We start from the raw sequence: 144,179 nt of genomic DNA, 5'->3' as shown, positions 1-144,179 counted from the left end.
CGCGATGCAAAATTACAAGTATAGCCAATCATATTACAGCCATCGTGTAATTTATAAAATCTGATATGAATTAAATAAATCTTTAATGGTCACATATCACCTCTCGGATAACATTGCTTTGTCAACTACATCATGTGTAAAAATGTAACTATTTTGCATAAAAATAGTCCTCCACAGAGATCCAATAGTCAATATGTTTTCTTTAAAAAGAACAAATATAATAGCTAAAACATATTTATCTTTCTTTTCTTCAGAAAAAATAACAAATCGACAACAAATCTTCTGCATTTTTTTATTTTTTTTTTGTTGATATTCTCTAACAATTGTTACTTTTTGTTTTTTTCTTAAGTGAATTTTCTTGGCACTGACCATCGATAGCAGTAGAGGAAAAGATAAGCACCAAAACTTCTCGCTCAGTGAATCCGACGATATTTATCATTCGACCGGAAATACTAATCAAAATTTACCACGAGATAGCGGTGTTTAAACATCACTTTACATTTTATACGCCGGAAGCGCCTCGGTTTTAAGAACAATTGTTGAAGTTTTATTATCATCGCCATTTCAACAAAAATCGTGATAGAAGGGGGGGGGGGTGCGTCATAAACTGCATCGTTGTCTTGATTGCCAGGAGGAACGCTTCTTTTTTAATGATGTATAGAAACTGCTTCCAAGATTTATTTGCATTTGCTCACCTCTCCCAGCAGATTAATGCACCGAACAATACCTAAATTATTTGAAAATCCTTCAAATAATTGAAATAATAAGATTATTTTTCTCGAAATGGGTATTTATTATCCAACGGGCAGTGGCACATTATGACAAAATACTCATTTTAGTTTTACAATTCAAAACATTTTCCAGTTAAGGTAGATGACAAAGTTGAAAAAATCAATATTTTGTGAATATATCAAATATTTTTAAATCAATATTCTTGAATTTTGGAGTATTCTCCTTCATAAAACTGTTTCAATTTTGTTGATATTGATTTTCATATTCAAATTTATATTGATTTTTATATTCACATAATACACGTTTTAAAGCTATTTTATATCTTTAAATGCTCTTTCTCAAAATTTTAAATTTTGGCTAAATATTCTTACGAAAAACCTTATTAACTAAAATCTAATGCATATTTATTGTTCAAATTTGGTATAATAATTTCTCAATACATTCTGCAGTTTTAGGACTAGAGAATAAGTATTCTGTTAATATAGAAATATTCTATAGTTATTTTAGAGCTTCACAATGTGAAAGAAAATTGAAAAATTCATGTTATTTATAAATAAATTCGCAGTGTTTATAGTTTGCATAGAAGTACAGCTTATTTTTTTTCGTTCAAAAACTTGACAGTAATGTCAGTACAATTGAAAGATTTTGAGCAAGTCATTTGAGAAACTTCTGAATTTGAAGAGTTTTGCTGTATACTTCTGTTCAGCTCCCCCCCCCCAAAAGGAGTGTGTGTGTGTGTGTGTGTGTGTGTGTGTGTGTGTGTGTGTGTGTGTGTGTGTGTGTGTGTGTGTGTGTGTGTGTGTGTGTGTGTGTGTGTGTGTGTGTGTGTGTGCATTTATTCACTAGAAGATATGTCCAGTTAAACGGATTTTATTCCCTTAAAAATATTAGAGATCTGGTTCTCATAGCTTCAAAAACGAAAATTTTAATAAAAATTTCATGCGCATTGACAGAGTTCTTAAGAATTGTACACTTCAGATGTAAATATAGAGAAACATAAAAAGTATTTTTTTTTTTTTTTTTTGCAAAGGGATCTTTTTAATCTAAAATGTTTACGAACTCTCAAATAGAAACTAATCACTGAAATCGGATTGAAATAAAGAACGATCTAATAATTGAAAAAAATTATTTGTCGAATACAAAACAAAAATGCTGAATGAAAATATTAGCAATAACCTTCATTTTGGTTGGTGAAAATAGAATATAGAACAATAAAAATTGTAGACCTCAGCTCATTGAGCTTTGGTATTTTTCATGATCAAATTTATTTGCATATCAATAAATCAGTCAATATAAACATTAAAAAATAACCTGTTTCATTTGCTAGATGCGGGGGCAAAAACTGAGTCTATACGCATCCGATAATGACGCAGATCAAAGAGGCGGAAATAATTTTAATTCTATTCAGTGTTACAGACAGCGGCGGATGATTATATATGCTGATCAGGGCACGAAGTTTCATAGTGTCTATGTTTGAAAAAAATGTCAATGAAAATAAATTCAGTGTTCATTAATATTATAATAATTATGTGAAAATAATGAATCTTAACGGAACCTGATGAATTAGGATTCATAAAGTGTTGATATATTCCTGGTAAATTATAAATAATGAAATTTGTATTATTTTATAAACTTATTTATTTCTTAACCAGAAAAATACAGTCTTTAACCAGTCTGTCTACAGCTGCTTCTAAGCTTAGCTGCCGAAAGGCATTTGCCTAATTTATATAGTCGAAAATCTGTATTATTAAGTTAAAAATGCACCCAAAATTTAAAAATATTTTTAAGTATTAGAAAAGTATTATTCAGTAATAAACTGAAAAAATCCAATTTTTATTTATCTAACTTAGTCATGAAAATAGTCATACCAATTGTTTTCAAACCTGCTGTTTTTTTCAACCCTGTCCTATTATTTATAAGACACGGTTGTAAAAAGAAATAGTATTGATATAATATAAAAGCAAGTTTAAACAATTGGTATGAACAATTCAATAAATTTTCAAAATTTCATTGAAATATTTAAAATATTATTTGTAAATAAAATTAATATTACAGAAAACCTGATTGATTTTTAAAGCAGAGTAAAAATGTTTTTCCACAATAATTTCTTCCAACATTGTTGAAGTAAAACCAATTTGTTATTTCTGATTGGATAAAGAAGACGGTCACATTAAACCATTGGATACATTCAGGTAGATTATTTTCTTATATTACAAATAAATAAATTTAGAAAATGTATAAATTATATATTAATTTTATATTAATTATATAATTATAAAGTATTAAGATAACAGTATTTTATCAAATATAAATAGTTAGCTTCCGATTAGTTCATTTTGTTCACTTACTTATTGCCGTAAACAATACTGTACTTTAACAATACTAATTAAAATATTGTAAAATTTTTCTAAATTTTCAAAATGGTCAATTTTTTTCGCATATTTTTTTAAAAAAGAGATTATGATGCAATTCAATTTCAATTAAATTAATCGAATAGAATTTAGAAAAGTTTTCATTGTTTCATTAAATAATTAATAGCGTAAATTCCTTTCAGTATGGAAAGCTATGGAAGAAAGATTCATATTATTAATGTAGTTTACTTGATGAATCAGAAAATGAAAAAGTATCAGCAAAAGGGTATTTGCTATTTGAAATAAATCACGCAGACACTTAAGTTTTTTAAGACTTATAATGTCTCAAAATTAGTAAATTCCTACTTTATTGAAAGAATCTTAATCATCACCAATATTAATAGCATCATGATGATATGGAATTCTATTCCACCTCGAAGGTTCATGTATACAATAAACAGAACGTGTGCAAAGCCATTAAAACAAGAAGGCTTTAATGTCTGACACAATTTTGATGCTTAAAAACACTTCGTTGAGAGAATCATTAACATTTACGCGTAATAGATTTAATTGAAATTAAACACATCTTGTATTCCCTGTGAACCAGCTCATCGACAAAGGCGGCTAGTATCACACAGGATGATTTTAAAACTGATTAAAACAATAATTCATGATCACATATGCAATTAGGCGGCAAACTTAAAAAGCGATGAACTTGAAGTTAAAACGACCTAGATACACGTAAGATGCTTTGTTCCTTGAACTCTTTAAAAAATATTAAGCATGCTTTATTATTTATATTGTAAAAAATATCTAATTAAATGCGTAGAGCAACGTTGTAGAAAAAAAAGGACTTAGATAAGGATGATTTAAAATGACAAATTGGATTTATTTAGAATCCCGATTAGATAATGCTGAAGCTTAATTCTATGCATTCTGACATTACATATTCATGAAAATTTAAAACGAGTCGACGTAATTGTGAAGTAAGGGAAAAAAAATGCTCCGGACTTAAGACAAATCTAAAAGATGCCCCAAAATTAAAACGCAAGATTTGAATTTGCCACCATTCATGCAGTAAAGTGTTGGTAACTATTAGAAAAACATTTGACAGCTGATAGTCTAAGGTTAGTAAAAATGGAGCGTTACAAGATAGAAGAACGCGTTAACGCAAGATTTAAATTCAATAAAAAACACAGTTCATTTTCTTTAAATTGTTATATTTTTATTGAATCGTAAATACACAGGATAGGTGTAAAGTATATAGGATGGAATTCTTTTGCGTTTTCATATACGCATTCTTTTTTCAAAATCTTCCATGACCATTGTGCATAAAGGTAGCTGAATTTCATTGATGCGGCGTTGAATTTCCTCCTTCAAAGCACGTGTGCACGTGGATTTGTTGGCAAAGGCCTTTGGTTTCCATAAAAAATCCCAGTGGTGTTAAATCATACGATCTAGGAGACCAATTCTGAAATTTTTGAGCTGTGGCCACTAGACTTTCATTATTTTTGAAATATTGTTCAGCAATGAAAACACATTGTTTTAATTGGTAACGCTCCATTTTTTATTAACCGTAAGTTATCAATTACCAAATGGTTTTTTAATAGGGTTGGCAACACTTTGCCGCACGAATGGTAACAAATTCAAACCTTGCTTTAATTTTGGGACACTGTTTAGTTTTTACGTCCCGAAAAGTCACAAACTAGCCTAACATCCATCCAATAAAATTATCGTTTGTTCAATTCCATCTAAAATAATTTTTAAATAATTGACTCTTTGAACACGATTTTATTTAGAACACAAATATTTGAAATATTACAGAGAAATAATCAATATAGGGATTCCTTAAAATTCAGGAAAGCAACCACACAAACTTCCTAATAAAAGATAATTTAAAAAGAAAACAAATACAGAACACTCTCGAGTATCCGGCCTAATGTGGTGGAAGGGTAAACCGGATAAAAAAAAGCCGGATAGGCCAGGGTTCAATGAACTCATTTTTTTGCCCACCAATATCAGATGACAAAGTTTTTATGCCAAATGTATTACGTAATACGTATTTTCTCACTTCTTATTGAATACTAAACCCTCCATTTATCTCAAGCCATGTCGAATGTGAACGTGACCGCGGCAAAGTGTTGAATTAAAATAGGAAACTCTTAATGGTAGTTTATATATGCTTAGATACTGCACTGCACGTTTCAAGAATTTATTAGAGAAAAATAAGTAAAAGGATATAAACTGTTCTTATTTTAACATAAATTCTGTAATGCCCAACTTAAATGCAAGAAATATAAACAAAACATTAAAGTACATCGTTAGCATAATTCTTAAGAAAATTGGCTCAAACTGGTTTTATTTTTCACTGATAATTAATTATTGATAATATGTGAATGACAAATGATTACACAGATATGAATAGGTAATCCTAAGGTAAGAGTTAAAACTTACAATTTTTAGTTTTTTAAATGATGGCTACTTCTGCAACGCCTTGTCTTCCTCATTTAATTACGATAAAGGAAAACTAGGCTGGATAATCTCGAACTGAATATTCGGCAGTGTACTGTAATTTCTTTTTTTTTTTCTCAAAAAAGTTATCAGATACTTACATTTTGTTCCGGAATAAGAAAAAAAATAAGTAATGCTTCCAAAGTGTTGTTTCATAAGTTAAAAAAATAAACCTACCTTTTGTCAAGATCAAAATAACTATTATTCCATATGTGAGATCTAATTCGTGTAACGCGAATGTTTTAGATTCATTACATAAATATGATCATATCCAATAAACAGCCATTGCTGGAAGTAAAGCGATTGAAATTTTTAAGCGTGGATTAAGATATCAGAAATCGAGTGTTAAAAATAAATTAAAATATTAAATAATTAAAGTTTGATTTTAATTAATAATTAAATTTTAATTTATTTGTATTATTCTTTTCCGTAATTTTCAGTTTTTAATTTCAAAATTTTCAAACTTTGCAGCTCAATAATAATAAAGCCATTTTAAATAATTCATAATAAAATAAAACTGCGTAAGTGTGTTGAAATTCAAGTAGCAGATAAAGTGATAAAGGGGAGTGGAGTCATGCTCTACTTTAAATTATCGCTAAGAAAACATTATCTTTTTATTTCAGAACTGTCCAGATTTTATTTTTTTTCGAGTGCTTACAAAAGAAAGCCGTGAATACAAATGTGACATTAGCACAATAATTTGTTTGACAAAAAAAGGACCTTAAAATGAAAAATAGCCCTTTCCTGCTCGTGTTTTGGAGTCTATCTTAAACTGATTTAAGAGAGGTTTTGTTAATGTCAAAATAATGCATCCATTTTGATTGCGTGTTTGGAATGAGAAGGCGTTGAAGAACTTGCTGCTGAAAATTGTAGGATATCGATATTATTATACAAGGGGATTATTATAAAGGCTCTATTTATTTTGGTTTCATCCTTGCTGGTCAAATTTCATTTTGAAGTTAGTCTCGAAGAATGCATTCGTAAAATAGCCGCTGTTTATGTAGCATGGGATACGAGCAACCGGAGAATTTCAATTGCAACTTCAGAAAATAAGACCACATTAAACTGATCATAATAATACAGTGAACAACTTCAGATGTATTGATAACATTAAAGATGAACTTTCTAGGAAACCGTCTGTACCAGAGAAATTCTAAGTTGTACAGGATACTGTACTACATAATTGAACTGCTTTTTTTAGGAGTTATACGTAGAAAAGTTTGCATTTCATTGTCCACAAATTGGCAAAGTGTGCTTATCATATACGGAGTTTTTTCATGTGATGGAAACTAAGGTCTATGCAACTCGGCAAATTGTTTTAAGATTTCGATAAAAGTTGTGAAATTCGTAATTTTGTTCAAATAGTTGTCAAAAATAGTCACGACAGCCGAAATAAATAATTTAATTCGAACATCTATCAAAACAAATGACAAAAACCCTAATGTCTTAACAACCAAGATTTCTGTCCCTGTGTCAAAAACATAGGATGCTTCCCCAAATATCGGTGATTTAAAATTAAATGCGAAGATGCAATTTTGAATGGAATTATAGATATTGGAGTTGAAATATCAGTAGTACACTCCCGAGTATCCGGTTCGCGACTATCCGGCTTAGTTTTCTTTTATCGTAATTAAATGAGGAAAGCAAGGCGTCTATTAAGTCACCTATTAAAGACTTTTTGAAAACCTAAAAAGTTTTAACTCTTATCATTCGGTTATCTTTTCATATCTGCGTAATCATTTATCATCGAAAAATAAAATCAGTTTGAACCAGTTTTCTTAAAAATCAGGCCAATTATTTAAATTAATGTTTTGTTTATGTTCCCTACATTTAAGTTAGGCATTACAGAATTTATGTTAAAATGAGAACAGTTTATATCCTTTAACTTACTTTTTCTCTAATAAATTCTTTTCAGTGCAGTTTATAAATATATATAAACTACCAGTACAAAGCCTTCTATTTTAACTCACCACATTACTGGAAACTTTTTCTATGATTCACCGAGCCGCGGCTGTGTTCACATTGAGATAAATGGAAGGCTTAGTACTCAATAAGAAGTGAAAAAATATATATTATAACAATGAGTTTTGGATAAAAACTTTGTCATCTGATATTGGTAGGCAAATAAATGAATTCATAGAACTCCGGCCTATCCGGCTTTTTTGTTATCCGGCCAGTCCTTCCTCCACATTACGCTGGATACTCGGGAGTGTAGTGCAATTTACAACTGAGTAGCAGACTTTTCTTTGCATCAGTAGAAAGATAATTTACCTTTTGCATTCAAAAAATTAATTCGATGCATAATTATTCACCTAATACAAAGATTAGTTTATTGCTCTGAAAAATATATATACGTAAATTTGAAGTCGAATTTTCCTAAAAAATTAATCTACATCTTTTTACTATTCTGCAGGTGTTTTTAACAATCAAAATTGAAAATTTATTAAATAAAACGTCAAAATGATGCATCGACTTGATGGTGTGTGAGAGGAAACATCCTAGTGCAAAGAGTTAAATTACAATTATAATGCAATATTTTTTACCAAGTCGCTCCAAATTTTGGATAATTTTTGGTTTAAAATCTGATACAAATTTAAAACTTTTGTTTAAAAACTGATACAAATTTAAAACTTTTGTTTAAAAACTGATACAAATTTAAAACTTTTGTTTAAAAACTGATTATTAATTTTATCCGCATAGATTGTATATATTTAAATGATCATGTTTTTAATCAAATGAACCGACATAATTCCCAGAAAAGGTTTCTTCAGAATTCAAGGTCAAAATACATTAAATAATATTAATTACTTTTTGATAATTATAATATTTTCTTCATGTTTGTTTATGAAAAAAAATCAAAGAAATTATGTTCAAATGATAGATTTATTTTATTAAATTTCAAAACAGATCCGGTTAAAGAGATACTATTTTTAAAACAAAAATAAAACTTTAAAGTGAATTCGCTCTATAAATGTAATTTTCTTCATTTCTTTAAAAAGCAAGAGAAAGAAGGTTAAATACTTTATTTTAAGTTTTTTTTTTATTACAATAATGTTTTTTCTGTTTATTGTCAGAAATTATGATTAAATAAAGATCTTAATTTCCATTTTTTTAATGCAATAACTCATCGGTGTTACAATCAAGGTTGTAATGAAGTTGCTCCTAATCTATAAATCACGTTTGTTTACTAACTTCGACAGATGCTTCTCACAAATTAACTGTGATTTCTCAACTTCTTCCTTATAAGTCAGTTTAGCTTAAATGCTATTTCACAATTTCGATGCAATTATACTCAGTAAAGTAAAGGCACAAACTCAATAAAATCAACAAACTATGCCAAGATAAGTTAAAATACGTGTCTGCGTCTTCAGCTGATGAATTGCATAGTGCAACAAATATAAATTTAAAATTTATTTGTTTTCATCAAACATAAATCATTCAATAATAATGATACAAAATTCAGGTCAAGTTTTAAGGTAATCACTTTTCGCAAAAATGAAATTAGTGTGACATTTAAAAAATACTCTTGGATTTTACAGAATAATTCTACTATAATATGAAAGGCACATTTTAAATTCCTTTTCTATATAATTTCTGTCGTTATTAATATTTTGTCAAAACTCATAATGAAAATAACGTTAGAGGAAAATAACCATTCGACATTAAAAACGCTCCTAGACAAATAATGAACACGAAAATAGATGTAGTTAGTTATCTTTGCCCAGAATGTTTCAAGTAATCAGTGTAATCACAGGATTGCTTTAGGATTACTTGAAGTAGAGAAATGAATTATTATCACTTGGTGTCAAGTTATCGATTTTTCCATTATTACTATCAATTATTTTCTAATATTATTAGTATTGCTTTCAATTTTTATTTCTAATTACCTGATCAACAAGTCTCATTGTTTCACTTGCGTCATGTGGGCGAGAATTGATCGTAAAATAAATAAATCACATAGCTGATTGTTTGATATTGCAAGGCAAAGTTTTTTCACAGTGTCAAAATAATTCAAAACATTTATGGTCGCAACTTTGGTAAGAAGTCAATCTACAGAACTCATAATACAAAAAAATTTGCAAACAAGGAATTTCATTTGCATGTTTATGGTAAAGATGGCAATTTGAATTAAAGGCTCATCATAAGTATGGGCATATTATGAAATATTTAAACGAATTTGAATGGTTTTTGTACCAGAATAACTAGATTGTCTTACTAATTAAACAAAGCAAAGATTAAATGTATAGACATTTTTGTACTTACTCCAACTATATTTTTATTATATATAATTCTAAACCATTATTTTTTAAAACTTTTTTACAAACTTCTTTTATTGGTAGGAATATTGGAATGTTTCGCCATCTTATCATATAGCCTTTAATTATTTATTTTATTAATACTCACTTTCACTGTGTACTAAAGAACAATGTCACAATGAAACAACTTTCAACAGTGAATATGTATTACTGTAACTTTTGATGGTAGGGTAATTATCCATCTATGGCAAAGGAGTCTTACTAACCAAAGAAACAATATGTTGTTTTTATATACACTTCCTCAATCTTGAGTTCAATGGATTTCTTCCTTTTTGACTATTGTTTAAATATTAAAGACGTTGAAAACTTAGTCTCATCAGTAGTCATTACATTATTCGAATATTTATCAAATTAGAAAAAACGATGGTTATCTATACAAGCCTTAGAAAAAAGGATTAGTCTTAGAAGAGCTATATTAGAAGAAGAGGATTAGCCTTAGTCTTAGAAGAAGGATTGAAATAATTTTTAAAGAGATTATGAAAAAATCCTAAAAAAAGCAACAAAAAAAGCATAGAAAAAATGGCATGCGGTTTCATGCAGATATACAGTTTCAAATAATAATAAAATCATTCTGGTAAATTTGTATGCCTTTTGAAAATCAAAATAATTTTTAACTTTTCAATATATCCGTGTTTCACATAAATAGTAAGCTTCTTATAAATTGAAGGGCAATTATTTGCAACTCAAAATACCATTCAAGTCTATTATAAAGCACTAGCATCTTAAAATAAAGATATAAAAGTTAAAAAATAAAAATCCTTTAGTAAATTTACAATCTTTAAATTTCCAAATTCACCTTTCTAGTAAGAACATTTTTTATTTAGGTTTCTCATTTGTTATATAATTCATTAATTTACTTTAGAAAAATGTGAAATATAAAGCCGATTTTCATACTTTCTGTAGAAAATATATAAGAATCTTAATTATTTATGACATTTCTAATTCCACACTGACTGGTAAGTTTTTTAATGTGACTAAACAAATTTAAAAAGGTAATCTTGTTTATCCTTGTAAGAGAGTTTACAGCTGGGATTCACTTTGTTAAAACGGAATGCCTATTCTTTCTCAAATTTAGGCCTCGTTCTGGTAAAACATTTCTATAATTGTTTGACAATTTATAGTATTGCAGCGAACCCAAGCCTGAGTACTAAAAGAATGAGTTTCACCAATAGAGTGTTCCACGGAACTACTCTACTTTTCCGTCATTAGACGATTCTGAGTAACAGCTTAGTGTTTATCACTTGGTTTCTGCAGTAACGCATGTGATGTGTTAAGGGAATTGTCTTTAAGTAGATGTTTTTTACTATTTTCTGGAAGTAAAAGATTTTTTGATGACTTCATTTAAGCATCTTAATATAGCACAATACATACACAGGAACAAAACCACAGTAAAAAAATAAAATAAATATTTTCAAACATTATATTCTATCTGTTTTTTATTCTTGGTAATATATATATATATATATATATATATATATATATATATATATATATATATATATATATATATATATATATATATATATATATATATATATATATATATATATATATATATATATATATATATATATATATATATATATATATATATATATATATATATATATATATGAGGCAATTCTTACTTTAAATAACGTTCATTACAATTTATCCTGCAAGGCCTAGCTGCCAGAATTTATATTTATATACTAATATAAAACATTAGTTAGTGGCCAAAATTGTGGACACTTTTGAAAATTTTTATGTTTTCTAACTTTGTATGCTTATAGAAAATGTTATGTTTCACAAAATGCAAACTCATACACATCATTTTAAAGAGAATTTAATGCTGCTTTCAATACAAAAAGCAAAATTCAAATATTTGCAATACGAAAAAGTTAAGCAGCAATAATTATTGAGATATATTAGATGCTGATGATTGCAGAATAGTATCAGTACTTTGTAGGGTAGCCTTTATTTTTTATTACAGCTTCACATAAACGTTTCATTGAGCTGACGAGATTTTTAAGTTCTTCCTTCGTTATAACACGATGTCAGCAAAAATTATAGCTTCAATTAATTCTCTTTCATTTGATGGACGCTTCATTCGTGCAAAAGTTTTAAAACAGTGCAATAAGTTATCAATACGATTGAGGTTAGTATTCTTTCCTGGCCAGTTCAATTCTATTTGAATTCCTATAATTCAATGCTCTTTGTACTAAACCACTCTTTCGATATTTTTACTGTGTGAGAAGAAGCTGAATCCTGCAGAAAAATGAATGATGCGTTGTTGGGAAAGAGATCATTGATGGAAGGTAAGTTTTGACTTTAGAAAAGTGTCAATGTATTTTCTTGCATTTAGTGTCCCCTCGATAACATAAAAAAGATCAATACTATCTGCTGACATGCATGACAAAATTATAACACTAACTGAGTTCTTCTTAATTGCCTGAATGCAATCAGGATGTAGCTCTTCACTTATTCTACGTCTTACATATTTTCACCCATCACTTTGTTCTGTCAATTCCTGAACAAATAATAATAATATCTTTGTTTCATCACTCCATATAATTTGTGACCAATTAGTATTTTCCTTTGCCCACTATAATCTTTTTATGCTCTGTTGTAAATTGAGATAAGACTTTTTTCGAGGAATTCTGCCTCTTAGTCCAATATCTAATAATCTTCTTCTGATTGCTCTGGAACTGCCAGAAACGGCAGCATCATTCAAATGACTTCTGATGGCCTCTGATGACATTCTTCTGTCTTGGAGACATAGTCTTTTTTATTTTTCTGTCATCAACAGATGTGGTGCACCTTTCTCGGCCTTTTCCTGCTTTGTTTTTAATTGAAAGAGGTGTCTATTCTAGGAGCCCATTCTATTATTTTATTTGACAACATTGCTTCTTGACTAAATATTAGAAATATTTACAAAAATTCCTACTAAATGTTAAAAAGTTTATCAAAATTTCTTACTTGTAATCAAATTACATAAAAAACAGTCTTTTTTAAAACAGAAAAAAAAGCACAATAATGACTTGTTCCAACTTTAAATATGATGTCAGCTTCTGTTCGCAATTATAAATATTTTATTGGTTCCCAGAATAGAGAACAGTGATTGGTCAGGAAAGTTAGAAATTGCAATCCACTTCATCATTATGTTTTTCAGATTAAAGTAAGTATAACTTTTTTTGAATTGCAATTATTTTGCTTTTTGTATTGAAATCAGCATTAAATTCTTTTTGAAATGACATGTAAGAGTTTGCATTTTGTGAAATATAACATTTTCTATAAGCATGCAAAGTTAGAAAACGTAAAGATTTTCAAAAGTGTCCACAATTTTGCCCACCATTGCAGATTGCTTCAAGTGATTATGTCTCTGCCAAGGAATCTGTTTATTCCCGGCGAAACAAGGAAAAATTGGTTTCATAATTTGAGCTTTAAAAAACATTTTTGAGTATTCTATGTTTGAGTATGTATGTAAAGTTACAAATATCTTGATAGAGCCTAAATAGAAGTATCTTGATAGAGCCTCGGCTATAGCACCAAAAGGTCTTTAGTTAGATGCTGGATTATATGGAAGCTATGCCATGTATATGGGCTTGATACATATTTCCTTCTGCCATGGTGATGAAGTTTGGAAAGAAAAGGATTAAAATTTATGAAATTTGTCGCAAAATTGCCAACGATCAAAAAGGGATGTTAATTAAAAGTACCTCATAATTACGAAATGGCTTTGTCATTTATAAAAACAAAACTTGAACTCATATCATATTCTGAAAGAGCATATAGGACAAGACAAATAGAATGAATTCTTTTTTGAAATAAGGAGAAATCTCCCGATTCTTAAATAAATATTTAAGTAAATTACACATTCATTCCCTGTTAGCAAGTAAGTTTTCCAAAATATTCATGCCTTTCCTGAATTATTTATTTGATTGGATTATACTACAAATGAAGTCAAATAAATTCTAATAGGCAGATAAATTATTTGATTTTCTTATTATGAAATACTAGTAATTTTTTGCTTAAAAATTATGAGATATAAAAAAACCTTAAATTTTTTAATACAATTTTAGGAAATTAATGGAGTTGATATTTTACCTTTGTTTATGAAGTAGTATTGACAGATTTCATACATGTTTATCGGCAATAACAAAAGAAATATTTTAAAAATTAAATTATGCACATTTATTATTATTATTAATTAAATTATTCCACTAAAAATGGTAATGAAAACAAATTCACATATTTTTCTCACTATTAAAGTGGAATTAGTTTCTTCATATTGCAATCAGAAACGGTAAAAAATAATTTCCTTTTGAAAGAGTGAAAATAAAAATAAAAACTTTATATCTGAATTTATTTTGCACTTTTTTTATTTATAAGAAAAGAAAATAGTTACCAAGCAAGAAAATAGTTACGAAGTGTAATTTCATGCACAAACATTTATTGAAATGAAGCTTGTTTGCGAAAAAAGAAACGAATCTAACTTTGCGTAGATATTTTAAAAATAGTTCACCAGACAGCTTAAAATGAGATAATATAAATATGTTTTCTGAGGTAAGCAGATTCAGTCACAAGGAAGTAGAAAATATGCTGAAATTTGTTGTTTACAGTGTTACGAACCCCAAATTTGAAATTACTCAGATTGCAAGACGAATTTACCATTCTGGAAAAATAATCCATGGCGCACGCAGGAGAAATATTATGCTAAAACACTTATCTGACGATCAATCAAAGAAGAAATAAGCAAACATCCAATCTCATTGCAACCCACGCCTAACAGAAAACAGACTCCAAGGGCCAGTGTCCTCGGGATACGAAAATCGCCAACGATGGGCGTCACCTGGCCAGCTTCAGCACACGAGATGCGACAGGAATTTCCATAGATACGCACTTATCGCCAAAAAGCATCGTGGTTCTTGGTGCAAGAGTCGGCATCTTCGTTTGCATAAACAATCATCAGCGGCCAAATAGCCTTATCGCTGTCGACCATCCGGTTAAGGTGCGGTACCAGAAATTGAAATGGCACTTAAAAGAAGAAAATCGGGTGAAATCAGAGCAGCCACGTTGAAGGCGTTGGGCTAATCGAATTTATTTCCTCCTTCTTTGCAGGGGAAATAAATCGTTCGGAATGAAAAAGGAATCGAAGAAAGACAAGGGTGGAATAACAATAATGAGAGAAGCGTGTAAGTTACATATAATTCTATTACGACCCCATGAAACCACGTGTTGAACTCTAATTTCTTATGGATGGCATGGAAAACATTTATCACCCGGTTTTCATTAGGGATCGGATATAAAATAATTTAGACAAGTATGAGATGTTTTTTGTAGGTCACCTACAAGTTCGATTCGGTTCTCCAACTAGTTTGTTAGATCTGAGGATAACAATTCTTTCTGGATCTTTAAATATTGTTTTAAAATTACTAAGTGAACATTTTTATGAAAATCTTATATCATATCACCGATTGATTTGATTCAAATTCTTAATCGCCTTTAGTAATATGCGGGGATAAATATCTTACACCCTTAATATTTTATTTATTCATTTTGTTTCTGCTTTTTTTTGCATCAAATAAAGAATTTTAAATGATATAGTAAAAAAAAATTGTTTAAAATTATTCCTTGTTGTGTAATTTTTTGGAAAAGATATTCATTTTTCTTTTCAAAGAGAGCTTCTTATAGATACGGCTGAGTTGTGATAATGTTTAAATTTATGTCATTCAAATGAAATGAGTTTTTAAATAGAAATCTTGGAAAAGTAAGCTGGAAATTAAATGTAATTAGAGGAAATCATCGAAAATAGTTTTGGGTCATCAGTAAATAAAAATGCAAATTGCAAAAGAATACTCAATTTAATAAAATTCCATACAGATATTATAAATATTGGAAGGAAACCCATACAGACAAAAGAAGAAGAATGATTACGGTTTTTTAAAAATTATTTTGTCGAAAAATAAACGAATTTGCGCTTGATAGATTCCATCATTCTTCCTTCTTACTTTCTCGTGAATGAAATATGGAGAAAGTATCATAATAATCATTAAATCATAATAAATTAAATATAATCATTAAAAATTAAAGTATCATAATAAATTAAAGTATAATCATTAAAAACTCGAGATTTTGATGAATCTCGAAGTTCGAAAAACCCCATTTTTGTTATTGTGTTAGTCTGTCTGTCTGTGACAAATATAACTAAAAAACCTTTTGAGCTAGACGGCTGAAATTTAGTGTAAGTCATATCACTTATCATTTGATGAGTCTCGAAGTTCGAAAAATCACATTTTTGTCATTGTGTTATACAATTAAAATACAAATTGATTTATATAAAAGAAAACAACGCATTGGATTAAAAGCTTCCAGCTTTCTCCCTCTAACAAAATGATTTTATAAAATGTGATCGATATTTTGGCAGCTAAATTATAATTTTAAATAAATGTTATAATTTTAATGTTATTATAGAAAACTTATAAGGTTACCTTCAACCGGAGCAAAATTGCATTAAATCTTACGAGAATTTATAATTTGAAAGACTGCACATATTCGTTCTTTACAAATGACATTATTATTACTAATAATTAATAATAATAAAACAAATGACATTATTTAAACTAATTCCATTCGATAGCAAACTCTTTCACTGTACAATATTTGATTCCGGAATTGTTTTCACAAACAAACCAAAAGCCATAAGCAAACCATAACTGAAGTATGAATAATCATTAATGATTAAATATTTGGGATGAATTCAAGTATTTTTGAGAGATGTTGGAGAAGGTTTTTTTTTTCTTTTTTTTCCCCTTATGTAACAAAATCTAAATTTTCTGACTTAGTTTCTGTGTTTTTGCAAATACATTGGATAATCAGTAACTGAAAAACCTGATATTGTGTAATCTTTAAAAAAAAACAAAAAAAAAAACAATATATTACTCTAGAAAGATCCTTTTTCAAAGCAGTACAACAGGGTCGCAAAACAGCATGAACTGCTTTTGCGAAAATTGACTCACGAACATTAGAAAATATATTTGATTAGTAGAGAAATATTTCACTAAAAATAAATGAATCATGGAAGCAATCTTTCATTTTAGATTTCGTATTTTTTATTTTTTTATTTCATGCATGAGTAGATTAAAAAGAAAGAAAAATAAGTTAATAAATTAGAAACATCATATTTTATTTTATTAAATCTCATGAAGCTTTAAGTAAGATGTAAATTATTATACTTTACAGGTGGAACAAATTGAAAGATGGAGCAAAACATGATGTTATTTTTAGTATGTTCTGAATAGCCAGAAAAAAAATATAAGTCAATAAAAAATTTATTTCTTTGGCATTCTTGTAAAATAAACTGAAAAAGAATTAGTAATTTTAATTGAAAATATAAATATCCAACTCAAACAAATAATAAAAGATGAGCACGTTTATTTTGTAAGATGATGTGAAGGAAAGCCAAGAGACCTAACCTTTTTAATACCTAAATTTTCATCACAGCTTTGCCACATCGACTTGACTCTGGACAAATTTGTCAAAAAAATATTTAGGTAAAATGCTTTGTCCTTTATTTATATAAATAAAGGACAAGATTGAACTGTAAACTGATTGTAAATATAAGTTACAATCAGTTTACAGTTCAATTAAAAACTTTCACTTAACTAAGCAAAGCGATTTATTAAGTTATCTTAATCCCATGTTAATACCAATATCACTTGTCCAGCCCGAACTCAAGGTTCAGTTAACAACCTTGAGTTCGAAAATTCTGTGACAAATCCCTCAGATCGGCAACGTGATATAAATGCTATACCCAAATAGGTATTACGTATTTTTACTCATTCTTGTAATAAATAAAATTGTATTTCTATAATTTTAAACCGCACAGAAATCAGAGAGCCCTTGGATTTTTCCATCATATCATCATGTTCTAAAGGTGCTGTTGCGCATCACGTTAATGAAGTGCCCTTTCTCTTCTCTAGATTTCTAAGACAGCCGAGGAATGTGTCCGTTCTCTAAAATTTTAGAAACGGGTAAACGATAATATTTTTTGTCACGACAATTGAAAAATAAACATGTCTGACAAATTAAACATGTACAAATGATCGAATGACTGAGTGGGACCTTCAGTAGCGATTTAATACTTATTACCGTTTACTATGTTTTAAATATTTTTCCTCGATTGCTGAAAATAAGGGAAAGAATCTGAAGATGAAGTTTAGACATTCCCTTTAAAGTAATAGTTTGCCGCATATAAATTCTTTTTAATAGCATCAAGCATTCCGATTTCTACACTAATTGGTACCGCCATATAATCCAATAAGTACTACTTAGTACTTATTGGATTATATCATAATATAAGAACTAATAAGTAATAAGTATAAGCACTAATTAATAACACTAATAAGTTGGTATTACCAATAGCACAAGCTGAACGATGAAAGTATACAATACCCACTATAATCATCAAAAATAAATCCCATGAAAGAATGTCACTCTTTGTGATAGTAAACTAAGTGCACATAATTATCAAAGAGATTATGATAATCTAAAGAATTTTTAAGAATAATCAAAAAATATTTATAAGAAAATCAAATTTTCAAGTGGTTAAAGTACATTGCTTGATACATCTCGGGCGCCTTCGGATACTACAATCATTTATCTATCGAGTATGGATGAAAGATGTTATATCTATTATTATATTACTAATAATTTTTTTTGTAGGTTTTTAAATTATTACCCTATTTTCATCAACTTTTCGATTTTTAAATATTAAAGATACTTTCTTAATGGATTATTCATCAGATCTTTATCGAACCGCTCAACATTTATCTACTACAACTTCTACCGGGTTTGTAATCACAAATTATACATTTGTTTTGTACTTACTTTAAACCCATCGATTGAATTACACTTCAAGGATAACAATAAATTTAAATCAAGGTTTGATTCGACGACCAGAACCGTGATGTTAATTGCATTGTTTGTCATAATTGTTTCTCATCTCTAAAGTTAAAACAAAAGTGCGAATATACTGAGGAAATTAGTTATATAAACTAACTACTATTAGAATACACTATTGTTATTCTATGAATATATACTGCAAATTATTAGATTAAAAAATTAGTTGAATGTTATTCTATGACATAAAATGCTAAGAAACCTAATGAAAAAATTTACAAAGAGTTCTAACGAAATTTCCAAATATCATCTTCCATTTTAGTTCAATTCAGAAATGATAATTACAGGAAACTGCGTTACGGTGACTGTTAAATCTTCATATACTTCTGCGGATAAACCCATTTCTTGAATATCCCATTAAATGACCTTCTTTTTCACACGTTAAAAGGATATACCTCATTATTTTTTCTAGTGCTGAAATAAGGAATAACGTCTATTTAGTCAGAGAATTTTTCAAACAAATATTGCTGTAATGATTGTTTTGGCGCCTCATGTTTTAAAACTCCAATTACAGTTTTTTTTCACATCACCATTTTATTTTACTTTTTTTCCCATCGATAATTCTACATCCTGTGACTACGCCTTGCATTGTTTCAAAAAGGAAAAGTTCTGCAGTATAACTCCGAAGTCCACGAATTGAAGTTGTTTGTTGTTTTTCTCCTGGACTTCCTGGCTTGCTTAAATTTGGTTCTGCCTCATTTTCAATTTCATTTTAACGCGTTTTCTAGTTAGAGGAGTTGTCGTGTTGGTATTGAATTTTTCGATTTAATGGTTATTTATTGAGTTTAGCTTTTGGTATATGATCATCTTTTTTTTATATATATATATTGATGCACATCAGAAAATATCAATTCATTTCTTTCGCACAAATTGCTATGCCTATGAACGCTTTTTTATTATTTTAATTTGAAATACGAATAGGGGTGGAACTAGATGGAAGTCATTACCGATAACAGGTCTTTATATAATCGGTTTTGGTTTCGTATTTCTTGCTGTTAAGTTCATAAAGTGGTACTTCTGGGTAAGATCCGCATCCGGTTGCTACCATCTGTGAGGCTTTGTCCTTAGTAATCACATCGAAACAAAAGAAAAATTACATTCAGTTTTAAGGCATAGGAGATTTTAAAAAAGTTTATTAACTATTTATTAGTGTGAGTTCATGTCTCGTTTGAAGCAATGAATTTTAACTGGTTATGGTGAAATAAAAAATAGATTATTTGTCGAGGTTGATTTAAGAATTGAAAAAAAAATCTAATTTTTATGCAGTTAATTTTATTTGCAAATGTTTTTGAGTTTGTGAAAAATTATAAGGGAAAACTTTCTTTTAAAAAGCTTTTAAAAGCAAGAAGCATTTGTGAATTGGATGAAAATTTTAAATATAAAGAACATTTACTTTCTGATGTAAAAAAAGAGACAATTAAGTATTGATTTCGTTTAGTCTTTATATAATAAAGGACTTTACTCAGAAAATGATTAATAGCTAGTTTTTATTCACAGAATTATGCATTTTACTGTGAGGGAATGGTCTTTTCTTTATATATAATGTGAACAAGCTATTAAAACTACTTCTACAGAAGATAAATGTTAATAGTTCCTGAGATAAAAAAATTTTGTGGATTGTTTTAATTATTCAGGAAATTAAAACAATTTCTGTTTATAAATGCAACGTTATTTTAAATTGCTTCTTATTTTTTAATATATTTAATTTTTCTTTTAAAAAAGTTTATTTTCTCTCCATCATTCCTCCATCATTATTCTCAAATTATCTGAAACTCAGCTAATTTAGAAAGAAAGAAGTTAGAAATTAAAGGAAGAGAAATTAATTAAAGGGCAGATAAATTAAAGGAAGGAAAATATTTTTAATATTAATAAGCTCAAAAATTGAGTCGTAATCGTCTTTACTAAAATTAAAATAAGAAACGATTTATTTTGTTAATAAATAATGCTATTTTGAAAATCATTAAATACGAATAAATAACATAACATTGGTAATAATTATTTAAAACTTGTAAAAATAATTCGTATGAAAGAAAACCTGAACGAATCCTTAATGAATGGATAAATTAAATTAACATTTAAATTAAAGAACAAGAATTTCTTTTTTCTCTCTTATTTCTCTCAAGAATCCAAAATCGTTTGGAAATTTTCTTTTGTTTAGAATAGAAGATACTACAATTTTATTCTGGAATGCTGAACATTAAAAATTAATTAGATTTCCGATAATGTAACGACTTCATTTCACTCCAGTTTGTATTCTTTAGAAATAATTTATTGACCATTTTAAAAACTTTTTGAATGACTTTTTTCATGAAAACTCAAATGAACCAAACGATAATTATTTCGCTCGAATAATTTCAATATATTCAGAAAAAAAAAGGAAAACCAGATGGTTTTATTCTATTACGAATAAGCTACATATTGTTTGACAAAAACGAAATTTTTAAATGTATGTTAGTAGATTCATGAAATATTCTTTTGAAAAAAATATTTATGCAAAACAACGTTTCACTCTATTTACGATTTACTCGAATTAGAAATAATTAGCTCATGTCTAATAGAGATGAATAAATAAAATTTCCCTCGAAAAAATGATACAGGAATTTATTTTAGAAGTATCAGCAAAATTATTTCTATCCTTCGGCTGTTTTATTCACTATAAACAAAGAAAAGAGGCTATAAAGGTTCCGTCTTTGTTTTAGAAAGCCGATATTAATTAAAATTTACTTGATTCCATGCTTCATTGAGATCAATCGATCAAAGTCCGGATGTGCTTTCATTTCTTGTTGTTATTGATATTTTTCTTTAATTTTAAGAATCAAAATATACGTTGATGTTTTTGTTTACAACTGGAAGTCAATAAACGTTAAAGTCACAGAGGTTTTGCGTGCATGCAGCTTTTTCAATTTAATTTCCGTGTCTTTGTCGGTCATAATTTTAATTGACAGCTGCTGTTGTAAAACGGTCTTTAGAATCGACTCATTTAAAACATTTACAATAAACTGCTTAGTTGTAGAAATTCTGCTCATTAACAGCTCTAGAAAGAGGAAATGAAGAGCATAAAATAAAATGTACTCAAACTATAATAATCAGGAATACAGTTTATACATTAAACTCAACATTTCTATACCACAATATTTGCATAAATAAAAAAATTATGAATAGATTAATTAAAATTCTAATATAGAACTAATTAGAAAATTTAATTAAATAATATATTTATTTTTATCTTGAAGCTTTATTTCAAATTTACATTGATTTAATTATTAATATATCGTATGCTTACTGATTTTAAACTTAGCATAAGAATGAATTGAAGTTCCTAAAAAATTTTGAAATAAATGTTCTTATGAATGATAAAAAATTAATATCATTTAAAAAAACAGAAATCCCTCAATAATTATTTTTAAATACCTAAAAGGAGTGCAGTTTGTTTTTAAAAAATTGAAAGTTATTGCCTATTTAGTTTGGATTTAAGAACATTTATATTTCCAAACTCAAAATCGAATCATTTATTAAAAATAGTGTTTTATTGTTTCATAATAATGATTTCAGATCATAATCATAGAACTTCATTTGCTCGTCTATTCCAAGCATAAACCAGGAAGATAATTCAAATGCAATATTTTAATGCTAATAAATTATCCCTGATGTAAGACTGATAATATAATACAACACAAAGTCCATAATTTAATTTTTGATTTTTTGTAAAATTGTCTTCAATAATATTATGTTATTTGGAAATTTCTTTAATCAGGCATCTTAGCAAAAACAGGGAAACCGTTTTTTATCACATTATTTTTTTTAAATCTGCGTTAACATTTCAAAGAATTAATTTGTTCAGATCGTGGTTGCTGAGCTTCTATTTAAATTTTCTGACAGAATTTAAAATTCTACTTCAACCAGTTTTAAACTCGTTTTAGCACCTGAAATTTCTATCGTATTAATATTCTATATGGGATCATTTTGATTTATATGATAAGGAAACATTCTTTGCTTTATATAGCTAAAAATAAAACTTTAAGTTTCTCCAGTTCGATGTATTTAGAACACAGAGCAGAATTTAATAAAATAGAAAATGAAATTAATAAAGAGAAAATCCTCTTCTGCAGAAAACTGATAAAGATATGCAATATTCAATGGGTTTTTTTTCTTTCTTAATTATACGCAATACTTAGAAATTTTGCTTAAAAAATTGCACGTATATTCGGAAAAATACGGTAAGTTTTGTTTTTTTAATTTTAGATCTTTCTAATTATTGCAATTTACTTATAACTTGCAAAAATTTCAACTATATTGTAAAATATATAACAACATACCAGCAAAGTTTTGTATTAAAATTCTAAGTAAATATTTCGAATATTCCAGGAAAAACAGCATTTACAAAGTTTTTTTTAGATACGCATATGTGAAATATAACGTAATTTTTATTTCAAATTCTCAAAGTCAGATGTACTGGGAAATTTTTATAAAAAATTTTAATAAATACTATTAAGATTTAGAAAGATATAGGCGTTGCAGGAGGCTGAATTTCGGTCACTTCTATAAAGAACTAAATGGAATGAGATTTCCACAAATTTTTACTTTATAAACTCGAATCTTCCGAACAAAGTTAAAGTTTTCTACATTTTCCCATATACTTCTAAATTTTGTACGCAGTTTAAATTGAAGTAAATCAGGCATCATGAATATTAACACGTTAAAAACTCATATTATTTGCACAAGTATTAGAATTGTAACATTATATGACTCAATATACACAGTGACTTTCAAAGTGCTCGTATACTCTAAAGAATTTTAATGAAATACTGTTCTATCCATTACCATAGCTCTTCTTCACATTTTCAAAGTGTACAAATATTTTTTGAGCCATTCTATGTTATAGATAAAATACCAAATTCGGTTAGTATAAATAATTATCAGTTAACATTTACACCAATGGTATTAATTATTTACAATAACTATTTGAAAATCTGATGGTAGGAAAAAATTATCGATAATTATCTTTATTAATTGCTATTATTTAAAATAATAACCTACTAATCGCAATGATTTTAACATAATCATTAAGGCACCTTAAAGTTTTACTAATCCAGCAGGTACATCAATTAATAACAGAAAGCAGGATCACTTTTTGAAATAAATGCCGTCATTCTATGAGAAATGCTATCAACAAACTCTGGTCAGTTTCCTAAACATCTTCATCTCCGAATCTTGTCCGTAAAACGCAAGTTCAAGCATATGACCAAAGCTCAAGGAAAAAATTAATCCTGCCATTCCGGAAATATTCTTGAAAATATACAGATACAAAAGTTTTCTAATTTATTGGCCATTAGGTATTTCTGTCGCTGTTTTATGAATGATACAGTGAATGATGCAGTGAATACATTTGGTTTGTAAAAATTAGGCATGAAATCAGCAAACTCCTTCGCACACATTCCTTTGCAAAAGACTTGTTGAGAGAATCGTTTTAGGCGGTCCCAGTACCATAAATGGTAGTAACGTTTCAATTAGAAATGGACATCCAACAAAGACGATCCAGATATTGGAAATCCCTCCACGTAATCGGGTGACCTTCTCTTCTCGTCAAAGGAATGTATGATTTGAGTCGTAAAAAATAACCATTTAATTGTTCATAAAATTACAGAACATAATTAGATATCAACAAAAACACATTTAACACAATTTTGAGAATATGCAAATTCATAGAACTGGAGAAATGTCTGTGTCTTGTCTCCTGAATGATGAGCCAAACAAGAATCGTGCCACAACCAATCAAAAATAACTGGATTATACAAATGTAGTTTTAAAATATAACAGGTCGTACATACCGAATAAACGCTTTTGGAATTTCTTTTGTTCCCAAAGTTAAATCTACTTTAAAATGTCCAATATTTAAAACAGTAGAAGAGACAGGAGAAAATTCGCCACGAAAACTGCGAGCGGTATCCCAAAAGATTTCCAGGCCCATCGCAAGAAGACTTGTTAGAAGTAGTATAAAAATAGAGGAAGATATTTTGAAAGAGACAAGTGGAATGAAAAGGTACTCTTAAAAATTATTACTTTATTTCAATTCGGCTTACTGCGAGCAGATTACTCATGTTATTAAAACTGTAGAAATTAATTTTTTTTAAAATTATATAATAATATTGCTCAAATCCTCCCTTACTTTAAATTTTAGTTACTTCATTCAGAGCTTTCAAAGCATCCATCAACAATAGGCATAATTGCTAGCTATTGAAAACATATTTAAATATACAGAATTTTGCATTTTGCAATCAGTTAAATAAGTAAATTTTCATTAATAGTATATTTTAATAAAATGATTAATCAATGCGTCATTAATCAATTAGAATACGTTTTGAATCATCAATATGTACAGATTAATCTATTATATCATGGTATGTTTCTAAAAGATGATTCCAAAAGTTTATATTTAGTAATTGTATTTTGATAACTTACACATTTCATTACCTTGCATATTAATTAAGCCATCTTTCTGACATTATATTAACTCATAAAATAAATAAAATGCATTTTTTTCAAAATGGCTATTTTTACTTCCTGTATTCTCACTCTAAAAATTATTTTTATAATCTTTGGAGCAATCTATTATAATCCCGATTTCAGACAGTATTATAATTGTTTAAAGGATCTTAATAAAATTTAATAAATTTCTTTCTGCTTGAGGTATATCGGGATTTTCATCGAAATTAGTGTTTCAATGAATTACTACTGACAGAAAATTTATTTCATTTCCAATAATAGAAGCTCAATGAAAATTAAAATGTGATGATTACAGTTTGTAGGGAGTTTTTAAGACTGTAACATTTAAGAAAATCTAATGTATTAAAAGTTTTAAAACTTAGCTTTTAATAAATAAATAAACACTTCTTAAAATATATGATGATAAAACCATTCAAGCAAGATACTTTTTGTAATTTAAATCAAAAGAACGGTGTCATAAGTCATACATTGCAGTTGCTTTGCTCTTATCAAACGATTTTACGTAAAGAAATAAATTATCAATCACAAAAATAATACGTTATTTACATTAATATTTCTGCAATATTTATCTTCATAAATCATTGTGTAAAATTTTATATTTCATTTGTTGAGTGTAGTAAATAAAAAAAAATTATGAATTCATCACCACATTATATAGCATATGGAAATTCTACTTTATTTCTTTACAGCTATTAGTTAAATAAAATCAGATAGTGTCCGTTTAATTCATCTATTAATAAAAATTAAAGACATGTATCGTAAGCTGCCATTAATCTTGTAAGCTGCCCATAATCTCCTAGGTCTTAATCCTCTGAAGATATAAGGGTAAAAAATCTACTAACTATTTATACTGAAACATTGTAACTTTAATAAAACAATTAAAAATGGTATATAAAAAAACACATGAATATTACTTGCTTCGGTATATTATTTTTAAATTAACACAAACACGTTGCTGAGCTCCTTAAAAAGTGGTTTTAAACAAGATTAATAACTTTTGGAGTAAAATTGTGCATATCTAAAAGGTGTATCAGATGCTTCCAAATTGTTATGCCCCGATATAAAAGAAATGAAAAAGGAAGATTGAAAGCAGTTTTAATTGTTCTTCAAATAACATATGATATTTAATTCAATAACCTTTGAACACTAGTAAGATGTATATAAATTACCCAACTGACTGTTGAGAAATTTATTTTACTTATGGGATTAATAGATAACTTAAGCCATATTGTGGCAGCGAAAATTAATAACCAGACTATAGACAAATTAGAAATATTCATTCAAATTATATGAAATAATTTAAAGAAAGAAATGAAATAATTCACCAAATGATACAATATAATTTAAAGAAAGAAATGAAATAATTTTCCAAATTTTACAATATAATTTAAAGAAAGAAAGGAAATAATTTGTCAAATGATATTATATAATTTAAAGAAAGGAATGAAATAATTTTTCAAATGATACAATATAATTTAAAGAAAGAGATGAAATAATTCACCAAAAGATACAATATAATTTAAAGAAAGGAATGAAATAATTTTTTCAAATGATACAATATAATTTAAAGAAAGAGATGAAATAATTCACTAAAAGATACATTATAATTTAAAGAAAGGAATGAAATAATTCACCAAATAATACAATATAATTTAAAGAAAAGAATGAAATAATTTTCCAAATTTTACAATATAATTTAAAGAAAGAAATGAAATAATTTGTCAAATGATACAATATAATTTAAAGAAAGAAATGAAATAATTCACCAAAAGAAACAATATAATTTAAAGAAAGGAATGAAATAATTTTCCAAATGATACAATATAATTTAAAGAAAGAAATGAAATAATTCACCAAAAGAAACAATATAATTTAAAGAAAGGAATGAAATAATTTTCCAAATGATATAATATAATTTAAAGAAAAGAATGAAATAATTTTCCAAATGATGCAATATAATTTAAAGAAAGAAATGAAATAATTCACCAAATAATACAATATAATTTAAAGAAAGGAATGAAATAATTTTCCAAATGATGCAATATAATTTAAAGAAAGAAATGAAATAATTCACCAAATAATACAATATAATTTAAAGAAAGGAATGAAATAATTTTCCAAATTTTACAATATAATTTAAAGAAACAAATGAAACAATTTACCAAATGATACAATATAATTTAAAGAAACAAATGAAATAATTTACCAAATGATACAATATAATTTAAAGAAAGAAATGAAATAATTCACCAAGTCACATGAAATAATTTAAAGAAATTGGAATAAGCGTCTTGGAAAATAGACTGTTGACCGAAATATTACAGTTTGTGTTTTCCTCAGTTTATTTTTTATGTGTCTGGTGCATTATTCCCTTTGATGTAGATAATGCATGTATAAATTTAAATCCTTGCATAAACATACTGAAATTAAAATCAATCGCCGAAAATAATGGAAATATTTTTCTTAATTACTAGTTCATAATGTTAGATCTAGAAGTGCAGTAAATTTTGTGAGCCAACTATCCTTACAAACCTAACAGGATGTCCTTGCAACTTACTGCATAGTAATCTATGCCATGAGTCCTAAAAGCAATTGAAATCAATTTCAGTGCAGCAAAACTTCAGGTGCATGAAGCAACTGTTACAGAACATCACGCCGGATAGAAGGTTTCAATTACAGCCGTCCGATTTTTGCAGGCTATTTCACGAACAATAGGATCTTAAATTTTCTTCAAAAGATCGATGTCACCAAATGCCTCATATTTATTCACTTTTCAGACGCAGAGCCTTTTCAATGACCATTCGCCGATGGCCTTGCATACATAAGCTCAACGGACGTCATGGAGGTTTCACAACCATGGACTGGTCTTTTAAGGTTTGTCGAACGGACATTACAAAGTTTGTCCTGAGCATGCTTTCAATATTATCATCAAATAACTATATCTTAATGCAATTATATAATTGTCGGCGATATTTCGCAATATATTTAATAAAAAAAAGTTTAAAAACCTAAATAAATTTCAATCAGTTTTTCACATCTATATTCTAGTGAATTATAAATATTTGAACTTTATCACTCCAAATACATGCAATTTTTAGAATTTTATTTAATAATTTAACAAGTAATAATTAAAGTAAAATCATTACTAAAAAAAGAATAATTTTTGACGAAATTAAAATCCTATTTAATAAATAACATAATTTAATAAATAAATTAAATATTATTATTAAAAGGTAGAGTTTAATCTCAAAATAGAAATATTATAGAATTTTAATAAATTTTTAGCAATCTTTATGGAAATTACTAAATGCTTTTTTAGTTTCTGAGACACCAGTACAAGGAGAAAATATACTAATTGTCAAAAAATTTGAATTCGAGATTTTGATGATTCACTTTGTTTCAGACTTCAGACATTTTGGTTTATTACATCTGTTCTGTTTAAAATTATGATGATTTATATACAATTATATACAGATAAAGAGGGGAACTTTAGTATTTTATCTTACAAAATGTGAAGATTTTTATCAATTTTTTAATATAACTCCACTTACAGAAAATATGTCTGGCCGAGTATAAAATGAATAAAATAACAACAAAACGCAAAGGTCGAGATAGTTAAAATTTGGTACTCAGAGCTGGCATTTATTAGGTAGATTCTTAACAATTTTTGTGTCCAATCTATTAAAGATTTGACCGTCTGTCAGTCTGTGCATTCGCATGCATATACACGAGATAACTTGAAAAGCAATCTTCATAAATAAATATGTTTCACTTGGAACGTGATTTAAAAAAAAAGAAACGAACTTTTGTATCAATTTTTTTCTAATCTGTCGACAAAAAGGGGACCAAAATTCATACATGGCTATTTTTATTATACTACGAAGCACAAAACGCTCACGTATGAGATCGCATTATTATTTATTTGTTGTTAAGCATGCTGAAGATGGAAAGTTCGTGCAAGAAATATCAGCGATTGCCGATATAAGTCATTCAACGGTTCATGATGTCATAAAATGCTTCAAAATCAACAATCAGGTGGAAAATAAGAATAAGATAGCCCATAATAAAACTTTCACCTAAACAGATGAATTATATTTAATAAGAAAAGTAAAAGAAATCCATACGTTAGTGTACCAAAGGTAGCTATTATTGCTGAGTAAGAATTAAGAAAAAAAAAAGCCAGCCCATCAACAATAAGAAATTTGCTCCATAAGGCAAATCTCATTGGAAAAAAGGCCAGACAAAAGCCTTTCATATGTAAGACATCAGGCTGTAAGACTTAAATTTGAAAAGGAGCATCTTATTGGAAAAACCTCTTATTTACTGATGAAAGAAAATTCGATATTTTTGGATCTAACGGCAAATTTTATATTTGGCGAAAATCGAACTAAAAGTTGTGCACAAAAAATTTCAAAATAATTGTGAAGCATGATGGCAGATCAATAATGGTCTAAGGGCTGTTGGCCCTGGAATCTTGTCTTTTATTGATAGTAGAAGAGATTAGAATGTATACCTCGATATTTTAAAGAAAAATTTACCACATTGTGTGCAGAAACTTTCTCTTGTCCACAAATGGCAACATTATTGCATCCGCATGTTCTTTTGTGATATTACGTCATAACATCTCCTTTTTACTTTCTTTTCACTTTTTCACTTCTCGTAAGCGAAGAATGGAGAAAGTATTGTAATTTTCATAAATCTCCACATTCTAGACCTAACCAAAGCCAAAAAGCACGTTTTTGAAATTACTGTTGTTGTTTCTTATGGCACTTGCCATGGGCAAGCCCGCTGTTTGAAGACAGCGATTTTAAGCCGGTGGGGGAGCGTCTCTTGTTCTTTTGGTAGCGCCAACTAGGGCCAGGAGTACAACTTGGCTACTCACGCATCACTCATTCCTTGTACAACCCCTTTTTACAAGAAGACACATTCACACATCTCACAGATAGAACAACGGAAGAACAGCCATCCCCAAACCGGGATTCGAACTCAGGAAGCCCAGATCACGGGGAAGACGCGCTACCCCTATGCCAGGTCGCCGGCTGATGTTACGTCTATCTGTGAACATGATAATTCTAAAAGGTTTTGAGATAAGTTGATGGAATTTGTTTTATGATCTCTACACCAAATAAGATTTCTATTAAATTTTGAACGAAATTCATTAAGGGGAAGTCTACCTGTCACGTCCGTCGAAATATAATTTAACACTATAACTACAAAAAAAAAAAAAAAAGAGGGCTAAATGAATAAAATTTGATACACGTATTTAACATTCAGAGTGTAAATATAAATCAAATTAAGAGAAATAAATCCGTCTAGAGATTGATCGTTATTAGATCTGTACTTCACAAATATTTAAACGCGCTAGTTCAAAAATGCAGTGACTTAAATATATAAAATTGGTATGTGATTTTTTGATTATAATCATGTCGAATTTTGAATTCAACCTAACCGCGTATAAAACACTAATTCGATTGTCCGATACAATTCGGGCCGCAGTGGCCTGGTGGTAAAATCTCGGCTTCGGAACCGGAGGTATTCGGGTTCGTGACCCGATTCCACCAAAGAGCCGTCGTGTAAGGGGGTCTGCTGTGCGTTAAATCCGTCATGACCAAACGTCCTCCCGCTGGTGTGGTGTGGAGAGGGAGGTGCCAGCTCAGGTTGACTTCAGTTGTCGTCCTCGTTATCTGACCGTGGTTCAAAATTACGAGGTCCGTCCCAAAACAAGCCTAGTGTTGCTTCAAGCGGGACGTTAATATAACCAAACCAAACCGATACAATTAATCATATGTGAAGGATGAATCACTCAAATTCAATAAAAATGCTGGATTCACGCCAAATATCTGTATTTCCTAACTATAGTTCACCAGTGTCATTTAAAGGACTCATGACCTTATCCAAATTTATGCGGGGTAGGGGGAAGTGGAATAACATATTTATTAGAGAGTGTGTGAGAAAGTTTCGAGGAGACCATTCCCACAACTCGATATACAACAGACCATGAATAATTTGAAGCTGTTGGTACCAAAGCAAGAGTTTAGATAGTCTGAAAACCAGAATTAAGCAAGTTTACATAATGTTAAAAGGAAATTTTGGAAAGAAAAAATCGAATTATCGAACAATTTGAATTAAAATAATGTTTGAATTATCTAGATTTTATTATATCCAATGATATAATACACTACATTTTCTTCAGACTGTATCCTGAACAGATTCAACAGAGACATTTTTCTAAATATCCGGAATCTCAGAAAGCATAAACCAGGACGGTAACCACATCGCATTTAAATTTGAGAATCAAAAATTTTTAAAAAGTTGTTGGTCACTGAAAGTTGTTCCTTTGAGAATTCTGAATCATAATTACAAAAATGCTCAGAGCAATAACTGCAAGTGAGTTTTCCCCAACCTATTGCACATGTATAGGATATTCTGAATGATTGGAATGCCTCAACAATTAATATGGGCATTGTAATGAACTCAAAACAGCCTCCAGCACGCCTTGGCCTATCCATCTACCTCTCACTTAAGAAGTACATTCCAATTTAGGAGTAAAGTAACTTGACTTTTTTATAACCAACCAGTGAGCGAGAATCTGCTTACTTATGCTGCAATTTCTAACTTCCATATCTGAAGTGTTCCCTGATGGAAAAATTCAACGTGGTATAACGTTTTTTTTTTCCGAAAAATGCCTAGTGTGATTTAAATTTGTCATGGAACCTTGGCAGAAAATTTTTTATTAATTAAAAATTGAGAAAGGGAATGGGGTTTATTGTAAATAGTTATATGTACAAACGATTTACTAACTGTTATCACAAAGAAACCTTTTTTCGCTATATATAAGGCTTGTGAATCAAAATGTATGCACTCAAATATTAAAACACGCAAAATATCAACATCTGACAAAATTATAGCATTATGTTTGTTTTTTCTTTCTGAGTATTTGATTTCAGTTTTTTTCAACAATTTCAGGGAGAAATCAGATTATGCTCGTACATTAATTAATGAAAAATAGATAAGAGGCATTATTAGTTTAGTATTGAATCATGAGAAATTTTAAGATAAATATTCTGTCTGTATAACTTATATGAAAATTTATGCTACATATATTTAAGATTCTGAATTTTCTGAATTTCATTTTAAGATGTATGTTCGAATTTTGGTAAAATCTTTGAGTTCATATATAAATTCACTTCATATTCCTACAAGATTTAACTGAACTTAGTGAAACGTTAGTCTTTACGCTTTAGGTAGCCTATTCTTCACGCACTTAGCTTATTTTAACTATTATTATTAAGATAAGATAAGTGCTATTATTATTATTATTATTCATTCGCGTGTTTTAAATATGACATTTTTTGGCCTGGTGGTAAGGTCTCGGCTTGTGAGCCTTAGGGTTTCAGTTTCGTGACCCGATTCCACCGAATAACCGTCGTGTAAGGGGGTCTGTTGCGCGTTAAATCCGTCAGACCAAACGTCCTTCCGCTGGTGTGGAGAAGGGCGTGCCAGCTCAGATGTCGTCCTCATCATCTGAACGCGGTTCAAAATGACGAGGTCCGTCCCAAAATAGCTCTAGTGTTGCTTCACAACGGGACGTTAATATAATAAACTAAACTCATTAACCTGTTCGAAAGTTTGGTTATTTATTGCGTGCGACTGTAACACGAGAATTGCGGTAAACTTGAATATTTGATGCATTATGTGTATAACTTCTTCATTTAATATTCATACCATGTGTCTTGGCGCAGCATAGCCAATTCTGGCTCTTGCGCCATAAAAATGTTGATCAACCAACCAACCTTCACTTGATAATGGTCAAATTTCGTACACCATTTACAGTTAACTTCTTAAATCCATCGTACAGTTAACTTCATTCCAGTCTTTTTATTGTAAGATAATTGCTTTTTTAATTCAATTTTTACACATAATTTTGCTGTCATATGCAAGTCTGAAAATAATTAATTTTATTAGAGAAGTTTAAAATAAAATCTATAATGTTATGTTATTTAGATAAGATATCTTTTACGGTCATTTCCCGCTTAGGGTTAGCAATTTCTAAAATAAATCATTGTTTTAAACTAAATTTTAAACACCGAGAGATAACATCACATGATGCCCTCGCATTTAAAAGTTTATTCAAAATTGGTGTGAATATTAAGAAATAAATTTTCGTATTCGAAAATTTACTGAAGTGGAAATTATTTTTCATCAACACTTGCATAACATTAAGAATATTTCCCAGAGCAACAGACAGCAGGACATTAATGTAAATGCACTAAAGCGTAAAATACAAACGAAGAAAGAAAAAAAAACCAAATAAAAAACAACAGCTTTCAACCCATTTCAGATTTTCTTGTTTTTACTCATCTTTCTGAGATAACCTCAAATTATTACAGTACTTTTCTGTTTATTACCATAGTGCTGGCATTTGTAAGTGATGTTTCGGTAGCACACAACTGTAGATAAGGCGTTTAGATGCGCCTCACAGCAAATTCACTTTCAAACCTAGCGGTAATATATCGCACTGCACGCTTCGTAATTTTTCCCACGGTGAACACGGTGGAAGAAAAAATAAAGAAAAGAAAAAAAGTCAGAAAAAAAAAAGGGAAAAGTAATAATAAAGTGTAAAAACCGAGTCGTTTGTGGAATCGCGTGATGGAAAACTAAATTCTTATGTAAATGAGATCTTGATATAATCGGTTTTTTTATCTGTTCGTGTTTTTCCCCTTGCATTATAAGCTTGCATCTTAATGACTCTTTTAATGTTTTAGTTAAACAGCATGAACTGATGTGTTAAATTGCATCAGGAAACAGGATTTGGAGAGGTTTTAATTCTGTTTATAAGATGGCATTTTCAAACATTTAAATAAAAAAAGTATTTAATTAAGACTACAAGACTACATACAACTGTTTAGAGTAAATTGTTACTACATAAAGTATTAAAGAAAACAGGAAAGCTTTCTGAATTCGTGATGAAATTTGTGTTTTTGTATTTGCTTATAATTTAAATATTTGATTCTTATTCCATCCCGGGAGGCCAGAAGCGACGAGGTACGTCAATCTACATCACAACACAAGAGCGAAAGAGAACGATATAGTTTTCCCCGGTCAATATATACTATGAGATTCTGTTAGGGATTTCTTTACACGTATCGATTTAGGTAAGAGAATTATAGGTATCTTTTAAAAGAATTTGGTTGACTTGAAGGTTTTTTATCCCTTTACTCTAAGCGTTGAAAGTGCAGATTTAAGCATTTTACAGAGCTTGTCGGGAATTAATTAAATAAAAGAAACGTGGAATTGGATCACAAATTAGGGAGCATTTTAGAATTAAGTTACTATGAGTTAAATTAAGATAAAAATTAGAAAATTAATTAGGATTAAATTTAGACTTAAAAATATCATTACACACACACACACACAACACACACACACACACACACACACACACACACACACACACACACACACACGCACACACACAGGTAGAAGGGTTTTTCAAAATGCAGTTTCGAAGATAGTGAAGAGACTTTCGATTTCTTGACGTCGTTTCATTTCATCTCGAAGAAGCACGCATAATGTACAAGCAGGAGCCACGAGCACACACAAAAACAGAACGACACAGAAAGAAACGAGGAAAAATCCCTTGAACATTTTATCCCTGGTCTTATATAACATGAGATATTGATAGGGAAAATATTTCTCCATAGTGCTTATATACAATGAGATATCGATAGGGATTTTCGCTACATGCGCCGACGATGCAAGAGAAATACAGGGATCTTTTAAAAAAGAATTTGTCACGTCAGTGGTATTTTGTCCTTTCACTCGGGGAAAGGGAGGCGTTTAGCCGATGTAGCAATTTTACAAAGCTTCTCTATGAATTTATTAAGTAGAGAAAGTGGATTTGGATCAGGAAATAAGAGAATATTTTAGAATGAAGTTATTGTGGGCTAAATTAAGATAAAACCTTGGAAATTAATTAAATTGAAATTAGAATTATACATATATATGATGCAAGGAATTCATTTTACCCATATTAACTTCATTCTAAAATGTTCTCTTATTTCCTGATCCAGTTCCACTTTTTCTTTAATTACTTTTAGCATGCGCTCTAGAAAACTATAAATTCAGCATTTTCCACTCTCTGAGCTAAAGAATAAAAATCCCTAAGGTTTACCACATTCTGTTAAAGATACCTAAAATTCCCTTGCATAAATCGACACGTGTCGCGATGTAGACAGATATATTTCTTATCACTTATTCTTTGTAAGTAAATTATGTCTCCCGTGGAAAAAAAAATCGATGTTTTAAAATTTCAAAGGTTTCTTCTATTCGGCCCCGCAATTGCTAAAATATGTTTACATATTGCCAGTTTAAGAAACTTTTGATCACCAGTCTTTAAATATAGCAAATAGTAAATTTATTTTGGAGACACATTTCCGTCACACAAGCTTTTCTGAATTGGTATAGTAGTTCGTACCTAGAATAAGTGCTGGCACCATTTTGCTTGTTCGAGCTGGCATTTTAGCTGCATTCTTTATGATTGATTTTCTTTTCTTTTCTTTTTTTTTCAAGAGCAGCTTCAAGTTTCAATTTAAATTACTTGAGGTGTGGGTTTTCTGAAAGTACACTTCTGTATCTTGCAGAACTCGATTTCCTCACAGGATCACCATAAGACATTAAGTAATTTGTATGAATTTATTTACATTTTGAATCTATTTTCATAGGTTGTAACATCAAGCGTAACTACGTGCACCAGCTGCGCTAAATAAATATCATATAATTAGTATTTATTAGCAATGACCAATGAAAATGCTCCTCTTCGCATTTATATTATATTTTATTCACAAGTTCGATTCAAAAAATGATCAACTGTAGAATTGTAGATCCAGTAATCCGTTCCTGCCTCATAATATCTCGAGCCTCTTTTTCAACAATATTATTTAAAATTAAATTTAAACCCCGTATTTATAAAAAAAAATATCTGCGGTAACAGTTTGATGTTAGGAAATAAAATCATCAATTCAAAATCACAATGAATAAGGTACTGCATCCAAATTAATTATGCGCTTTTAGCAAATATTAGAATCAAAAGATTCTTGCCTCTCAGTTATTATTAATTTTATTAAAAGCTATTTGATAAATTGCTATGTGACCTGAAAGTGTTCTATTTGTATTTTCCTTACCTATATAGGAAATTATTGACTATTCTACAAAAAAGTACTTATTCTACCTTTATATAGAATACCTTGAAAAAAATCTAGATTCAATACGGATCAGAATCAATAAAACAGTGAGCAACCATTTAAAAAACAATCATTAGAGCGAAAGCAGCGGAAGATTAAAGTATTCTTATGCTTCTAATAAGAAGTATTAAGATCTTTGTTACTAATATGGTTATATACTACAATTATATAATAAAACACAATTTGAAATGAAACATTTCATTTTAGATATTATTCATATTGTAGTTTACAATATAATTGACTTTTGATTATATGAATTTCCTCCAATTAATGCGTTAATCCTTGTATTTATTTTACATAATTAACAGAAATGAAAATGAATATGCTTTGAAAAAGCAGAGAAAGTGGGAGAGATGGAGCTTTTACTTTTGTGTTTATAAAAATTCTAAAATATTTCCAAAATTAAAGCGAAGTTATTAAAGAATATTATGAAATAGTAAGTAACAATAAAGTAATAATAGTAAAAAGATAATAGTAAATATGTTTGAAAAGTAAATATTTTAAGATTTTCTTCTGCAAACAAGTATTTTTTTTTATTTTTTTATTTCAAAGATCTAAAATGAACAATGAAATCCATCGTGTAAAATCCATCATCTTCAACATAAAAGAAATTTGAAACCCATTCAAAAATAATTGGTCATCAACAGAAATCTTTTATAATATTACAAAATAAGTCAGCATCTTATTCAGATTCTTTTTTTTTCAGATATGGTATATTTTATAAATAAGTTCAATCAAACGTTAAGAAGATTTTTTTTAGTATTCGAAATACAGCTCAGTGATAAAATCTGCAATTAAAACCAATTACCTAAGAATAAATTGATAAATAACTTTTTATTTGGAGCATAATAGTTGTTTGCGCATGCAGAAACAAATATAATGAATAGGTTCAGAAACGACCAACCATAATAATGCTAATAATTACGAAGGGAATTCAACTTGGATATTGTATGATATAATTTGTTGCTGAAACTATTATCACAATATATTTACAGAATTATATCTAACTACCGTAATTGACTTTGGAGTTAGGAAAAATACATCATTATTTTCAAACATAAACTGCATATAAATACTAATTTTAAGATGCTGAATTTTAATGACTTTTGTAAAAGACATATATTCTATTCAAAACATTAATTTTTTGCATGATCTTTGGATTTCAAGAATTTTTCTAGATAAATTGTTCTTTAAATGTTCCCCACTCATCCATTTTTCCCCCTATTCCTCATCTCCACCCTAAAATACCCTGCAGAAAATTTTCCCGTTCTTTACTTTTACTTTTTTGATAGAGCCCTGTATTCATGTTTCCGTGTGAATTCGAGACCCACTTCCATCGAATTTCTTAAGTGATTGTGGGCTTCGTGCAAATTAAAACAACCATCGAGCATTTCATATAACTAATTAAAAATTTTACTAAACGTTTCAAGGAAAAAACAGCAACAACTGGAATTGTCACTCCAAAATTTTCTCAAATATTCTCTAATGAAAATGTACCCCCCCCCCCTGTTTCCCTTATCAAGCTGTGAGTCCCACGGGAGGGAGCACCTCGTAATGAAGGATGAGAAGCTTCCAGAATGGTGGTTGGTTCTCGCCATCCCTGTGGGTATACGAAAAGAAGGAAGGTCTAGCTCCTCCCAACGATGACGGGACGCCCTACCTTTGGTAAGAGTTGTACCGTGGCCGGTGAAGGCCAGAGTTCCCGCCAGTGTTGCTGTTGCGGCTGTCCGGTCATTAAAGTTTTTCCGTGTGCCTTCTGCAGTCAGTTTGTGATTATGAAATTGTGACTCCCATTGGGGGACGCCTCAAGAATGAAGATGAGAAACTTTCGCTATGATGGTTCCGCCCTGGTGGGTACAGAAATAGTTTTCCTATTTATTCCTGGATTTTGCACTTAAATCATATTCGAAACACAAGACCAAAGTGAAGAACCACATTAATACAAATTCGCTTATATCGGGGTGTTACTGTATTCCAATAAAGAAATATATTTCTTCAACTTTAAATTTCACAATTTTGAAGCTTAATTAGAATCCTTGTTAACAATTGATATGTTACCAGTCTTGTTGTATCATATATAAAAGAGTGCACATACATGATAAATTACTTCTCAAACAAGACATCAACTTTTTTTTTCAATGGAATGAATTTATGCGAACATGATGTTTTTGAAATGAACAGCAACTATTTAATTTTGCATAATGCTAGCCTTTATAAACAGAGAATCCAATTCTTGTCGACTGTTAAAATCAAGTAATAGAGTTTAGATTACATTTTTGATGACAGGAAGCCTCAAAATGATTTTAAATCTACCGAAACATTTTAAACAATTTCTATCGTTAAATATCTTTCTCTTTCAAATTTTGGTTATTTTAAATTATAAAGAAGATCTTTGAATGTTATCATGTCATTGACTTGCACAAATGAAACATAATTTTTAAACAGTAGTAAATTAATTATCAAGAATCGGTCAATAGAATAATTGTTTTGATGTTTTATAGTTTTTGAGAACAAATTTAAAGAAAATTTATTTGATAATTTGAATTTCGACAGGGAACAAAAATGTGATGTTTCGATTTTATTTAACTCAATTTAATTTTTAAAAAGATTGAGTAACTTCTAAAGTATCTGTCTTTCCAAATAACCAAAAGTGAAAGAATATAATTATCCTAATAATACCAGTGTGTATACATATATCCTTTTGACAGAAAAGTAGTAAAAATAAAAGCAAAATATGTTATCAAAGATTTTTTCTTATTTTTCATTTTTAAGAACAATTAACAATTTAATTATTACAGTTTTTTACATTTTATTTATATATGTTTGAAATGCTGTCTAATATTCCTTTCTGAAAACAGCGGCTTGTTTTATTTTTTCAAGTTTCACAGAAATCTGGATTTAACCTTTCAAAGGATTTATTAATTTCAATAAATAAGATAGATAGTTGAATGTTAGATAGCATATAAAATTTTATTTGTCACGTGAATTCATTCCCTTCGACTGCCATTTCTATCATTTTGGATAAACTGTTGGCACTAAATTTAAATGATTTCTCATGCAACTCATTTGCAAAGTCAGCTTTTTCGTTTCAAAGTGACCTTGATTGGCATGAGAGCAGAAACTTTCTGCCATGTCAGCTCTTTCAATTAAAAAGATTATTAACGAAATGGGATTTGGCCAATAAACTTTTCAAGTTTGAAATATGTTAACTGTGTCTTTTTTTCATGTGATGTTCACAAAATGTTAGCGTGTCTCATTGTTAAGTTTAGGGATTCATAACCCAAATGTTACAGTTTGCGAAATGATCGACTGAAGGATAATGCTTTAAACTCTTCAAGGATATATTTATTTGTTATTTTACTGCAAAATAAGACTATTTTAAGTGAAAAAATGAGACTTGTTGTATAAAAATTCAGAAGAACAAATTCAATTTCTCCGCTTCTCGAGTCGTTGCTGTTAAAATAAATAATATAATCGAATCAAAAATTTCGTCGTATAATCATTTTTAAAGAGTTTAAGCTAGATTCGTTCGGCGTAATAAATAAATGTGTTTCTTCTGACTCGCATTATTCTTCTGTGTAAATATTCTTTGTGTAAAATATTATAGGAAAGAAGGTTTAAAAATAAATTTAACAAAATCTTTAATTTCTTTTAATAATAATACAACACATATGCAACAGAATATATTGAAAAAAGTAAAATTAATTATAATTTAGAATAAAAACTTGCACAGTATTAGTCTTAATTTTTGATTTAAAAAATCTATAGACTTAGGATGTAATAATATTTCCAGAATTTTCGTTACTAGAAAAGAAATAACGAGTGGAAGAATGAAGTGGAAAAGAAATGAGTAATTATACGCAAAAATTATTTGAATTGCAAAATATTTCATTCAAATTAATTAAAAATAAGTAAAAATACTTTTACTTATTTTTTTTATCATTTATCTTTTACTAGTCGCTGTATCCGACAAAAATTTCCTACAATGAAAAAAATAATTGAAGTCATGTTTATAACATTTTCAAGAGCTGTGATTTTCACATTTCTTTAATCAGTTAAAATCCATGGTAGAATAAAAAAGATCACATTATGTTACTGCGCATGTATAGTAGAAAAAAATTGGGATTGATTAAAAATGCAGTTTTCAAAAACTTTTTCCTCTAGTAAAGTAAGATTTGATAAAGGGAAACTCATCTTTGTTTCTCTACTGAAGTTTGAAACCACTAAAAGGTAAAATGCTGACTTAAACGCTGCGAATAAAATTCATTCAATTAGCAGATTGAAGTGCTGCAATTCTATAGCGCATAAACACAAACCGTCTCTAAACATCATCTGCAACTTATTCAGATAATGTAAGGGTCATTGAGCACATTCAGGTAGAAAATCTAGAATAAATATTTTTATATAAAATATAGAGAAGTTTGTTACAATTCCCATGTATCATATTCAGAGATTTGAAAGTATAGAAAATCTCGCAGCTGAGTATCCGCTGGACTTATGTCTGGTCAGAGTCTACCAGAATGAATTCTGAAATCTCCACATCCAACACATTTATCAAAATCTGCAATATTCCCGGAATTCCCAAGCACACTCCTGATGCATCGGAAACTGGTTCGCAACCAAACTATTTCTCATGATTGTTTTAATAAGGCAAGTGATATAAAGATATAAAAGTGATTTCCTAATTGAGATTTCGCTATTGAATTGAAATTTTTCTGAATATTAAAATGTCCCTTACCTTTTTGGAGTTTGGTTTAAATTAATTGGATATTTTTTTTGAAGGAAGATGTTATTTTGGCGAAATGTCGCAGTTTAAACTGTGGTCAGACGATGAGAGTGATATTTCTCCCTCTAAGACAAATATCGCTTTCCCATATCAGCGAGAAGATGCTTGATTCCATAAGTTTCAATCATGAAATGAATCGTCAACAGATTCAAATATTAAGTTCAGAATCTTCTGGAATGAAAGCTGTAGTTTGCCACTAAACTATCGGTTTCCGATTTCAGAAAGGTATAATTTTATCTCATAAAATTCTAATATAATGAATCTAATTTATTATATTAATATAATATAATAATCTAATAAAGTTGTTGTTTAATAAAAAATAGTGCATATTTTTGCATTGATTCAAGACTTCAATAATTTATGATTTGAAACAAGTAGGTGACATAATAATTCTAATAAGTGTAAAGTTCCAGAATTTTTCTGTTTCAACTGCATCCCCCACTATGATTTAAAAAAAAAACACATTTTTCTTCGGTATTTTTAATACATATTAAGAATTAAAATAAATTTTAGATTTAAAAAAATATATTCTTTATATTCTTTCAAAATTTGATTTTTATGTTATTTATAAAATAAGAAGTTTTATTTATATGTATGAATTGTTCGTTTTTATAGTGTAAGATGTGTTACTATAGAATGGAAAGCGCATCACATCTTTTCTTAAAAATGCTATGACAAAAGTTGTTGGAATGAAAAAAATAGTAATTCGTTTATAAAAATTTTAGTTTAATTAATTTTTGCTATGATTTATTTATTTCTCAAAATGCCGCAATAAATAAGTCGGATGTCAAAATCAGAGCACTTGAACAATAACTTAAAAAGTAAAAAAGGCAATTGCAAAAGAGAATGATTTCAGAGTTTTATACAAAATTAAACTATTCGATTAAAGCAAAATAATTTAACAGATTCTATTAAAATATATTTAACAGAATCAATTAAATGCATTAGCAATATTTTTATTGCAGAATTTTTAATGAATTCTATTAAAATGCATTCGCAAGTTTGTTACAAAAAGATCGCCGCTTTATCCATGAAAATAAGCAAAATAATAAAGACAGAAATTGGAAAAAACCCAATAAAAAGAGAATTTGATATGTTCTCTTTTTACAAAATTTGTGCAAGTTTTAACATAAAACTAGCAAATGCAAATTTTGAATTCTATTCACGCATTCCAACATGTTACAGACAACGAAGTTATAAATTTATTGTTAAATCAACAAATACACAAAAGGTTTTAGAATGAATTCTTAAGCAATACTCATCATTTTCATATGTGGAAAATATATAATAAGATATAAAATTAAAATCTGTATTAATTTTTCAGAATTTTCAGCAAAAATTTTAGAAAAGAAATACATTCTAATCTTAGATTTCCAGGTTTATATATTTATATATATCTTTTCATTTAGTATCTGATAATTATGTGATATGATAGACATGTGATTTTATATTTATAAGATTGTATTAAAAATATTTTTAATATTTTGTGCTTCATAAAACGTTTTAGTTAGAACCTAAGCATAATCTTATGAAAACACATTTTCTTAAGTCAAGACATTCTTCATATGATTTTATAGATTCTATGCATAAAATTATTACGAAACAACTTTGCAATGCATTATGTTTTGAATCTAAAAATATCATAAATAACTAAAAAGCATTTTTGATGGTGAAAATTTGCTAACTTTAGATGAATGATTCTAAATAGCGCAATTTATAAACAACGTGATATCTAAATAATTGACTTAATAATAGTTATTAACACTAAATATACCATCATTTAAATCTCTTCGTAGGTTTAATATTAACTATAACTAGTCGCCTTTCGCGACTAACTGGTTTGCCAGAGATATTAATTGCATTTAACTTCTTTAATACAATTTAATAATAAATTCTTTAGATATAACTTCATAACCATTATTCCGTCGAATCGTCCGACGTTAAAGCTGTATTATTTTAATTATTTTACAACTGTTCTGTTCACTGTGTACCTTTGACCTTTCTAATGGAGGCCAGTCCTATGACATCATAGCGATATTAAAAACGTATATGCCTCGTCCATCTATTTTCTAACTGTCGAGTACTGTTACTTCGCATTTCTGTCTCGTGAACTATCATATATTATATAAAATCCTTCCTCTAACTTTCAACAATGGAAGAAAATCCCTCAAATAAATATCTGATGAAACATTCAAACAGTTTTGAATTTCCAGGCAGAAATGTGTGAAATTAGACAATATATATATCGTTGAAAAAAACATTTTTTAATTTTGAAAACTGTGCAAAATTTATTTTTATATATATATATTTGCTGAAGTTTTCGGGAAAACAACTGAGTTCTGTTTAATTCTTACTTAGCTAAAAATTTCAACAAAGAAAATCATTCCGAGGTGCACATTTCTACACTTTAAAGCTTATGTATGCCAAATGTCATAGTTATAGATCAAACGATCTGGTCTATAGGGTTCTAATGTACACATTTAGTTTTATTAGTAGTAGATATTTCTCTTTCATATCATTGAATTGATTTCCCATTATTTCCACTTTAAGAGTAACAGCAGATTAAATCTTTTTTAAATTAATGTTAATTAAAAATACCCAATAGTGCTGAAAAAATTCAGCATTTCGCATTTTTTTTTTCTATTTTATAGCTTTATAATAGTCTTTGAAACTCAAAGGCGTTAAAAGTTTTACTCTTTTGCTTACAGGTAGCAAATATAAGAAGGCTCAAAGTAATACAAACCGTCTGATAAAATTCAACATACTCCACTTGCAAAAATGCTAAGTTTTCATGTTAATCTCTTCAAATATGTTGTAAAAAATATAATATTGAATACTGAATCCTCTCAATATATTTTTTATAATATAAAATATTAAATAAGTACTTCTTAAATTATTCAAATTGATTTTCCATTTTATGGTCCCTTGGAATGTTTTTCTTAACCATTTTGACTTTAGTAGCTATATTAAGGCACTTTAGAACAGTTGAGAATATTTTTATCCCCCCCAAAGTTATTTTGTTTTTGATGTTTTGAATAATTCTTTCCCAATTTTTTCTTTAATCTAGTGATATATTTGTTTAGTTAATGATTGCTTTCATCGTCGTTCACTCGGGTGGCATCTTGATAAACAAAATCACTTTCTTATTTTTATGAATTTTTTTTTGGAAATTATTACTTTTTCACCTGAATAATAACACTTAATTTCGGATCAAGAAATAGGATTCTAAAATACAATATGTTTATTGCCTAACCCATTTAAATTTGAAAAGTTTTTTTTCCTATTGATTTAATAAATATATGGATATTTGATTTAGAGAGTTTTCATGCCCAAATCAATTGATTTAATTTACGGTTGATAATTTTTTTTTCTATGAAATGATGAGTTAAAATCTTTTTGACTGTTAAATTATTTTTCAGACAGTTTTCAATATATCAAAAAAAAAAAAAAATAGTGCCTTAGCATTTTTGATGACAAATTAAAATGTAATAAAATATTGCGAGCATTTGAAATAATATGCAACATAAGAAAAGCTGGGATTCGATTTTGTTTTAGTCCTTTTCTAAATCAGTTGGATAGAATATTCTTTCATAAATTTCATTACAAACCTCTAATTTATTGCAGATGAATTAGAGGTTAGAATCAAATTATGACTCAATAACACCCGAAAAATTCTAAATAAATCATACGAATGTCATCCTAGACCTGGGATATTTTTACAAAATTAGAACAGTGCTACTTTTAGCGTTGCGAAACCTTTGTAAACTGATAAATAGACTGAACAATAGTTTTTTTTTCACATGTGTATCCCAGCATTAATGAATATACTTCGTATATTTGATTCGATCATGTGTGGTATTGTATTTTTGAAATTCAACATTCTCTCTACTTCATAGAAATTTTAATTGAACAGTAAATGAATGACTCATAAAAACTTACTTTCGATAAACTACTTACTTTTGAAAAAGATTTTACATTCAGACAATAAATACAGCGCATGATTACGGACTTCTTCCAGAACAATACAATAAGTAACCTCCTTCTATGTGTGTGGTAAATCGGCGATATTTTCATGAACAATCACGGTGGTGAATATCAACTTACAGCTCATCATGTTGGTTAACAGATTACTCATTGCAATTTTAATTTCTTTAATGAATCACATTTTTATTATCCAATTAACTGCATTTTTGGGAAAAAAATTCAATTATAAAATATATTAATTGATAATAAAGAAAATTAATATTTATGTTCGTGTCTGTGGAGGTGTGTTGGCGCTCGACATGACAGAGCCTTGACCCAAACCTATTAAATTTAGCACAGAAATGCTTTGAAGGACAGATAATTGCACCTTGCTGCCTATCAAAATTATTATAATATCATAATAATTAATTAAAAATTAAGCGAAATTTTGGTATTTTTCCGTAATAACTCCCTAAAATATTATTGTACAAATTTGATTTTTGCATATTTCAAAATTAAAAAAAAAAAACAAACCTTTTTTAATCATATCAATTTAATTGCTGTGCAATTTTCCCTAAATTTTGGCCTTCTTAAAAAAATATTTTATTGCCTAATTTGCAACAATAGACTTCATGGCTGCTTCTCAAAATTAAAATTTAAAGAAAATAAATTCTGTTTAATATTTTTCATAGTTTAAATGAGAAATGTGAAAGTGAAATTACAATATCACGAAAATTATAAGATTGACTATCCAGATAATAAAATTTTTAGTAGATCTATAATATATTTGTCTAAAATTTGTGGAACTTAACTTTTGCTGATTGAGATGGTTCATATACACAATAAAAGAACTAAGGTTATTGAAATAATACGCTTTGATGTTTAAACATATTTTCCAAGGGAAATCATAAACATGAAATAATGCAATTGCGATTTAATTCAAAATAAACCAATGTTTCTGGTTAGCCAGATGTTCGACGAACATGGTTAATAATAATTTTAGATTATAAATATTTTTATGCTTTATATAAATATTTTATACTAGAAAGAATCATACCTTTAAAATTTCATAATTTTTTGCTTCTGTATTTAATTTAATTATGATGAAAATGTTCTCACTTCATTGCTTTCGAAATCTAAAATAAAAGGTCAGTTTCTTTCGATCTCATATTTCATCAAAATATTACAAAACACTTTGCAATATTTAGTAACTTTCATGATGATTAATTCTTACAACAGCATCCTGGTTATTCTAAAAGTTGAAGAAACAAAGTTTAACAATAAAGTAAATTCATGATTTTTCCATTTGTTGATCGTTAATTTTTATTCAAAAAACAAAAATATGTTGTTTATTCTTTATCAAAAAGAATAGAATATACTTAGAAAAATTAAATAGAAAACTATTTTGAAAAGACACAAACGATTTTCTTAAATATATAAAAAATATAATACGTTATTAGTTATTTATTTATTACAAAAGTTTATTTTTATTTTTATGCTTAAAAAACTCAAACGATTTTTAAAGCTGTAAATGTTTTTGGCAATATTTTATTGATATAATTATTGTTCTTATTTTGGATGAATTTTTAATAATTACAGATATTTATAAATTGATTATTAAAAGTCTTATTTTTTATGCAGAAGATAGAATTTTGCTTTTTAAGTTAGAGATTGGCATTGATTTAAATACTAATCGTTATTGATTTAGAGGTTGGCAACATTTGTTTTAGCTGTAAAGAATGTTTCTACTATTAATTTTTTTTTCTGTGTACCAAGAAGTTATGTACTATGTCTTGTTGAGAATTTTGTAGGAAATAAGAGTTTAACAAGGGCTTTTAATATTTTATTTTTTAAAAAAAATGTTTTTAGAGATACTATCTTAAAAGTTATATTCCTGGACAAAAGTATTTGACGTATGTATAATGACTTCATCATTTTTTCGAATTTTTAAATTCATAAATTACTTCGCTATATTTATAATTCTGCTTCGTTTAAATCATTATCCCTGATATTATTTCTTATAAGAACTTTGATATATAATTCATTCATTTTTTTATATTGTTCTTCCATTTTTTATTTAGTCACAAGAATTGAAATTTCTTATTATAATTGTGTACTATCATGTATGCACTTATTCCATGATTATGTATGATCTAGGAAAATAATTTGCATTAAAACAATCACAGAAAAAGATTTAGGAAAGTTATCAGTAACTAGCAATATTTTAGCTAATCTTAAAATAATATATCCCAGATACACTCTGAGATTAGCAAATTTGATTATAAAATAATCCTTTTTGTCCTTTATGCAATTCCTTGCCACATACAGCATATTAAAGATTTCAGCGTTTGTTATATTTTACATGTCTTACTCCATTGTACTATTTACTATCATCAAAAATAAATTTTTTGAACTAAATCTGCATTTTAATAGTCGAAAAAATCTGCTCTATTTCTTTAATTATTGAGTTGATGATTTATTTCTTCATGCACAGTAATTTTTTCTATCAATTACTTTCATGAGCATCATTTTTTTTCTAGAGAATTTTTGTTGATCATAAAAAAATGTTCTCACAACAATACTTCTAAAGGCTTATAGTCTTAATAAACGCTAATGAGGATCCAGTACACTTCTTATTAGCCATAACTTTCTCGTATTTAAAAGTCAAATTTGGGGCCAAAATTTTTACTTATACTACTTTTTTTAAATGATTAAGGTACATATCGGATTGTGCTTATTGTTTTTCTGTTGTTTATATTTGAAATCCTCTAAGTTTAAAATCCTTCAACATAATATTATAATCATTACTATATACTGTAAAAATAGAAAGCATTAAATTAAAATTGTTTCATATTCCCAATTCTCTTTATTCAGCAAATAAATGTTCTTAAAATGCCACAATATCATCACAAAAATTTTAAGATATCACCAAATAGTATAATGAGGTAATATTTTCTTTATTTTTAATTTCGTTTGATTTATAGATTGATATTGATCCTGATCGATCAAATGAGAGAGTGCTTAACAAACAATTCCTTTATTTACAGCCTTATATGTACACAAGAACAACTTGTTCTCATCTAGGTTAATATTATTTACAAAATTCAGACAACAGTTGAAAGTTAATTATGAAATAGTTCCTAGATCAATTCGGAGAATAAACAACATAAATAAGCGCTAACAGGCTGTTAGCTGAAATGGCTACTCCAGGGGTAGCTCTTGAAATCCACCGATCTTTATCAGATGGATCTTAATACAGTAGCTAGAATCACACGGAGATTCTTACAAAATCAGGAACACCTTCGAACACTCATGTCTTTTTGACTCCTCCTTAAACGGCTCTCACTGCCCTTTCTTCTAAAAACAAAAATCCCGCATTTTATTTTCGTCAAATTTCCACCTCTCATTTTCTTATTAATGCACCTGGGTTCCTCATCACCCAATAGCTGCTCAGCAATGCTTCCTCAATGGTCTCCAGTCGATCGTGGGAATGTCCATTAATGATTCATCTTTGTAGCTGACCCTTCCTGAACACATGTTAATTATATTCAATTCACTGCTAACACCAGCTAAAAGCCACCTGACATCTACACTTAGCGACAACGGTTGCTGGTGATTGATTGTTCACGATATAAGGAGTCCATTCATAATGGAAGAAGAGTTTAACATCTGGATGGTTTGACGTTTGTCTCTCTTGAAGATATTATGGATCTCTTTGAAACGACAAAACGAAAATATGTTGTCCTTTAAATAGATACAACTAATGACCACACACAATGACCCTATTGGCGAGGAGGATTCCCCCCATCTGGCAGTCCGCAAGCACTTAACAATGTGTGGTGTACATGTGGCGTTACATCTGGCCGGAATGCCAATTATCAGGTGAGGAAAACGGGAAAAGTTACAATATCATAATCTAAAGCAACAAAAAATTGTTTTCGTATGGATTCTGTATTTTGTAATTTGATGATGAGAACAACATTTACTCTCTGAGCTTCATAATTATCGTATACTATAGCAGATAATTAGATCTGCTTATTATACCGGTAATATGCAGACAATTTAAGTTTTTTGGCTTCTCAAACATCTCACATGATTTGATAAAACTATAATATTAATTTTTTTTCATAATTCTGAATGAGAATGTCTCAACTCAGATATTATAGAATATTATAGACAAAAAAAGAAGAATGATCAAAGGTTTCAGGACATAATTATTTAAAACATTCAAGCTATGAATGATGTCGAATTTTTTTCTTCCTTAATAATAGTTTTTATTGGCTTAAAGTAAGTTTAATATATAGTTGTCATTGAAATCGGTATGAAATTTGATCCCTAAATTTCCCAATCCCAACTCAATCCAAATTTCTTCTTTTCCCTGTATACCATTTTTTTTTTTTTTTTCAATCCCAATATCTCAATTTTTTCTTCTTCCTTGAAACATCACACTCTTAAACTTATTATTACTTTTTTTTAATGAGTCAGATATCTACTTCTTATTTAAGTTAAGGGCATCAAAATCCAAAGAATTAACACTGATCAGAAGCGTAGTGAAAAGTGTGCGCGCACTGAAAGCAGAAACGAAGCTGATGTCTGAAATGTTTGAATTTCTTCATAAATTAGACTTTCAAGTACTATATCGTGAAAAGATAAAGTAAAATTCCACGTGTAAAATTTAAAACACTTAAGGATGTTTTAATAGCTTTTATTTAAAAGTCATTTCATTTTGCTACTTCCTATATTCTTGCTGTCCATTCTTTGTTAACAAATGATATTCTATTTTTGGAGCTCAGTTTGCAATATGTTACTATAAGCAATAAATGAATAAATAAATAAACAATATAATAAAATAAGATAAAAAATAAATAGATGTGATGCTTAAAAATTATGATTATGATTAGAAACTAAAAACTTCATATGGAAATAATTTAATGAATTTTTTTTTGTTTACTTTGCAGTAGAATGTACTACCAGAAGTTATACACTAATTTTCAGAGAAAAAATTTTAGTGTTTTTACAAAATTGCCAACTTAACAGATAATTTTATAATAGATAGATGAAGATAAATTTCAAAAATTAATGAAAAGCTATCGATTTTCGCCATTTTTTTACAGATTTTACGTACCAGCTAGAGTGAAAATTATCAATTAATTTTGCCGCTTTCTCTCTTATATTTCTCTTCAATTCGCAACCTTCCTGTGGTATAAAGAAATGATTTTTTTTTTTTTTTTACCTATCCTACTTAACAACCATAACTGGGTTAAAAAAAAAACTAATAATAAGCTTCTGAAATAATCATGCTTATTGTTGTAGATGTTTATATTTAAAATATCAAATATTTTTAAAATATAAATTATATACTGTTTGTAAAAATATACCACAGCTACATATTAAATAGGATTATGGTTTCGTTCGAATCATTTAGTGTATCTTTTAAATCACGGAATCGATCTATAATTATTTTTCTGGTAGCTTTAAAAAGAGAGATTAATATCAAAAATCCAATAATCTCTAAGTACGCTATCACATACTAGAACATAATATTGATAAAACGCAATATTTTTCGAAACAAACTTAAATATGTAAAAATAGGAAGAAGGATTATTGCCATAAAAAATCATGATTTTTATTTCCATTTAATTTCTATCCATTTCAATGAAATAATCTAAAATATATAAGAATCTAATTATGAGAACTACATTTTGTGATATGCTACGTGGTAAAGATTAAAGAAAAAGAGATGTCAATATAGGGTCACTTAAACAGAATTAATGTAATAAATATGTTACAATAATCACTATAAATTGCGCAATTATTTAAAAAGTTTAGATTTTTAAAATTTAAAAATGCTCTAAAATTTTTAATAGGTCCTGAAATGTAACGATATATGAATATATAATATATAAATATAATAATATCCTGATCTCTGAAGAAATATCCTGAAATCTCTGTAAGAATTGGATTTGCATTGTAATTAATTTAATTGTATTAATTATTAATTAACTAATTAATGTGTTTACTTTCATAGTAAAATAATAATCTTTATTGTGGTAAAGTTAAATGCAATCAAAAATAAATTTTTATAAAGGAGGGTCAAGCACAGATATTATTTTAAAGTAACTTAAGCTAAAACTATGGGATGGAAACTCTTGGTCCCATCTTCTGAATAAATTTTGATAGATGTTTTTTTATGATTAATGTGATTAATCGGTTATTATTAATAATAACGATAAACGTAATTAATCAATTTATGACAGTGGCAAGTATTATTAATAAGCATCAGTTATTATAATTACTAACCCACACTTATTATTAATAATAACCAATTGAATGCATCGGCCATTTCAAATACATAGATGCATTTTCTTCTCTTCCATAATGATGATGTATGCTATAAATTATATTCAGCTTAACTTATAACAGAAATAATTCTTTATAGAAATAATTAAACTAATCATTCGATTAGATGACAAAAAAACGTAAGGTAGGAAAATTAATTAAATGTTTCTATAAAATATAGAGAAGCGTGAATCCATCCTTAATTAAATGCTAAAAGTAATGAATGAAAAAATATTTGTGTCTCTTAATAAAAACTCCAAAAAAGAAAAGAAAAGAAAAGGAATAGTGAAATGCATAATGCAAAGAAAGGACCAATAGATATTTTTCCATTGTTTAAGCCGCAGTTTAGAACTTCCGTTCATTCATCTTTTAGATATCAATTTTAAAAATCGTTTGCATTTTGGTTTTCTCCTTTTCTGATATTAACTTGGACGAGTTTCTCATTTTAATTTGTCAAAATTTATCGTTACTTCTAGAAAACAATTTTTGTTTGTGACTGTTAAGAATTTATAAATATTATAAATATAAATATAACATATATAATAAGTATATATATAAGTGTAACTTATAATATAATATTATAAATATAAATATAAGTAAGTATAAATATGATATTGAACATCTAAGAATTAAATATAAAGCTAAAAATTAAGTAAGAAACCATCATCAAATCGAAACTTTAAATGATTTGCATTCTTCTTATTTAGTTTTCCTTTTCAATGAACAGAAATTTGCATTTTTTGAGTAAACTTTTCGCATTAAACATCATATTTTAAAAAAGATCCAACATACTTAAAATAGAAGAGCATATTTGAAAAACAAGTTGTATATTGAAGGAATTATAAGCCAATAAACCAAGAAAATTATTTTATGCAAACTGCAAAATATTTTGTCGGAGTGCTCATCCTCGTAATCATCTCTATCTATAGGTAATAGTCACTGAACTTAGTATAAAAACTTTCAGAGGCCCCGCCACCAATATCTTAACTTATCAAATAAAACGCATTACATACTATATGGTAGAATTTTACAGTGACATTGCGTCTTAAACATTTGAAAAAGTTTTTCTTTGACTCATCAAATCAAGTGATCAAAATAATGCGAATTCAAAATCTAGTTTTCTTTCTAAACAAATTCTATGTTGTTTTTTTTTAATCCAAAAGAAGAGATTCTATGAAATCCGTATGAAGAAGAGATTCTATGAAATCCGTATGAAGAAGAGATTCTATGAAATCCGTAAAATCATAACTTAAATGCTATTTCATAGGAAAGATGCACATTTTTAAAATGGATATTCCATTTTCTTCACTGTACTAAAATACATAATTTCACTGTATTAAGATATTTTATTAATTATACATTAATCAGATATATAATTATGTATTATGATACATAAGGAAATGCGATATTTGCAAAAATGTTTCCAACCTCCATCTTGTCACGGTCCTGCTAAGACAAAATTGTTTGTGTGTGTGCACATTCTATTTCTTTTCTTTAATCGCCTTTTTCTTCAATTTAGATACATCTCTCACAACAACAACAACTATATCTAAGAAGAATACTGAATTTGTTTAGTTATTCCATTATACATCAGTTGTCATGATTTTTAGAAAAAATATCCAATCTTCTTAATTGCATAGCAAGATATTGGGGAGTTTTTAATCATATATATTGAAAAAATTTGGTTGACAAATCGAAAGATCAAGCATTATTGTTTGCACGTTTTAAGAAACTTCTTCATGTGTATTTATCCAAGAAAGCTGAAAACGTTCCCGATTTTTTTTAATTTTATATATTCTTTAAGAAAATAATTTATTTTCTCACTATTTAAATTATCGATTTATTTTAGTAATAAAAAATTTAATTATTTTTTGATTGGATATAATTTATTACAAGCAACAAATTATTTCGTAAATTTTAATTTCTATCAGCATGTGGTTTTTCTGCCTTTTCTTATAAAAAAAATGACCGTAAAAATTAGAGAAAATTCAAATGTGTGGCTTTTTTTTTCATTATAAAATAATTTTAAAAAATAAAACTACGAAATTTCAAGGAAACCAAACAGATAAATGTACTAAAAGCATCCTTTCTCAGGAAAATACACTTATGTCCAATTCTTTCATGTTTTGGGCTTCTATTGTACTCTTAAGTAAAACTCAATTAGGTTTTATGATGCTTACTCTTTTCCATCCTTAAGAAGGTGGAGGGGGAAAAAACGTGCCTCTCTCTTCTTGCGTTGTTGGCGAGGTTGGGTTGTTTGGCTGGGCGATTGGCGCGCCTGGACGATTTAACGAGAGAAGCAACCCTTCCGTGAAGCACGTATCCATCCATTTTAATCCGTGATAGTATGAGTTCGAAGCTGCGCGACGGAAGTTAACTTCTCGCATCATCCCATGTGATAGCTCCCAAAACATCAGATGCCGCTTGGAGATTTCTTCTTTTCGCCAAACGAAGGACAAAACGTCATTTCTCGAAATTAATATTTAATTTTTATCCGAGAACAAATGAATTTTAAGTGCCTTTGATATTCATATTTTTATCTCACTAAAACTTGGAATAGAATTTGAATTAATACAAGAATTTTCCGAAGTTGTTTATGGATTATTTAAGACACATTCTTCTGTGATGGATAACTAAAGTGCAACTGGTGAACAGTAATAAATATATACTTGAAAATTATTTTAATCCTAATTACAAATTCTCTTTTACCTTGTTGAGTAATTTTATAATTAAAAGTGATAAAACCATTGTGATAAACTCATTCCCTACGGATAAGCTGGTCAGCTTTGCCAGTGCAGCATGATGGTACTGTACCTACTGGAGCAAAACCAGTGATGTACAACAGTGGTGTGGACTACCGCGCTTCAGACGGCGGCTGGGGTATGGTGTACCCCAACTATCCTTACAAATATCAGGCATATCCGGAAGAAGGGAGTGTTGCACAAGCCCCTTGGGCTCCGGACATGTCAAATATGAGCGACGAAAGCCCGCCACCCCCTATGGAAGGCGACGAAGAACCGGCATCACCTATGCCGACTCCGACACCCAGAAGTGGCAGCCGGGGTTCTGGCGGTGGGAAATCGTCGGCCGCTGCCGCTGCGATGGAGCAGAGAATCCGTCGACCAATGAATGCCTTCATGGTTTGGGCGAAGAGCGAAAGGAAAAGATTGGCGGATGAAAATCCAGACATGCATAACGCCGATCTCAGCAAATTGCTCGGTAAGAAACATTTAAGTTTATAAGTTTTCTTATTATGTGATTAGTTGCATTTTTTTAATTATAAAATTGTAAATTTTTAATACTTAAAAATGAAAAGCTTTTTTATTTTTTAAATTTTTTGAAGCTAATAAGAAAAATAGAACCTATCACACTTTAATGGTGAAAAGAAGTTAAGTCGGAACTTTATCATATCGTCATTTTCTCCATTACTTGTGTATATCATCTTGGGGGTTATTTAATGCGATCAAAGTAAAAAGTGAAATTATCTTTATGCCATATTAATTTAAGCCATTTATTCTTAAGTTTCATTTTAGTTTTAATACAATAATACAGTCCATATATTTAATTTTAAAAGAATGCAGTGAAGAATCTTGTACACAAGATTTTAGGATATTATAATAAAAAAATATTGTTGAAAAATTCGAATATTATTGTCAAGTTGTGAAATAAAATTAAAATAAAACCGAACTGTCCAAAAAATAAAGTGGAGAAATTTTAAAAAAAATGTCACCGGGAGAATATTTTTTATTTTCGTCATTCCATTTTGATATAAAATAAGGTCAAGAATATTTTTTTAACTACACCGCAATCCAGGGAGCTTTTTTTTTTCACCAATGGATTGAAAAAAAATTACCAACATGCATGCACCAATGCATTGAAAAAAATCACCAATATATATGCACTTGTATTTGCACCAATGTATCTGTGCAATTAATCTAAAGCAAGATGAGCGAATGTAATTATCAATTTAGTACCAAAGGGAAAGTGGCAGGATATTTAAAAAATAAAACGATTAAAAGAGAAAAGGTTGAGGAGGTACACACGAAAAAAGATCTCTTAAAAGATAGCAATTCCATTGAAGGGTTCTGTTTGTTTCCTTTTTAGAAAGATGAAAATGAATGATAAACAGTATGTGTTGAAGAAGACAGTATTTTTGAGGCATATCGTATAGAAAAGATAGTGGCATAGAAGGACATAATTTTGCAGTCATGTACATATAGTAATGATATTTGACTGTCTTATTATATAATTTATGAATTATGCGCTTAATTATACCTCCTCCAAACAAGAAAATAAAAGAAATATAACTAAAAATAGACTATCGTAGCCCCGAAAATACTATGATTTTTTTTCGTTATTTAATTTAATGTTTTTCTTATTCAATTAAATTTAATGTTATGAAAAACTAACAATTTTAAATCATGATAAATACTATTTTTGAAGCGAAATTCATAATTTTTTGATTTTGAAACTTACATAAGACGCTAATATATCCTAAAACCAGATTTAAAGAAGATTCGTTTTCATGCACTTAATTTGATTTTGATTGCGTATTAATGATTTGTGGCCAGTTTGTTTCTTTTATTATTACGATTAAATGTTTGGAAGTCGAATGATCTATTTTTCGAAATTTATATATCTATTTAGCCTGTATTTCCATTACCAATAAAAGTCATATCCGGAAATGAAACTATTTGATCTGGATATATAAATTGGATGATATTTCTACAGAAATATTATGATTCTTCATAATATTATGATTCTTCAAATGCATAAAAAAACCACTGGGGAATGATTTAAGATAAAAAAAAATAATACCTTGTTTGTATTTACAAAAAATGCTCTAGTTATGAAATAAGAACGGACAGAATCTAGAATTTTACTAGTTTGACATAATTTCACGAATTTGAAGAAAGTTTATGTTAAGAACAGTTCATATTGCAGAAACTGGAAAATCAAAATTAAAGTATTAACCTAATTAATTATGTAAACTTTCATGTGGAAATAAATTAAAACATCAAAAAATAAATAAATAGCTATATTTTAATTCAATACTAGTGTCGAAGTTTAAATTAGTTGAAAGACGCACGATATTAAATTTACATATAATATTTCACTTCGAAAATAAAAGAGAGCAGTAATTTGTTTCCATGCACTTATAATTTAACCTAGCAATTATATCATTGTGAAACTATTCTACATATTTTTAGTTAAGATTTCAAATTTGGAATTTTCACTTTAGATTTTTTTTTTACCTTTTCTAGAAATATAAATCCAAAAAGCAGCTCTTTTTACTTATCTGAATCTCCAATACCCTATTAATTATGTTTAAAATTCGTACAAACTATATACATAAAAAAGAGAAATATCAAAATGTTCAGGTAAAAAATAAATAATTTTCTTCATCTGCAATTTTATTTTTTAAAAGATTAAATTTGTTTGTTCAATATTTATTGAATATGGATTAATATATTTATTAATACACAATAAAAAGAAGACAATTATTGTTACATAACAATCCATTCTCAAAATAATAATTAAGAACTATTAAACTGAAAGAGTGTGTTAATAGAATTAAGGCTATCATTAACAATTTATTTTAAATATATAGGCATTTTTAAGGACTGAATGTTCTGAGGAAAGTTTGTTGCGTTATTTTGATATTTGTTGTAAAATATTATTTGTTTCCATCAAAGAATCTTAAAGTATTTTGACAAAATCAGACTTTATTGATCAAAAAGTGAATGATCAAGTTTTAACACGTTTAACATAGCACTTTTCAATATGGAATAACATGAGATAAATAAATTCAAAAGAGAAAAACAAACTAATGCAATGCGTAGTCAAAACACTTGTATTGATTTAGGATCGTAATCTGCTTAAATTCGATTTTGAACTTAACAAATTGCTAACTCATATGATTTTATAATACACTAACTTATATAATAATATAATCAATCCATCATCAATATTTTATTGATAATTTAGCAACAGAAGTAGACAACCCACGGGAATGATTTGATATATTTTTCAAAATGAGCAATCTTTTAAAAAAATATTGAAAGAAATTTAACGATACTTTATATTTGCTTCATTATAACATTAAATACAAATATTATACGATATAAAGATATTATACGATATAAAGTTATCGTAGAATAGATTTTTAATTATTAAAACTCATTTTATGATGCGTTTATTTTCCTGAATGCGAATAATAAATGTTTGGAATTAAAAAAAATTATATCATTTGAATAAAATTCAAATATTATGAATATGATATTCGATAACAAATTATGAACAAATAAACAAGAACTTTATTTATTTTGCTGCCGAAGGAAAACTTTAGAATTTAGATTTCAGTGAGATAAACGTCAAGTAGACAGATAAAAGCGGCGCCAGGAAAATTATAGTTGGTGAAATGATGAGGCTTCTGTGATGTAGAATTTTCTTACAAGGTTTCGAGAAGATTCTAACCACAATGTAAAATTAGTAGTGTGGTTTCTTTACTCCCTCATTGTCTTCTCCCTTTTTGTCTTTTTTTTGCTATTTACCACATTGTTAAATTGGTTATTAATTTTACATTATCTACTTCTGAATACTCTGGTTTCCCCTAAGTTGTGTATGACGGGTTGAATACCCTTTATAGGACTTCATATCTGGCCCTTTAAAGAAGATACGATTAAAAAAAATGTAATGTAACAGAAAATTTAAATGGAGTAACATTTTACTTATTTTGTATCCTTTTTCTTTAAAGTAGAAATTTAAAACGCAATGAAAACAAGCCCATAAATTTTTAAACGATCGTTGAGCACGGTATTGTAGTTCTCAGGAAAGTTAACACTTTATGAGTTACGAATTTTATGAGTTACTAAATAATAGTTCGATTTTATAATTGATATTACCATAAAGAATTGATTTGTAATTGTAATATTTTATCATTTTAATGTCACACATTCCTGACATTCTTGTCCTGAGAAAATTCTTTTCTGTCAAGGAAAAGAAGATTTACTTTATTTAGAAAATCTTTGCTCAACTTACCTCTCAGTCTCGATATAAAATAAATATTTTAACAAATGGGAGAAAACTCAATATTATACTATCCGGTGATATAATTTTTAAGATAAAAATAACAATCCTTTTTTTTTTTTTTTTTTTTTTGTGCATGACTATTTAAATCTGGACCGTACAGATGAATTTCTATTCTTGCACTATATTTTCTTTGTACATTTTAAATGCGTATTTAAAAAAAAAAAAAAAAAAAAAAAAAAAGATTTATTTGAAAATAATATTAACTGCTCGAAACATGACTGCTACTTTTCTAAAATCTTTCTTAGCTACAATTTTGAAATCCTTAGGGTTAGTGATCAGATAAGAAGAAAAAATTAGATTTAAAAATTATTAAAAGAAAGTATGCTTTAAACTAATTGCTAAATATTTCTTAAAAAATGTAGAGAAATATTTGAATTTCAAAATTTAACTATTACTAAAAGAATGTAGAGAAGTATTTCAATTTCATAATTTAACTGTTTTTTAATAATTAGCTGCAAAATGATCCAATGACTGGTAACTTTCATAGAAAGTCACTGGAAATAATTAGAAAAATCTTTATGACACAAATTAATGTAATTTGGTAATAAAAGCAATTTTCCCTAGGGAAATTAAGAAATATAAATATCAAAATTCAAATTTCAAAAATGCGCATTATTGAAGTTGTATATTTTGATGCGCATTATTGAAAGGGGGAAAATTGAAAAATATATCTCTCAAGCCAGAACATTTTTGTTTCTTCCAGCAGGTAACTTCTACTACTTACATTTCTGTAAAGTTTACTTACATTTAAATTTAAAGCAAAGGTAAACAAGACCTCAAACTAAAATCGGCCGTCATCACTAAACGCATCCTGCTACAAGACCCCGAGCTCGAAACCTTTTACATGGTTGAAAAGGTTTTTCACGGTTCATCTAAATAGACAGCGAACAAAATCACTAGTTGAACGCTATTTCTTTTCTTTTTTTTAACACGTGCTACTAGTCCGACAGATTACCAGGTCATTTTAATAAACATCCAATCACAGCTACAGGCAAATGTGTGGTCCTGGAAAAAATAAGAGCATCTAATCAATTTCATTAACTGCTTAATATTATAAGAAAACAATGTACTCTTCTTCCAATTATCAAAGCACACAAAAAAAATGCATTATATTAGGTTGCTTTTCAATTAATAATTTTAAGAATATAACTTTGATGGCCATTTATTATCATCTTTATGAAAACAATTTTATAATACCTGCTTTTATCAGTGTACAAAAAGTGGATTTTTAAAAATTTTTATTAAAATTTTTTTTTACTTTTTAGCTTTTATTGGAAAAATCATTATTATAAATATTATAAAATCAGGTATATCACTATTAGGAAATTAAAATTTAATTTAATTGGCAATTAAACTCTAAAAATATTAAAATAGAGTATTGTGATTGAGAACAGATAATTATATAAAATTTTAGGTTTTAGCAAAGTAGGAAAGGCACTAAAAGTCCTTTTGAAAAATTTCATCTGCTAATTTTAAACAATTCAAGTTAAATTATTTTGCATAAAAATAGTTTAAAAATGTTTTAATAATTCTTAGAATTGATTAAATTTATTAGATCAGCATCTATATAAAGATATTCGAGCGTTTTGGGGATTTGTTTCGTAGTTGTAAATCACGGTCAGGTGATCAATGTATTTTGACTTTTTAGCAAATTGGTAAAAATTATTTCTGTATTGTGAATATATGCGTGAATACTTATGCTTCTCTCAAATCTCAATATCCTCACTCCATACGTCACTTATGTTTAAATTGATGATTTTTAATCTTTTATAATTTGGAATTTCATATGTAACATCAGGTTTTTCTACTTTCATTTCCATTTATTGCATATTAACATATTGATATTTTAAAATTTAAAATAATTAATCCCAAAAATGCACGATGCTCTAAAAGGATGTTTGCGTCCGTTAAGAGTAGTTAGATATACAAAAACTAGTCAACTAGTCATTTGTGCAGTAGAGTATGGGATCGGAAATACAAAATGAAGCTGTTACCTGGAGTTATTTGCTAGTGAATTTAGAAAAATTAAAGTATAAACCAAATAAAATACACAAAATTATTTAATTGAAAACAAATTTACAACAGCACAACCTGTGCATACGTCGTTACGTTTGTTTCTTTAAGCGTGATATTTTATTTTGTTTAACTTGATGGAATATTTGTTTTTTTAATTAAAAAAATATTTTCTTTCATCCCCCCCCCTCTCTTAAGAGCTCATTATTCACCCCTTGTTATTTTATGGCTCTTGGAAGTAAATAACTCCTTTGGATGAAAATCCATGGCTCAAATTTTAAAAAAGTTTCCTATATTAGTCCATAACTCAAATGGTGAGTTATATACTAATATATGCAGTCTCGGCAAATATTTTGTTTTGTCACCTTCGATGTTCTTCACCATCACAAAATAGTTTAACCCGTTATTCGCATTACTTTTCAAACACATTTTCTGGAAACATTGTTATACTTTGCAAGAAAACACAAAATGATAACGAACAATTAGTAAGAGGATTGATAGACAAGGATGGTTGTTTTGTTCTGGGGACTAAAATGCAAAGAAGCAAATTTTGTAAGTGAGAAGTGCCTTATATAGTACAAAATGCAATTTAAATCGTTTTGTATGGGTTTTTTTCCCCTTTAAGATCTTTATTATAATTTCGCATTCCTTCCTCTCTGAATTGTGCTTTAACCAGCCTCGACTATTTTCTATGTTTATTATTTATAATTATTAATAAAATTGAACCGAATTTAAATAATGTTCTAACAAGCTGAAACTATTACTATATAAAAATATATTACTTTTTTTTTATTTTGCCTTATATACCTGCTATTTCGCCACACTTGTCCTAACATTTCGCATAGAGAGAAAAGGAAAAAGAAGACCCACAGGATGATTCCCACCCCGCCCACTATTAGAGCAAATTTCCCCAATGCATTGTTACTCTACAGCGGGAAAATACACAAAAGAAAGATGCCGCGAGGGAGGGTTCAACCTCGATAGTTTTGTTGGAATCGTTTTTTATTTTTTTTATTTCGCGGGATTCTCGCGTCTGTCCAGCTGTAGTGAACGTGAATAGGTTGCAGTTTTGTCAACTAGAGCGCACTTTCCTGTTGGACCTGTCGTGTGATTTAAAGAAAAAAACAAACAGTCCTGCTTTTACAGGATGTCAAAACACTATTAAAACAGCTGTTTCGTCACTCCATATGTGCCACTTCCCCCTTTTTTTTCATCTTAGTGTTTTTACAAATGCGTAGCCCATGTATTTCGATTGTTACATTTTTTGTTTATTGTGATTAAATTCAAAGCCTAACTTTACTGACGAAATTAGGGATGATTAGGTAGAGCTGTGGGAAATTAAAATTTGAACTGGCGGCTAGATAAAAAGTCCCGAGAAATGTAGCATTAAAGTTGCAACCAATAATTAATTTTCCTTACTTTGACTAATTCATATGTTATATGGCTTGGAAATGTTTAGATATTTCTCCGTTTCATTAATGTTGGGTAAATATGTTTCAAATGAAATGTTTGTTTGTATGTGTATGTATGTTTGAAATTATTTCCATAATTTTGAAAAATTATATTTGGAAATTTATTTTTTAGAATAATAGATATTTTTTAGGTTTCTTTACATATAAACATTTTTATAGATCGCTTCCTAATGTGAAAATATTTTTGCTTTTGTAAGCTTTCACATAATGACCAGACCTCCCGCATAGCAAAGGGCAATGATTCGAACTTGAAAAAACAATTTCCGGTGTTTAAAATAATCCCGAGTGCATTTATACATAGCAAAATCAATATATAAAAATTTGAATGTCTATGATTATTAGAAATTAGATTCTACAGTGTTCTATTTTCTAGTGTCAACTCTGAACAGAACATTGTTTTAGCGAATGACGATAATTCAATAGCATAATTATTTTCAATATTGTGAATTTCCATTGCATGTTGATTCGTGCTGTCATTAGTATCAATTGTAAAGTAGCTAGATGTCTGACAGCTTGAACTGTGGTAGTCAGGTGCTAGAAAACCGCGAATGCAAAATCAGATTTCTCCAAAGATTAGTCTCACTCTTCTGTCTGTACGTTAACTCTTTTAATATTCTGCTGGTGTGATGTGAAAATTTGGCAGCAAGTTACTATCTCGGGTGTGGCCTGTGATTGAAAATCACGAAGTCCACTTGCAAACAGGACTAGAGTGGCTTCAAAACAAAATATAATAAATTATAATCAGAATTAGTTATAGATTTGTTGAAATTTTGGTAGTCTTTTAGTTGTCACTTGTTGCTTTTTAAGTATGAAAATGAAATAAATACTCAACGTATCTATGAAAGTTCGTCAGTACCAAAAAGCTATTTCAAAATTTTTTAAAGAACTTGTTAATTTAATGGGTTAGACAAAACTATCCCTTCACATAATGCGCATATTTTTTTCGCTGCATTTTTTACTTATATAAAATGAATATAAATTGTTCAAGTTTACTGAATTAATAATCTGCCTGTAATTAATAGCAAATATAATGAGAGAGCACAAATTACTTCTTCCTGTTTTTCTTGCTGTCAAAAAATAAACAGTTTCAAGAAAAACAAAAACAAAGAAGTTTATCTGTTTTATCAAAATACCACATGCAAAATAGATAACCTACTCCCAAGACCGGATTTTCCATTAGCCACTGTAGACCGAATTCATGGGATTTGTGGATTTTCTTCTGTTCAAATGGCGGCATATGGAATTAGAAATTTAAATTCTATGAAAACAACACAAACAACTAGACATTTAAATTATAATTTTTTCAAATTATAATTTTCTTAAAATATAAAGAATTGTCTATCGCGTAATTATTCCAATAATGGCAATTCTCCAAACCAAAAATCTTACAATTTTTAATGCATTAACTGAGAAAAATTTTAATATTTCTAAAAAGTCCTTTTTTTTTTTTTTTTTTTTTTTGTCTTTATAAAGATTTTAAACTATTTATTCAAATTTTTAGTTTTTTTTTTGTATTAATAACTCATCTTATTTACTTTATTCCTTTTTTTCTGTATTTTTTCATTAAACTTTACATTACTTGATTGAATATTGAAGCTCATATGATCGTTTGTAATTCTTTAAATTCAGATTTATCCCACACAGTAAAAACAGCTGTTCCGAAAATTCGTAGCATCTGCAAGTCGTATAATGCCACATACTCACTCTAGAATATTCATGATGTGATTTTTAATAATGGTTAGATGATTCATGATGCCAGTGTATCATATAACACATCAAAGATGTCTAATTTAAATGCTAGCATGGGCCAAATAAGCAATGTCTAAATTTATGTTGACTATAAATTTATAGAAATTTATAGAAAAGTTGATTTATTTTGGAAACTCCTATAAAAATTAATAAAATTCAACTATAAAATTAATGTTTTTTTTCCTGATATTTGGAACCTCTTTTTTGTTATCAGCTTTCCAACGCAGAGGGATATCTTGTATCCAGTGATTACTTTAAAAACTTATTCAAAATGGTTATTAGAAATAATTCTATATTTGAGGGAAAGGACATTTTCCTTTCATAAATAAAAATAATTTCTCAATTGTATTTCCTGACTTGAAAATAACTTCATATCCAATTTTCGAAGGTTTTCAGACTTCGGAAATATTAAATTTTACATTCATATTTAAACAATAGTGGATTTTCAACCATTTACATATGGTTAACTGTTTATTTTTTTCTAATGAGAAAAATCTAAGAAGATTTTTTTTCCCGAGATTCAGAATCGCAGACTTAGTTTCAAATTTATTCTAATGCTTCAAATATTTTGTTCTGAGAGGTTATAGTTCGTTATTATCATTTAATTGTAATTAGAAATTTAAAAAATAAAGATCCAATTTTTTGATAATTTTTTCATGTTTTATTACGTTTACTAAGTCACAAAGATATTTGTTAAGAGGTGTGATTTGACACTCTAGCACTATTACATGAATGAGATGTCAAAAACTCCGTAGTACAGGCGTTCGGGACTTCATCCTATTATCTTTCGATCCTGATACTAAGAAATGTCTGTTGCAATTTATAAAATCTTTTCGTCACAATATAATTTAAATTAAAATGAGATGTTTCAAAGCGTGTATTGCTATTTGTTAAATAACAACAATAAATTGATATTTACTTGGTTTTGAATTACAAACTTAATGCAGATTATGCAATAAATGAATCTCTCGTTTATTTTTGCTACTGAATTGTGTCTATTAAATCATATTGGGGATTATACTTTAAAAATATTCAATATTTTTTACCTTTTTTTTTTATCGAAATTAAATTAGAAAACGTGTGATTTTTTTAAATATATTTTAGTTACAAGCTTATTTCGTTATATTCATACTCATTTTTTTTACCTTCAAATAATCTATTAATGCTAATATCATTCATAAAAATTATTAAATTCATACGTATTATTAAAAGTAACATGTTAATGAATTAATAGTAATGTAAATCTAATATTCATTTCAATAAGTACGAGAAAGCAGTGAAATATTTCCGAAAGAGAAATAGTAAATGTTCATCATAGTGATTATAGTTATAATTAAAAATTACCAAATTATATTAATTGTCAATCCCTCTAGGGCTTTTGGCTAAGATCACAATACAGTAAATTAATATATAAAGCTGTGGTTTTTCGTATCAGCTCTCATATTATTCCGGTTATTATGGATTTGCAATCTTAGTACAAATTTTGATAGGTATAATTAGTTATAAAAACTGTGTGAGTGTGTGTGTGCGTGTGCGTGTGTGTGTGTATGTGTGTATTCATTTTTTCATATTTTATTTCTTAGAGAAAGAATATTTAAAATTTTTGTGCCTCACACTCTCTTTTTTTATATTCATATCTGAAATGCAGTTTAGCAGTTTATTTTTAAGTATTTTTTTAATTCTATTGCTATTAAAGAATTTTAAAATTATGGCAATAAATTTACATCAGAAATGCATTAAACTCATTTAACTTCAGCATACAAAAGCGGCGCATATTTAAATGAAGATAAGAATAGTTAGAGAGATTTACAAAAAGGACTTAATAGAATCATATACGAATTTTGATAGACATCATGGACAAAAAAAAAAAAAAAAAAAAAACGAATCTAGAAATGAATTAAATTCGTAAAATATAAACGAAAAATTTTTCATGGATAAAGAAAAAAAAAATTCAAGAATTATTTCCAGTTTTGAGTAGGAATTATATGACTAAGATAAAGAATGGGTGGCAGGTACTTGAAATACATGGCGGAATACTACATTACTGAAGATAAAGTATATTCAACTCATTGTTATCTGTTAGTATAATAAAATTTGCATATATAATGAAACTTTGCAGCTATAATAGGAGAATAATAAAATAAATTTAAATTATTTTTACTTCTGATAAAACCGCTTTCGTCGCAGCTGTGACACACCTGTGAATTATTACATCCGTTCAAGATTTTAAAAACAGGTAAAGTTATTCTAATTAAGCTCAAAAGATAAGTTCTTAGCTATGTGAAATATTTAACGTATTTCCCTAATTTTAAACTGGAATACTTTTGAATACTTTATTTGTTTTTTTAAGAATTTAAAAACATCTTTCGAAGCATAAGTTATTTCATTCAATCAGTGTCTTTCCGACGACTTTCAATTATAGAGCAAAGTTTGTGATTGAGGTTAGGTTCTTCATCCAGGATAAGGATTTGTAACTTTAATGAAAATTGAATTTCTACATCTTTTCTCCTTTTATTTTCATTTCAAATGTCTTATAAATAATTAAAAATAAATATAATGTTAAAACTATAAAATTTTAATCTAATAGCAACAATTATTTTATAAATGAAAATCTTTCTATTTGTAAGAATGATATGAGTAGATGGATTATCATGCTTTGCGCTTAGGAATATAAAAATAAGTTTCCTTGGTTAAGAAAGTTGGGAAAAACCGAGAAAAAAAATCAAAATTATTGAATGCAATTTTCAAAGTGTGATGAAATATTTCACATTATCCAATATCTTAATAAATTCAAAGAAAAATGTTCCTTTTCAGTTAAAAATATTGAGTCATATTTTTAGATTATACTTCATTTGAATCCTCAAGGCTCTTTACTAAAAATCTAATTATAAGATAAATGCAAAAATTTACATGTCGCATTGTTGCACTATATCCTTGAATAAATAGCTCAATATGAATTTCATTTTTCAAATTTAAAACGATAAATCATATTATAAATATTTATTAATATTAATTTAATATATGAAATTTTAATATTACATTGAAATAACATTTCATACATAAACTTAAATTATTTAGTGTAAAATTCAAATTCCAAAGCAAGCGAAATTGTTTTTTATAATGAGTTTGAATATATCAATTCCCCATCAAATTATAGATGCTAATTATTATCATTAAATTAAAATAAGTTGATAAAATACTTTTTATTCAATAAATATTCATATATATTTTTCAAATAAAAAAGTTTCGTAAATAAATTGAAAATTTTTGTATATAATTATGTTTATAAAATTGTGTAGCGAGGACGAAATACTTCAGAAAAATTTATTTATAGATTTTACGTATCAAAAGGTATTTATTGCCAGTAAACTCTAGGCATATTGGATTCCAAATTTCATTGAAAATGACTAACATTTAGTGACTAATAATCGAATAAAACCGTGTCTTACATGCGTCAGAAACAGAAGAAATAAGCAACGGTTTGTGTAAAGAAATGAAATCTATGTAACCTTAATTACAATCCTTTATTTTCAAATTTCTGTACACTTTCTCACCAAATTATTTATTCTTCTGGTGACATTTACATTTCACTTCGGCGCGTGAATGATGCTGATGAAGACAATAGATTTCTCAATACAACTTCATCTTTTCTTGTTCTCTTGATTTCTTCATCCTGTTCTGATTGAAGATGAAACTAACACACCCATCGAAAGTTATGATAGTCATTTCCAATTATTCGTTAAAAGGTCACCTGTTTCATACTGCTAAATGGAGAAATGAATTTCAGAAATCGCGGATTTCCCTTCTGGAATTTAGTTCACAGTATATTAAGGACGAAATCAATGTTTTTTAATATAATTGCAATACTTTTCAGAGTTTATTATAATCTTTTTTTTAAATAAAATATTTTACTTTAATATTGCTCATTTTTCGAAATAAATTTATTTCATATGTTGCACTTCTTATGTCAACTTAGATTTCTTGTGCAATTAGCCTAGAATATGTAGCTTACTTTATATAAAAGAATGCCCTAGATAACTTTGGTTTCTTGAATAAGTTAACGATTTTTTTATTTTTCAGAAACTTTCTCTATTCTAATATTTTTCTTGCTGTCTATAAATGTTTTATGAAAATTCTCTTAATGTTTTGTCTTTGAATTGATGATGTTTATGTGTATAATACATTTGAGAATAATATCACTTTTGTCTTTAAGTTTCTACAATGGTAGTTTTGTTATATATTTTTTGTAATATATTATAATACATAAATCCCTGCAATCGCCTTCAATCTTTATTTTTAGATATGTTTTTTTACTAACAGCTTATTATAAATTGAATTTTTCTGTTTTTTCATGAAATAATTTTTTTTTTCATATTTCTTACTAAAACACTTTTGATTTGATTGATTTTCTTTGACTTTTTGATTTTCTTACTAAAATACCTTTGACAAATCTGAAAGAATGTTGACAATTTCTGAGTTCATTTGTTAAAACCTGTTTACTTCCTTCTGTTTATACTTTTAACTTTTAAAAAATGTACAACTTTTCAAAAATAAATGTACAAAAAAAATATAATAATAATAACTGTAACAGTTAACATGCATTTAAAGACAATTTGTGACATGAATAGATTAATTTATTTATTGATTTCCTGTGACACATATGTGTACAGTCTCAGGATATACTAAGCTTATTTCCAGTGATGGCCTATCAGTATATATACAAAATGTTCACTCTAATCTCAGCCTAGTCATTAATTCCTAAACCATTAAGTATAAAAATACATTTTCCGTTGAAAAAAATTGCTTTAAATAACATAAAGAATTATAATTTGTATTGTTTTTCTCAATAAATACATTGCTGAAAAGATAACGAAATCTAAATTTTTATAAAATGAATACTGCCATTGTAAATAAAAGAGAAAAAGAAGTTCAACTCTTTTGTGGTCAGAATTGTCGGGTTGTAAAGCTTTGAATATCGCAATTTTACATTAAACGATTTCATATTACTTCAATTGATGTCTCAAGGAAGACGATCCAATCAAAAGACTTAGTTTCTTTGATACAGCCACTGATCAATCTAAAATAATGAAAGTCAAAGCTTCATAACTTGGTTAATTTTAGTCGTAAAAGTGTGGAACTTTTTTTGCTTAAAATGTGGGTATACTAAGAATATTTTACTAAGTATGGCTGATAGAACTGGAGGTTTTTTATTAGAATTTAGATTTTTCAGCAACATATTTATTCATTGAAATAACATATAATTCTTTACTTCGTTGAATGTGTTTTTCTCTGTATACTCATAGTGTAATAGAAACTTGTTTATTGTTTTATGTGCTCGAAGTTTATGTTTTAGAATTTAGCAGAATAGTTTATTGAACTTTAAAAAAATTAAACATCTATTTCTTTTTGTCCAATTTCTTTTATGAATTGAATGAATTAAAACTGTTCTTATGCTTTACTATAAGTTTCCATTTTATTTGTTATCCTTTATAAAAGAGGATAAACGGTAATGGAATATTAATTGAATATATATATATGTTTAGAAGACTGAATTCTGTTTTCATTCAAACAATTTCAGATAAAAACTGTGAAAATTAAGGTGAACATTTTTTATTTGTTTTGTTTAGAATGTTAGGAACGCTTATTTGGATTGCGGTCCTTGTTATCAGTAAGCCTATATCTAAAAAAGAAGCTTTACTTGTTGATCCCAGTAAACAATTGCGTAATTCTGTCTGGGGGGGTGATATAGCTCTTTTTTCTTTAAAAAAAAATGTTTAAATTGCATCTAATTGATCTACGAAAGTCAGTTTGTAACTTTTTTTATCTATAATTTCCATTTAACATTTTTTGGAAGACATTTCCGTTTAGTTAAAGATTTTTTAATGCTTTATAATCGAATTTCTAACTCATTCCTTGTGTATCCATTCATCAAATAATGATATATTTAAAAATATTTATAGAGAATAGGTAATCTCAAAATGATTAAGAAAGCTATGATTGTTTAATTCGCTTTGACTTAAAAATTAAATTGCTGTAATAACATGAAATGAGTAGAAAATAGGGCTCCGTGGTCAAGTTAATGAAATTTCTAAACATTGTTTGATTTATAATTTCCAAATTAATTATTTTTAAAATGCTTTACTGTTTACAAAAGGTTTATGCTTAAAAATGTGACCGATTTCATTTGCTGTAATAAAGAAACAATAGGCGTTAAACATGTTTTTTTCTACAATATAGCAAGATTAACCTTGGGAAAATAATGTTTATCTATTTGATTAAAATATTATTTAAAATTTATATGTCTGTGGCATGTAAAAATCAAAAAGTATTGTAGGGAAAAATGGTTCAATTACAGAAGCATTATTCCGCCATTTTAAGAAATAAAACTGAAACTTAACGAATAATTTAAAAAAATAACTATTTTCGGCTTTTGCCAACTCCTCCCTTTTTTCTAATTTTGTGTTGTCAAGGTTTTCATATGGGAAATCTGAATTATCTTTTGGCTGAGAAGACTTCACTCAAGTGTGGCAGGATTAAGTTCTGGCCATTAGATAATGGGAGCTCTTTAAGGCCCCTTTTATCGCCAACTTCTAACCCGGATATAGTTTTATTAATTTTAATTTAATCTTTATGTAAACAGTTTTAATTGCAATATTCAATATTTGGTAAACTGAAATAATAAAACATTAAATTGCGCATCCCTTTTAAGAAATTTGGTATCAAAATATCATGCATACAGAAATGCAAAATTAAAATTCAGAAATAATTTGGCACTAAATAGTAAAAAATTAATAAAAAATAAGTCAGAATTTTTTTAACATAATTTAAATTCTGCTTGCTTATAGGAGCTGTATGTATGTTTAGAATTACAAAAAACATAATACAAAATTTATGTTAGATAATTATTTAGAAATGTTTTTCGAATAATGTTCCAAAATTTAAACGACACTTGATTTTAATTTAAATAAACATTAAATATGCACTTCTTCGTAAATTCATTAAAAATATGAAATTAAATTACTCTAAAAACATGGCAAAAATTCCCAGGGCTTCGAAGCCACTAGATTGTTGTCTATCTTGTTTATTTAATAATTTGGATTTAGTGGAATATTTCCAACTATTTAGGGCCACAAAGCTAAAGGGAGGGCAAGTAAATTTTTTTTTAAATTATCCTGATTGCCAAATAAATAATTTCAAAATCTGAACAACAATTCTTCGAATTATAAAATATAAGATAGTATTAATACTTAGCATTCTTGATCAAGTTCTTTTCTGTTTCATCACATTTAATTAGTTATTGAAATATTTATAGACTACGCATATTTAAAGTGAATAGTATTAGTATTAGTTTAGTTTAGCATAGTAGTGCTAGCCATGAATTAACCTAGTTGCTCTATCCAAGTCAAAGCCGACACCTGACTTTGCTCAAGCCTATAAAAGAGTCAGCAAATCCAAACAAACAACCTCTGCCTATAACATCGAATGTTGTCATGATTAATAGATGGTCTAATGGTTTCAGTTATGCTTCAAATCGATACCATCTTTGTAAATAGTTTAGTTCTGTTGAACTGTGTTTTTACTAAATGAAAAATTAGAATGAAAAATAATTTATTCTTTGCTAGTGGCGTGAATAAAAGAAAACTGAAGGAAAAGAAAATGAGAAGATCTATTCTTAACCCCAAAAAAATTACTGACTTGATTAATGTCTTAGCGTTAAGAGATTATCTATAAATGCAATAAAAAATGATAAATCGTAATTTTTTTTTATCAGCTACAGCTACAGGTCAATTTAAAAAAGGTTAAACTAACGTAACACAATAGAATCTGAAGTAACATTAGAAAATTAACAATGTCAATAAATTTAAATTTTTAAAGACATACTGTAATTGAGTTAAATGCTGATAAATCCTCTGAAGAATGTAATATCAAGCTAATTGAAGTTAATTTAATAGATCCAGAAATTTTGGAGTACGCTAAATGATGCGGTTATAGCTTGTATCATAATTGTACCAAGGTATTTAAAAGAAGGGAACACTATTAATAAACCAGTCCAAACATGTAAACATGTTTATTTTGATTACGGTAGGTGCGCAAATAAACATGTATTTTTCCCCCTAAACATAAAAGGATAATTGTAAAAGAAAGCATAAATGGTGTATTCGACCTCAAAAGGCTTTAATTATCTTTAACCGTATAAATTATTTTGTGTAAGGAGAAATTCTGTTACTGAGAGTTTTAACAATTGAAAAAATAACCCAAAAAATGCAAAACACATACACACACACACAGACACACACAAAGAATTGAATTTAGTGACAACATAAAAACCTTTTCTCTAAACGGTAATTCTTTCTGAAGAATTGATCCCCCAATACATCAAATGTATATAAAAGAAGTTGAATAATGTTAAGTGCGGTTTCTTCTTATAAAACTTCTAGGAATTAGGAGTTTAGTACTTCGAGGCAAAGAAAAATATGAACTTTCTTAATTACTTAACAACAGAAATTTTTTATTAATTTTAAATTTAATTTCAGAATTCGATAATTTTTTTTAATAAATTGAATGGAAATACATAGAAATATAGGTCAAACCAGTTATTTAACTAAAAAAGCATTCACAGACGTCTTAGAGCTTATAAGTTTGACAAATAAAATAATCGAGGAACACAAATTTTTTCATAAATGGTGATTTCACTTCAGATATCACTCATTTATTCAAAATGAACAAATGAAAACTCATATTCTTAAAAGTTATTAAAATAAAAAAAGTTCTTTAAAATGAATCATTAACTGTTAATTAAGTTTAAAAAGCTGTTGAAACGTGAAACTCAATTAGCCAATTTAATAAAAGGTGGATTCAGAATGTGCATGACCTAGGATCGCAAAACGCCTAAATCCGTCACGTGAAAAAATCATTAAATTTCGCTTTAGATACTCCTTCTGAAACAAACATTAACCTTTTCCCCTCGTAGACTCCTGCTGTTTTTCAGTCACTATACGATCCCTCTTTCGGGATTTCCCAATCGCCTGAAAATTGCCTCCCTTTCCGCCTAACGAACGTGTGAAAGTCGGGAGCAATTGGAGCCCCTCCGATTCCACCGGCGGAATGTCTCCCAAGTCGTGGCAGCAATAAACCCGAAGGCCGTGTGCTTTAAAAGCGCATGGAAATATTTTGTTTTCTCTCCAGCGAAGAGACAGAGACCTTCACGTCTGAGTGGACAAGTCCCCATTTCTATCTGACATCGCTGCATGAAATATGTGGTCTTGTACGGACGACCAAGGTCCCCGCCATGACACCGCGCACACTTTTGCCCGGATGGGACCGAATGGAAGGGTCCTTCTGCTCGAGACCATGGCCTGATTCTCACGCTGGACACGATTCTCGCGGCGGATGGAAGAGAGCGAAAAAAATTCTTTGTGTCCACCAGGAAATCGGATGACGCAAAAATTGGATTTTTGCTGCGATCTTCCCTGAAGTAATATTATCGCAACATTACCAACTTTGAAATGGAATAAGGAAAATTCTTAGTTTCATTTAAAGCAATTTGAGTGATAGTTTTCAAAAGACCATTTATATTTATTCATTTGTGTTATAGATGTTTCAGTAGGAGGGAGTTTTATCTTATGAATATTCAAAAAATCATCCTGGGTTTCCTAATCATCCTAATCATCATATTAAACATCCTGGGTGTTTTGATATCTATAATATATTTAATATCTTGTTTCGAAATTTAAAAATATTTTCGTGTTCAGTATTAGTTCAGAGTCAATATTGACTCAATACTTCGTTTTCAGTATTACTCTAGAAGTATAGCAATTTTTTTTTAGTACAAATGCGCAGATAGCCGTTAAATGAAGCTTAACTCCCGATTAGTTACACCCCATGTAATATTTTATAAGTTGTTCAGTATTTTATAAATTTTATTTATATTAAACCTTCTTTACATCATTATATCTATTAGTTTCAAATCAATGGATGCGATATTAGACAATTGTCATAATTTGTATAGATTAGATTAATCAAATTATGAAGAGTCTATAAATCTTTGTTTTAATGAGCTGTATTACAAAAACGACTTCTGTATTTTTCGTAATTAATTGTATTTGCGATTCTCATTACATTATTGAGTATTTCTGCTGAAATTATTATTGGTGCGCTGGTATATTGCTTAATTAATTAAGTATGAATTGGAAAACAATAAAATGATGATGCTTTGTCTCTATTTTACTTTTTTTTTTACTGTTACATTATTTGAATTTTTATCCGATATTTTCACTTGCGCTGCTGTATGGCTTCATCAGTATATATTGAAAATATTTATGTATTAAAACATTGTGACATCAGAGTTTTTTTTTTTAATAAGCTTTACATGATGCACAAATGTTGTTATCTCAAAATATATTACAATCTATCTGTCTAATTGCATATTTAAATGTTTCAACATCATTTCTATATTTGTCTGCACAAAGTGTCTTAACATTATAATGAATTACCGACATTAGTAGCTTTTTTATAATACTGCCCTCTGTATACACAATATAGAAGTGTTCTTTATTACATATCAGTAATTATTTCTGAAATGAGAATATATAAATAAAGTCTACAGCATTTTATTATAATATTTCTAAGGTAATTATTTATTACCTTATTTCGATTCATTTTGCATTCACATGAATGAGGGATGCACGTTATTTACCTATAAACAAACTCGTCTACCAGCAGTATACGTCGCTGATAGATTCGTCTAAGAATGTTGCACATCATTAACTTACAAACGTTGATGCATGTTATCAATTCACAGACTCGTCAACGAGCAGTGTGCATCATTAACTTAAAAACAGATTTGTCAGTCCACAGTGCACATCATTAATTTACAGATAGAGTCGTCAAGAAGCGGTGTACATCATTAACTTAAAAGCTGATTTGTCAACCTATGGTGTACATCATTAATTTACAACAGTCTTCAACCAGCGGTGTACATCATTAACTTAAAAGCTGATTTGTCAACCTATGGTGTGCATCATTAATTTACAAACAAAGTCTTCAACGAGCGGTGTACATCATTGACTTGCAAACAGTCTGATAGCCAGCCTTATTTATCGCTAACAGAGTCGTCAATAACAGGTTTTAGAAGTGAAAGTTGGCATATAAAGAACAAAAGCCGTTAAATCTTTTATGCAAACAAGATTTTTTTAAAAATGATATGATTTTATTCCAATATAATTGAATGAAAATAAAAATGTTTTGTTTTAATTCTTGAAGGTTAAAAGCGGGAATTTCATCCCAAACTCTGGAAAGCAGTAGTTAGGCCCCGACCATGAAAACAAAAAGATAAAACGTTTTATGAATAACTCTGACGTCTAAAAATAGAAAGCACACTTATTTTTGCCATTGTCGAATTATTTTGATACATCATCAAAAAATTCACTTCACAATTTCCATTACTTAAAATGTAGTCTCACTTTTCAATCAAATTCACTAAAACTTGATGATAATATTGTTGGTTCAGGATCCAGAGTTTGTAAATTCTCATCTCGATTCTATCAGGCATATTTGATGTGATATAGTCATTAATTGTAATATCTTTTGTTTATTAAATGTGAAAATGCAAAAACCTAGTCTTTCATTTTCGGTTCATACAATATATAGTATGAGTTATTAGTGTCTTAATATTACTAAAATATTTGCAGCGCAAAGATGAATTTTTTTTTTTGCCTAGGATATTTTATTAACCTTTGGACCAAGTGTGAAAGGACTTTTTACTATATATTTAGTTTTGTTACTATGAAATGTTTACTGAGAAATATTATTAAATGAGTCTCTTATTTATGTAGTGTTTTATCTAAAACTGAAAACTCATAAAAACTCATAAATCCTTTCAGACCTTAGAATAAAATTGACTCTCTAATAAAATTATTCATTTTGAAGAATCTTGTTAGGATTATAATAGAAATGCTCTCTAGATCTAAAAGTGATCTTGAGATTTTTTCTTCGTCTGAGTCTCAAACAAATGGCCCAGTGAAGATTTTATAGTCTCATTGTTCATCTCTTTTTTTTATGCCTTAAAATTTGCTCTGCCACAAATTTTAACCTTAAGATAAGTTAAATTCTGAAAACCATCAAATATCTTTATGTCATGAATTTTCGAATTAGTACGTAATTGAATTTGTGTATCGATTGTTATTGATCTGACAACCAGGTGCAATTAATATATCTTGCCATGGCAACGTAATCATAACAATCAGTTCTCATATTTTCATCTTCTTGTTTTTTACTTCAAACTATCACTGGATCGTAATTTTTGTTGGTGATGTTGTATAAAATTTCAGAGAGCGAGTAGACTAAGATGTCGCTCTCATCTTCTGACCATAGTTGAAAACTACGAAACATTTATGAAAATAACTATCAAATTTTTTCAAAACAGGAAGCACTAATCAAATTACATTATACTGAACTTTAATTCTTGTAAAACTTTCAAAAATTTGTAATGCAGTATATGAAATATCCAAAATTTGAATTGGAAACTTAACTAATTTAAAGTTTTACACACCTTTTGTCAGTTTATGAAGAAAACAAAAATACTCCTTAAAGTATTACGATAACAAATTTAGTTTTTTTTTTAATTATGCATTTTTTTAATGAAATAGTCAAGGCATCTTAAAATACGTAACTGACATTTGTAAATATTGAATTTGAAGCAGACTGTTGAAGGTTTCGAGGTATGGACTTCTGAGAGGAGGACAGGAAGGAAGTGCTGGGATTTCGTAATTTGTTTTCGATCGTGATAACAACTCAAATCTGTACTTGACATTCTTTTGCTATCATTTGGAAATGCACCTTGTTACATGTAATGCTTTCGATTCTCAAGGGCTGGTTTCGCTTGACCCATCTCCCCAGTTATAGAAATTCATTCACAATTAAAATGAAATTAATGCATCTGGAGCATTTTATATTGTATACTGAAATAATTAAAGCATAAAGCAGCATTTAATTTCTTCTTATACGAGTAAACAAATAGGAAAGACGGTGAATTCTACACAGCAATTTTATCCTGCGAATACGTTTGGTGGGCTGATTTATTTACATTGATAGTTATTTTGTAAAATTATTAGACATTCTGTAATATTGATTTTTCTCAAAAATATCATTCTTTTTCTTGCTTACAACTGCAAACCACGCTCAGCATTGACATTTCGATGTTCAGTAACCAAAGGGTGTCCCAAAATTAACCCAAGATTTGAATTTGCCGCCATTCGTGCTTTAAAGTATTGGCAACCCTAATAAAAAAAAACCATTTTACAGCAGATAGTTTAGAGTTAGTAAAAATGAAGCATTACAATAGAACAACGTGTTAATGCAAGATTTGAATTAAATAAAAGACATAGTTTTTTTCTTTAAATTGTTATGTTTTTATTGAATTGTAAAGTAGACAGGATAGGGTTATGTATGGGATAACACATAGAGTAAATAGCCTCCATGACTTTGCTGGCACATACGTACTGTTCTACCGAAATTTTCCATGACCATTTTGCACAAATGTGGCTAAATTTAGTTGATGCAGCTCTGACTTTCCTCCTTCAATGCACGCGTGCTTGTGGGCTTGTTGGCAGATACTTTTGACTTCAAATAACCCCATAAAAAGAAATCCAATGGTATTAAATCACACGATCTCGGGAGCTTGTTCTCAAATTTCCGAACTGTGGCCGCCAGACTTTTATTATTTTTGAAATATTGTTCAACAATCAAAACACGTTGTTCTATCGTGTAATGCTCCATTTTTCCTAACTCTAAACTATTAGTTGTCAAATGTTTTTTAATAGGTTTGCCAACACTTTATTACACGAATGAGGGCAAATTTCCAATCTTGTGTTAAGTTTGGGACACTCAGTACTACAGTAGAAATATAAGTTTTCTTTGAATTGTTTTTATACATTTGTATTCCTATATTCTTCATTACTATGTCCTTATACCAACATCTGCACTGAATGAAGCCAGTGCATTAAATTTGGACATGCATTTAGTTTGTGAATATTTTGTTTATACATGCAATACCGTTCAAATATTTTATTCTGCCACAAAATTTTGAAACTTCCGGATAAAAAGCTTAGTTCGTAAATCCTTAGTTCATCTGGTTTCATATAAAAAATCGAAGTATGGTACTATTTAAATCTTTGTTACAAAAATCATTTACCCGTTTTCTCAATTTCTTTTGCAATCACTGCTTTCGAAACTGTATCATTATTTCTAAAGTGAAATGCTTATCGTTTTTTCAAATAGATATGGGGTTCTTAAACAGATCAGACACAAATTTTGGTTCTTAAAATACTCCACACCTCTCTTATTTAAGAATTGCGAAGGCGAATAAGAAAGTGTGTCGCTTTTCCTGAAATGTGAGGTTTCCATTTGACACAGCTCACCCTCGTATTATTTTTCAGTCTGATAAATTGAACACACACACACATACGCACTTTTACCTCACAAACGTAGGAAATTTTGAAACGATACCTCTTTACTTGTTGAAGTCTGAAAGCACTTGAAGGAGAAGGAAGAAAGATTTGGAAAGAAAGAAAAAAAAAAGTTAGCCTTATCTCTCTCAGTCTCCCCCACCCTATTTTTTAAGTTTTTTTTTTTCTTTCTTTAATGTTAGCAAAATAGAAATTTCTTTTTCGTAAAGGAAAACAGGGAGTAAGTGCCGCCCAGTATGGTCATTTCTGGTAATTGGCGTGCAAAATTGGACCTAAAAGTGGTTTTAGAAGTCATTTGAAATCGTTTCCATTGAGTTGTTTCTTTTTAAACGAAATTGCTTTGCCGTAAATTTCGACTTCATTTGCTGCTCCTTTTCCTTTAAGGAGTGGAAGTGGAGAGTCCAGGTGGAAATTCTGGAAGCTGTAACTCTTTTTTTCCATTTAGACTTTTGGGACACCACTGTTTCCGTTAGCCTTGCCCATTTCGCGACGCTCTATATATCCACTGATAACCTAAATTCGGCGAAATAAATTATTAGGGTATTACTGTACCATTGTATCGGAAATTATTGTATGAAGGGCATAGAAAGTTGAACATACAAAAATTGGATCGGTTACTCTAGTTTCGTGATGGCTATTTTAGCTATGAGATTGACCTATGTTAATAATTAATAATATTAGATAAATGAAAAGAGATCACTTAATTAATTTTAGTTAGTTATATTAACGTCCCGTTAAAAACTATAGGATATCGCCGCACATTTAGGTATTATGCAGCCCTTGGCAATGCACATTATGAGACCCTTTTTTAATATAATAGTTTACGTTAATTTACGTTAGGTTAATATTTTTATTTTATCTTATTAACTTTATGACTATGCATTTACTTCTATTTATATACTATGATTCCAGACGAACCAGTATCCATGCTTGTACATAATATTAGTGAAGCAGAGGTTAACTTTTGTATTCTAATAACTAAGTGAATGTAAAGAAAGTGGACGGAATTTAACCAATTATACTTGTTAAAGTGCTATATTATCCTAATATTAGAATCAAATTCCATTCATAGAATTTGTAGTTCTACAAATTAAATTTTTTCATCGTACTGCTCCCTCCCATCTTAACGGCACTAGGTAAGCAGTCTAATCTCTCTAGTAGAAGATCAGCCATTGAGGATAGCTATTTAGGAAGAAATCTTGCAAGTTTGAGCCGTGATATATACCTGAACCAGTATTCCACTCTTCAAATTTTCACTCTTCCCCATTGTGATAACTTTTGATTTTTTCCGTAGATTGAACTTTTACTTAGTTCATTTATATGACGGATTTTTCTAGGAATTCATTTTTTAATCCCAAATCTTTCCTTAAAGAAACCGAGACTCTACTGACTCAATAAAGCTTATAAATAATGGCCCAAAAGCAGATATTAACTAGTTAATTGCTTTTGACGAGTATACTTGGAAGTTGTACTCATGGAAAAAGTACAACATGTTACGTTATGACGAGTTTATTCAATGACAATTATTATATTCATATAATAATTGTTTAATTTTTATATTTATAATTAATTATTTATTATATTTATATGCTATATATGTTTATGACAATTTAGATACGAATTTTCCAAAGAGGCCGAAACAGTTAACTAGTTAAAGTCGAATAGACAGAAAAAATGTTTAATTTTCGAATTCAGAAAAAAAAAACTATAGAATTCTTTTGAATTTAGATTGTCAATCTTGAAATATTTAAATTATCTTCGGGTGATTTTTTTTTTTTTTTTTTGCATATAAACGGGTGTAAATGCTATGGTTATTAAATGGGTATAAAGGTATAATGCATAAACATTTACACATCTTTGTGTAGGTGAAGAGTGTTTATGGTGCATAGAGAGTATCGGAAAGAAGAATGTTGCATCACTCTTGTAGAAAAAGAGAATGTTGAATTTTTTCCTACTTGAAATTGTATGTCCACCAGTTATGTGAATATACGACTCAAACAAAAAATTTAGCAAATGAAAGAAGGTAAAAACTTATACGAAACCAGGAACACTGAAAATATTAATTTTAGTCAATTCTTGATATCTTGATTTGCAAATCCCCGTCATTTAAAATATCGCTCATTGCAGAACTTCATTAGAAGCAAATACGTACGTTTATTCCTTTTACAACATAAATTAAACGATCAAAATTATGTCGGAGAAAGATCAAAGATTTCTGTGTTGTTGGATTAACGAAAATGCCGATCAAATATTCCGCCGCCTGTGTCGGTTCCTTTATATGAGATAAATAGAATCCTCTTCGGTTAGATTTTTTTTCTCAATTAGAGTCTCCTCCCCTCCCTTCGGGGCGGCTGTCTTTTTGAAGCAAACGCAACCTCGTAGCCCTGAACTGCGAAGGGGTGAAGATGATTTATCAACTCCCTTTTGCCTTACACCTAATAAAATAGCACTCAAGTTTTTGATAATTTCGGTGCTTTGATAGATATGATGGAAAGTATTGGTTTTATTGGAAATCTCTGAAGTTATTTAGATACTGATTGCAACTATATAACATGTAATATATAGCATGTATTGTAAATATATGTAATATATGAAAGGCTATCAATAAGAAATGCACATAATTTTGTATACAACAGTAAAAAGTGCAGTGCATGATAATATAAAATAAAAATCAGAGTTTATCAATGTATTATTTTACGGCATAACTACCATTCATGTGAAGTATTCGTATAAGCGCTGTTTTAGTTTGAAAATCTTGATCTCATAGAATACTGTCAGTCCATGTTAGATCATCGTCCGAGTTACATTTTTAACACAGAAGAACTTCTTGATGAGTCCAAATAAATAGAAAATGGAGAACGTCAAGGCCTGTAAAATTGGTACTCAAAACTTCCCAATCGAATTTTTGCGTTCCCCTCTCCCCCTTTTGAAAACATGAATCATAATTTTATTGAAAAGTAATAAAGTGCCGATATTTTAATTTTCGTTTGATGCATTCTTAATTTTCGTTATGCATAACATTTTATTTTTTATTTTGGTGTACAAAATTATGTATTTCACTTACTTTAACCCTTGTATCATTGTATAGCTTGAATTGTAAATAAATAGCATGTATTGTAAAAATATATTGTAAAGTCTTTCAAACTGAAGCATAATTCGTGATAAAAGTTTAAAATTTTAGATTTAAATATTTTAAATTTTAGTTTGGCTGAGGCAAGAAAGTTCAAAGCTAAATCCGGAATTTTATAGCACTGTGGGACAGCATTTAATATCTGATTATCTTTAGCAAAACGTAAAGTCACTTACTTTAACCCTTGTATCATTGTATAGCTTGAATTGTAAATAAACAGCGTGTATTGTAAAAATACATTGTAAAGTCTTTCAAACTGAAGCATAATTCGTGATAAAAGTTTAAAATTTTAGATTTAAATATTTTAAATTTTAGTTTGGCTGAGGCAAGAAAGTTCAAAGCTGAATCCTGAATTTTATAGCACTGTGGGACAGCATTTAATATCTGATTATCTTTAGCAAAACGTAAAGTCACTTACCAATAAAAAAAAGCTATTTAAATCTTGTATAAACTAAGTTCACACTTTTTTTTAATTAAAGAAAATTGCTTTGTGTATTATCTTCAAAGATTATTATTATCTACAAATTATCTATGATCTACTATTATCTATTATCTACAAAGAAAATGTGAAAAATTCTCAAAATCATTTGGAAATCAAAAACAGTATTTTAATGAGTTATAAAATTTTATAAGACAGACAAATAAAATTAATATATTTTATAAAAACATTTTGATTTTTTCTTATCTTTCAAGAACTGAAATTTGCGAGACCAAGGTACTGGAAACAATTCACTGGACATTACAGTCACATGACAAACTTGATTGAGCATATCGTTTAATATTAAATTGTACACTCTATTACGCTGCGATACAATGCCAAGTTCTTTTTCTTTCGGCTAGGTGTGAAGTAGTTATAAAATTAAATATGGCGAAACATGTGATATATAATGCCAATATGAATTCACCAAAAGAGGAAAGCTCTGATTCGAATCAAAAGAATTATCTTGCATGTATTTGGACAATCAAGAGCGTTAAAAAAAATCATGCGTCATGTTTTTTCGTTGGTTCATGTTTCAGCGATATGATTTGCTTACATGGTGTAATTTTCGTACTTTAAGGCAAGAATTAAAACCATTCTTCTTAAATTTATCTTTTGAAAATTGATGATTAAAAATATGGAATTCTAATCTAAAATACCTAATTGTGAATGATCCCTGGATTTATTCTAATTTCTGAAGATTTTATTTTAATTTAAAATGAATCTTTTAAATATAAAAGAAATAAAAAAAAAAATTTTCAGACGATATATTTTTTTGTAAATATGTCAAATAATTAATTAATTACTCATCATATAGCCTGTAAGGATTCGAACGATGTGATCAGGTGCGAACTAGTTTCAATGTATGTGGCATCCCTTTTTTGAAGATCCAAGTTCCTACATTTTATCCTTGAACAGGAAATAACGCTGGTCAGCGAGTGTTGGAGATATTTTCTTGAAAGAAACAAAATCAAGAACTAAAAAGAAAGCCCAGATAGAAAAAAGGGGTTACAGAGAGGCGGGAATTTGCAAAGTAAGAGCGAATTACAGGTTTTCCTTTAGCAGGAATGATCTTGGAGAGGCGAAATGACTGACGTACACACGATGGACGGACGGACCCTCAGTAAATTGAAGAGTTGGGGGGGGGGAGAATAGGGGAGGAGGGTTGGAGGGCTATTACGCGGTCAGGCGGAAAATGACCGTTATTAAACCGATGGCCTACTTCTAACTCCTTCAGCCAACCCACTCGTTGGCAAGATTTCTCAGTGCAGGTACATCAGGGTTTTACGAAGGAGGGCGTCCATTTGTTTTACTTTTCCCGTACTCAGGTGGTTTTAAATTATACTTTTTTCATAAGTTTCCAGTTAAGAAGAAGAAACGGAAGAATGCTGGCTCAGCTGGAGGTTAACTTATGTTTTCTTGTGTATATTTGGATCTGTATATTTTCTTGGAAATAAATTACATTTTGATATAAATTCTAAGGATGGGGCAACTTTAGAAATGATTTTTTTTTCGTGTATTAGTCGCAACAAATTTTAAAATTTGTTCTCATAACATTTAATTAGAAGCTAAAATTTGAAAGGGGGAAAAGTATCTTATTTTTGTTGTATTGATTGTGAAAAACTATTCACCTGATATCCTCAAATTCTCGAAGTTAATAACAATAATAATAAGGCGAAATGCGAAATTTATTTTGATTTTTCTGTAAGATTTTTTTGAAATGGTAATATTAATGCTAATTAAATATTATAATGATGTAATCAACAGCTTACATTTATTAAAGGATATCAATTCATTCACTTTTTTTTTATTATAAGTCATTCTTTTATTCCGTGAATAGTTAACTTGCTAATACCATTATTTTCATTATTATAGAGACCTCTTTTTACAGTTTTTAAAAATACATTTTCTACATTTATTTTCTATTTCTCTGTCTTTCTCGATTTGTTTCGGTTCTAATTAATTGAAAATAAATTATGATGTCTATTTTGTTATACAGTAATATATACTTATAATTATACTTTAATATATGCCTCCTACACTTTAAAATTTTTTTCTGGAACTTTCAATCATTGTGTGTGTGTGTGTGTGAGAGAGAGAGAGAGAGAGAGAGAGAAAAAGAGAGAGATACAGTTTTCTTATCTAAGCTAGAGCTTCTTGCAGTTATGATTATTTACGAAAACTTGAGCAGATGAATTTTATATTGTTTAGTAAAACTCCAAAAATTCTCAAGAAAGTTTCATCTATATCAAGTTTAAAAATGTGTGAAGAAATAAGCAAAATAATCCGAAAAAAATCTTCCATGTTTTATAAATGAGAAGATGTAATTTTATGAAACACAAGGTTACCATAGTTATCAGAGAATTTGATTTTTCTTTTAATGCTACAATGGTTGGAAAAATAAGAAAGCAAGGTCAGCAAGTTGATCATTTAATTATTTATTGAAACAAAAGATGTGTGTATTTAAAGGAGATTGATTAGTAATTTTATAATTAAAAAAATAATTTAGCCATACAAAATGCCACTTAACAATCATCAAAAATTTTATTTTATTTTTATTTGCAATTTATTTTATACAATTTGAATAGTTTTTGGTCATTTTGGTGAATAGTGTAAGGAGATAATTTATCTAAAAATGTTACGAATTGATATTGTTAAGATTTCAGAAAGATTTTCGAAGTGGTTCGAATGTTTAAAATGTATTATTTTGTTAAATGAATAAGTTTGTTTAATGAATAAGTTTTGCTCTAAGAATACTTGATATATATATATATATATATATATATATATATATATATATATATATATATATATATATATATATATATATATATATATATATATATATATATATATATATATATATATATATATATCGGAATTGATTTATTTAATTAACCTTCTACCTTGATTGCTTTAATGCATTATTGAAATTTGATTGTAAAAGAAATGTGAAACTTTTACATTTAATAGAAATGGAACAAGAACTTCAGTGATAATCTCTTATTGAAAACAAAAATAAATTATAATTAATTAAAATAAAAAAACAATGATCAGCAAAAGCATAACAATATTTCTAACACTGAATAGAGTTTTTTAATGTTTTTGTTTTTTGCGAAAAAAAAATCACCTACTGCTGTTATAAAAACACTCTCTCGATTTCATCTGATTAGCGAATAAAATGATATAAATTTTATCGACTTGAACCAACTCGAATCAGCGATTTCATTTTTCGACGCAACAGTCGGTCGTGTGAATGATAACTCTTGAAAAACAAATACCTCCTATCAACAGAATCTTTGAACTTTGTTTGTACCTCGAAAGTTTTCATAGAGATCGAAACGAGAAATTCAAAATATTTGATCGCTGAAATTATTTTTTTAATTTAACCTTTTTTTATCATATAAAACATTTTTTTTATCCTGAGTGTTTAATATCTTTTAATGCTTATTACCTATGTGTGCTAGGAAAATACAAATATTTTAATACCGGTGTTAACGTTATTCTCAATAAAAGATGATTTCGTTCAAATAAATAACTTTCTCATGCATATATAAATTCCATCTCTATACGTTTCAAAGCAAAGCTCCATAACTATGGGCGCCGATCCCATATAATGTCGCGTGTGTGAAATTTGAGCTTATGATTAGCATTGACATTGTTGGCTTCTATCACATTTTTTTTTATAACAAATATTATTCTCGAAGCTGTTTAAACAAGAAACATTTCCTTCAATTTTTCCAAATAAAATCTTTAATCAAATCCATTTTTCTTTACGCATCATGTTTAGGTTGAGAAAAATATTTAGATACGATAGATATTAGATATTAGATTTAGATAAATATTTAGATAATATTAGATTTACCGCCATTAAGGAGTCGATAAAAATTTAAAATAGTTTACTTTAAAGTAATTTTTATATTATAATATTATAAAAAGGCCACTTTTAATTTTTATTATAAGACGATAAGGAGCTCTAACTAAAATCTTCTCAAAAAGGAGGGGGGGGGGGAAAAAGATTAATTTTTGGGACTATATTTTAATAGCACAATAAGAACAAAGTCTTGAAAAAAATTCCATCTTGATTTGAAAGATTTTGGACTTGAGTCATATTTGAGCAAATATGTATAAATATAATTAAATGCACAGCGAGATTTTACTGAATTTAATATGTAACGCACTCAAGCTGCGCTTTTTGATGATATTGATTTTCACTTAGCTTATAAGCAGTCAATCGAGTTCTATAATAGCAGATCTTTGAGTGCGTCTGTTTATTTGGTATTGAAATATTTGCAAAATTAGTCAACATATTGCTTGCTGTTCATACGTGAAAAACATTGTGAAGAAAACATCATGAGAAACATTGAGATTCTCAATAAAAAGAAGTTTATCGCTTATTTAAAGTTCATGAATTTGTAATCTTCATTTCTATTGCTATGATTTTTTTTTTATTTTAATCTATTTCGTAACTTAAAAAAAAAAGTTTTTTTTCTAATTTAATAAAATAAGCCCTAGTATTCTGAGCATTGAATTATATCTAACAAAATTAATGCTAGAAAAAGTTTTTTAAAAAATGAGACATTTTTCGTTCACAGCAGGGTTTTTTTTTTAATTATAAAATTGCATTTTTGTGTGTGTGTGTGTGTTTTCTAAAGCGTAATTTTTGATAATATATTAAAAACTTCCATATGAAGTATATTTTATATTTACTTTTTCAAACAAAAGTGAAAATACTGCAATAACTTATTACTTTTTATCTTATTTGTTAAAGTTTTTGACTGGGAATGAAACAAAAAAAAAAACACCATTTCAATAAAGTTTTTTACTAACATTTTAAAATGCCCCGAATCCGTATAATTAGTTCCAAAAAATAAAATGGACATCTCATGATTTTTTGGTGCGCCTACGGACTATTCCTACGATATTAAATATTCGCTTTATATATTACGATTATAACCCTAGTAGCACACAAATACTGTACAATATTGTGCAACAGCTGTGCTACCTGAGAAAGACAGAACGAAAAAAGGCAAATATCATATGCATAAATAATGGTATAAATAAAATAACTATATAACTTCTGGTGAACTAGTGAATTATTAATTGAATTACTTTTGCATTTTCTACAATTCTAAAGAGTAAATATTAGAGATAACGTCTAAATATTTTAATGCCTTAAAAAGTAAAAATAATATTTTAATTCAGATTCTCAAATTACTTATATCAATAATATATTGAGCTTCAGATCCTTGAAGAATAAAAGGGGGGGGGGGTACTTTTATGATCTAATAGCAAAGGATGATGTATCAACAACCAAATGTCAAGTTCAAAAATCCAACGGCGGGAATTTTTTTATTCGAGAAGTAAAAAAGGATTCACACAGGCTCGTCAATTATTTTAGCATAACTTTTTCTCTCCTGCCGCCGTACAGCATAAACGTGTAATAAGGCCATCATGGCTTCTCAAACCAGCTTCCTAGCCTTAACAGGCCATGGGAAGCGGGCGAGCTGGGTCCTTTTTTCTAATGACTGTTTACGACTTTCCTTTAATAACAGTCGTCTCGGTTTTTCTACTGAAGGCTTTGCCGTCACGTGATCATTCTGATAGTGTAATGAAGTGAACTGACGCACCCGAAAAAGAAGGGGGGAGGGGGAATTAAATCAAAAGAAAAATTAGAATAAACGGAAAAAAAAAAGTTATTCCATGATTTAAATCTGAGTTCCTTCATCCCAAGATATGAATCATATTATTATTTTTCCCGTATATATATTTTTTAATTTTATTTATTTATTTATCTTAGTAAAAACGAAGTGTGATTTTTCTGGAAATCATTATACTTAATTTACAGATTGTACTTTCGGTAGGGAAAGATGACGGATTGTACTGTTATTGACAAATTATATCATAAATAAATCGAATCTTTTGAATGATTAGTGCACGAGATTCGGCTTGTAAATTAATTTAATTTTGAATTCAATAGAATACCTGTTAAAATTTACAAAATGTTTTTTTAAACTTCCTAAAAAATTCAGTGTTTTAAAATTTATTAAAAATGTTTTCCGAAAAAATAATTTTGTAAATTTACTTGAAATGTAAATTCAAATTTGTTATTTTTATAGAAATAATTATGGTTAATCGCCAGGTATATTAATATTGTATTTGGCAAGCTATATATTATATTTATAACTAATACTCTAATAACTCTACAAACTATTCTATTTTTTTTTCTGTTCGATTTTTGAGCTGGAAGGATCCCCGTAAATGAAATATGCCCTATATGATAGTGATAATTTGATATTAGAACGCAAAAGAAAGGCGTTAACAGTTTAAAAAAAAGAAAGAAAATTGAAGGTGTCATGTGTAAGGCAAGATTGTATTAGCCAGTCTGATAAATCAGCTTAAAAGTGTGCCCAGTTGTTTTTGAAAGATTTCAGATAATTATTTCTTTTATCTAGAGTGTTAGTTGACGCAATGATTACCAGAATCAGTTCTTACAGCTTTATATCAAAAGTTTATCATTTTCGACTGATATATTTGATTTTGGTATTTTTTTTGTGTCTCTAAATACTTAATACCTTGCACCAATATATTGATAAAATTTTATGCTCATATTTTAAGTTGCTAATTTATTCATTTAAAATAGAACGATTTAATGTAGTGTAGTGTTACATTATTTGATACAAATTGAAGTTTCAAAAATTTAGATTATTAAATGACAAAAAAAATTCGAGGGAAAATTTATTCGTGAAATGAACAAAATCACATTTATCATAAACTGATTATAATTTTAGAAAATATCTTAAATTAGTATTTTTAGACAGTGAAGGGTAGGGTAGGGGATGAGGAAACAAGTTCAAAAATTAGTAGTTTGAAAAATTTGACAGATATTTTGAGATGTCTTAAAATTTCCTCTGTCAAAAGCTAAAATTTCTTTCTTCTTTTTCCTTGTGGAAGTCCTGAAATGCTTTTAGAGGCGCCCGTAGGACCGCTCATATATCAGTAGATAAAGACACAACATGCAGATATGATGGCGTCCAACAGCTTTGCTTGGGAACTGATGTTTGAAATTCCTGTAGGAAGTACAGTCGTCTAAATCATAAATTAGCTGATACAGCGGATTGAACTCATTTATAAGCAAATTGTATTTTAATGAAAATCTGTTTCCTCTGGCAGTCTTTATTTTTATAAGATTTGCTTATTGTAACTTTTGGTTTTACTAAAAGAGAGAGTTTCGGACTATTTTATGGCAACGATTATAGCTTACTTTTGTAATTCTTGAGTTTGGTCCTTTGATATTCTTGAAGTTTATTAAAGTTGCTTGCAAAAATCTCAACGGTGGAAAAAAAAATTAATGAAAGAACAAAGCATTGCTGTCTTTAATGGTAAATATGGTTTCCCCGTGAAACTTCCATTTCAATATATTCGAACTATAGTTTTATTGTCATTAAAAAATTCAAGTCTGCAAATCAAGGCAATCTGTGAAGTAGAACTTTTTCAATTGTTTGATGTGTATGCAGTTCAAAAATAATAATTTTTAGCTATTTATTACATTTTTTTGAAAAAACAAATGTGAATGCTCTCTATTTCTAGAACAAAAATAAATACATTTTGAAATAACTGCGATAAAATTACCTCAAATGAATATACTATAAGCAATCCTTTTTTTCGATTAAATGAAATATTTTATTCCTTTCCTGCATATGAATCGATGCCTTGCTGACCGTTGCCACACGACACAAATCACCGTACCGAAAGCCAGTAATCACTTATACGATTAGTTAAGATCTTACAAAATGATATTTCTGAACGTCGTAAGAACCCTTACATTAATAATCAAAAGCAGGTTAATGGTTGATATTTCTTCACATTAAAATAACTTGCCAAAATCAGAGTGGCTACTGAGAACCGAAGCTATTGTCTGGACCCGTGTCATTTTTTTTTTCTCTCTTGAGAATAAGTAAAATGTTTCAATCATGCAACCACACATTATTACTTTTTTGAAGCAAGAAATCGTAATCGAATAAAGCAATAAATAAAAATTCGAACGGAATCTAGAAGCAAAAAAATGCACCAAAATAATAATAAAAAAATTGTCTCCATCTTATAGTACCTGGCACGATATTAAACTATCCCCTGATCATAATTGTACAACCCAAGTTTATTTCATGCATCACTGATAATGACCAAATATCTTTCCGTTTTATTTGTTTGTTTCCCATCTCGCCAACATACGCCCTTTGCCTTATGATCTTTCTCATGCGCATAAAAAAAAAATGGAAGAGTTAAGAAGTGGTGGAAATATCGATCACTTTAAGTGTCGTATATAATCGTTATCATAATCTGCCATCTCGAATCGTGTCTTCTCTCTTCCGGAGTTGATTCTGTCGTGATCACTTTAGGTGTGCCCGGAAGTGAGCAGGCTTCCATATTCATTCGTCATCGGTGATTTGGCGATTGCCAAAAGGCCCCAATGCATTTTAATTTCAAAATCTATTTTTAATTTGAAATCCACTTTTCAGTAATAAACGCATATTTCCTCTGCTGTTGTTGTTCGGAAAAACGAGCATTAACCTCTCTTCCATTACTTTCTGACTTAAAAAGGACAAAAACAGTTTTCTCTTGTTTTGAATAATTACTTAAACTTATCATGGGTTAGAGCAGAATATGGTAAATAAAAAGCTTGGCGGCGAAATTTCAGGCTTATTAAATGCCACGAAAATGAATGGTCGCATGAAATCCAAAATATTTGGAATTCATTATGAAACTCATTAAAAGAGAGTATATGATTGTGTTATTGCTGACTCCAAAAGAGTTGCTGTTTTAATGCAGTAAGTGATCACGATAAAACATTTTCAATACTGAAATGCATTCAATTATTCCGAATAAACATTAAAAAAAACAAAAACATTGTATACTCTTCTAAATTTTAACTTCTCCTTAATTTTCAAAAATATAAAAACAAAACAAGAATTAATTGCTTATTTGCTTCGCTTTTTCAAGAGACATAATTGTCGATATATCGGAAAAAATATTAATTTTTCTAATATATAAATGATAATTTGGTATAATTTTAATGAAATATTTTTTAAAAAATTTATTGATAAATGCTGAAGATTCAGATAGAGAAATTTACACGACATTTCTTGGATATACGATTCACAGTTAATCGAAAAACAAACGTATTTTAAAAATACGATGGTTGCGAGATTTTTATATGCGCGTACAATTTATTAATTAAATTTTAGTTTTAATAAGAATTAAAATTATTTAACCTTATTTTTATATCAGACTTCTTTAAGAAAAGAGGTGAAAAGTCATTTCTAAATATTCATTAGATAAGGTAAACTCTTATCCTATTGTAAAGACTTTTTTATTATTTTTCACCTTTGATGTAAATAATCCTTCAATATTATTGTAACAAAGCGAAAAATAGAGAAGGCGATTTTTTTCGCTTATTTTCTTTTTTAAAATTCCGTCACTATGGAAACAGTAATTCCTCATTCACCTCAAATGCAAATAAATTAATTTCGTATGTAGTTGCAGCTGAGAGACGTAAACGTCTATCAGATTGCTTTATTAAAATTCACGCACATGCATGAAGTGATGTGATATTTTAGATTTGTAGTGCTTTTTTTTTTTTTTGTTCTGATTTTTTTTTTTTTTTTTTTTTTTACTATTTCCTTTTTTTTCCCTGTTGAGTCATTGGTATGTGGGAAATGCCTATGAGTCAGAAGACCTGTTTATTATTAAAATTTTTTATTGCATTCATTACAGTTTCGTGACTGTAATTTTCATTGCTTTTGTTTATTTCGCAATGATCGGAAGGTAACTTTAAAAATTAAATTTTAATTTCTTTTCGCTCCGGTATAAATTTAGGAATCAATGCCTGGCAGCACGTCATAGTTAAATGTTTAATGACACGCACGGTTACCTTCTTTTCGTTCGTTCACGTGACAAACGAAACCGTGTTTGTCCCTGAATATCTGTAAAAATCCATCTTGTAAGATGCAAACGAATTTAAAACTTGTATTGATGCGAAAATGAATTTAAATTTATTTCTTAAGACTACTTTCTGATCAGTGAAAAAAAAATTACAAATGTCTTTTGAGTTGAATCTATTACACGATTTTCATTAGATGAATTTAAAATATACGATATTGCAGAATTTATAAACATTTGGAAAATAAAATGCTCTTATCATTTGCTGAGCTAACACTATTGTAAGTTATCTGTTTAATAATGCGTAACATATCATAAGAAAGATCGTAAAATGCTTATTTATCACAAAGTTATATGTTTTAATTTGATCTTTATTTGCATTGTTTTTTATATTAAAATTTTCACATTAATCAGTATATATCAAATGTCCAACCTAATCATGGCCTAATTGTTAAACTTTGTAAATCCTTAAAATATGCATGACTTTCAATTGGAAAAATACTTTATATTATGTAAAACATTAAATTTTGAGCGTGTCTCATTTCACGAATTCTAAATATATGCCTATCTTTAATGGCTTAGCAATAGTTACAAGGATACGATTTGAGTGGATATCCTGAATATATATGGATTTTAGAGTGGATATTCTAAATGCATCTGAACTGTCTTTCCGATATGAAATTATGATTCAAAATTATAAAAAAAATGTCAGCAATTAAACTAACTCTTGAAACTCCAAATTATTTAAAACTTCCTTTTGAATTTTGCAATTCTAATAATTTTTATTTGATTTGTTAAAATAAAATTGATTTCCAGTTAAGATATCCATAAGCTTAAATTAACTACGAAAATGAATGAAATTATGCAAAATATCTATGCAATAACGAAATTAGTTAAACATTTTTATCAATTAATAATGAAAATGAATTAATCAATACGCAATCATAATTATTTGCATAGGAACTCTTGGAAAACATCATCCCATAAACTAGAAAAAAAAATGCAAACAGAAAAGTTTTGATTCTGCTTTTGAGAAAACCTCCTGGTAAGTAATAAAAAAATATGGTGTCGTAATTTTTCCTCTCTGTGGAACGGGAGCGTGAGAAAAAGTGTCGCCAGTGATTGATGATTATATGCTGCCGGTTTTGTTTTTTTTAATTTTTTTCGGCTATTTGTTTGAGTTGCAGTAATTGATGAACCCTATCTTCATTATTTCTGATGGTAGCTGCTGGCTTAATAAGTAGTTCACTTTATTATCATTAAGTCTTTATAATAAGAGGGCTGGAAGGGATTGTAAATGAATTCTTTATTGAATTTAATATGTTTTTGCTTGCTTTTCGCATTATTTTTGTTCAATTAAAAAAATATATTTTAAAAAATTAGTGTGTGAGAACTCTATTTCTGAAAGGATTTCGCCGTAGATTTTTTCCAAAAGGTTTCATTTTTAAATCAGTAACGACAGAATGTCTGTTAGTTAACTTATTGTGATTATTTTTTTAAAATTAATACTAACCGTCTTTGACGACGAGCTGTTCATTCGCCTTTTTAATAGAATTAATTAAGTTATGCCAACCAACTTTGATAAATTACATCTTATCAGAATGGAAGAAAACTTTATTTTAAACTATGCATACAAATAAACGCAGAGCATTCTGATTGGTTAGGTATGTTTAAAAAATTATGAAATAAATTGACGAGAAAAGTTGGTAAAACCGTTCCAGTTTTTGGTGCTGGGGACAGAAGGGGAGCAAAGTTTTAATTTCCGATATATTTCGAAACTGATGGGGTGGAATCCATTGGTGATGGAATCCAGACAACCATGGATGAGTATCTAAGAATCATGAGATTTTATACTAAAATGTAGCGAAATCTATATCGTGGTTATGGCTGGGGAATTCTGTCAAGATCTCTGCCATACAAAATTCACAGTGAAATAGTGTTATTTGAAATTCTTTTTAAAAATGAATAGTGCTGGGTGACAAATGACCATTAATAATTTAATTACGGGTCATAAACTCTCATATGAAATAAAAATTTTCTAAAATAAGTTAATGGTGATTTGAGGTGCTGGCTCTTTGACTTAGCTAACTAAGCATACAAATTGTTGCTTTCAATTCAATGCTTTTAATAATCATTTCGAAATATGGCTATCTCGCATTTTTATAACGTAATTGATGAAGACACTGTTTCTCATAGTTATACATTTTTTTATCCATTACGTCTTCTTACTAATAACGTTTGAATTCCGTGTAATATGATTTCTTTTTGTCTTCATGGTATTTAGATTATTTTCTTTAAAAGTAAATTGCGTTTTTAAATGCAATATTTTTACTAATTTTAATTTTTTTAATTAATCAAAAATTTAATTTTTTAATCTAAAATTCAATTTTAGTTTCCTAATTTTTATTTATTTACTTTTTTATCGTAAAGTAATTTTTTTTTTATTCGCTTTATTTTGCCAATATTAGAATTAAGAAAATTTCTACTCACAAATGTCCGCTAATACAAAATCATAAGTGAAATTTTTATACAAAGAGAGAAAAGAGGACACTGCCCGATTCCTCAGAGGTGGTTGCCCGACCCCATCTGCCCCAACACTTACTTCTACAAATTACCCCTCCTTACTCGAGATCTCCCCGCTCCCCCTGCTCAGTATCTCCCACCCTATTCTCAGACGATTAGAGACGAGCAGTTCTATTTTTCCTTTTCTTTATTTCTTTCATTATTCTTTCTTCTTATTATTTTATTATTCTCCGGAATAAACTACTGGTACTCTGTTCGCCTTAAATTTCTTTCGGAAAATTTTTCGTTTCGTTTTCTTTGTTTATTTCTCTTTCTTTTCTTTTTTTTTATTTCGTCCCTTCAGCATCATTATTTTGATTCTGGAAATTCCTCCCTTCCCCCTTCTACGCTGAAATGGTTTTTGTTCTACAAGATATTTGTTATACGGATGGTTTAACCTGAGGTTTTGGTAAAGATCTTTCGTTCACTCTCTTTGAAGCCTTATTACTGTACTACGGTTCTCTAGTTTTTATTGTTTTAAGCCTGAGTGAATAATCTTCGAGACTTTCGGTTGTGTATACTTGGGTGCCCTGATTAATATGAGGCTCTACACACAGATATCGCAAGCAAAGAGCATCTTTCACGCTTGCTTTAAGTCCCTATCAGATTTCAGAAACCAACACTTAGTATTTCTTCACAAGTGACGGCATGTATATTTTGCATGCGAGCTTGAAATTCAATCTGTTTTCTTGTGAATTGCTATAAAACATTCTTATTTGTTGATTATTTTTGATAGACTTATTTAAAGAGTGTTAAATTAACTTGGGAATTGTTTATTTTTTTATAGTTTTGTGATTCTTTTTTCATTATTATGAGTATATGAATTTAAAAAGAAACAAGCTAAAAAAATTAAAAGATCTAAGTTACTTTTTTAAAAATAAATTGAATAAATTTCAATAATTTTTCAATTATCCACTTGAATGTATGAACCTAAAGAAAACTCTACGTTCAGAAGATATTCACTACGTTTATGAGAGAAGATATCATTTTCTGCTTTTTCAGGATTTTCAGTTCGTTTTTAATGAGAAATGCAAATCTGATTCTTTTTTCTAATGATTTTTTTTTATGTTCATAAACTCGTTAACATTCCCATAAAAATATTATATAATTCTAACTGAATTTTAATGCCATTTTTTCGAAATAAATTATTCTTAACTATTATATGTTACTCGCTAAAAAAGGGGGCCTTAAAAAAAAGATAGAAAACTATCAGAAGCTTAGAATTGTGAAAAAGAAAAGGGAAGGAAAATAAGAAAAGAGAAAATCAAGAAAAATCAAGTTCTGTTATTGAATTAAGAAAAGATATGTTTCGTTTGTGTAAATAGGAAATTTCATGTTTAAAAACGAATAAATATGCATTAATTATCCGAAAGGAGTTTCGATATTAGCTATTTAAATTCTAAATTTTATCGATAGAAGGCTAGAAATAATTTAACAAAAATCGTTTCAAAGGAAAATGATTAAAGCTGATATCGAAAATTATGTCCCTGGCATTAAAAACTTTAGAATCGCTATTCTAAAATAATTTGATTTAGTCAGAATTTAAAGCTAAATGCATTTTAAGGTATCCGACTAGGTTCAGAGAGGATTTTTCAAAAAAAAAAAATATTTTAATGTTTATATGATATTTTTTTATTAATATAAGGATAAAAGGATGAATAAAAGTGAATATATGCAATGTTTTGAAGCAAAAGCATATTTTGATATAAATTTTAACATTTATTCATAATTTTATTATATTTTAGAATTGTTCTAAAGAAAAAAAAAGATGTTACAATTTTTCATTTTTCTTTGTAACATTACATGCGTAACATATCTTAAGAGTGTAACTAACTATTATCTAAGAATTATATACAAAAATAAAATTTTTGTTTGTAATATATGAAATTGTCTATGAAATTTTGGAATTATTTTTCAGCAATATTTACATTAAATAGTCATAAATCCATTTTTAGAACATTCAACATCAAATCCATGGTTCATAACATTCAGTATATCTTAAAAAGTACTAATTATAAATTTCATTAAGATATCTTGATCATTTTTTAGATATAACGATATGTGGCATAGATTTAGGGGGGGGGGGGGGCATCGTTTTTCAAAAAAAAAATGCATTTAAAGTTTTAAATGCTTATAAATAAGCATCACTTACATGTTAATAGTTTGTTATAACTTGGTTTCTAACTGACGTCGGGACAAAATATAATATTGCTATTAACAGAAACGTACTTATTTTTCGAAACTGTGCAAAATAAATAAATAATAATAATAAATAAAAATACAAATTTTTATCCAAATTCATGTTTTTAACCTATTCAGATATCTTAATCTAAAAATAAATTTTAACTAATTAAAGTTCTTTCTAGAAAAATAATTATTGCCGACATATAAATTTTCTTTCCTAAGAGTCAATATCCTCTGCTATCAGTTTTTGAGAAAAGGCCATGTTTTTCATCTTTATATCCTCCATATTCGTACTCAGTCTATTTTATTTTTCATATCCTTTCCTTTCATCAGTGTATGTTATTTATGCGAATTTCATAATAAAAATCTAACTCAGCATTAAAAAAATAATAATAACCATCGGCTTTTCATGGGCTTTTCTTTTCCTTGTCAAGTGTTGGAGGAAATAAAAAAAAAAAGTCGAGTGAATTTGATTGTATCGCAGAGATTGATCACTCACTGTGAGAAGCGTACAAAGCATTTGCGCAACCAAATTCAAATGATCTTTTTGTCTGGAAATCTTATCTCTTAACAGATTTGCAACTGCGTTTATGCCATGCCCCAACTTTGAAAATAGGCCTGTTTACGGCTAATAGGATGCTAAACAGTTTTTTGCTTTTGCATGGAGATAACGGCCGAGTGGAAATTTACTAAATTGTGAAACAAAGTGCTAACATATGTTCCTTCTTATACAATTTTTAAAAAAAAAAAATTATTATTATTATTGTCTTTTCTGATCTTGAATGTTTGTTTGCTTTGATTGTTTAAATGCTTCTAAGTTTACGTACTAAAAGATAAAAAGACTTATAATTAGTACTAAATGCCATTGATCGTAGAAAAAGGCTGCGGCAATCATTGTTCCCATTGTTTAAATTTAGCTTCTTGTTTAGTGTACCTCAAATGTATAATTGCTTTAAAGGAGTAAAAAAAAGTAGTCTTTGTATTACAAAACATTCTGTGGATTGGATTTTCTCTGAATTATTTTCGTTTCTAGAATGGACATTAACCAACATTTTGAATAATATTAATAATAATAATAAATCTTTAAGTGCTGTGAGAAATTTGTTTTTTGTATCATGCTGATAGAATCATTAAACTGCAGTGTCGTTTCTACATTCAAATGTGATTATGTAATACTTAAGAGGCTAGCTGAATTTATTTAATAGACGGCGCAATTAGATGAAAATGTTGCGAAATGAATAACTAAAGGATAGTAGTCCAATCAAGGGTCTGCTTTTGATGCTGATCTTGTATTGCTAGGCTTCGTTTTAGCAACTTATTGAAGAAGTTTCTTTGATCTCATTGAGAATTCTTTGATCTCATTTCTATATGAGCTTATTTCCCCATTCTTCATATTCTTAAAAAAATATGTAATATCATCTTTAAAAGTTTCATGATTTATTTCTGTATTTCTTTTGTTGTAATATGGCTCAAACATCACAATCTATGTTCACATTCTTTCAATTCCCGTCAACTACAAAGTTTCAGATTAAATTTGTCTTTTATCGTTGCTACAAAACGAAAGTGAAATGAATTCGTTGCACAGCTTAAGACAGCTTGCAGGAGAGAACATGCGCGATGATGTTTAACACATAAACATAATTCTTTGTGAACTATTTGAAATAGAAATTCGTAAATGAACTTTTAGAATTATTTTGGCATTTAAAGATGTTAAAATTCTTGAGTTTAATTTGTTGCATTATTATAGAGGCAACTAAATATTATGATATTAATTAATTAAATAACTATGTTAATTGACTTTTAGTTTTTACGTATAACAAATCGAAATCTTGTTTTTAAATTTATTTTCTTGCTTTTTTTCAGTTTGGTAACTTTTTTTAATTGAAAGGGTTGCTATTGAAATTTAACACTTTTTACTTAATTAGTAAAGCGACATTGAAGAATATACCTTCCTTTCTTTCTTCAAATATAGCAGGTTTTATTAATTATCGTTCCTTCGTAAATATTTTTTTTTATAAATTGCGCTCACGGATAAAAAAGTCCCTTCACTTTTTAATTCAAAACTATCATAGTCTTGCCACATAATTTTAATTCATTTATAAATTACATTTAACAGAAAATATGTGTACTAGTTTCTTTTTCTAAGTACCAATAAATCTAACTATTATAGGTTTTTTTTATTAGATGATAATGCATGGAGTTGCATATGATTGTAAAATCGGTTGAGCAAAAGAAGAAAAAGTTATTCTCACAATTTTATTCTCAGTAGATTTCAAAGTTTTCATATCTGTAAGTTATGTTTTGCGTGAAGAACGAACTAAAATCACGGACTCGAAACGTAAAACGATAACTGAGATATAATTCTAGGAAATTGATGGGTTTTTCACTTTCAAACCTGTTCTGAAACACGGCCTTGCATTTCGAACACCTCCACGGCTGGAAGAGATTGACAGACAGCAATTTCAACGAATAAAACTTTCCTCTACTCAGATAAATAACGTACTTCGAATCGATGAGTCGACAAAATATCTCTCATTTCACTTCAGTTACATAGTTGCAGAAAGTATTGTCTGGTTTTACGAAGTGATATGGGAAGTTAAAATGATTTTATTAGCATCAACATCTGCTTTTCCTTTATCATCACTTTCCATAAAAGTCTAATACTTGCTGAGTGTATCGTCTGTCTTCATAAAATAATTCTGATGATTGGAGAGATTTACATAGAGTAAATTTGCCATATGTTCCATTGATAGTATCTGAAATGTAAAGCTGTAATAAATTTATGAGCAATCGAAATTCTAAAAGATTGAAACTTCATTGTTTCGACAATTAAAGAACAGAACTGTTCTAATTAACATGTAGTTTATTGGAATTACAACAACAGATATATTTGATTCATATAGAGACAATATAAAAGTAATGTAAAATGCATAATAGATTTTATGTAGGTTATAGACAACCTGTAATTGCTCTACATTTTTTGTGGAGTTTGTAACACATTACGTTGTTGCAAAAACTGCATATTCTAAAAAATTTTTATGGTATTTCTATAAGTTCAGATATAGAAATAAATTTTTTTTCTAAAAAAAGGAAACATTTAAATAGACGAATTCAGTATCCGATGTTAAACTGTGTTTGGAAAAGTCTTTACAAAATTATATAAAGCGTATATAAATAACTAACAACAGTTTTTAACAAACAGAATCTCTCTTTGCTGTCTGTAGACAGTTAAAAAATGTTATTATCTGTTGTCAAAAGTGTTGTTAAAGAAATAACTCTTGACAAGTCAATCGAATCTCAACCAGAAATTTCTTTTGTATCAAGAAAATTGCCATGGTCAACCGTCTGTCAATTAATGAAATGAAATAAAGAATAGCATTCGGAAATGTATAAAATAACCTTCTGTTTTCAGTTTTTTTAATCCTTCTGGTATAACTCGAACCTATCGTAATTAGTTATGTGTATATTTTAAGATATAATAAGTTTATGTCGTTTTCTCCGTCAAAATAATGAAAGGCTATCTGCTTTGAAACATTTTAAAACAAACTTGTATGTACTTATTTGAGATAGTCAAAATTAGATATTTTTAACAAGTTTCAATTAAAATAATCTATGATTTATCTAGAAATATGCAAAATACTTTTTTCAGGCAAAAGGAGATGTCATGTTTCTGAGAATATCCATTTGAAGCTCCCCAATTTAATCTATTCATACACAAGTGAAAATATTTCTGATCTCTTAATGTCAACGATAAAAAAATTTAAAAAAAAAAAAAACTTTATATATAGAATGTTGCGTATCGTCAATTGATCTTATTCTTATTTTTATCAGGAATTAAAGAGATATTTCTTGTAAATTTAGAACTCAGGATGAAAACACATAGATAAAGTTCAAAATTTCACATATAATTTTTTTTAATTAGCAAGCAATATCAACAATCTAAGTTAAGTAAAAGTGCGATTCATACGAAAACCAAGAATGCCACATTATTTAATCAAATTCACCCTCTTCGCATACCAGGATACCTTAGAAAATCGACTGTTGGTCCACAAACACGGATAAGCAGTTTTCTGGAAATTCCATCCTTTCGCCTATTTGCATGGAAAAAGGAGAAACATCGGAAGCTCGCTTCGATTCCACGTAACCGTACCGGATTACCTGCAGTGTGACCTCTACTTACTCGGAAACCGCCCGCAACTGCCACTAATCCATCAAATATCGTTTGAAAAACAAAACTAGAAGAAAAAGTGGAAGTAGGTAGGGTAAGAAATACGGGACCACACGATGACCCCCATTGAAAAAAAAAAAAAAAAGAAAATAAATAAATTTTACGGAGAAGTCGCACTTTTTCAGAAGGTAGCGTTTTTCAGCCGTAATTCCATCCACAAACGGGAGGAAATCTCCACGGCTTCCGGAGCCTATCCGATTACCAGGTAGGGTTTCGTCTCAAGTTTGGAGATAGAAACCCTAATCTCAGGAAGTGTGGGTAATTCTATATAAGAAGGGTTTAGAATGTCACCGAGGAAGGTTGGACACCCCCGGTGGATCGTTTGGATCCCGATTTCCTCCCAGCGCAAGCATGCAGAACCGATATCGAGGGCCAATGTGGAATTGATTTTTCCCCCTTCTTTTTTTCTTTTTAGCTTTAAAATCGCTGAAATATCTCAAAAGAGAATCGTGAGAAACATTTTGAGCGTAGCATGTGTTACTAATTCAGTTATTGTGTGCCTCAATATGTTTTCTTACATGAGATTTCCAAATTATTTGATTCATTGCTTCATTTATATATTATATCCTCCAATTTACGGCTCAAAAGTGGATGTATAAGATATTATCCGTTATTGAGACGATATTTCATGCTATTTAATATCTCATCTACTTAATATTTGTTACAATAATTGTTACTAATTTAGAAACTATCTGTTACTTTATATCCAAGTCAGTTGCTTTAGTAAGATTAAATATATTCAAATAGCATTGGATTTGCCGTTATTGGCAGATGATAAAATTAACACTTAAACTTATTTCTGTATGGACCGTTGGTGATAATAATGAAGCATTATGTGAAAACACAATGCTTCGTTTTAGGTAATATAATGCGTCGTACTAGGTTTGTTTTCTTAAAAAAGTTTTTTAATACACTATTTGTGAGGCTAGTTCGCTATCCAGAAAAAAAATATTTCGAATGCATCTTTTAGTATTCATATAAATAAATTTTATGAATAAAAAAATTGATTTCTTATGTTATAATGTTGGTTTATTAATTTCATAAACGTATATACATTGTGCCTCATAATCCTAACTATAAAATACCCCTATCTCGTTTAAAAATCCGAAATGAAATGAGTGATAGCATCACGACAATACTCCTAAACTAAAGTTGAGGATTCTAATCTAATATCAGCCACGATACAGCTCTTACACCTAAGTTAATGTTCCGCCATTGGAGTAGAGATAATTCAACTTAATCCTGTTGCTATAATCGTGGAAGTAAGAACCTTTTTCTACTTGCGACTTCTCATTCGTGTACTTGTGGGGGGAGAGTGCATCTCATTATGAGGGCACTTCCGTTTTTCTATAGGATCTTTCATTATAACATACCGTAGTAAAGAAATTCGATCTCTTTACATTTTTTAAGAGATCGTTTAAGATACAAAAAAAAAATCTTTTATGCAATTAAATATTTCAAATATTATTTCTTTTCTGACCTACATTTTTGTCGATGGAACTGACGAAAGAGCACTTCTTTAATTTTTATTCATCTTTCCCAGTTTATCTTTTGTTATTGTTGGTATCCTGGAATAGTAGCAAAAATAACATCGCATTTGGGTGCGAAGATAAAAAAGAGTATGGACAATTTAAATTCATTTATTGATGATAAAAAACAAATGCCAATTTTGAAACTCGAAGGAAAATATTTTCATTCCATAAACGCTAAATAAATAGTTGAATATTTTCTTTTATATATTCATCATTTAGCACTGATTAAATTTATGTTTCCTCGAAATTATATAAAGTTGCACTTCACTGCTTATTCATTAAATGTATCATAATTGACTTATATTATTTTTCATACTGTTTGGCTGGTAAATATAATAGTCTAACCGAATCTTAACTGTAGGCGTTTTTAATCTACGATTTCTGAAATTATTTCAATGTTTTTTAATTTATTAAATTATACCTACCAAGTAAACACTGTGTTCGCTTCCCAGATAACTCAAGTTTAAAATTATTAGTTTTAATGATAGTAAGCGCGTGGCTTCTGGGAAAGGGAAAAAAAATATCCTCCTCTAATAACTCTTAAAATTTTTATCTCTGGTCATTAGTGAAACCCTGAAGTTTCCGATCTGCATCTTTTGTTCCACTTGCGTGCGTTTTCTTAATGTTTCAATTTCGCACTACGCAAGACACCTCATTGGCATGCATCGAGTGCACGAGGGTTATTCGTTTCTCGCGACCAATTAAAAGCTGAAAAATTTCTCAGTCGGCCAATTAAAAATTCTCCTTAGTCGAGTAATTGGTTCACTGACGGAATACGTGACACAACTGGATGAAAAAATAGAAACGCAAATACGAATGGTAACTTACTGAATGACCTCGATTCTCAAACATTTGAAGTAGAAAAAAAAAAAGACTTTATTCTGTACCTTTGAAGCAGTGGTTTGTTCAAGATTTGTCTTTCATTCTCATTTGTCGTGAGTGTAATTAAAAATTATATATATGTGTGCGCTCGGCCCCTCTACGTGATCCAAATAATTACTTTTGAAAATTTTGTCGTGACTATCATTCCCTACGGAGTAATTTCTGTTTTTGTAGCGAGAAAAAGTAAGAAGAAATTCGTCAGTTGATTTCTTCAACGTGTAATTTTCTCTCGCTCTTTCTCTTTCTCTCTCATTTTTTTATTTAAATTATTTATTTTAGATAAGATTAAAAGATGGAATTAGCTGGAAAGGCTTCAATAATAATTAATGATAAATTATATAAGAAGCTTTCGATTGAAATACCAGAGAAGCAATTATTATTCAGAAAGGGAAATATCAATTACACGTGGGAAAAAAATGTCTTCTTGCAAATCACGAATTTACGTTTATTGTGTGATAATTTATTACGTTCCATTTAACATACTTTTCTCTATTTACCTTTTAATAAATGTTTCCGTTAAAAAAAATCATAAAAATAATTTGGATTCGTTAATTCAAAAATTCGGAATTCGTGAGTCTCTGAAAGTTGCCAGTAAATGGTTGTTAGTGAAGAATGGACGGTCAAGGAATGGCTTCGACTTAGTTTATAAAATTATTTTAATATCCATTTAGACGAAAAGAATCTGAAATTTAAATAAATAACACGTTCGTCTTTCGAAAATAAGTGAAGAAAATGTGAAAGCATAAAAAAATAATTATCGAACGATGAAAAAATTTATAGAATTTATAGCAATGATGTATTTTACATTTCGCGAACAAAGTAATGTAGATAGATAATTAAAGAAAACGATAAATGATAATGCAAACGATAAATGAGAAAGCAAAAAATGATAATGCTGAAAGTACACATTTGAGCTGCAATCATATGGAGAAATATCAAAGCATATATATTAACTATATAGTATCCAGTAACGCCAAAATACAGTTTTTTTCTTTCAAGATTTTACACCATCATAATGTTTTTAATTGTTTGGATGTTATATCTTGATAATATTTATTTTTTTATACTGCTTAAATAGAAGAATTATTTACCTATATTCATATTGTACAAAGTTATATAACTTTATAACAAAACAGAAATTGAGATGCAGAATCTTCTTTAAAACTATTGAGGTTTCAAATTCATTTAATGTCCATTCTCTTTCGGTTTCTAAAACAAAGCAAAGTAACCTTTCCAAGTCTAGCATCTAGCGTAAAGGTGGTATTTTGAGAACTATTTAGAATGCATATCATCTAAAAACAGGTAAAAATCTTCTACCGTATCTCGATTATCATATTAAAATATAATCTTTATTAATTTTTCAACAACTTCTGTGTTATGAAACTTGTCAAGGACTTATCAAGATTTTACACCCATTTAAAATGTATCTGAGATTGTAGAAATGCATATGGATAGAAAAAAAAATCATGAAATATTTGTTTTTCCACTTAATAAATTTTGTAACGCTACACCCTTTGCGTACCCATTGCTGATAACTCAGAGTCATTTTATAGCTTGAGATTTAATAATTTATGAGATAAAAATATTATTTATGGAACTACTTCGACATAATTTAAACGTGGTTTTCAGATTAGTTGTTATTCAAATATATAATTTGTTTTTAATGAAACACAAGTGATATATGAAATTTTGTATATTAATACATTTTGTGCTTTTTCTCAATGTTCCTCGTTAAAAACAAATATGGAAATAGATACAAATGATATTCAAGTATGCAAACCATATAAATAATATTCAAATATGTATTACTAGTCAGTACTTGTTAATCAGTGTGTTCTGTGACATACATTCAATGGAATTTCGTAATTAAAAGTACTTTAAAAAATGTAAATTCTAACATTAGCGAGACTTAAATTTTTTTATAGATGGAATTACTTGGATTTCATTGAGATCAATAAATTACTATAATTTTCTCCTAAATTATTAAAATAATAATTTTGAAATAAACATTGAATTACCGAGAAAATATTTCTTAATTATTTTTTCCCTAAATATGTACTTATATGTGAATAGAATTCCACTGAAATATTCATAGTTAAATGAAATGGATAATTAATAAATCAATGGAAGTGTATTTTTAATCAGTTTTCTTTCCTCCTTTAAATAACGTTTTTTTTAAAGGATTTTTTAGATTTTCAGTTTTTACTTTTTGACCCAATTGTTTAGATTTTTGAAGAAATAGAATTTATGCTTGGGATTCTTATTATATGCTAAAATAAAATTTTAAATCCATTTTAAATTTTGACTTTATTTAGAAAGTTAAAAGACTTTTAACTATCTAAATTCGACTTTATTTATATAGCTCCCTTTTAATTTATAAAAACATAAAATTCCAATGAAAATTCTGTATTTATACATAAAAATATTTCCTATTAGTAGTTAGTTGACTTTTAAGCATTTCAAAAATTTTCAGAAATTTCTATCAAATGTGTTTTAAGTGATAATAAAGCAAAATTGAATGAGGAAATTTATAATATAAAAGGATCATTAAATAATTTTTAAATAAACTTATTTTAATAAATATTTGGTATGTAATATTTGGTATGTATATTGTAAGTAATGTATATGCAACCAAAATTTCATTTTTTGCGAATAATTTACAAAAAGCTTGTTAGAGTTTTATCGACCTCTTTTAATGCAAGTTATTGTCGATATAGTTTAGGAATTTGTTGTCATTCTAATCATGAATAAAAAGAAGCTTTTTCTAGGAAGAAAAATTTCATCTAGAAAATTAAAAGTAAAAAGAGATACTTAAATAGTTTTAAATATACTTAGGTTATAATAGGTTTGGTATAGTATGGTTATATTATAATATATATACATCCAACATTTCATTTTTAGTGAATAAATTGCAAAAAGCTTGTTAGGATTTTATCGACATTTTACAATAGAGTTATTGTCGACATAGTTTAGGATTTTGTTGTCATTCTAATTGTGAATAAAAGGAAGTTTTTTCCTATGAAAAAAATAATTATGTAATAATAATTGATGTAAATTCATAAACGTTTTGATTATGAATGCAAAGTGCTTTTTTGTATTTGATAAATCAATATAAAAGTAGAAACTTTTCTTCGTTATTCCAATTCTTCATGTTGAAAAAAAAAAAAAAACCATAATCAGATTTTTATTCATCACAAACACTTGAAAACTTTGATTTGGTGTCTTCCTGCGTGACATTGATTTTCTCACCTAATTCAAATGCTTTCTTTTTCTTAAGTTTATGTCTTTCGCTGCGATAAGATAACAGGTTATTTTAAAAATCGGCCAAAGTTACTTCGTGATTTGCTTTTTAATTAACATTCCCACGAATTATTTGTTGGTAAGTGTTATCACTACTGGGAACCATGAGATCTGTAGAAATTCGTAGAATTCATTATACATATTTAAATGAAAGATCTTAAGTTTTGATGCCACTTTTTTTTTAATAAAACTCCTCTCACGTTTGTGAGAAGTGATTTTTTTCAAATATACGATACCGTGTAAAATTACAGTTTGTATTTTATCACACGGAAGCTGGACATATGATTAGAAATGTCGCATTCTTAATCGTGAGAAACTGGCGTTTCTTTTTTAAATGTGATAAATCTTTTTTTCCCTGTGTAGTATTTGAAGTTCATTTAAATTTTAGGATCAGAAAATGCTTGAAAATACATGAATATCGCGATAGAGAAAAGAAACCTTGAAATTTATGTATTAAGTTTTGTTGGAATTTTCCGGGAGGTCCCATAAATGTGACACGTTTATATATAAAAAATTGACATCATATCTGCTATTTCTAGTTGTTAATAATAGTTTCCGAAACGTTAATTGATCACCATATGGGTTAGTATATTAATGGTGACACTTTATCGAAAGATTCTTCGTAATTTCACCATTTTTTTACTCTGTCGTATACAAACTATTCAAAAAGAAAGCATAGTTGGAAAAAAGGGATCAAAAATTTTTTTTCTTTGTTTTGGTTTATTTATGTATTAACCACATGCCAGAGATTGATTGTTAAAGATGACACGAAAGATTCAGTAAAATTGCTATATTCGCGCTCAAGATCTACTGTTTGCCAATGCCATGCAAAGCATTTGCAATCTTACCACGAATTTCTCAATTTTATGCGAAGGGAGGAGATAATAGTTTTATTAAAAAGTGTTGGAGAAATTTAGGGGAACTTTTTTCAAAAAAATTATATTTTAATAAAAATGCATGTAAAATTCTGTAAAACGGTTAAGTTTAAATTCTAAAAAATCCAGATAGTAAGTTCGACTATGTTGATGTGTTTCTTTTGGCAAAGTTCCGTATTTATCATGTTTGCTCCAAGCAGTTGATGTAAAACTGTTTAAAAATATAAATCCATATCAACGTGAGTAAAACAATTTTATAAGTTGTTTATAATTCACTAGTCTTTTAAAAAAATCAAAGTTTAAAACATTGACTGAGATCAAAATGTCATCTATTAACTTGTAACAAATAAAATTCTTTCATTCTCATCAAATAATTAAAATGTCAATTTTCCCGATGTTTCAATTGTTTTAATAAATAAAGTGAAGCGTTAGAATACCTGAACTAACTTCTTTCAAACTTTCCTTTATTTATACCTTATTATATTATCTTGATTTGGTTATATGTAAACGTTATCAATCTCAATTGGATTGAAACAAGAAGAAAAAAAATTATAAAGTTTACCCAGACTTGGAAAACTTCTCTTTGAAAAATACAAAAATTTAGATTTCTGATTTCTTGATATTGTAAATATCATTCACATAAAGTTGTTATCTTTCTTTCTTTCTTTTGATTTGGCAGTAGGGTTAGAGGTTGGTGAGGATGTTGCTACTGTTTCATTTTTCCTTATAGCAGATTCATTTTTTGTAGCTGTCAAAGATACATAGTATAAAAGCAGAGTCTCTTTTGTGTTTATAGCGTAAGTTTTGTGTCTTTGAAGGATGATTTTTGTAACTTTGTAACATTAGACTGTTTATTATAATCCGAGGATAATGGAGCAAGTTTTTGTGCGATGTTGTAGTCGGCGAATTTTCCTGAAGCGGAAGATTCAGCAGAATTTACGACAAAATTAGTAAAAGAAATATAATAGAATTTTATATTAAAACAAAATTGTAAATCCCACTTTCTCAGTTCAGCCTACAACGATAAAAATAATAAATAGATACAATAAGAAATCTAGGACACTGATTTGTTCCAAGTGAATTGCATCACTGGTTAAATGGCCTCTTTGCTAACATGTACCACCAAAACAGATCAATTCTAGAAGAAGTTCACCATTCTTTGTTGCAAATTATAGCAATATTAACAGAAAACTGCACATTTCAATAAAAAGTTGGGATATGCGTATTAAAATTGTCAACTTAAAAGTATCATTTCAGTGTTTATTTTTATGAAAGCAATTTTGCAGTGATGCTTCTAAATTTCTTGACCTATTTTAATATTTTGCGACACAAAACCAGAATTTTCCTAAAAGGCTTTCAGAGTTATCATTTCCTTTAAGTTTCAAATTTAACCCTTTTCAAATTAAAAATGCGGTAATAGTGATAGGCAAGCAATACCCCGACCGAACCAGACGACATATTTATTCATTTATTCTAATAATTACAGTAATTTAAATCTTTCACCCATTTTAGGAAAAATGATTTAATACATTAATGTACACAATCCAAGGATTTTTTTTTTTTCCGATTAGGAAAACTCGGTTTCTACTTTGACCTATGATCCAGCAAGATTACGCATATAAACTATTGGTGTGTGGAGCGTTTTTTTTTTTTTTTTTTAAATTTTCAAACGTATTTGCATATTAATTGGATTATTTAAAATACCAGAATGGAATTGGGTAAAATTAATGGATAAAATGGCAGTTTTCCGCAAAAAAAGAAAAGAAAAGTTTTTCCAAAAATTATTATAAATATGTGACTACAACAAAAGAGAAATACTTCAATAAGGATAATTTTAAATCGCGGTTTATTTTCAAATGTTTCAAGAGTGCACAAAGCATTGTTTGTTATGAATTAAATTCCACACAAAGATTTATCTTTCCGTCTAGGGTTTTAGCCTTCGAAATTGCACCCTTATAAATGTGCGATCTGCATTCAACTTTTATTTTGTTTTTTTTACCTCCAGACAGTTATTGTGAAAAACGTATTCATCTGAAGGATATAAGCTCTCTTATGCTTGTCAAGCTAAGTTTAATGTTTGCAGTTCTCAAGTGATAGTTAGCCTCTAAGATATTAAACTTGATGCATGTAATCTCCGTCTGTCCTTGTAACTATTTCCTTTGAATAATGGTAATAGATTCTATGCAGCATTTTTTCAAACTGATGCTCCTATTAGATATTTTAAAGCTTTTCCTTCAAGAAATATTTTTGTTGCTCTCTTTGATTAGTTTAGTTGCCATTTTAAACGATCAAGAATAATTTTTTCCATTACGTATTTTTAAACTTCAGATTTTAATTTTTTAAAACTCATATGAATATAAAAGTATTTAAAATGATTGATGCTTTATGATATCTGATAATATCTGATTATTTTTAATATATGATATTAAACACGTGAATGTTTAATGATTTTTAAAGTTTTCTTGGTATCTAAAAACACCTAATTAAGAGCAAAGGCATAAAAATGGCGATCAATCGTTCTACTCGAAAAGAAAATCTAATCTGAATTAGTAAGATAAAAGCATCTAATTAGCATTTGTAGGTTTAAATATTATTTTACAGAATTTTAAATCTTTAATATCGATATTGTTTATTCCAATTCATTTAATTTAAAAAATAACTGATAGCAATTGCAAAAAAAGTTAGTGAAAATTGAGTTGAGAAGTTAAAAAATGTATAGTTATTAAGTAATTTCAATTAAAAAATGAAATCTTTTTTTTTCATTTAAAAGTTTTTGATGTTTAATATTGAAACAATAATAACAGTAATGAATTAAAAATTCCAACTTCTGACCTTTAATTTTTCTGAGTGTTAGTCGTATTATTTGTTTCTTAAAATAAGCCTAAAATAACAAAAATATACTCAATTTATGGATGAAATGTGACGTGATTGGAAATGAAAAGAAAGTATTAATATACTAATTATTTATTTACATTAAAAGGTTTGCGAGTACATAACTAAAAGATATGTGGTTATAACGTGAGACGCATTGTCATAACGTTATGAAAAATGAGATCATATTTCATAACATTAATTGAACTAACTATTAAAGAATGGGAAAAGTTGCAGACAAAATTTTTATTTTGTCGTAGATTAGCACAATCTTGGTAAAGTACAAATACTTGTAATTAGAAATCAGGTCAGGGTTGAAAGTTTTTCTGAATCATATTTATATATTTGTGATTCCCTCTATAAACACAACGGAAAATTGCATACTCTTAAAAGAGTTTTAAATCATCCCACAGATTACTTTTTTAATCATTATTAAGTGGGTTCGTAACCTTGGCGCAAATTTTGAGGTTGACGCCAATCCTGGTAAATAGAGGATTTTTTTTTTCTGTTTTATTTTCCGTATGCGTCTGAGTTAATCATATAATATAACTAAAAATTTCATTTTAATTTCGAAGGCGAACGGGGAGTTTCAAATGTTTATTTATTATTACTTTATCTATTATAAAATAACTTTCAAAGGAAGAAATTTCTTAATAATTTACTAAAGTAAGCATTTTTTTTTTTAAGTTGTGGATAATCGAATCTAAAAATTACCATGTGCTGCAATGTTATTACGTGAAATTACTAAATAGATATGTTTTCATTGCGTTTATAAAACTATAAATTTATTTTCTGAGAGTATTTCTTCTGGTAACTGAAGTAATTGTTTGTATTTTAAATTATTTGTAAGAAAAAAACATGAAAAATATAACATAAAATTTAAAAAATCATAATATTTGTGCCTATAATTTAAATCTTAACCCTTTAATTGTTAAATGACAAAAAGTTGAAATATGAAATTTTTGGGGTGTACACGCTAAATAAATAGAACATGTTAAATGATATATTCTAGTATTTAGAAATTTCTTAAATTAATTCATTCATTTTTAGAAATGAATTGGAATTAGAAATCTGAATACGAAGGCATGCTTACAATACCGATGTAAAGCATTTGTAATTGTAGATAAGAGCCATTGAAAACAGGTGCTTCTGAAATAATAATATGCTTTTATCACATTGCCTTTTTTTTCTTCTGATTAAATGGTTGACCTAAAAACTACCACAAGTTATGGAAATCAGTGCGTTTGACTTTTTGGTATATGATGAACATCACTATAAAGGTGGAAAAGTCTTTCATCTTAAATTCGTCTTTAATAATTGATCTATAGATTCTCAACAATCCTAAGTTAGAGTGCTATATGTACGAACAATTTTTTTTACTTGCTCGAATTGTAAATTAAAATATTAAAGAATTATTTGTTATATTTTATAATGAATACTTATAATGTGGAGATAACATAATATTATTAATATGGTAGATCTACAAGTACAGAGAGGTTTCTTTACCAGGACTTATAGACTTATGTTACTCTTATGGTGTGCAAGGAATGTCTTATCCCTCCTTTTACCAATTTTCCAACTGTGGTTCAAGTGCCATAAAAAGTCTTAATCTTGGGAGCACAGAACTCTTTTAAAAGATCTAAAAGAACAGAGTAAATTAAAAGCCATCCCATAGTTATAACGGACAGATGTTTCAAATGTTACCTCCATTTATTTTTCGTTTTTATATTTTTGGACTCTTGAAAATAAAAGGTTTTTTTAACTCCTTTGCACTCTCTCCGGAAAAGGGTTTTATGTTTTTCCAATGATTATTTATTTTTATTTAAATACCTTTTTTGTTGCCCATTTCATGAAAAGATATAGAATGAGGTTAGATATAAACTTTAAATATTAACCCTTATCGTGGCAAGATTGCTTTTTTGAAGAAAAGCAAAAAAAATGTATATAGGTATGTATATATAAAAATGTGTAAAAACAAACATTTAGACATGTGTATTTTATAATAAACATACATATTTAGGGGTACAAACATAAAAATAAAATAACATAAATATAAGGTTGCATGTATGGTATGCTACACAAAATGAATATAAGGTTGTATGTATGGTATGCTACACAAAATGAACTTAAGTGTTAATCTGTGCCACCTTATTTTTCTTAATAAAATTTTGCATTTAATAATCTAGTATATATTTATATATAAAAAATTTATAGTTACTTTTATGTTATTGAAATTTTTTTAATTAGTTGCCCGTTCTTTCTTCCACCGAAACAAATACAATTATGATATTAATAATGTATATAAGCATATATTTTTTCTCATTCATAGAGATTAATAATTTCGATCTTAATCTCAAGGTATCGTAAAGATTATCTTTTGATAAAAGAGATATTTGAAATTTCCATTTATTAACAATATTTTCTGTTAAAGGAACATTTGATGAAATGCTTCATAAAGACTGACTATAACTTAATTCTACTGATATGCATGTGGTCTAACAATTTGAATCTGGTAAATACTATTCTTTTGATTTTTACTTACATGCATGTATGTAGAATTAAGTTATAGTCAATCTTTATGAGGCATTTCATCAAATGTTCCTGTTGAAATAGCCTTACATGATATTTCAAATTATCAAAGAATTTCGGAACTTCATTTTAATATTTGTTAACTACATAAGGATTTAAAATTACACTTGCGTTTTCTTATGGAACATAGTTAAAAATTTTAATATATTTTCTGTCCTTAGTTTCTTAAGTTAGTTATCTTAATAAGGTGTCATTTTAGTTATATTTAATTATCTAATCACTACAACTTCATAATACCCCCCCCCCCAATAAAAATGACAAGGAAAAAGTGAATCTTAATCTTTTTGGGAATTTAGTTATCAGTTTAATTTTATGGATTTCATTTTATCAAACGGTTTATGAAGATATTTTACAGCACGATTTATTAAAATATTTTAACAGCAATTAAGCAACCTTTTAATTCCATGAATAATGAAATTAAGATATTTTTTATTACATAAGTACGCTTGTTGAACATGATTATTAAAATCGTGCTTTAGATTCTTCTTCTTAATTACCATTTCCATCCATTGAATTTAGAAAACTATTAAAAACTAGAAATCTACAGCAAGGGGGGAAAAAGTAGTTTATTTTTCTTTTCTTTTTCTTCTAAATTTATTTCAATGAAGAATACGGCATGTAAAACGGAGTGCAAGAAATCAAAAATTTATTTACAGAACACTGCGATTTTTGTGTGACAGTATGTTAGGTTTTAAGATTGCCATATACAGCATATTAAATCGACGAATTATTTTCGAATTTGTTTATAATTGCATTGGAAATTCAGTTATTTTATTTCATTCATTCTTTATACTAAGATCCTAATGATCCCTCTCTTTCATGGATTAAGATAAGTACTTAAAATCACCAAACGGTATAAAAAAGACAAAGAAAAAAAAGTTGTTTCGTAAAACCAAGATTCCACCTCTTATTAAATGGCATACAAGAATTCAAAAAGACAAAAGACGGGAGAGCGAAAGAGAGGCGAATAAAAACTTGGGCAACAGCAGCACTTCCTATTCTCCGAGGCGCCGATCTTCCAACACTAAATAAAAACTCTTCTCTGCTGCCGAAGACGTTTTCCCACGGCCGACCGTCAGCACAACCCCGGGGGGCAGTGGCGTTTCCTTCCCCTCCCCTGCCGGGGGGCATCATCCTCAGGGCTACCACTGTTACGAGAAAGCTCAGCGCTTCTCGGCAGGTAATGGAAGAGTGTCCCAAGCTCTCTCTCATGGGTTTATTTATGTTTTTTAATTATTTCAGAATCTCGCAGAATGGGGCTGGAAGCTTTTTTCTGCTGGTAATGGAAGGTAGTTTAATAATTCGTTGCAGGAAAGGGTTTTTCTTTTCTAGAAAAAAGCACTTTTTATTTTTAATCCTCTATTCACGCGCATGTAGATCTCCGTTTTATACCACGGTTTATTATGACTTTTTTTTTTTTCTGTTTAAAACTTAAACACAGGTATTCGGATAATTTTTTTCGATGTTGTTTGCTTTATTAAAAACGGAATTTGATATAGCTCTTAAAGTTTTGCAGTTTTTCATTGCGAGTAAAGAGACATCAAAGATAATTATCAAAATAATCTGGTGTGCAAATTAATTAGTATTGTTTTGCAGTTTTTAATAATTTCTAAACTATTAAATATATATTGTAAAAACCTAAATTTCAAAAAGGGTCTTCCCCCAATTGTTTGTATATTCTTAGACACCAAAAAATGAATCCCTTATCCTTTCACGAAGTGTAAAATTTTTTTATTTGGATGCTGAAAAGCGTGAAATCTTCTACTTAAAAGAAACCAATTGTCCTTGATAAGAAAAGAAAAATCGTATCATCAGAAGTTTCTCATCTGTTAAGAAACTTCTGATTTCGTGATAAAATACTATTTTGCTAATAATGGAATAACATCTTGAAGAACTCAAAGTGTCAAAAGCGACCTCAAAGATAAATATCAAAATAACCTGGTGTGAAAATTAATGAGTATTGTTTTGTAGCTTTTAATAATTTCTAATGTTATGTAGTAATTTCTAATTAAATGTAAAAACCTAAATTTGATTTGTCATATATTTTTATTATTTTATATTTTTATGCACTAATAAATTTATAATTTACCCTTTCACGAAGTGTAAGAAAATTTTATTTAGATGTTGAAAAGCGGAAAAACTTCTACTTAAAAGAAACCAATTGTCCTTAATAAGGGGGAAAAAAATCGTATCATCAGAAGTTTCTAATATCTTGAGAAACTTCTCATTTGTGATAATATACATTTTTTGTTAGTAATAAAATTGCATCTGAATCAAAAATGTTTTGAAAATGATTATAGAAAACTGAGTATATCCTTTAAATCATCTACAAACTGATTGCATCTGATGTTGATTACGCACTTGCCATACAGTTTCAATTTTAATTTTTTTCCCCCTATTCAGGTTAATTTTTCAAAAGTTCATCAATACTCAAACTTTTAACGAAACCATGGGGGAATTGAAAAGGTTAAATTGATATTCTGAGAAATAATAAATAGTTGTATTTAAGAAAAAAGGAAAGGAAATTTTCTCTTCCAATAAAAATTGTGGGGGGAAAAAACTCTCTGAAATGCTCTTATTTTTAGTATCATTTTACTTCTTTATAATAAACGGATTTCAATCATTTTATTGCAATAAATTTTATTTTAAATTGTATCTTCTTAACAATAAAAATGTTGTATAAAATTATTATTCTTATTACTTAAATCAGGCTCAAATATGTTACAAAATATGTGGAAATCGGAAAACATATCCCCCCCTTGAATACTCCACCATTTGTAATTAACATTATATATATACTTTAACACGGCTTTTAATATTGGATGTCATACGAATTTACACTTTGCTGGATTTAAAATAGACAAATCCTTTATAGTAGGTGTTTTTTAATTTAAAGGTACTTCATTTATTGTCTAAAAGCACTGCTCTTTCATTCAAAATATCTTAAATTCTTTTCATATATCTGTAAACTTTTATAAGCATAGGAAATCCAACAAATCATTTCTAGAATATGGATGAAAATAGAAAGAATTATAAACCTTTTGATGTTATAAGGTTATAATTAGAATGCATTGTCTTTATTAACATATTCTGCTATCGTTATAAAGAAGGAAATCTCAATAGTAAATCAGGAAAGTTTAGAACTCAGATAAATTTGAGTTTTCAGTTCTGATGTCTGCAGAAATATCTTTTCTGGTTAAAAGTATGTAATGTTAATGATTTCATTCTAAATTTTTGGCTCAATAACATTTTATAAAACTAATGGGAACGACAGAACTTTGTGAATAAAAATTTTAATAGAAGCTTTCTCTCTCCTTAAAGAAGGATGCTTCTCCCTTCTCTGAAAAAACTTTAAAAATCAAACCACGCTCCTGAATCTTTCCCAAGCAACAAAGAACAGAGAAAGAAGTCGGCACATCGTGTAGAATTCATAATAAACCTCGCAGAAACGAAGACCCAATCATAAATATACTGAAGGGGGAAAAAGCCATCTCTACGTGACACCCAGTCATCGGTGGTTCAAAAGGCATCTCTTGTTCGCGTGGGACCTCTCCTCATCATCTCTTCTGAGATACCCAAAGGTTTTCCAGCGAAGTGAGACGAAGGTTGACAACCCAAGAAGACTGGTCACTCCTTGCCTGCCAACAACACCCCCGTACTTGGAAACCGATGAGACCTCTGACCAGTTCCGGTCGTCGCCTCTCCAGCAGCAATTTTGCTCTTTACTGTGAATCACCGACTAGGCGAATTCGGGTTTTTGCTCCCCCCCCCCCCTTCCATGCTTATTAAAGGATATTTATTAGAGTAGGAAGTTCTGAGCTTCCGATGTACATTTTCACCCATTAGGCCCGTTCTTTTGTTCTTCCAATCTCTTTTGCGGGGAACAGGTGGTTGGTTCCCTCCCCTACTCCCATTCCCTGTTTTGAAGATGATAAGGGTCGCAGCTCAGGTGACCAGTTCCATTCTTTTGGAGATCATCTCTGGGGTGAAATGAGCAAAGTTCGATGGCGATTAGAACATCGGGCAGAAGAATTTCTTGTCAAATTATTGCAATGTGAAGAAAAAAAAATTACGATGTTCTTCTTTTATTTAATTCGTTGTAATTTTTGGTGACGGCGAACCGGAACTTCCGAAAGCAATTTCTTTAAAGAGGCACCAGCGATTATAGGAAACTTAGATTGATTTTCGCGAGCGATAAATTTGTTCTCTCCCATTGTCATAAGTTGGGTCTGTGGTATTTTGGCGTCAAATTTTCGGACTGGACACAAATTACTGATTTTTCTGTAAAGATAATCGGAATCGGAAATTGGGTGCGTTTTCTCTCATTTTCGAATTCATTGATTTTAAAATTATCGAGAAACTTGACGGGGTGGTGAAGACAATGGGGTGCTCCTTCGGAGCACTGACCAACATTCGAACTCCCTCCTCTCCCCTTTGTCCTTTTCCATTGTGGCTGGTCATTTTCAACTTTCTCTGGTGAACTAAGAAATAATCAGCATGTAACAAGGGCGTGGGTAAGGGTTATTTTCAATTTCAGAAAATTCCTTGGTATCTGAACTTTATTCACTGTTTCTGACCTTTTATTTTTCACAACAATTCTTGCTTCTGCTCATTCTTTTGTGTCCCATAATTTTCTTAATTCTGGAATTTTAGAAATTACTTTTTTTTTTGGGCATTGACATCTCGTTTCATTGTTTGAGGTGCATTTTGATTTGAATCTTGATATCATCTTGAATAATTTTGAATTATCAAAATTAAAAAAGTTCGGTTCATCATAAGTAAAGCATAGTAACCCTTGAAGAAACATTTTAAATATAAAAATTACAGTACATCACTATTTACTGCTTGATTGTTGTTGCTCAGTTATTGTTTCCGTGACAATCTTCAATCATTTTCTATTTCCCGTAAACAAAAATTTACTTACAGCTTTCAGATTTAAAATTTGTTGAATTCTCAAATTTACAATACCAACTGTAAAGAATTTTGAATCATATGATACAAATTTTCCTTGATGACTGAATTTACTCATCAAGAATTTTATTTATGAGAACAACTGCAAGAAAATAATAGGTAAAAAGAATATAAAATATACAAGAATAAAATATACAAAGAATAAAAGAATATATAATATAATTGCGATTTTTATTGTATAGCGAAAATAAACGCATTTTTTTATTTAGAAATACAATGTTGTTAAAATGAAAAGACATTCCATGATTTGTCAACTTGTTTCTGTCTGACAAACCACGGAATGGTCGAGAAATTTTTGGCTAGTTATTTCTCAAAATATTTTCGAAAGCATAATGATTCAAGAATTATTTTAAATCCACAAGTTTCAAATTATTAAACCTTGTTTATCTTTTAAACTATAGCGAATCAACGCAAAAACGGAATGAATTTATTATTAAGAAAAAGAATTATTTATTAAGAAAATTGATATATTATCTCAGAAAATGTATTTGATATTTATAAATGATGCTTTATAAAAATCACAAACTTTTTATTGATTTCATTTAAAACAATTGAAAACAAACATATTTTTGACGTTAATTTTTAAATTTCTTTCTTTTTTCTGTTTTCGTTCATTACTCATTCATGGAAAATTATTATAGTGTCATTGATTATTTCAAATTGACTAATTCTACTCAATTTTTTTTCTATCTAAGTTTTTAAGATTACCGTCATAAACTTCGTCTGTTAAGGGATTATATGATGTAACAAACAAAATAATTTTTTATAGTAAACTTTGTTGTTAGAGATTAAATGTTCACTGATATTGTTTTCAATGAATGATGTAGTGGTTTTCATTGCGAAGCCATATGGATTTGGTGTTATTTATCTAGAAATAACTATAAAATACATGGATGTTTGCTTCTTGCTTTTCAGATAGAACATTTTATAAATAAGCATACCCGAAAACATCTTATAACTGTAAATGCGTAATTCTTATATATATATATATATATACAAATTTATTACGTACAGCTCGGAAACGGCTCTAATGATTTGGATCAAATTTTATATTTAGATATGGTTTTGCATTTTAAATTCGTCTATATAGGACTCTTTTCTGAAAACGCGATTTTAAACACACGCAAATATTTTTTTATAAAGAATTTTTAGAATAAGTATAGTGGTCAGAGCAACATGAATAACGCGGGGTTCGAGTCGCGCTTTTTGCTTTATTTTTTTACTTGCTTATTTATATTTAATATTTTTGCTTTTTAAGTTTATCTATGTGAGTGTTTTTCCTGAAAAAACACGATTTTATAAACATAAAATATTTTTTATAACTAACTAACAGGGCCTTTTTCTATCTGTTCTCATGCTGACAATGTCATACAGCGCCATCTCAGACCCAATTTTACCAAGGTAAAACTGAATGTAAGTTCAAAAATATCAGTAATGATAGGTAAACTGTAAAATGAATACTATAATATAGCACATTGCTTCGAATAACATGTGCGTTCACATTTTTTATTATTAAAATGACCAGTTTATATGTAGGTAAGATTGAAAAATATTCATATGTGATCAATATGTGATTCGTATCTAAATATTTTCTTTAAGAAAACTGCCAAGTAATTTTTTGTTGTTGATATTTTGCGTTTAAAACGAAAAAAATATACTCTTTTTGAAGTTCATTTTTCTTTTGACAGCTTTAAGTCGATTTCTTTCTTACCTTGAGATCATCGCATCTGGACCTAAATCTTTGAAACTTGAATTCTGATTGAGAAACTTAATATTTGCTATTTCACTGGTACTGCATGACGACGAAAAAAGAAAAAAAAAAAAAAAAAAAGAGTAGGAGAGATAAAGAAATGATTCTGTGCCCTCACGAGAAGTTGACCACTTAAGCAACTTAATGAAAATAAAAAAAAACAAGGTGACCTACATCCACATCGTTGGCATAAGGTAATAATCTCGAAACTCTTTGGTCACTATCGCGCGTGGAGGTGTTATCCCCCACCTGTTTTTTACTTCCCTCCTCCTTCTTTACGGCATCCCTCCTCCCTACCTTTTCATGTCACATCAGAAAAGTGGTAGAAAAGAAGTCTTTTACACCAGCAGCAGCAATGGAAAACCAGAGTAGGTACCATTAGTTAGAAAATCCGTAGCAGAAGATGATAAAGATGTGGGTCAACGCTGTACGAAAAACTTTTATATCCCGTCACAGTTCGCCGCTATAGCCAATATTTGCTTTCTCTCTCTCGTTTCGAATGATGAAGTCTGCAAGATGCTTTGCATGCAAATTGTTCGGAAGTTCTCCTTCGTTTCCTGCCCTGTGCTTTCGCAAGATGGTACTGTTTAATGAACGCAGTCATAGTTTTAAAATCTTTTCTTTATTGATGTTTCTGAGAAAATGAGTTACACATTTCGCAACTAATTATTTTAGCATTGCTGATGTAGTAGTAAAAAGTTGAAGAGTTTAAAATATTTTGATTTTGTTGAAAAGCACTTCGCGGAAAATTAATCCAGTAATTTTAAGGCATGGGGCAACGCTGTGACCTTTTAAAAGTTTCTTCCATTTGCTGTTTCCTTATTAAAATTGCCTTTTCTTTGTTATTTTTGAAATCTGTAAATTGTGCTGTTATTAGAGTGAAAAAGCAAGTATTGCATTATTTAAGAAGTAATTTCACTTCGTAAATGTTTCATTCTTTATTATTATTTTTTTAAGCATTATGCATTTTAATAGTTTAAGATGATTTTTTTTTCATGGAAATTTTTATTTCATTGCCAATTTTTATTATATTTCATTATTTGTTTATTTTCATGTTTGGCTTCTAAATTTATTCTAAATAAAGGACATTCACTTTTAATTATATTTTACTTTGTGGCAACATTTACAGTCGTGTATTGACAGGACTCCACTTAACCTACGTTCAAAGAAAACTCATAATATAGGCCTACATGATTTTTTTGTGTGTGTGAAGATATGAAAATAATCATATTAAAGTCTTTCTGTCAGTTTAAATACAAATTTCCTTTTAGTAATTAAAACATAAAAATTTAACGATCTTTTTTATCTGTTTAAGAAAATTATAAAACGCATACTGTTGAAAAATAGTAAAGATTTATTTATAATTCATTTGCAAAAGAACTCATCAAGTAGTTATTATATTTTTAAAAATTTCTATGCAATGCAACTGGAGAAATTTAAAAAAAAAACTGTTATTGATTATCCTCATAAATCTTGATACAAATATAATTTATTTTCTCAGTTTTGATTAATTCCTTTGTAAAGCTATTGCTTTCTTTAGCCAAAATGCTTGATGAAGCTTTATGAAAGATATTATTTCATGATTAATAGTGAAAGGAAATCATACGTACCAAAATAATTACTTTCTGAACTAAGAAATCAATGTGTGAATCAAATAAGATAAAGCAAATACTATTTTCAAAATAATTTTGTAACTCTAGAAAATTTTCTTATGTAATAAATATTGATATTCCTGAAAAAAAAAATTCATTGAAGTGGTAGGTAAATATGCACCAATTATTCTTTTTCCGACATCGAAAATTACTAAAAATGTTTTAAATTCATAGAAAGTATCAAGTGGTTTTCTTCTATGAAAGTAAGATGCTAGTAAGAAATGGATTACCATTTTTTTATTATCAGAGCTATGCATATTAGAAATTTACGTATAAATCTTAGAAAGAACAGACATAAGAAAATAAGAAATATTCTTTGTTTTCTAACATGTAGTTTAAAGATGCTCTGTTTAGTTTGAAACGCATTAAACATCATTAAATATTTTAAAATACAGATTTAATATTTTCATAATATTTTAGCTTTCCTTTAATTGCTTTTAACTGAATAATCCAAATTTTTATCTGGTTCAAAAAAAGCATCTGAAACTTTTGTTTCTAACTGTACACATATTTTAAATAAATTATGAGGATAAAATAATGATAAACAATTCTACCCTGCCCGTTAATATTCTGTAATTTTAATGATGCCGTTTATTTAAAATCTAAAGAAATACATCAACAGTGATATATAATTTCAACGGATTTCTAATGCTGGCTGCCCCAGAAATCACAGTAAAACTCCTTCCTGATCATAGGCATTTCGATGCTTTTATAACACCTCTTACGTTTCCAAAACCATAACAGATTAATCAGAAAACGGGGAAGATTTTTATATTTTTTTGCGGGTGAGGCTATTGAGGAAACCTCAAATACCTCTACATCCCACCGCCCCACCCGTATTCGAAAAGGTGTGAGAAAAAGTGGGCCAAGCAACGCTTCGTCGACCACCTGAGTGATCTATCTACACCCTCTAAGTTGCCAGCCCAACTGCTGGAAAAAGCAAATAGAACACTGGTGTTGTTACATCTCTCTGCTGTGATGGCGAAATTTTTTCGCCTACGTCCGCGTATTTTACGGACTGGGAATCGTGTTTCCAAACCTCCATGTACTTCACAGGCCGTTTGCAGCCACAAAATATGTAGGAATGCAACTGGGTGCTATAGACAACCGTTTGCATAATTGTACTCTGCTGCCTCACATTCTGCTTAGCTAGTGATGAGTGGACATTATAAATGATGTCCCGTGTTCATTGCAATGATACTAAATTTCAGGAAAGAGCTTTCTAGAATTTTTTAAATATGAATTATAAAGATTATATTAATATCTCTTGAAATCAAAATGGTTCTTTTTCATATATCGATGTTAATAAACGATATTTTACTGGTTAGATTGAAAGCTTTTCATATTCTTACAACATGATTGTTAATGCATTCATTTGTTACTCAGATTTAAAGAACTATTCGCATGATTTTATTTTATCATTATCCGTACATGTATTGAATATATTTGTCTCAGCCTACGTAATGAGCTATATATGCATCTTTCAACTTTTTTTTATGTGTAATTTAGAATTTATGCAAGTTTATGTTAAGTTTCAGTTCATAAATAATCCTTTCTTTCATCGACTGTTGTCTTTACTGTCATCGACTGTTTTTATATAGAATTTTAGCAGAAAATGTAGGATATTAACTTAAGTAGCATTTTAGTCTAGTGTATATGTTGTGAATTTTCTCTGACCTTGCAAATTGCCCAATGGCATATTAAATAGATTATTCGGCACATAAAGTATTTCTTTATATATCAAATAGTTTATTTAATATAAACGCAGTTAAATTTTTATTTTTAAATAATGAATATATCATATTATGCCAGAATGGTAATTAGTTTTCTTGGTTTGTAAAAAGTTGCTATCCGAAGTAATCTAAAAGACTTTGGAATTTGTTTTGTGGGATACGAAATGGTTCAATTCTTTAGAAGTTCAACAGTGAGCAAATGCCAAGTATTTTCATAAAAAATTGCAGCTTTTATGTATCGGAAAGTTTTGCATTATTGAGCGACGGGAAAGATTTTTAAACAATTACCACTAAAATTCAACTAAAAGTAGTGATATTCGTGAATCCTCTTATTAGAGATTGATTCTTGAATTTATCAAAAGTTGCCTGAAATAATATTATAATTTCAAAAAAATAATTTAAAACAAATCTTGTAGAGAGAAAAGAAGTAATTATTTAAAATGTAGTCTTTATTAATCGCATTTTCGATTATACGAAATTATTAGGGTCTCAATCAGTTTGAATTTTAATGCACATATTTTTTTATGTCATTCAGAACAGAAGGCCTAGCGTTAAGACTCTATCTATTTATATAATATTAGAATAACTGTTTTTTAAACATCTTTAGTGAATTGTAGAAATACATAGATTATATATGTGACTTTTTAAAAAAATATGATTGTCATTGAATCGATTATTGTGTTTGGAATACGATTCCCATAAGCTACAAATTAACTGTAAAAGTATTTTTTTATATCGCTTGCTGAGATTTTGTAGTATTACATTTCTGATATTTTAAAAGAATCGTGTATTACGAGGTTAATAATTAGATTATATGTCCCTGAATACAATTTTTAGTGTCATTTTTTTATGAAGTTTAATAATCCAGTCTTATTTTATTAAAATTGAAAATGTTTAATATCAGATTTCTTCTATCAACTACAAAAAAAGAAAACTAAATATATGTTATAATAAGTAATTATAAGTTCCTACATTCAATGAATTTTAATGATTCTACTGAAACTTTTGATTAATCTGAATAGTTTTTGAAATCCACATCTTTTATCTTAATGATGCTTTAGCTTCAGTTTTTAAAAATTTCTCTTTAAAGTTTCACTCATTTAATAGCTAATAATTAATAGATTAAAAGGGAACATTTAGATGTTTCCTTTTAATCTATTTGACTTATTGAAATAAAATTACTTTGATTGTTTTTCTGCTGGTAAAGTTTTTGGATTGAAATAAGTTTAATTTTAAGAAATTTTTACTACATTCCTCAATGTCTGGTAAACATCGATTTAAATAGCATAACTAATAGAATTTGCTAGAAATTACTAAACTAATTTACGTTAATAGCATAAATGTAGTTATTTTACACTTTTTGGTGATTGCAAAGATTACTTAACTTATAACAAAAATAAATCTAGCTAATAGCTATGTCTTGAATAAGTCATGTCTTGCTTAGTAAGGTTTTTTTTCTCTTCAAAGTCTTCAGATAGAAAAAAGTTAATACCTTATAAACTGTCGTCTCCAAATCTATCATTACCAAACCGTGGAAATAGGAAAAGAACTCATTCTAACTCGCTGCAAAAAGCTGACTCATCTATCCTATCTAAGTCAGCAAGGGAGGAAAAAAAAATAAAGAAAAGCCACACCTTACGCTAAAAAGAAAAGAATAAAAACAAATCATCTCAAGTAAGAGAGAGAGAAAAAAAAAATATCAATCAACATCTTTTTCATTTATCAGTTTATTTACCGACTGTGGCTTGGGAAGATGACCTTCTTCGAACCTCACCATCTTTAATGAATCCTCTAAGCCTAAATCTCTTCTCATGCACCTGTTCCTGCACCGTTGCCATCCCGCGGGCTACAAAAACAACACAAATATTAATGTCTCTTATTATTAATCTACACAGGGCTGTGGGACAGTACAAACCTCACGCTACGCCGGCTAATCTGACCAATGAATTCGGATCACACAGGGGTGTCGAGCCGAGTTCGATACTGTGGAGGTCAAATGTTGTTTGTGAGCTTCCGTTTAAGTGTGTTGAGGGTCACAAACCGACAAGTGAGTTTAACATAGAGAAGAGATTACTTTAATTAGACGGTATGATCTTTTTTATTTGTGTAATGTATCAATATAGTGTGTGTTTAATAATTTTCATTAGGGAAGGGCATGCACTAGTTCTGCACATGATTAAGCTAAATATCAATGAATTGAAATGTTTAATTCATCGTTAAATTATTTGACCTAAATAGTTAAACTGGCATAAGTTCTAAACTGATTTTAACGGTCGAGATTTAAAAGTTTGAATGTATAATCATTTCGAGATATTTGCACGCATGTTTTGAAATCTCCTCCCAAATAATTTAATGTTTCAGAATGTTATGAAATTACAATCTTTTATGTGTTAAATTATTTATTATATTTTCACATTTATTTTTGTATATTCATATTTTTTTGGATGTAATTATCTTTATATTTTATTATGTATTACAAAAATATCTAATTGGCATTTGAAAAATTTAAATAATAGTTTGTCATTTAATGATTATAAAATGAATAAACTGAGCTATTGAGGAAATTAATAAGCATTTGTGAGATGTTTTCATACCTTTAATCCAATACTGTTTAGTGTTTCAAGGAAGTGTTGAATTTTTAAAAATATTATTATAATTTGATGCACAAAAATAGTCAGTGATTTTTTTATATGGATCTCAGAAGATGGTGCAAAACAATTATTAGGTGGAATAAAAGAATAACACAGCTGGGAAAAAATTTTAATGAGGGAGAGGAAACGTGTTCTGTCAGCGTTTTTGAGAGTTTTGCTGACAGTGCAGGATATAAATTGGCAATAATTAAATTGCGGAAATCTTTAAATATTTTTATTGCTTCCAGATAAATCCTTTTCGCACTTGTATCCTTTTATAAATGAAAACAAACGCTTGAAATGTGTTCCATTTATATAAGGCTTGAAAAATCAAAAGCTTAAAAAAATTAATAATGTGAGTCCAAACGATGCAGAAATCCTGCCAGTACAGTATAATTGGTTAAAAAAATTTAGATCCACTTAGACGTGAAAAATGTGAAGAAAAAACATTTGATAATGAAAAAAAATATATATATTCCTTCACGAGCTATACTTCCTGACTTTCAAATTTCATTTTTGAATTCTTTATCTGCACACTATATTCGACTTTTTTTTTAAAAAAAATAATTTTAAGTTAAATTTTTTACATTACTTATGAAAACAAAGCTACCTGCCTTAGTTTTACAATAGGGAGAAAAATATAATTTTCTGCAACAAGTAAAGAAATATTGCGTTTAATTCACTTTTTGAAATTTGTTGTATTTTTTACGACTTAATTTTATAGGTAAGCTATACTGAAGTTTTTTCAATTGTCCAACTTTAAATAAGGCTACGCTTTAATGTAACATGACTGGGTGTATAAAATATATTATCTCTCTCATTGTTTGAAATTGCTTTCTTGTTTCAGTGCACTGGATTTTTTTTTAAATCGGAGAATTTTTATTGAATCATCCCCTGCGTTATAGAGCAAATTATGAAAAGTATTCTTTATAACATATAAAACTTCAATCATTCACGATTATATTATTTCTTATTTTTTATAAAAATATTTAATTTCATCTAGAAAATTTTTGTATTAGTTGAAATTTAAACTTTTCCATTTAATTAATTAAAGCTCATATTTGAAATGGGAAGATAGAAAATTAGGGAGATTTATTTTTCAAATTTAAAAAATTTGTTATAACTAAATTTTAAATTTTAAAATACTTTGTTGATTAAACCATCAGGAACAAACTACACAGAATATTTATTGACATTTTTTAGCAATCATTAATTCTGGCGAACTAACTAATCACCTAAGGCGTCTAAGAATGAATAGTTCTGACTTTTTTCAGATTTAATATAAACATAGTGCTGCGTGATCATGCTTGATGTAAGATGAAATCAAAAATCTTCATTATTCGTTTCTAAAAAGTTATTTTTTTATTTCTCCTACTAAATTTTGAAAATTGAAACTTGTTAAATAAAGATATGTATTGCTTGAATGCCTTTAAAAAAGATTTGATGCACAAAATATTATGAAATACTACAAAGTGTAGATCTAAATGTTGCAAAGTTTGTGATAAATAATTGCATCATTAAGCTATGAAACGGTTAGATAGAAGCGTTACCCTATATTAACATAATTTTCGAAAGCGTAGTTTCATTCCTTTTCTACTGCATAAAAGAAAGCAGTACAAATGTATTGATTTAGAAAAGTTGTCTTTCATTTGTTATCTTTGGTTTTATTAACTAGATATGGAATTTTATTTCAAAATTTTTATTTTCAATTAATAGAATATTTCTAAAATTCTTTTCTTACATTTTGCTTATTTGGTTATATTTGAAAATATTCTTTTGGCTTTTCATAAGGATTGAACATTTCAGATAATAGATATACTCTGAATTATCTGGGGCAGTTGTGAAGATTTTTGAAATATTATCAATTGATCTACAAGAATTATCAATTGCTTATTTGAAATCTTATATGTTTAGGTCTGTTGCAATTTTTCATCTTCCGTATGTTAAATTCCCTGCCTGCAATCTTTATTACTTACACAAAATTAGAAACAAAACGAGTTTACAATATATTTGAAATTTTTCTCTTTTATCAGAAAGCAAAAACTTATTTCAAAGAATTCAGTTCTCATTTTTACATTTATTTTATACATTTAAAGACATTTTTTATGGGCAATGCCACTTCTAGGGCAATTATTTATGGGCAATGCCGCTTAATTTTCGAATGTCGTACATGTATTCACTTTCAGTAAGTGAACGCATACATTTTCCAGTTCTCGTTTCATGTTTTCTGTAAACTAATAATAATGATGATTATAAAATAGTTAAAATTAACTTATATCCATTCAGACTAAAAGGAGCATAACAAATTTAGAGAGAGGTTAAAAGTAGTATAAGTATTAACATCGGAATGTTAAACGGTAGAACAGGGTTGGGCATTAAATCGATCGTGATCGACCGATGGACCACCAAGACATTTTGAGGTGACCGACTTTACGAAGACCTAAGACGCTCATACTAAAAGAAACTAATTGTTACATTCATGTATTATTCCATTTGGCAATGTTGATGTGGAAGAAATTATTAAAAATATAAATTATATATCTCTTTATCTCTTAAGGAAAACTAAAACTATGAGTTTTTCTCCTTCAAAATGTGAACTTTAAAAGCACGTAGTTCAGAACCTAAGAATAACTTTTGGAATCTAATGGACGAAGTAAAATAACCTAATTTTAAAAAAGTTGCACATTATTTAACACCGTTCTTTGGTTCTACCTACCTATGTTAATCTGCATTTTCAACAATAAATATAATTAAGACAACATATTGTTTCCATCTCACAGATTACCACTCAGAATCCAGTGCAAGATTAGCAGTTAATGATTATATACCGAGATAAATCAATTAGCGGACTGTATGCAGACTAAGTCTTCTATTAACTGTAACTACTAGAACTAATTTTAGATGAAAATTATTTATTTTTAATGTATTTTGAATTTTTTGATATTAAATGAATCATTTGATATTATTATATTTGTGGCTATTATTATTATTATGTCTGTAGTTATGTAGGTAAGTACATATTCTGTATTTATTATCAAGTTGTAATAACTATTATTGACCATTGTTTTCGCTTACCACACCTACGCCACTGGATGCACCGCAATACCTTGCAAAAATTAGATGTAGCCCATACCCTGTAAAAATCTGCCCACCCCTGCAGTAGAATCACTGTTTCGTAACCATTTCCTGATTCCAGTCTAAATTTATATATTAAATGAAGGAATGTTAAGTGCCTTAATACAGACATCACGCAAAAGGCTCGCGAAAGTGTCATTGACTTCTTACACAACTCAAAGAATTTATTACTAAAATTTTGTGTTCCTCCCTTGCACTTTAAAAGCCAAAAAAAGGTGACGTTACTTTAATTCAGAAATCATTAATATCCTTTCTGATAAATTTCAGACTTTTTTTAATCGCTATAAAAACATCTCATACATGCTTATCTATTAATTCATTATAAATTTTTCACATTTGTTGCAATTGCGCCCCATCATTTGTCGCCAGGAGTTCTAAAAAGCAGATCGTTGCAGAGCTGTAATGACTAATAAAGGACTCTCCATGGAGCTGACTACATTAACAACTCGCGGAAGCAACTACACCTGAACAGACCAGTACTGGCCAATTAACCCTCAATGAAAATATAAAAAAAGACTTCCTTTCCAGTTACTTTACCATAAATTAAGTGGCTAATGTGACGATGTGTCAGCTTTGATTAAGAGAAATTGAGTGGAATAGGGTGAGTTCAGTAGAATCGAATGCTTTTTGCCAGAAGAACGAGTTGGTGATTAATGGTTACAGTTTGGGTGCGAAGCTGTAGGTAAAAAGGGGTATAAATGGGGATTGATGAAGCGACACATAAAGGCAGGTTCCCCGTGTTTAGGGCTTGTATGGACTAAGGGACTGTCCTCATATTGAAGTTCGGATTTTGAATTGTGTATTACAGAGGTCCCAAATTCAGGGAACAGTTTTCTATATTAAATTAATCGCATTCGATTTCCATATTTTTTTTAATTGAATTGTATTTCATTTCAATAAATAACGGAATTTTAAGAAATCGACATGAAAATTTTGTTTTATTTATAAATGCTTAATTATGCTTAAAACTCTCTTTCCATTTTTATATTATCGCAGCTTCTCTTCTTTATTTCTTATTTTGTTAAGCAAAAATTTTCCCATTTTCTATGTGTGCCTCACAAGTTGAGAATCACTGATATATTGGAAATTTTGAAATATTCTATTATTATATATGCGATATTTGAAAATCGGGCACTTTAATATAACAGTTTGTCCTCACTTTCCATGTATGTTCTATCAGAATTAGTGAAATGAATTAGAACCCCAAGTGCCTTTTCAAACTAGGTAATTAAAAGCAACTCTCAATGAAATATTTTTCAATTAAATTAAAATAAAGAGGGAAGGACATAATATTTGTCTTTTTTTTTTTTTCGTTCTTTAGAAAAAATTTGCATTTTACACATATCTTGTGATTCATAAATGGAATGTTGAAAGGAAACGTACATTATTATACTATTCATTCACTTAATGCAAAATATTATTAATGCAAAAATTTTCTTATTGAGTTTCTTTGAGCAAATTTGAATTCTTAAATAAAGTAATTCAATATCAAATTCAAAAATTTTTGAATTTGATATTGATATACAATGAATGCTACATCGTATGTTTTCTTGTATAAAATGCTGTTATCAAGAAATCACAATTTATAATGATTTTCATTCTAATTACAAATAATAAATACCTGAAATCAAAGTTATTTCTATGAGGTAAACGTTTTAAAAACAAGAATATTTGAAGTCAAAATTAGTTTAAGAAGTGAATATTAAAAAATAATAATAATAATAACTTTTGTCATGTTAGTTTTTTTATTGCAGTGTACAAAATAAAATCCTACTTTTATCAGCTACGTTTTTTAATCAAATTTTAAATAAATCTTTAAACGTCATTTATAAAAACCATTATATTAGACTATGAGCTTATACATAGAAAAAATTTTATGATTTATTGGCTTAAAAAAATCGTTTTAATATTTTATAAAGGATTTCATCTTGAAATTCAGTTAATTACAATCTGGAATCAAGTTATTGCTAAATAAAGTATTGAAATGGAATATAATGATGAAACGAGCATGAAAAATATTATTCTATCTGTTGAATCGATGATTACGTAAATAATAACGCTCGAAGAATTATGCTGAAAGTCTCCTTCCACTGTAGCTCAATAAATATGGCTATTTTCGAAAGCAACATCTTTCTTTCAGCAGCATTGTGATTAATTCGCGACAGTGTTGTTCCAATACGCCAAAACAATCCATTTGCTCGACAGCTGCTACTCCTTGCGTTGATAGGGCGCATGCGTCGCTTTCCATCTACGAGGAATTTCCTTATTAAATGTGAAAAGGGGGAAATCATAATTCATCATTGGCTGGAAGTGCGTCACGTGGTTTTGTTTGGCGCGTGTCGCCTTTACATCATGACCCAAGTGGTCTGCCATCATTTTTCAATTCGTCAAAGTTGAAAAAATTAGAAACAAAGAGGACATGAAATTCTTGGAAGTCTCATTTAGAAAGGTTGTGCTTAAATTATAGATATATTGGTCCCAATTTTAATAAATGAAAAATTAAAATTTTTTCCGAAACTGAGAGAGAACGGAAATTTTAATTAAATATGCAGATTGTTTTAGGCAATAACGAAATACATATAAAATAGAATTGATATCTAATAGCGATAATGACATAAATTCCTTTAAATTTATGTATCATTCGTCTGTTGTTTTCAATTTATTGTTTCTATATATGTATAGCAAAAATTTTAGTTTGTCGTTTATTGATAAATTTTCTAGATATTTATTTCAATTATAGGCATTAAATAATAAAAATCCAATGATAAATGTTTAGAAATAGTTTCGCTCATTGGCACATTTTGCACCCCTAGGCAGTGCACATTATGAGTTTTGCTTTCTTAAATAAAGTGGTTAATATAGTTCCACGTTTCTGCATATTTTTAACTTATTAATGATTTTAGGTTAATCATTTTTTATTTTATTATTTTTAAATATGAATTTGTTTTTATTTACTTATTATGATTACAGATTGTCCAGGATTCAAGTTTGTGAATAATATTATTAAAGCCAATCTTGTTTTTATAAATATTCACATAGCAATGTGAACGTATGGAAACATATAGGAATCAGACATATTATAATTGAAATAATGTAATATTATCCAATATTTTATATTCCATAGAGTAATATTTTTAAACTCGTTTATTTGACAATTAGGAAAATACAATTTTAATCGCCTTGCTTTAGGCTTTAGGTAGCTGCCTCTATTTTCATTGCAAAAGTCTAAATGATGCTTTAAAAAATAAATCCTTATTGAAATAACGTTATTACGTAATAACGTTGAACTGTTATTTGATTTTTTTTTTTTAAATGGGAGTTGTTTTAACATCGCTTGAAATATAATTTTCTGCATTTGTATGCGGTTAAAAAATTGTTTCTTGAAAATTTTGGCAGAAAAATATGTAAAGCTGTCAAGATTTTGATTGTTTTTATTAATTAATTACGCATTTACAGTTGAGTAATAGAATAACATTATCAGAATAAACTGCTAGTCTTTTTTTCCCAGAATATTCTGTTGTTAATAAACGTCATCACTTGCATTTGTATTGCACTTAATGTTTATAATTGCAAGATGATAAATGGCAACATGAGTACAAATTAATAATGAAAGTATAATCTAATTTAATTAATCTGTACAAAATAAATATTTTGATAATAAAGTATTTCTTTCTTTTCTATTTTTTTTTTTACTAACAATATTTTTGATAATAGAGATTTAAAATTTTTAAAAAATAATTAAGAGGTGCAAATTTTTAGTATCCGTGTTATATCTAAATCAAAATTCATTGCAATGGGTCCTACATTCTATCGTGTAATTTCTTCCTAGATTATTATGAAGTTGGTTTTTTTATAAATTTTAGTAAGAAAAATAAAATACCAGATAAAATACAAAACTATTTTAAAAATGGAACGTTTTAAATTACTTTAACAGTATTACATCTTATAACCGAAGAAGGCCTTTATATATAATTTCGGTACCATTTCTTTACGAATATGTGCCTTTCATATCTTTACACTATAGCGAATAGCGTGTAATTGTCCGTTAGGAGATTCGTATTGCTTTATCCGTAAATGTAAAGGTATTGACAGTTATCCTTTGGAAACAACCGTTAAATCGCCAGCATTTTATGCGAACACGTTTTCGGTTACTTGCATGTAAAATAAAAATAAAAAAAGATATTGAAGTGTATGCAAAAGTCTACATCATTAACGATTTGAAAATGTGATTTCACCCGCATGTCGACGTAATTTCCTTGGCACGTTTGAATTTATAATAATGTTTAGACTTCGTTCATTAGAGCTGCGTATGTACGTTTTTTTTTATCTCCTATTTTTGATACGTAAAAAGGTATATAGGAGGACTTGTTATTAAATTGAATAAATTTATGAAAGTAATGAATTATAAACATTTTAAATAAATTGCATTTATTATAAAATATTAAAACAAAAAGGTAAACTTTATTAAAAATGAGTCCAACAAAATTCGAAAACTTTATTACCGATTAAAACTTTATACAACCGATTTATCATTGAAAAACAGGAAGTATAATTTTAAATTATGGAATAACATTCAAATTATTATTTTTTAATCTCTTCGCTTAAAATAACAATTTAACACTTGATAAAATCTTTATAATATAAATTTTTAATTCTTTTTATCTCTCTTTAGTTCATTAATGCATATTTTAGTTATTTTCAAATTAATAAATATCTGTGTAAATCAATCAAATATAATGATTTGTTTTGGTTTGAATTGCAAGAATGTAGACAAGTGACCTAAGAAGGGGCTTTTTTCCCCTCTTTTATCGTACTAATAAATCGAATTGTTTACTAGATCTATTTATTGTTTCTGATTTTTAATTTTAAGCTGCTCTAGATTTTTTAAACAATGTAAGATGAAATAACTTACAGATCTATATTATAGATTAAGCTAATTAATTATAATATGTCCTATTAATAGCTCTTTTATTGATTTATTTATGAAATGTTAGATTTCTTATACCATCGCTCTCATCAATTTTCTTTTTAGAGGATCTAATAATCTGATAGTGTGTGTGTGTGTGTGTGTGTGTGTGTGTGTGTGTGTGTGTGTGTGTGTGTGTGTGTGTGTGTGTGTTTGTGTGTGTGTGTGTGTGTGTGTGTGTGTGTGTGTGTGTGTGTGTGTGTGTGTGTGTGTGTGTGTGTGTGTGTGTGTGTGTGTGTTTACATGATACTAGCATTCCTCAGCCAAGAACATGGAAGTTTTTATAAACATATTAATATAATATATAGTCATTCAGTTAGAAATTATTTAAATATTACTAAAGGTGCTTTGTCGATTATTTCATTGTTTTTTATTATCTTAAAAACACACAGAAGGATCTTTAGTATTATTTTTAATTATGCTAAAAATAGTTAAAATATTAAATATCTGCAGTTTTAAAATAAATAATCTTTCAAATATCAATATTCCATAAATATTTCATGGCTAAATACTGCAAGTGTCTCTGAAATTAACATAATAGTTTCAGAGGTTCTCGTAAGAACTGATATACATATCCAATTTTATTTATTTATGTATTTATTTATTTTAATTTTTAGTTCTAACTTTTGCTTTTGAGTTATCTTGTATTTCGAATTTACATGCTTAAAATTATTTCTGTAAAGAAACAAGCCACGACGGTAACTTTTAAATACCAATGACATTTACTCATTAGCATTTTAGACCTGAAAATCGAATCAATTCAAGGGCGAAAGATTTAAAAGAACTTCAACTTATTCAACAAAGAAAAGATATAACAGTTTGCTGATACATATCAACGGTAAAGTAGAATAGAACCTGTTTTTCATTTCAGTACCGAATTCTCGTCTTTTATTCATTATCGAAGAGTCTATCGCTGCAAAATAAGGTCAGGCTTAAGAAATGATGAAATGCACGCAAAGCTTTAGGCTTGTAAATAGGCTTCTGATTAATTCGGTCTTCGATTGTCGAAAAGAACGTGTGAACTTATCCACATCATCATCATTATTGGCATCAGTGAGGGGTTATTTTGCATGTAACGTGAAATATCGGATTGGTCATTTTTAGCAGCTAATATATTTATCTGATTAGTTCTAAGTCATATATATATATATATATATATATATATATATATATATATATATATATATATATATATATATATATATATATATATATATATATATATATATATATATATAAGTGTATTTCTAAATTATAGCTTATCAATGTAATTTAGGATCATAGAAGCTATATCTAAAGTTCAGGAATTGGCTTATGTGCTGTCATCTCATAGGCAGGAAAAAGTGCCAATTTTAACATGATATGTACTAAACACTACGGTCATCTTCTGACTCTGCAAACAATGAAAAATTTAATAATAAATCTTAATAGCTCTGTCTGTTTTCTAGCGGTCAAATCAATTTTATCGCTGTCTCAATTTCAACATATTTTAAGAAATGGACAAAATGAACAAAAAAAAAATTATCATATGAAAAAACTAAAGAAAAAATTATTTTTCTATGTATTTAAGCTTATATTTTATGTAATTTTATCCAATGTTTTCGGTCAAGATTATTTTTCCCAGACGTTTTTTATTACAAAAATTTTAGAATTTGAAAGAGCATGGAACTAAGAAGATTTTTGCGATTGTGGTAATTTTCAGTTGGAGGTCGTGACCCGCCATTCAAGAACTTCTAATGTAAAACAATATAACGAAAAGTTTATACACCTAAATGATTTTTATTAAGAAATTCATCTTGATTATTAATAATATTTTCAAATGAAATTAATTGCACGTTTTTTCATTTTCAAATGCAATCCTATATTTTTAAAAAGTTAATTAATCATTTTATTATAGTAGAAATGAAATCAAACGAAATTATTTATAAATTTGCTTTAGCCATTCCCAATTTCTCCTTAGATTTTGATACGTGCCCCTATGTCGCCGGATTGGTGATGAAAGGGAACGGGGTGGTCTGAAGAAAACGAGCAAGGTGGGTGAAAACGCACGCTTCGGCCCCACCCAAGTCGTGACTGGGGCCCCGGGAAGTGATGCCAAAGGTCGCAACGCGTTAGAGACCTTTGGAATAAAAAATGAGGTCCCCGTCGAAGATGATCGAGATTTGGGTTGCGCTTCCCTAAGTGACCGTTCGGCTCAGGTGTAAACACCTGATGGAACCAAGGGATAATAAGTTGCTTAGGTGCCCCCACAATGTGGCACTTAGTCGGCATTGTTGCAACGAATGTGGTGTGAAATGGGGAAGAAGAATGAGATTTGTTGTGGGCGGAAATGAAGTGACTCTTTAAACACTTTGCAAGATGCGAAGTCGAGGTCATTCGATTGGTGACCACTTTTCCAAATGATTCAGTGATAAATGCCTCAACCATCCATGGTCTTGCAATATATCAAACTGTATTTTCCCTTCCTCCAGAGAGACGAAAGATAAAATGAAATTATCTTCTTTGTTTTCAGATATAGTTCTGTAGATACGAGTGTAAAATTATAGTATAAAACATTCCTTGTGTGGAGAGAACAGAAAATATCTTTGATATTATGGAAAGATAAAATTTAAAGTGTTGGCTTTCCTACCATAAATTTTAAATGCTGAAGTTTCTATAAGACCAGCTCGAAAATACTTTAAACAACTTTAAAATCAAATATTGAGTGAAATGTTTCATTTATATAGGGAATTTTACAATTTTTTTAAATGTTCTTTTCAAAATGATTTAATTTTTTTATTATATTCTCTTCAGTATACTAACAAGGGATCAAATTTCTAGAAGAAATTGTTGGTTATATCGATGAATTTAACCATCCTTCATTTTTAAAATATAATTTCTATTTTTTACCAGTTAGAAGTTCGTTTCAATGTTAATTTCCACATGGAAAAATACTAATACAATAAATATAATATTTACTGAAATATATTATTATTAAATAAAGAGGGTTCTATTTAGAACTTTTTTTCGTCTCAGTGTATTTTTTAAATCCTTGTTCTATTTATAATTCAAATATGTTGTTCATTTTATTTAAGAAACTTTTTCGATGGAAAATATGCAAAATGAATGGTTGATTTCTTTCTTATTAATTTATTAATGATTTAGAAACTTCCATTTTACTTTTAATTATATAAACTTTAAAAAAAATAATAACACAACATATCGATATAAATTCTTTTCTACGGCTTTACTGATTAAATATATTCTCTAATTTATAGAAATCTCTATGAAGCTGTGAAAATGAATTTGTTTATACATTGGAAAATCTACCCACATCCAGGATGTGCATTTTTCTAATTTGTTTTATGCTATATAAGAATTCATATAAATTGCATTTTTAAAGATATAATTTTTTAAAAAAGAAAAATTATTATAACCGTAAAAAAAAGTATTTAGATTTTTCAAAAGTTTACTTTTGAATCGGACTCAGTTTATTAAATAGGCTAAGTAGGCAATTGCCTACGAACGAGTGCTGCAACATTACAGGGACCCTTATATCGCTATATTCTTTTGAGATATTTCCGGATTATATTTATTTTATGATTTCATTTAATTTATTACGGCTAGGCACTCGAACTGATTCAAATTCAATTCACATTAATTAAAGGTTAAAATATAATTCTAATATTCCTAATTAATTACTTTTCACAAGTTTTACTTAAAAAATATGTTTTAAGAAATATCCAATTCCATTATTAAACATTATTTTGATTGTGTTCAAAAATTTTTTTACTATTTTATTTAAAAATGTTTTAATTGAATTTTTAAAAAATTGCATGAGAAAGGGAGGAAAAAAATTTCCTCAAAAATAATCAAATACTTTCTCAGATTATCAGAATTTGCTACATAAAACTGCTTACATAAAAAATTAAAATTAACAAAAAATATCTGATGGAGGAAGAAATTAGAGAAAGCACCCCCTGCTTGGAAATGTATTTCCTCAGGGCACGAAAAGGGTTTAATCCGGTCGCAATTTGAATTGTGAAAAAATCTTTTATAGAATTAAGTCTACTATAAGTGCTGATTCAATGTTTGAATATATAAATTTATATTAATTTTTCACTTACTAACTGCATTAACATAAACGCATACGAGATCGAAACAACAATTGCATTCTTTATCACAATTAAGAGATTTAAAATGCTTAAATGCATCCTATGTATGGGAATTTAATATATTAATTCAGCTGTTTAGAGAATTAAGTCGAATATTTTACAATAGCATAATTCAAATAACAGAGTATATAAAAAAGAAAGAAAGAAAGAAAGAATTAACCGTGCAAGGTCACAAGAAATGTTGTGTGTTTTTAAATACTTGATTAAAATGGATCTCTAGTTTATCACTTGAACATTCAATTTATAAATATAATCATAAAATTAGAGTGTACTCGTATATAATCGCATGATTATTCTTTTCATTTAATTAGTCTATTCAAAAGAACTAACAAGTCGTTTTTCTAACTGGTAGCTATACTTAGAACTAAAAAGTAGATGGATTTTGACTTGCCTGTCAGCTAAAGATATGCGTGTTTAATTCAATGCATTTAAACGAGTTTTTGAAGGTTTTCTAATAAAACTTAAATATTTAACCGCATTTTCAAAAGTTCATTAAATTTTGTATTTTTGCATAAATTTATGTTTTTCTTTCTTTCCTGTTGTAAAATAATTTTTTTTTCTCCTTTTTTAGGTAAAAGATGGAGGGCATTAACACCCGTAGAGAGGCAACCATACGTTCAAGAAGCTGAACGTTTGCGACAACAGCACCAAAAGGATTACCCGCATTACAAGTATAGACCCCGCAGACGAAAAAGCACGAAAAGAGGGAATAATACTGCACCAAAGGGTGCTCCAACACCTCCTATTGCTCAAGCAACAGGAGGCTCCATTTCAACTTCACCCCATTCAATGTACCCCAATGGATACAATTCTACTTACGACGCACCTTCACCTATGTCTTATACTCCTCAGCAGTCTGTATGCAACGGTAGTAACCTTAACAGAGGCGGTTTCCATCCTCAGCAATTGAATTGTGACTATTATGGGGTACAAACCCCTGATTGTTCTCCAAATGGAAGTCCTGACAATGATGTTTCCCTTGGAGCTAAATTTCCTAAAAAAGACTTGGGACTGGGATTTGAGTACGGCCAAGATAAAAGTGTTAGTCAGAGAGTAGATGGCGGCATCCGAGGGCTTCCCACTCCAGATATGTCTCCCCCTCAGAATGAGCAAGAAGCTTGTAATCGACTTCAGATGCAGAGGAGAGAGGGGAACCCGTCAAGAGGCTCAAATAATACTCTTATACAACTTATATCTCAGTTTGGTGGTACATCTAATTACTTAAAAGACATTCGTCCACCTTATCGTCTTCCAATGAGATTGGCAACGTCCACTTTGCAGGCTTTATCTGCGGCATCTGGTAATCCCATCTATACATTTTCTGAATCTGGTTCTCAGATGATTGATACACAGTCGACTTTTGATGGCCAGCGACGTGATTTTTACCACTCTTCGTCTTCCATGTCACCTCTTAACAGTCCATCCACTTCTGTGTCCGACAGAAATAGTCCTTTCCCAACAACCAGCCACCTGTATAGTGCTCTGAGTCGGTCACCAACATACAGGCATTTGAGCACATATAATAACTGTGGCAGTGATAATGGATCTACAGGATTGTTTCCGTCTCAACAAATCAAAATAGAGGTTGAAGATGGTAATTCAGATCCTGGCCAGCAATTTAACTTTATGCCTTCCTATGGATCAGCCCCGTCCTACACTAACGTAGCACCCACCTCCTCCAATTTCGGTTGTGCTTACTCTTCTCAGGATATGTACCCAAAGAGCACCTGCAGTGATCAAACCAACGCGTTCTCTTTTACTAAAAGTGTTGCGAGTGGAAATGCATTGTCTTCTGGCTACAGTACCATAAGCCCACCTGATTCAAATTTTGTTTCGGATATATTTGGTGATATCGATGGCAAAGAACTTGACCGTTATCTCACAGGCTCATCGTCATTCCCAACATCCAACACTGGTCCCACCGATTCTCCTAACTTGCCATCTGCATCGCCCATTTCACTTCGATCACGGCTTCAGCAATCACAAAGGAATCCTGATGACACACGCTTAGGTGGCCAGTTTCAGGACTTTTCCAAACCTATGTATGGTAGTACTCTAACAGACGGCCATAACAAACTCTCTCTTGGATGTGAAGAAGAAGGCGATACCATGAGTGAAGCTTTCGCAGCTCTGAGATCCATTATTAGTTAATGTCGCCAAATATGCAGCCTTCATTTGGATTTTCACAATGCTCGTCGCCTGCTTCATTTAGGCTGTACAAAACTCCAAAGGCATTTATTACTTTCGTGATTTATTTTTATAAAAATGAATATTTTTCTAGAATTGTTTTTACATAATGATGTAAAGGGAGAGAGACAAGAGCATAGGATTAAAACCATTGCTAGAAACAGTATTAAATACTCCAAAAATGATAATTACAGTAACTGGAATATAACGTGGATTTGCAGAAGTGTCTGTGCAGGGAAAAAACCCTTTCGTGTCCAGAGGATTGCTTCAGTTTTTTTGCTGTCTTCCAAATTTACATTATGTAAATGATTTCATTTTTCAAGTTGTGCTTCTCAATGAGATTTGTAGTGACAATGTGCAATTCTGATAAGTTTATTGAGCTGAAATCAAAACGCATTTTTCTAGAAGTCGTATTCAATAAATACATTATTGTTGTTCATTATTTCATGAAAAAATGATTGATCACCATGATGTTGGATTTAGAAACTTTAGTATTCACAGAAATGTGTTGAATTTTTTTTTTCTTGGAAGCTTAATTTTGTATTTTGTGAAAGATAAATCATTCTTGATGTTTTAAAATTAAGTAAAAATTTCTTCATCATAAGTTATTGTTTGTTAAAAACAATATGCGTTGCTTACCTTAAACAAGTTTCCCTGTGATAAACACAACTTTTATGTAAACTCAAGTGATGTATTTATCTCTTGTAAATGTTTCGTGTTTTCGAATATGTATGATTTTGCTATTAGGAACAAATGTTCTGCATTGTTATTTAGTCATTTCAAAAAGATGTGGAATTTTTTTTAATTACTCTCACTTTATAAAAAAAAATTTAATAAGACATTTTGCTTATTCCATTCCACTTACAAGGATGAAAAACAATGCAGAAAGTTTATTAGAATTTTTAAAATATCTGATTTAGGAAATATAGTTGTGGATCATCCAGTATTAGCTATCAAATGCTTTGTAATTTAAACGAATTAAAATATAAAAATAGTAAATACAATTAACAAAACGATGAGCATGGATCAAATTTTATGTATAAATTTTTTGTAAATATTTTTGAAAAAAAAAATACTATTTTAATATATTTTTACACTGATTTATGAGATACATTATTTGCAATTATAAATTTATGTCAAGCATACTCATAAAACTATGTTCATATTTTACTCAGTGACTGATGTTGTGCACGACATTCCATCTAAATGTGAAAAATAAGATTTTATGACTTCTCAAATGTGAGTACAAGAAAAACACTACTGAGTATAGAGACCCCAGAGGACTTTTCAGTATTAATAATTTAGTCTTTCTAGAAAAAAAAAATTATAATTTTGGGGCTATTTTTATATTATTCGAGAGAGTTGTTTATATGCCTCTTATGCCCTTAATGTTGGATAAAAATGTTATTTCATGTACAGTATATTATATGTCTGACATCCGTGTCTCATGTTTAATTATAAAATGTATATTTTTATTTAGAACAAGTTATCAATGAGGATCATTAGCTATTTTTATATGTATATGATCAAAAAAATTCATTACATAAATTTATTTGTTGAAAAGTTTAAAATAAAGGTATTGTTTTTGATGATTTTATTCTTGACGACTTTTTCAATATTCATTCATAAGTTATAACCGATAAAATTCAGTTTAATTACTCTAAAAAAATCATGATACCTCTTAATGACACTAAACAACCAGCTGCAATTGTCTCCCCAAAAATATCTCGCATACTCTCTAAGACACTTCTCATACAGGATAATGCCTTACATAGCATTAGCGTACAATAGTTAGGAGATACATACTTTTGGCGAGAATTTCGCATTTTTACTAAATCTACCGCTTTATCCTTGGCGAGTTATTTGACGATTAATCCTTGGCATGCGTTAATAGTATACAAAAATCAAATTTGTTGTTTTAGACACATTTTTGTCAACCAAGTGAAACAAAAATTTGATACAAAACTGCACTGTATTCATTGTTGTTGTTTCTTATGGCACTTGCCACAGACAAGCTCGCTGTTACGAAGACAGCTATTTAAGCCAGAGAGGGAGCGTCTCTTGTTTTTATAGTAGCGCCAACTAGGGCCAAGAGTACGACTTTGCTACTCACGCATCACTCATTCACTTACACAACCCCTTTTTACAGGAGGGCACATTCACACATCTCACAGATAGAACAACCATGCCCAAACCGGGACTCGAACCCGGGACGCCCAGATCATGGGGAAGACGAGCTATCCCTATGCCAGGTCGCCGGCACTGTATTCATAAAATCCCATAACAAATTTGATATATTTAAGTCATTATGTTTTTGAATTATCGCGTTTATATGTTTCTGAAAGTACAGACAGACAGTCAACTCATAGTTGCATTTGTCACAAAATTTGACTGACGTCTACACTACAGATGTTAAATCTGTGTACCTAATTTTATCAATCTCTCTCTCTCTCTTCGTTTTGTAATCATCAATTTAACTTATATTCGAACCGTCGAACAGACGGACTTCCTCTGAACCGATTTTACTCAAAATTTGACAGAAATCTGCAAATTTAGCGTTAAGACCCTATGCCAAATTCCAACTGTCTAGTTGAAAGCGTTTTTCAAGAATTCGTTTTTCGACTTCAAGGAGATTTAAATCGTAGAGATTCGTCAAAATCTCCATTCCGAATTTTTTGTCGATAACTGTACTTTCCCTATACTACGTATACGAGAAAATAAAAAGACAGAAAAGAACACTTAGATTTTCAGATATGTTAATGCATTTATTGTTTTTATCTACCATTTGCATTAGAAACCAATATGAAAAATAAAACTGTTGAGAAATTGCACTTAATCATTAAGTACTTCTTGGTGCAACTTCATCAAAAATAAATTTTTGAATTTCTATAATGTTAAACAAATAAATATTTATTGCTCTCAATCTAGCATGATGCGATACAAATCAGATCCGACGTGAAATTTTAAGTTTGAATTTCGCAAGAGGGAAAAAGCGGCTTTACAGCTTGCATTCGTATTTACTTTACTTGCGTAAACTATTGAATGGCAAATGCATTTGCCTTTGTCATGTGATTAAGATGCGATATAAATTAACTTTATTATTGCATTTTTTTAATCGCTAATTTGGCATGTTTGAATTAGTTGATCGCATTGATCATTTTTCGATTCAAAGAATATATTTAGAATATTTCAGCATAATTTTTAGATATTGTTTGCTAGCGAACTCTAAAATTCTCTTCGCTTTTGTATATGCATTAGGATGAGTTTAATTCGTCAAAATAGGGGTGAGAGGAAAGATGAAAGGAGGAGATGTTTACATTTAACAATAAAGTAAAAAAGAATTACTTGCGAAATGAAATAAAAAAAATTGAACGAAAGTGTTTAATAGGACAGTAATCAAGGTTAAAGAATAACGAAAAATTCCGGTAATACCCTCATCTTTCTGAGTCTCACCCCTTAGTGAGATAGAATTGTCGAAAAATGGTAGTCTTGGGATACTGAAGAGAACAGTATATGAAATAGAAAAGATTTATTAATTGTTTTTAAAAGAATCCAGAATAAACTATCAAATATTTTTAAAAGAAAAACCCAAGAAAACTAAAATTCAGTTTTTTAAAAAAAAACTATGAATTTCTGTAATTTTTTTTCATTAAATCTTCCTTCTTTAAATTTAATAATTTTTCGTTTAAACAAACCATTTCATAGTAATTTTTCATTATTAAAATTATATTATTTTGATAAAGTATATTTAAATGTTTACAAAAATCTTTCGTTAAAATATAATAATGTTTTATTGTAGATTTTTATCATTAATTTATTATTGTTGAGAAAAATAATATGTCTTATATTTTAATAAAAAATCTTCTTAGGCTAAGAACAAATTGAAAAAAATCATAAAAATTCAAAGTAATACATTTTATATGCATTTCAGTGATAAATAATCAAATAAAACGGA

The 144,179-nt window shown here is 28.6% G+C and overlaps 1 protein-coding gene across 1 annotated transcript; it reads left to right on the top strand.

Moving 5' to 3' along the window:
- Positions 1-54,042: 54,042 nt before the first annotated feature.
- On the top strand, positions 54,043-141,724 carry LOC129963918 (transcription factor SOX-4-like). The gene is made up of 2 exons (XM_056078511.1): positions 54,043-54,904; positions 138,609-141,724. Exons 1-2 carry the CDS (start codon positions 54,520-54,522, stop codon positions 140,186-140,188), a joined length of 1,965 nt encoding a protein of 654 aa, XP_055934486.1. The 5' UTR covers positions 54,043-54,519; the 3' UTR covers positions 140,189-141,724.
- The last annotated feature ends 2,455 nt before the right edge of the window (positions 141,725-144,179 follow it).

Source organism: Argiope bruennichi, chromosome 3 (assembly GCF_947563725.1).
Source record: "Argiope bruennichi chromosome 3, qqArgBrue1.1, whole genome shotgun sequence".
NCBI classification, from domain to species: domain Eukaryota; kingdom Metazoa; phylum Arthropoda; class Arachnida; order Araneae; family Araneidae; genus Argiope; species Argiope bruennichi.
The sequence above is the reverse complement of the archived record's forward strand: the minus strand, read 5'-3'. Positions and strand labels throughout refer to the sequence as shown.

Bases quoted from the DNA above. Each gene is read 5' to 3' on its own strand.
- LOC129963918 (XM_056078511.1), top strand. From the start codon at position 54,520: ATGTACAACAGTGGTGTGGACTACCGCGCTTCAGACGGCGGCTGGGGT. The intron at 54,905-138,608 runs GTAAGAAACATT...CTCCTTTTTTAG, and splicing joins CGATCTCAGCAAATTGCTCG to GTAAAAGATGGAGGGCATTA.